At 40.8% G+C, this 144,179-nt stretch overlaps 1 protein-coding gene across 1 annotated transcript; it reads left to right on the forward strand.

Moving 5' to 3' along the window:
* The first annotated feature begins 2,096 nt into the window (after positions 1–2,096).
* On the forward strand, positions 2,097–79,714 carry LOC137260808 (uncharacterized). The gene is made up of 6 exons (XM_067798372.1): positions 2,097–2,231; positions 74,744–74,800; positions 75,137–75,336; positions 75,788–75,936; positions 77,777–77,950; positions 78,327–79,714. The coding sequence occupies exons 1-6, from the start codon at positions 2,097–2,099 to the stop codon at positions 79,712–79,714; spliced, it is 2,103 nt and encodes a 700-aa protein (XP_067654473.1).
* Positions 79,715–144,179: the final 64,465 nt, after the last annotated feature.

Consider the following 144,179-nt stretch of genomic DNA (forward strand, 5'->3'; position numbering starts at 1 on the left):
TATAATACAGAGCTTCGGGAGTTGGTCATATAGAGCATGAAGATCCGTTTTGGCAAACGTCGAAGACGGTGAGATATAGAGAGAGCATAGTGTAGAGGTTAAATGTAAAGTGATTCTCACTGCAACGGCCTGCATATTAGTAATAAGTGAAACAGGGCGTTGAATAACGTTTTGTCTGACTAGAATGGATGATCCGCCAGTGGTCCTATCACCCGGAGGTGAAAGAACAATGATATGCATTAAAATGACAAAGGTCAAATGAATCTGTTTGTTTGAAATAGGTCTCTTGGAGACATATCGCTGAAGGTGTAAAATATTGGACTAATAGTTGTAATTCGTGTAAATTAGTCCTCAATCCTCCGCAGTTCCACTGTACAATATTATTGGAGTAAACTATCTTTTGTGGGGATTTATTGGGGATCTACCCCGCACTCTTTTGGAGGGCGACAAGCTATGTGCCCTAGAATGGACGTTTTCAGATACGTTTTCAGGTCTTCAATAGACCCATATTTATTGAGCAATTGAATCGTATTTTGTGACCCTTTAGGAGCTCTGCCACTCTGTTGTTTTGAAACATCATACTTAGGCTTAAGTTTACCTTTAGCAGTTTGTTGTCTATCAGCTATCGATTGAGACTCAGTGCGTGACTGCGAAGATGATTTATGATCAGAAGAAGACTTTGATGTTCCAGGAAGTGATTCCTCAGTCTACTGCCACTGTCGTCAGCCAGACGATGGCGGGTTTATGATTGCTTGCGATGGTTTCGACGTATGGTTAACAGAAACCATGGCTAAAACCACATTGCCCCACATGCGAATCCCTGGAGCAGTAGGGTGCAGAGGCAGCACACGAGCATTAGTACTTTCCCATAAGGGTGGGTGGGTGCGGGAAGAAGGAGACCTAGGTCGGAGGGTGCTGTTATCCCCATCGGCATGGTGATGGGGTGGAGCAGACATACCAATTGCTCGTTCTTGTTGTTTCAGGAATCTGCATTCAACTCATTTGAGATGTGAAAAAAAGACTTTGACAAGCCAGGAGGGAATTTGGAGGGATAGGCCCTGCCCGGATGCGGCTATGATTGAGTGCTGGGTGGAGGTAGTGGCGCGAGGGGTGGAGGGAAGAAAGGTAGAGTTTAAGCCTGTCGGCGAGGAGGTGTTGGGACAGTCAGGCCGAAGACGGAGGAAGTCGCCATCAGTTTCTCCGGGGTGGGTGGGCGTCTGGAGCGACCCTCACGTCCAAGGCAACGAGGGGGCGTGATGAGGGAGGTGATCCACTCGACCGTCGAGGAGCAGCCGGTGAAGGTGGTTCAGGGTCTACGCGAGTTGGGGGCATGGATCCTTGGGCCGGGTACATAAATTGAGGAACTGTTCTGGTTCTTCAACCGACAAGTCCGATTGACAGAGAACTGCACCATACATGAGGGCTCGATAGTGGGGATGAGGCAGATTTGCAGGACGCAGGGGTGGCAGGCGCCCATGAAGTTCTCTTTGCACCCCTCGAATTCCCCGACAAAAAGGATGGAATTTTTTGCCTCTTTCTGGTGTCGGCCCAGTTGCATACCAGGTGGACGGCAAGGAGCCAGTCTCCTAAGGAGTGGCAGCGGGAGTTGATCAAGGTGGACGCACCAGAGGAGATGTGGCTTCCAGAAGACCGGCTAGCCCCGGAAGAGGTGGCTGGGGCTGTCCAGGAGGAAGAGGCCGGCACGGAAAGAGAATTATGGCAGCCAGAAATGGAAGAAGCTGTGATCCAGGGGGCATCGGCAGTGGGGCCGGTGCAGGAGGGCGAGTCCCCAGAACTCTGTTAGACCATTTGGTTGACTTGCACTTCCTTTTGGATAGAAGCTGGTAGAGCACGTTTGGTATGACCCCCCAGGGGACTATCCCGGACTTGCTACAGGCGGCTCCTACAGTAAATCACCGACTAGGTCCACTGTGACCCCCTACCTACCCAAGTCAGGTCAGTGCAGATCCCCAGTATTGGGACAGCTGTGCGACTGCAATCGAAGAAAGTGGCGACCCTCACTGACGGGGTTTTCCAACAATTTCTGCGTGTGTGGTGGGAGAGATTGGCCTTGACCACTCTGTCCCTGCTGGGGAATGAAGGCACCAGGACCGGGCCCTGAGGGAGCTACTGCCCCATGTATCGGCAGGGACATGGGAGTCGGGTGTGAGGAGTTTGGGAGTTTTCAACCCCAAGGGGAGGGTCGTGAGATGGAACACCTGGACGAAGAGGTCAGGCGAGAATAACAAGTATGCAAGATGGTGGAATTTACCCCCAAAGAGGTAGGGTACGCGAAACGTTGTCCCGTGAGAACTGTAGAAGGGATGGTGAATGATGGACTGTGTGAGCTGTCGTTTTACCCCCAACAGTGAGATGGTTGGAGGACACAAAAAAACTGTTGACGGAAATGTATGGAATGAATGAGTCTACTAGTGGTGTGAGTGGACCTGGAGGAATAAGGTGCTTGCATCCTGTGACCGGTGGAAGGGACTGACCCCTGGGGAAGGGGTAGTCAGAACAGCTCCACCAGAAGGATGTCCCTATGGTAGCCCCTCAGAGATTACCATGGCGTGAGGGGTGTGATGGCGTTTTCAATCCACGGGAAGGAGCCTAGAAAACGGGGAGGGGTGTGATGATCGGAGCTGTGCGCCAGACGTCCCCAGATCATGACCCCAAGTCGGAAGGAGCCCGAGACTGCCGATCGTCACAGCCAGTTCGTGGAAGCCATTTTGTGTGAGTGGACAGCCTTTTCTCTGGTCGACTTAAATCCCATAGCTAGGGCAGCTATTCCACCCGGTGGGAGCCACCACTGACCCCATATTAGCGGTCTAACCAAGTGGTGAACGCGTAGATCACTACAACGTTCTATGTACACTTATCATAAAATGTGACCATATGAAACCTCCTAATCTGACCCCTACACCGACATATCATCTCGATCCAACATGTGTGAAGGATTACCACGTAACACTCCAAGCAGACGACACTTTTCAGACATTCCTCACAGCCCTGGATACCAGAGTTCTATCGGTACGGAGAGATGTTGTGACATCATGCGCTTAACTGGCCTACTGCTCTAAATCTATTTGACCACGAATGTGTAATTATGAAAATGGAAAAGTATTATCATGAAAATAGTTTCAAGTGATATAGGTGAAAATGTACAAAATTATATATAGATAAAACAGAATTTTAAGAAGTGTTGTTCTAACATGAAAGAAATATACAACAAGACAATCACAGAGGAGGTGAATGATGCATCTAAATTGGGGAACTGCAAGAGCTTTTGTAGAGCTGTTACACTTATGCTTGACAACAGTAAACCCAGGTGCCAGTTGATGTCCTACGGGACTATTGTAAGAAATAAATCCTACAAAAGAAAATAGTGATGGACTGTTGGATAACATTGTACTACTTATTTTAGAAAAGCATAGGTGTGACAGTTGTAGTTCAGCTCACTGAGATGATGGCATACTTTCAGAAGAAATTAGTTAAAATGAAATAGCTAACGTTCTAAGAAAGTTAAAAAGCGGAAAAGCACCTGGTGAAGATGGTATTCCCTCTGACCGTTTGAAATCATCAAATCCATTTTTATACAGTACCTGAAACCTCTCTTTGATAAAATAGTTGACACTGGTGTTTACCCAGAATCACTGAACATTGGTATGATACGGCCTATATTCAAACGCAGCTCACTGACCGACCCCAATAACTATCGGGGAAAACGCTTCTTAATGTGACTGGAAACTCTTCATTGCTGCCATAGAGGCACAAGCTGGATTCAGGTGTAATTACAAACCTACTGACAAAATACTTATTCTACAAGCTTTAGTAAAAAGTACCTTTCTTGAGCTAAAGGAAGATTCTGCTGCGCCTTTATCGATTTCCAGAAAGCGTTTGATTTTTTCAAACGGAAAAAAACCCAACTACTTTATGTTTTTGTTAAAGAAGGGTTGTAACAGTAAAATGTATATTATTCTTGATAGTTTGTACTCATCTCTGAAAGCTTGTTTAAAGACTGAAGGTATCAGAACGGCGAGTTTTATGACATCATCGGGCGTCAGAAAAGATTGCATTTTACGTCCGCTTCTGATTATACTTGTTATTAATGAACCTATTGCAGATGTATTTAGGTCATGTAAACATGGCGTATTTGTTACTCAAAATATCGACATTAGGATGTTGAAGATGAAGCGAATATGTTCTCATATACAGTTCTTGGTCTCCAACAGCAACTTGAGGTATTGTATAACTTTTGTAACAAATGGGGACTTCGTATTAATTAAAAAAAGGACAAATATTATAGCATTTCGAAATGGTGGTGTATTGAAAAGTAATGAAAAATGGTATAATGGGAGTTCTCAAATGGAGCACTCAAGTGTATTATAAGTAGTTAGGTATCATGTTTTCATCTAGATTGAACTGGTCAGTGGCTTGTAAAGTATTAACATCTTCTAAAAACTCCATAATATATGTCCTTACAAACTGCATGTAATATATTTGACACAAACATTAGCCCCACTATAATTATATGGAGCTGCGGTATGGGGAATAGAATACCGTAGTCACACTGAAAAGCTCAAACCACTTACGTTACAAGATTTCTTTCGATTGGTAAATGTGCTTCAAATAAATCAGTGCTTGGAGAAACTGGTCTTTGTAATAAGTTTGTAAGTAATAAAATACGCGCTGTTCAATACTGGATACAACTTTTGCATATGTGTCCATCCAGGTAACCATGTCACTGTTATATATTGCTGAAGTCAACGAATGAAACTGGTAAGCAAAACCAGGTCTCTCACATTGACTCTTTATTATTTGAGTGTGGTTTCTCATTCGTATATTTTTGCCAAGATGTTGGAAATGAAAACATATTTCAACATAATCTCCAACAACGTTAATGTGATATATATGCACTGGACTGGCATGATACGATTTCCTTATCAAGGTATTTGGCATTCTATGCAAGTGTTAAATCTTCATTACAAACTGAGTACAAGATGTTGAACATAAGTGATAAATCTTTAAGAAGAAGTTTATGCAAATTTCATTACATGTTTTAGAAATTAATGGATCTTGCAGATTAGAGTCATGTGACGGCAATATTGTGCATATAGTATGTAAATTACCTTTATTTAAAGATGAGTATCATGTATTCTTTGTTTGCCCCAAATATACTCTTATCCGGGAGAAATACTTACCAAGGCTACATCATGTACAACCTAGCAACCAAATTTTGTTATCAATCTTGACCTCAACAAATATAATGAGTGAGTGAGTTTAGTTTTACGTCGCACTTAGCAATATTCCAGCTATATGGCGACGGTCTGTAAATAATCGAGTCTGGACAAGACAATCCAGTGATCAACAACATGAGCATCGATCTGCGCAATGGGGAACCGATGACATGTGTCAACCAAGTCAGCTAGTCTGTCCACCCGATCCCGTTAGTCGCCTCTTACGACAAGCATAGTCACCTTTTATGGCAAGCATGTTTCCTCATATATAGTTCCTGTAAATCACGTGAGTAAGTCATTAAGAAATGCCATTGTAGTTGTACAATTGGCCCATAATACCGAAACAAAGAATAATGAGTCCGGTTGCCCTTAACTGTCAAATTGTGATATTCTAGTTGTTTTAATGTCCTTCGTCGACAGTTTTTTTTATAATATACATGTAGCCTTTCTGATTGTTAACTGTTCTCGTCACGATATGGCTGCAATATTGCAGGGGTGATATTTACTTAACTGTCCATGAGCGGTGCTCCTGGATGTCCTAACGTTGTTACAAATGAAGTGTTTTGTCTGATGGTCTGCTGCGGTAAGAAATCTGTTCCGTCTTGCCTTGTTAATCATGTGCCTATTTATCTCCGCGATAAAGCGGTAAAGGAACATGAATTCTTCTCTTCACACCTCTCACATGATACACGTATTTACTCTCCATACGTACATTGTGGCCCCGCATATGTCTTTGTGGTGACCACTGATAAGTTGTTCAACTACAATCTCTCAGTAGTAGAGTTGCGAGGATGTGAATGGAAAGTCGGCGTATGAAGCGAATATCCGTGATATGTCATTGTTGATCAGCTTTCACCCTTTTGATATAACCCGTCGATCTGCATCGTTTCCTTACTTAGGCGGGAATTACACCACGTCTGCATTTTGTGACGCATGCGTAACCGAGTGTGCTCTTTCCCCAATGCACAAGGTGTGATCATCTGTGATATAAGCCAGTGCGTTTTGACTCTGTGATGGCATCAACGGTTGTTTTTAAGCTACTAATTATAAGACTAGCCGTGAGTAAAGGCATTTTGGATATTTATAGATTTGGTATTTTTGCAGATGTGCACTGTCTTGCACATGTGTAATGCCTTTTCGTACTCTCAAGTAGGGTTTGTGGAATGTCCTACACGCTTGGTAAATACTGATTAATGGCTTCGTTTTATGAAATGTTTGGCCATTTTCTTTATTGTCAGATCTCCGTGTTTCCAAAGGGCAATGTCACATCTTGATCGAAAATATACTTTGTTACATCGACACCTGCCTATTTTATACTTTTCGATAAACTTTAAGAAAAGTTGTACAGGAAAATGTGATCATTGCGTATTCGAATTTACGATCACTAAATTCTATGATCACTGTTACAGCCGTGATCTCTTCACTTGCTCCCTTGATGTTTACCATGCCTCTTGAAGCTTAAACAGCCATCATTCGTGTTTTTGAAATATTTTAAGGACATGGTTCGTCTTTCACAAATGGTGACTAGATTTTTAACACCGAACTTACATTCACCGTTAAAACAAGCACGCAATCACTGGAAATGCAGGTGGACAGTCACTCTATCACTGCACTTTGCACTACAGTGGTTCCAGGGAGTGAATTGGGCACGTTTCTGGGAGGATCCCTTTGTTGGACACGACAACCAGTCATGTACTAGATATGCTGCAATGGGTTAAGATCGGAGCTCGTCCAATAGTTAGATTTATATTTTAGGGGTGCTTAACTAACATGACATGTAATGCCCTGCAAACGCCGACGATAAAATATTTGTCGCACTGAGCACGTGGCTGAAGAGGAAAGTTGTTTCAATGACAACTGAAATGTTCAGTGAAATTCATTAATCAAAGTCAAGTCACAAATATGCTCATTTAGCGAATCATGGTATGTTGAATTGTTGAATTGTGTTGACCGAATTATTAAGTATAACATGACAATCAGTAATTCCTATGATCAGGAGAATCAAGTGTGAATAGATTTAACATTATTGTTATATAGATTGTTTTTTAAGCTGAAGTATTATGTTGAGAATTGTTTGCAAAAACTCTGTTGATTATTGTATCATTATCATCCGAAATAATTGCAAATGTCCACTGAAAATATGTAGATACCAAACTCCACTAAAAATGCCATTTGCATTACTCTTATCCACAAAAAGCCAAGGAGTGCTAGTCTAGGGTGAGCGAGTTTAGACACACACACACACACACACACACACACACACACACACACACACACACAATGCATGTTCTCACTCCTGAAACTTTTGGGTGAAATATTTTCTGAATTAGTTTACTCCTTTTACCTTATCTACTTCAGACATATCCTACAGTAGTCATTTTATATTTGAATTAATCACGATTCGCCGACGCCCACATTATCATCTGTAGAGTACTACTCAGCATACCTTTATTGATCAAAGCAGATCATGACGCTGGCTTCACCTCTGCTTCCCTAGCTGTGTACAACGGTTGAGAAGCTGCGCGCTCCTGTAGAGAACCAACTGCCTTCTGTTCAACCGGTAAGGGACAGTAGCTTTCAGACAAAACAATCAAGCTATTAAATAGAATTTTAGATTCTAAGCGGGTTTGTAAATCATCCATTCAGTAATGAAGCACACTGGTGTCTTCATTCTTCTGTAGAGAATAAGGCAACATTTATTTAACTGGGAATCCAAGGGAACTAAACGGTTTTAAAGACACTATACATATTCGTTGTAAGGTCATATTTGTTTGTTAAAAACCTTACTCAGCAATACTACTAAGCGGCAGCCTGTGAAACGTCAAGTCTGGACCAGACAAACGAACAAAAGAAACATTTCAAGGAAGAGAAAGTTTTGTTTCACCTGATTTCAAATGACTGAAGGCTGATGTTGCCAATTCCGAAAATCTGAATTGCGTTTATGTATACTAGAAGGCAGTATAGTTATAACGTTGGGGAAATTAACTTTTACTTTACATTTGAAAAACTTGGGACATATATCGAAGTCAATCAAGGTTAATTTGATAATAATGAATGTTTTGAGAGTACATCACTTCTTGCACTTCTTTATGACAATACGTATTCTTAAAGATGATTGATGTATGACATGAATTTTGTAATTGTGATTTTTAAACAAAAAGAAACGACTGGAAACAAACAAACAGATGCACTATGCTTGTTAAGAATGACTATTCTACTCTGATGCAACGATCTTCTTGAAAACCGTCAAAATCAATGTCCCATTGGGGGTGTGTTTAGGGATGGTGAAGTGATGAAACTAGTTGTTACAAATCCTATTTCTGGGAAATGAATAGGAACTGCAGATGGCGAAACAACTAAACAGTCCCTTGTGGAAAGGGATGGTTTTGCGGCTGCTTGGGTTCACACTCCTTACGAGCATTTGTGAAGGGGAAGATGGTATACAGTATACAGAATCTACGAGACAAAGGGTTCTTACTGGGAAAACAGCTCAGAATGACGTCACAGCTCGAATTACTGTAGTGAGGTCCAAACGTCATTGTGCATCATTGTGCACAATAAAGAATGGTTGCACTTCCTTCTTTTACAACACCGAGACACGAGCCTGCAAACTGGTCAGCAAACAGAATTTCAGCTCTGATACCCACTTTCATGAGATTCGATCAAGCAATTATAGTAAGTATTGTCTATATATATTTTTTTAATTTAAGACTTTGGTAACTGGTTTCTTAAATCGATTTGTCCCTATTCAGATACTGTTATGGTTTCATGCATGTGTCTAATCTGAGCACAGTATGTAAATTGTGGACACATGTGATTTATCTAGTTTAGAAAATATTCGATTCTGATAGCTTAGTGACTATTCTTAAATCTGAAACAGATGACTTGAACATATTGTGGGCGGCCCATTTGACAGAATCAGGGATTCTCAAAAAAACTTTCAACCACTGAGATCAGTCAGTCCATTGTAAGAATGTGTGTCGTGTGCTGAAGTACAGTTAAAGTGAGTGAGTGAGTGAGTTAAAACTTAACGTCACATTGGCAATATATCAGCCATATCGTGACGGGAACGTAACATTAAAATGGAATATATGAGTATTATAAAACCTGTCGACGAAAGACACTAGGACATCACAGAAAAGAATGTAAAACTAGTAGCTATGCCGAAAACAATTTATCTATAGTGGACAACACAATACAAAACTGGGCTATAGATTGCTAACAACTGAAGGTAGATCACCATACTAGGGACCATGGGGACGTACAGTACCTTTGCTACCTGCATGGACCCTAGCTGGATTTACATCATCCCCTCAGCATTTTGGGAAATCTAGCCATACAATAAAATACACTTATACTACGATTAAAAACCTGGAAATTTATAATTTACTTTGAATGTTTGTGGACTTACGTACCCTCTCAGGAGGACAATAATTTTACAATACTTCAACCCCCTTTGAGGGTACAGCCACCAACAATTCACGTTACTAATTCAAACTTCCAGTCATTAAAATACATCTATTTACAGAAACATATTATTCAAAATTCAACCAAATAATCAATTTCTTTTTAAAAAAAACTATAATCAAATGAGAATTAACGCTGGTAAAAAGATCCTTCATTGATTTAACTGTGAAATACTTATCCCTTGTGATGGAGAATTCAACACAGTCAAGCAGAATATGCTTGATCGTGACTCTCTCATCATAAGGGATACAAAATGGAGGATCCTCACCTTTCAACAGGTACGTATGAGTATATCTACTGTGGCCAATACGACATCGTCTTAAAATAACCTCTTCAAATGGGACTGACAACCCAAGTGGGTATAACCAATATAAGGTTTTATTGCATGTAATTTATTCATACCCACTTGGGTGTCCCACGTCCTTAGCATCAGATCACGGATATAAGATCTAATGGTGGCTTTGTAATCACTATAAGGAACAAGAAGTGGAGTCACAGATTTGTGGAGTGCTGCTTTAGCAGCAAGGTCAACCAATGTGTTACCAGAAATGCCTACATGGCTGGGTAACCAACAGAAGACGATGTCGTATTGGCCAGTAGCAAGATCATTATACAATTCAATAATTTCTATTAAAAGTGGATGTTTGCAAGAAATATTTTTAATAGCCTGAAAGCAAGAAAGAGAATCAGAGTGAGTGAGTGAGTGAGTGAGTGAGTTAATACTTAACGTCACATTGGCAATATTTCAGCCATATCGTGACGAGAACATTTTGATACTGAAATGAAATATGTATACATTATAAAATCCTGTCGTCAGAGGACAGTAAAACTACTAGAGCATCACATTTACAATTAAAACTAGTGTGGAGAGTTAAAACAATTACCACTATTCGGACAATACAACATAAAATACGGGCTGCAGATCGCCAACAACTGAAGGTAGATCACCATACTATGGGCCATGGGGACTTACAGTACCTTTGCTACCTGCGTGGACCCCAGATGGATTTACACCATCCCCTCAGCCGTTGGCGATTATACTGAAAGTTAGCCATTATTAAAAACAACAAATATACTACGATTAAAAGTTTGGTCGTACTAAATTTACATAGAATGTTTTGGACTTACGTACCCTCTCAGGAGGACAATAATTTTACAATACTTCAACCCCCCTCGAGGGCACAGCCACTAACAATCTCAGTTATTAATCTAGACTACCAATAATAAAATATTTATCTATTTACAATTCTGATAACAAATCTAATTCTTTTAAGAAGGCAATAATTAAATGAGAGCTGGTATGAGTAAAAAGATCCTGCATAGTTCGTGAGTTAAAATACTGATCCCTTGTGATGGAATACTCTACACAGTCAAGCAGGATATGCTTGACTGTGATTCTTTCATCACAAGGGATGCAGAACGGAGGATCCTCACCTTTCAAAAGGTATTCATGAGTATATCGTGTATGGCCAATACGACATCGCCTCATAATGACCTCCTCAAATCTGGACTGACAACCCAAGTGGGTATAACCAATATAAGGTTTTATTGCATGTAATTTATTCATACCCACTTGGGTGTCCCACCTCTTTTGCATCAGGTCTCGGATGTACGATCTGATTGTAGCTTTATAATCAGAGTATGGGATAAGAAGTGGAGTCACGGGTTTCTTGAGTGCTGCCTTGGCAGCAAGATCAGCCATTGTATTGCCAGAAATGCCTACATGGCTTGGTAACCAACAAAGGACGATGTCGTATTGGCCAGTAGCAAGATTATTAATTAATTCAATTATTTCTATTAAAAGAGATAGTTTACAAGAAATATTTTGATGGCCTGAAGGCAATAAAGAGAGTCGGAAAAGATAATATAGTGGTTATGTTTATGGTGTCTTTGAATATATTTGCGAGCTGTTAATATGGCGTTCGCTTCTGCAGTAAAAATAGAACTGTTATTTGGAATTCGAGAAGATATTGTTCTCGATCCAATGAGAGTGGCACAAGCTACTGCACCACCGTCCTTGGAACCATCTGTAAATAAGGGTTTGTAATTGCTATATTTAATTTTTAATTGATTATATTCTTGTTTATATTGTAATTCATTAGTTTCTGATTTTTTACATGAAGTTAATGTTAGGTCGACTTGAGGTCTAACCAACTGCCAAGGAGGAGAAGAAAGAAGACGGGATGGAGCTATATTTTCCAGCTCAATGCCGGCCGAAGAAAGAAATGGTTTAATTCTATGTCCTAGGGGCGGGACAAGAGAAGACTTTTTTTTATAAATCCTCATAAAGGGGATTGAAAACACAGTTATAGGCAGGGTTAGATTCATTAGAGTAGTGCCTTCAGACAGTTGGCCTTAAGTGATTTAATATGCGGCAAAAACGTCAAGTGGGAGTCGAAAATAAGACCCAAAAACTTGGCCTCCTTTACAACTTTGATAAGTGTATTGTTTAAATACAGTTCAGGGTCCTTATGCGGTTTGTATTTGCGGCAAAAATGTATGCGGTTAGTTTTAGACTTTGAAAATTTAAAGCCATTTTCTAAACACCATTTATTTATTTTGTTTAAACATAACTGCAGTTGCCGTTCAATGGTATACATATTTTTCCCACGACAAGAAATATTAAAATCATCCACAAAAAGTGATCCATCAACTGAATCGTTTAAAACCTTGGATAAACTATTGCTCTTAATACTAAACAATGTGACAGACAATATACTACCCTGCGGAACTCCCTGATCCTGACTATAATGGTCAGACAGGGTAGAACCCACTCGAACTTGAAACTGTCTGTCATTTAAAAAGTTCGATATAAACTGAGGCAAACGGCCTCGTAATCCAAAATCATGTAAATCTTTTAAAATCCCATGTTTCCATGTTGTGTCATATGCTTTTTCTAAATCGAAAAAGATTGACACTGCTTGTTGTTTATTAATTATGGCATTCTTAACAAAAGACTCCAAACGCACCAAATGATCGATAGTACTTCTGTTTTTACGGAAACCACACTGTATATCTGTTATTAGGTTATTGGTTTCCAAGTACCAAACAAGTCGATTATTTATCATGCGCTCCATGGTCTTGCAAACGCAGCTAGTTAGTGAAATTGGCCTATAATTGGAAGGATCAGTATGATCACGTCCAGGTTTGGGAATGGGAACAATTATAGCATCTCGCCAAGACGAGGGAAAGTTTCCAGACGTCCAAATATCATCAAAAATGTTTAAGAGCGTTTCTAAACATGATTCTGGTAAGTGCTTCAGGAGTTGATAATGCACGTTATCAGCTCCTGTAGCAGTATCATGAGCCTGGTCAAGAGCAGTACGAAGCTCATGGATCGAAAATACTTCATTGTAATCTTCCCCATTATCTGAAGTGAAATTGATAGGTGTCCTTTCTTGTTGGTTTTTATACTTTTGAAACCGGGGTACATAATTCGACGAGGAAGAGTGTCTGGCCAAAGTTTCTCCAAGTTTATTTGCAATGTCAGATTTACTAGTTAATATTTGGTCTCCGTCTTTAAGATGTTTAATGCTAGACTGTGAGCCCTTGCCCTTGATTCTCTGGATCATGTTCCATACTTTTGATATCGGCGTACGCGAATTGATTTTCGACACATAGTTTCGCCAAGATTGACGTTTATTTTGTTTGAAGATACGTCGTGCTTTTGCATTTAATATTTTGAATTTGTTCAAATTATGGACCATAGGGTGGCGACGGAAATAATGCTCAGCCTTTTCCCGTGCCTTCCTAGCCTGTTTGCAGTCGTTGTTGAACCATGGTTTTCGTATGTGTGGAATCGTAGAGGACTTTGGAATGCAGTCATGGGCTATTTTGTTCAGTTCATCAGAAAAGAGTTGGACGGGGTCAGGAACTCCCATAAACAGTTCAGGCGTCAATCTGTTGGATGAAAGTGATTCAAACAAAAGCCAGTCAGCTTTTGTAAAGTTCCTTCGTGACAAAGGTGGGACGTCAGATGGACATATAGCTTTAGTGAGTGAGTGAGTGAGTTAATATTTAACGTCACATCGGCAATATTTCAGCCATATCGTGACGAGAACATGTAACACTGAAATGGATGATATATATTTCATAAATAAACCTGTCAGCAAAGGACAGTAAAACAACTAGAATATCACAGTCACAATTTAAAACTAGTCTGGAAAGATAAAACTAAGATCACTATTAGGACAACACAGTATAAAACACGGGCTATATATCACCAACGACAGAAGGTAGATCACCATGCTAGGGACCATGGGGACTTACAGTACATTTGCTTCCTGCATGGACCCTAGCTGGATTTACATCATCCCTTCAGCCGTTAGCAATTCAGAAAATCTAGCCATAAATTAAAAGGACACGTATTCTACGATTAGAAACAGTGGAATACTTTGATGTACTTTAAATGTTTTTGGACTTACGTACCCTCTCAGGAGGACAATAATTTTACAGTGCTTTAACCTCCCTCGAGGATACAGCCACTAACACTCTAAGTTTCTAATTCAAACTTCCAAGAATAAAATATTTATCTATTTACAATTCATTTAGCAAATCTAAATCTTTTTAAAATGCAATAATTAAATGAGAGCTAACATTATTAAAAAGATCTTTCAAGGTTCGTGAGTTAAAAAATTTATCCCTTGTGATGGAATATTCAATACAGTCAAGCAGGACATGCTTGACTGTGATTCTTTCATCACAAGGGATACAAAAGGGAGGATCTTCACCTTTTAATAGATAACCGTGAGTATACCTCGTATGGCCAATGCGACATCGTCGCATAATGACCTCCTCAAATCTGGACTGACACCCCAAGTAAGTATAACCGATAAAAGGTTTTATTGCATGTAATTTATTTATACCTACCTGGGTATCCCACTTCTTCTGCATCAGTTCACGGATAAAATATCTTATTGTGGCTTTATAATCTGAGTATGGAATAAGAAGTGGTGTCACAGATTTGTTGAGTGCTGCCTTGGCAGCAAGATCGGCCATCACATTCCCAGAAATGCCTACATGGCTGGGTAACCAACAGAAGACGATGTCGTATTGGCCAGTGGCAAGATTATTATACAATTCAATAATTTCAATTAAAAGTGGATGTTTACAAGAAATATTTTTAATAGCCTGAAGGCAAGAAAGAGAGTCGGAATATATTATATACTGTTTACGTTTCGGGTGTCTTTGAATATATTTAAGAGCTGTTAATATGGCGTTAGCTTCTGCTGTAAAAATAGAGGTGCAATCTGGTAATCTAGAAGATATTGTTCTGGATCCAATGACAGTGGCACAAGCAACTGCGCCACCGTCCTTGGACCCATCTGTAAATAAGGATTTGTAATTGTTATTTCTATGTTTCTATAATTGATTATATTCTTGTTTATATTGTAATTCATTCGTTTCTGATTTTTTAAATGACGTTAAAGTTAGGTCAACCTGTGGCCTGACCAACTGCCAAGGGGGAGAGGAAAGAAGACGGAAAGGAGCTACGTTGTCCAGCTCAATACCAGCAGCAGCAATAAACGGCTTTATTCTCAGCCCAAGAGGTGGAACAAGTGAAGTCTTTTTGCTATACAAATCCTCATAAAGAGGATTGAAGACACAGTTATAGGCAGGGTTGGATTTGTTAGAGCATAGTTTTGTGATATATTGTAAAGACATTTTTATACGGCGTTGTGTAAGAGAAGGTTCATCAGTCTCAACATAGAGACTGTCAACAGGTGAGGTTCTGAAGGACCCAAGACAAAGTCTGAGACCTTGGTGGTGGATAGAATCAAGAAGTTTCAGGTTGCTTTTACATGCTCCACCATAAACGATGGAGCCATAATCAAGTTTAGATCGTACTAATGATCTGTATAAGTGAAGGAGGGTAGCTTGATCCCCTCCCCACTTTGCATTTGAAACAACTTTTAGCAAATCTAGTGCCTTCAGGCATTTAGCTTTAAGGGATTTAATGTGTGGTAAGAATGTTAAATGAGAGTCGAAAATTAAACCCAAGAACTTGGCCTCCTTTACAACTTTGATAGGGGTGCCATTTAAAGATAATTCTGGGTCCTTATGAGGCTTATATTGTCTACAAAAATGTATACAATTCGTCTTGGATTTAGAAAATTTAAAGCCGTTTTCAAGACACCATTTATTTATTTTGTTTAAACATAGCTGCAGTTGCCGTTCAATTGTATGCATATTTTTACCACGACAGGAAATATTAAAATCATCCACAAATAATGATCCATCAATGGAATCATTTAAAACCTTGGATAAACTATTGATCTTGATGCTAAAAAGTGTGACAGACAAAATACTGCCTTGAGCAACACCCTGATCCTGATTGTAATGATCAGACAGGGTTGAACCCACTCGGACTTGAAATTGTCTGTCTTTTAAAAATTCTGTTATAAAAAGAGGCAAACGGCCCCTCAGATCAAAATCATGCAAATCTTTCAAAATGCCATGCTTCCAGGTTGTATCATAAGCTTTCTCAAGATCAAAGAAAATTGATACAGCATGTTGTTTATTTACTATAGCATTTTTAACGAAGGATTCTAAACGTACCAAATGGTCAATGGTACTACGATATTTCCTGAAACCACACTGAATATTGGTTATTAGGTTATTGGTTTCAAGATACCAAGTTAATCTATTATTCACCATACGTTCCATGGTTTTACAGACACAGCTAGTAAGAGATATTGGTCTGTAGTTAGACGGATCTGTATGATCCCTGCCAGGCTTTGGTATTGGGATTACAATAGCATTACGCCATGATGGAGGAAATTCCCCAGACGTCCATATTTTATCAAATATATCTAAAAGTGTCATCAAGCATGGTTCAGGTAAGTGTTTCAGAAGCTGGTAATGGATATTATCATCACCGGTAGCAGTGTCATGAGCTTGCTCAAGAGCAGTTTGTAGCTCATGTAATGAAAACACTTCATTGTAATCTTCACCGTTATTTGATTCAAAATTAAGTTTTGTCTTTTCCTGTTGTTTCTGATATCTCTGAAACTCAGGAACATAATTTGTTGATGAAGAATTTTTGGCAAGAGTTTCGCCGATTTTATTTGCAATTTTAGACTTATTAGTAATTAAAATATCACCATCTTTGAGATGGTGTACAGCAGATTTGGAACCTTTGCCTTTAATTCTTTGAACCATGTTCCAGACCTTGGACATCGGCGTGCGTGAATTAAGTTTGGAGACATAATTTCTCCAAGATTGTCGTTTGTTTTGTTTAAACGTACGACGCGCCTTTGCATTAAGTATTTTGAATTTATTCAAGTTATGGACAGTTGGATGACGGCGAAAATAATGTTCTGCCTTTTTCCTCGCTTTTCTGGCCTGTCTACAATTTGCATTGAACCATGGTTTTCGTACATGTGGAGTCGTAGAGGACTTTGGTATACACTCATCAGCTATTCTATTTAAAATGTCAGAAAAAGTTTCAATGGGATCACTGATATTAGTGAAACACTCAGGTCGCAGTTTTGATTCACACATAGTTTGATATAAAGACCAGTTAGCCTTCGAAAAGTTCCATCTTGTAAACGATGGAGAATCGGATGGAGTAATTTGTGAGAGGATAGTTGGGAAGTGGTCACTTCCACAAAGGTCATTATGAACAGACCAATCAAATTCATTGAGGAGGTTAGAATCTGCAAGAGATAAATCTAGAGAAGAATAAGTGCCAGTTGCAGGGTGCAGATAGGTGCTTGAATCATCATTAAATATGCACAGATCATTATTTGAAACGAAATCTTCAAGTAGTTTGCCCTTAGCATTAGTGTTACTACTGCCCCATAATGGGTTGTGACCGTTTAGGTCCCCCATAATAATACATGGCTTCGGGAGTTGATCATATAGTGATTGAAGATCAGTCTGTTGTAGTGTTGAAGAAGGCGGAATATACAGAGAGCATAGTGTAAATGCTACTCCCAGAGTCAGTCGCACAGCAACAGCTTGTAGATTAGTTTTAAGTGTAACAGGGCTGTGAATAACATCCCGTCGTATGAGGATAGTGGAACCTCCAGTGGCCCTATCACCTGGAGGGGAAAAATAATGATACGCTTCAAACTGACGTAAACTAAAGTTATCTGTCTGTTTCAGATATGTCTCTTGCAGACAGAACGCTGATGGTGCTAAATCCTGGATTAACAACTGTATTTCATTAAAATTTGTTCGTAGTCCTCTACAGTTCCATTGCACGATATGCTGAGATGGACCTATCTTTTAGGTGGATTAATAGGGGATCTACCCCGTACCTTTTTCGAGGGCGACAAGCTATGTGCCCTAGAATGGACGTTTTCAGACACGTCCATGTCCTCAAGCGATCCGTATCTGTTAAATAATCTGATCTTATCATCTGACCCCTTTGGGGCCCTGCCACTTTGCTTTGTGAAAGAATCTGGTTTCGGTTTGGTTTTGCTTTTGACAACTGGTTGAACGTTCCTGTTAGACTGAGTCATTTGAGATGCCTGAGAAGATGTATCACAAGCAGAAGAAGGTTCTGATTGGGTTTGGGGCTTGTCAGGAAGTGGTTCCACAGTTTGTGTAGATATTACAGGCGATAACATCATAGGAGATTCGGTTTTAAGCCAAGTCAAGTTCGTTTGACAGCTTGCAGATGACGTGGTTACTGTAGGGGTTTTATCAGACGGTGTTTTTGCAATGGAAGCATACGTTTCCTTAATCTCAGAACCTAAGACAATCTTTTTTGCATCAGAGAAACTAATGTTTTGAGTAAATTTGATCTTGTTGATCTCCATATGCTGTTTCCAAACTGGGCAATCTTTGGAAAAAGATGAGTGAGCACCCGAGCAGTTGGTACATTTCTTAAAAGTACTCTCGCAATCTTCTGTTGTATGTGTCTTCTCACCACAGTGAGCACATACAACGGACAATGTACAAGTACTAACACCATGACCAAATTTCTGGCATTTGAAACACCTCAAAGGATTTGGTATGTAGGTGTCAACGGTCATGTTACAATATCCTGCCTTTATTGATCTGGGAGCATTGGGAGACGAAAATGTGAACAGGTAAGTGTTCGTCAGAACGGTTTCGTGGTTTTTGCGTGTTGCAAAACGCTTGACGTAAATGACTCCTTGGTCTTTCATTTCCGAAACAATATCAAGTTCGGACATGTCAGCGAACAATCGATCTCTGTCTCTAACAACTCCTTTGCTGGTGTTAAGTGTTCTGTGAGGAGAGACTGATACCGGAATGCCGACGAACGTTTCAGTTGACATCAAATTAGTTGCTTGTTGCCTTTTGCTGCACTCAATGAGCAATGACCCTGAACGTAAAAGTCTAATGTTTTTCACATCACCAGCTATGCCTTGTATGCCTTTTTGCACTGCAAAAGGATTTAACTTCAATCGTGTGTTATCTTTAGTCTCCATTACTAAAAAACGTGGCCAGTAGTCAATTGATTTTGGCTGTCTGTGGTCATCGTGATCAGGATCAGTGTCGAGAGGACGTTTTGTTTTCTTTAGGGGAGTTTCGTAATCCATGTTTAGTGTTTTAAGATTCATCATCCGAGCTCCCCACCCACCACGGAGTATCATGAAGACGATGCTAAACACAAGTGGGTCTCCAACTTGCAGCACCAAGGATACCCGGATGATATACTCCAGCAGAAAAACCAAAAGATAAATTCTTCCACCAGATTGGCCCATGAGCCACCGCCTTCTGGGCATAAGACTCTAGGCAAAGTTCATGTATACAAAATTCAAGTTAAATAACATTCTATAATCCAAAGGCGCCAAGACCGAAATACAGACGATTTCAAATCCCATTTTGTGCAATTACATAAAGTCCATGCACAGGGCTTGGCATGACCAGCCGATTGGTCGAACCGGGCCCATTCGACCACCCGTCTAGGCGAAGTCAGGGCCAAAGTGGTGTATTGAGCAACAGGAACACGGTCGCAAGCTCCTATTGCCCTCAACCACCAGGATCCCTTCCTCCGCCGACACAGGGCCGCAACCCACGGCAAACGGGTTGGTGGACCAAATATCCCCCCGGGTCCACTACGGGGGTGTCGGCGAGCTCTTAGCGTTACCCAGCACCCACCACGAGGAGGTGGCTCGCCACGGGTGCCACATATAGCTTTAAGAATAGTTGGAAAATGGTCACTTCCACACAAGTCGTCATGGACTGACCATTCAAACTCACCCAGCAGAGTAGAGTCAGTAATTGATAAGTCAAGGGAAGAATATGTTCCTGTATCAGGATGTAAATAAGTGTTGGAATCATCATTAAAGAGACAGATATTGTTGGTAGAAATAAAATGTTCTAGTATGTTACCTTTGCTGTTTGTATGTGTACCTCCCCACAAGGGATTGTGTCCATTCAAATCGCCCATGATGATACAGGGCTTAGGAAGTTGGTCATAAAGTGCCTGCAGATCGACAGGCTGCACAGAAAAGGAAGGAGGAAGATAGAGAGAGCACAATGTAAACACAATGTGCATCGTTACACGGACAGCAACGGCTTGAAGATGGGTATTTAGAGGAACAGGACTGGGAATGATGCCCTGTCTCACTAATATTGAAGAACCTCCAGTTGCTTTCGGCCCAGGAGGAGAAAAGCAGTGATATGGAGTATACTGTCGTATATCGATGTGATCGTTTTCTTTAAAATATGTTTCTTGTAAACAAAATGCTGATGGCTTAAAATCTTGTATAAGTAAATGTATATCATTAAAATTGTTCTTCAGTCCCCTACAATTCCATTGAATAACAGTATTGGAAGTGTTCATGGAGCCTTAACTGGAGATCGTGATTGGGAGGAGTGTTCACTCCTATGAATTGGTTGTGAAGGAGGAACGTCTATCTCCAGAGGTTCATACGAGTTATGAACCTCAACAGATGCAAAAACATGAGTGGGCGTCTCCACGTTAGTGAGCGCCTTTCGTCTTTTCTGTACTTTCTTTTTCTCTTTTCTAGTTAAAGTTGCATCATCGGTATGTGTACTTTCCAAGGAGTGAGATGGTACATCACGAGTAGGATTGTCTGTTTGTGAAGTGGTTGATTTCATATTACGTTTCTGAGATGTGTCAGAGGGTTGGTGCAGTACAGTCTGGTCATCCTTGACCCAGGAGATGTCGGTCTGACATGACACGGAGACTGTCTTACAAACTCGAGTGGAGGATGCAATTGCTGCGGAATATGTTTTTACATATGTTTGAGCAGGAGATGGTACTAGTTTTTTTGCTTCTTGGTAGGTTATGTTGTTTGTGTGCTTAATTCTTAAGATTTGGGCTTCAAATTCAAACGATGGACAGGATTTAGAAGACGCCATGTGATCACCATTGCAGTTAGCACACTTGAGGTCATTTGTGCACTCAGAGCTATCATGGGCTCCAGTGCAACGGCAGCATACTACCATCTTGCTACGGCAGAACTTAGCACCATGACCAAACTTTTGACACTTAAAACATCGGAGTGGATTTGGTACATAAACCTCCACCCCGATGTTGAAATATCCAGCCTTTAGTGATTTAGGTATTACAGGTTGAGAAAAAGTGAAAAGATAGGTGTTGGTTTTAACAAAGACACCATCTTGTGCTTTTCTGGAAAAACGTTTTACATGTGTGAGTCCTTGAGATTTTAATTCAACAGCAATTTCCTCCTCGCTCATATCAGAAAGACAGCGAGCAACATCTCTCACAATGCCTCTGCTCGTGTTCAGTGTCTTGTGCACTGAAACAACAACGGGAGTATTAACATATTGTTGTAAACCCAACAGATTCACTGATTGTTGTTTCCTCAAACACTCCACTAGTAAGGCACCAGTCCGTAGTCGTGTGACATTCTTAACATCTCCACAGACACCTCTAATGCCCAGTGAGATAGCAAACGGGTTTAGTTTTAAAGGACTTCCGTCAACTGATGCAATTGTGATAAACCGTGGCCAAGAATCAGAAATATCTGGAGCTACCTCCTCATCAGACGAGAGCACATCTACATGTCTGCGTTTAGTTGCTTTGTAGGAACCAGGTGAATTGTATTGAGACATGGTATAACATACGAATTCAGCACCCCTGCTCCCCACCCACCATGGAGTGTCAACAAGGACGGTGTCAATTTGCACCGGATCTCCAGGATGCTAACACCAGGGATACAGGGGTGGTATACTTCAGTAAATATGACATGAATAGCTATATTTGTCCAAAAGATTAGTTGTCAGGCTGGTTCGGCCCATAACAATAATCCAAAGACATATAGAATTCAGCGGTCAACATCACCAGATTGGCCCATGAGCCACCGCCTTCTGGCATAGGACTCTAGGCAATTTCCTCGATGCAGAGAAATAAAATCTGACTTTGACCAAGACCCAAGACCCAACAGTACAATGAAAATGTGCAAAAATAATCCCCATGCACAGGGCCTGGCGTGACCAGCCGATTGATAGAACCGGGCCCATTCTACCACCCGTCTAGGTGAAGTCAGGGCCAAAGTGGTGTGTTGAGCAAAAGGAACACTGGTCCTGCTCCTATGCCCTCAACCACCAGGATCCCCTTCTCCACCGACACAGGGCCGCAACCCACGGCAAACGGGTTGGTGGACCAAATATTCCCCCGGGTCCACAACGGGGGGCTGGCGAGCACTTAGCGTTACCCAGCACCCACCACGAGGAGGTGGCTCGCCACGGGTGCCGAAAGAGAATCAGAATAGATTATATATTGTTTACGTTTAGGGTGTCTTTGAATATATTTGAGAGCTGTTAATATGGCGTTAGCTTCTGCTGTAAAAATAGAACTATTATCTGGTAATCTAGAAGATATTGTGCTGGATCCAATGACAGTGGCACAAGCCACAGCGCCACCGTCCTTGGACCCATCTGTAAATAAGGGTTTGTAATTGCTATATTTATGTTTTAATTGATGATATTCTTGTTTATGTTGTAAGTCATTTGTTTCTGATTTTTTAAATGATGTTAATGTTAGGTCAACTTGTGGCCTAACCAATTGCCAAGGAGGAGAAGAAAGAAGACAGGAAGGCGATATACTTTCCAGCTCAATACCGGCAGAAGAAATAAATGGTTTAATTCTGTGCCCAAGAGGTGGAACAAGACAAGACGTTTTGTTATACAAATCCTCATAAAGGGGATTGAACACACAGTTATAGGCAGGGTTTGATTCATTAGAATATAATTTAGTAATGTATTGTAAAGACAATTTTATACGACGTTGAGTAAGAGATGGTTCATCGGCCTCAACGTAGAGACTATCAATAGGTGAAGTTCTGAAAGATCCCAGACAAAGTCTTAGACCTTGATGGTGGACAGAATCAAGAAGTTTAAGGTTGCTTTTGCAGGCTCCACCATATACGATGGAGCCATAATCGAGTTTCGAACGTACGAGTGATCGATACAGGTGTAAGAGGGTTGCTTGTTCCCCTCCCCACTTTGAGTTGGAAACAACTTTCAACAAGTCAAGAGCCTTCAGGCATTTAGTTTTAAGGGACTTGATATGAGGCAGAAACGTTAAATGGGAGTCAACGATTAGGCCCAAGAACTTGGCCTCTTTTACAACTTTGATGGGAGTGCCATCTAGAGATAGTTCAGGGTCCTTATGTGGTTTATAGTTTCTGCAAAAATGTATTCAATTAGTTTTGGATTTAGAAAATTTAAAGCCGTTTTGAAGACACCATTTATTTATTTTGTTTAAACAAAGCTGCAGTTGCCGTTCAATAGTATGCATATTTTTACCACGACAAGAAATATTAAAATCGTCCACAAATAACGATCCATCAATTGAATCGTTTAAAACTTTTGATAAACTATTTATCTTTATGCTAAGAAGTGTGACAGACAAAATCCTGCCTTGTGGAACACCCCGATCCTGATTGTAATCATCAGACAGGGTACAACCCACTCGAACTTGAAACTGTCTGTTATTTAAAGAGCTTGGCTATAAATTGAGGCAAACGACCTCGCAAGCCGAAGTCATGTAAGTCTTTTAAAATTCCATATTTCCAGGTTGTGTCATATGCTTTTTCGAGATCAAAAAAGATAGACACAGCATGTTGTTTATTAATTAGTGCGTTTTTGACAAATGATTCCAAACGCACTAAGTGATCAAGAGTACTTCTGTTTTTACGGAAACCACACTGTATATCTGTTATAAGGTTATTGGTTTCCAAGTACCAAACAAGTCGATTATTAATCATGCGCTCCATGGTCTTGCAAACACAGCTAGTTAGTGAAATGGGTCTATAATTACACGGATCGGTATGATCACGTCCAGGTTTAGGTATAGGTACTACTATAGCGTCACGCCATGAGGGAGGAAATTTACCTGATGCCCAAATATCATGAAAAATAGTTTAAAGAGTTTCTAGGCGGGATTCTGGTAAATGCTTCAGGAGTTGATAATGTATGTTATCAGGCCCTGTAGCAGTATCGTAAGCTTGATTAAGAGCAGTATGAAGCTCATGAATAGAAAATAGTTCGTTATAATCTTCCCCGTTATCTGAATGGAAATTAATAGGTTTCTTTTCTTGTTGTCTTTGATACTGTTGGAATTTCGGCATATAGTTAGAAGAGGAAGAATGTTTAGCAAGCGTTTCACCCAGTTTATTTGCAATATCTGATTCATCTCCATGTTTAAGATGATGGACACTAGATTTTGTACCCTTACCTTTAATTTTCTGTACCATGTTCCACACTTTAGACATGGGCGTTCGAGAATTTATTTTGGAGACATAATTTTTCCAAGATTGACGTTTATTCATTTTAAAGGTACGCCTCGCTTTAGCATTTAAAATTTTAAATTTATTTAAATTATGGACCATAGGATGGCGACGGAAATACTGTTCTGCTTTCTTTCGTGCCTTCCGAGCTTGTTTGCAGTCATCAGTAAACCATGGTTTACGTATATGTGGATTAGAAGAGGACTTCGGAACACATTCATCAGCTATTTTATGAAGTTCGGTAGAGAAAGAATTTATAGGATCAGGAACATCAAGAAAAACATCAGGTGTTAGTTTACTAGAACAAAGAATTTCATACCAAGCCCAGTTAGCTTTAGCAAAGTTCCATCGTGATGATGGAGAGACATCCGATGGTGTCACAGATTGTAATAAAGTGGGAAAATGATCACTTCCACAGAGGTCATCGTGAACTGACCATTCGAACTCACTTAGCAGATGAGAATCAACAACAGCTAAATCAAGACACGAATACGTTCCAGTTCCTGGATGCAGATATGTAGAAGAACCATCATTGAATATGCATAAGTCATTGTTTAAGAAAAAATCCTCCAAAACTTTACCTTTCATTGCTGTCATTGCTACCCCAAAGTGGGTTGTGACCATTTAAATCTCCCATGATTATACAGGGTTTCGGGAGTTGGTCATAAAGTGACTGAAGATCATATTGTTGAAGACAATATGACGGTGGGATGTATAAAGAACATAAAGTGAACACGACATTCAATGTCACACGAACTGCAACAGCCTGGAGAGGGGTACGAAGAGGGACAGGGCTATGAATGACACCCTGCCTCACCAAAACAGAAGATCCCCCAGTTGCTTTATCGCCTGGGGGAGAAAAGTGATGATATGAGTCATATTGTCTTAAATCAATTTTATCTGTGTTTTTGAGGAATGTTTCTTGTAAACAAAGATCAGAAGGTTTTAAATCTTGGATCAATAGCTGAAGATCAGATAAATTATTCCGAAGACCTCTACAATTCCACTGTAATAAACTGTCAGGGCAGTTCCTGGGGGCATAATAGGAAATCGTGAATGAGGAGGGCCTTTATGCTGCAATGGCAGCGATGGAGAGACCTCCATATCTAGAGATTCGAAGATATTGTGAACCTCCAGAGGAACAGTCAAGGGTAAAGGCACCTCAATATGTTTGAGGCCCTTTGATTCTTTTTTCTTGAGCTTTTGTTTTTCCTTCTTTGTGAGCAAAGTAGTTCGTTTTATCTCAGGTTCAGGCTGACTTTCAGTTTCTGGTACTGTTTCAGCAGACACAGTCGTTTGTGAGGAAGATGTGGAACGGGAAGGTGTGACTTCAGCATCTATTTCATAAAGAACCGTCTGTACATCAGATATCCAGTTAATTGACGTTTGACATCCTTGATCAACCTTTGTACGTGAGGAAGAAACTACAGCAGAGTAAGACACTGCAGAAGTGGAAGAAGAGGACTCCTTTTCTGCTATTTTTTTGGCCTCAGAGAAAGAAACATCTTTAGAATATTTTATGGTGAGAATTTCATTTTGTTGCATGTAGCATGGGCATGATTTTGAGAAGGACATGTGGTCGCCGCTGCAGTTTGCACACTTGATTACATCTGTGCAGTCTGTACCGTCATGTTTCCCACTGCAGCGGGAGCAAACTGGAGAGTTACGGCAAGATTTTGCACCATGTCCAAATTGTTGACATCTGAAACACCGGAGAGGATTTGGGATATATACATCAACTCCAATGTTGAAATACCCGACTTTAATTGATGAAGGTATTTTTGATAGTGCAAACGTGAAAAGGTAAGTGTTTGTTTTGATAACTCTCTCACCATCTTTCCTAGTGAACCGTCTCACATGCGTAACGCCTTGACTCTGCAGCTCTGCTGTAATCTCATCCTCTGACATGTCTGAGAGGCACTTTGCACGGTCACGGACAATACCTCTACATGAATGTAAAGTTTTGTGTACTGAGACAACAATCTCAGTATTTGCAAAATGATGGGCTTTGGGGAGATTCACAGACTGTGGTCTCCGAGCACATTCCACAAGCAATGAACCAGAGCGGAGACGGGTAACATTCTTTACGTTGCCACATATGCCTTCAATTGACTTCGAAATTACGAAGGGATTGATTTTGAGGGGTTCACCATCAACACCTGTTACGACTAAAAATCGTGGCCAGTAATCAGTATTGTGTACAGATTCCTCATCCGAAGAAGTAGCAAGCAATATCTGCATCAACGTGTCTTCTCTTAGTTTTTGACCGAGAACCAGTTAGTTGTGGGGTAGCCATAATGAAGGAAATATATTCAACAGCCCTGCTCCCCACCCACCATGGAGTGTCAACGCGGACGGTGTTCTAGTGGAAGCCAACTACAGACACCAGGGTTACAGGGATGCTATACTCCAGCAAAATGGACACGGGTAGCTATTTTTGCCAAACAAGGTATAAGTCAGGCTGGTTCTGCCCTAGACAGATCCCTGAAGACAAACAGAACCCGGAGGTCAAGATTGCCAGATTGGCCCATGAGTCACCGCCTTCTGGCATAGGACTCTAGGCAAGTTATTACACATATAATTTTGCATGGAAAATCGAAATATCCAAGACCCAGTAACAGAAATGTGCACAAAATAATCACCATGCACAGGGCCTGGCGTGACCAGCCGATCGATAGAACCGGGCCAGTTCTACCACCCGTCCAGGTGAAGTCAGGGCCAAAGCGGTGTGCTGAGCAACAGGAACACGGCTCCAGGCCCCCGCCGCCCCCAACCACCAGGATCCCCTCCTCCACCGACACAGGGCCGCAACCCACGGCAAACGGGCCGGCGGACCAAATATCCCCCCGGGTCCACTACGGGGGTGTCGGTGAGCTCTTGGCGTTACCCAGCACCCACCACGAGGAGGTGGCTCGCCACGGGTGCCAACAAATGATTCTAAACGCACTAAGTGATCGACAGTACTTCTGTTTTTACGGAAACCACACTGTATATCTGTGATAAGGTTATTTGTTTCCAAGTACCAAACAAGTCGATTATTTATCATGGGTTCCATGGTCTTGCAAACACAGCTAGTTAACGAAATCGGCCGATAATTGGATGGATCGGTATGATCACGTCCAGGTTCAGGTATTGGTACTACTATGGCGTCACGCCATGATGAAGGAAAGTTACCCGATGTCCAAATATCATCAATAATATTTAGGAGCGTTTCCAGACAGGATTCTGGTAAATGTTTCAGGAGTTGATAATGTATGTTATCAGCTCCTGTAGCAGTGTCATGAGCTTGATCAAGAGCAGTATGGAGTTCATGAATAGAAAATGTTTCATTATAATCTTCCCCATTATCAGAATTGAAATTAATAGGTTTCTTTTCTTCTTGTTTTTGATATGGCTGGACTTTTGGTACATAATTTGAAGAGGAAGAGTGTTTAGCAAGGGTTTCACCTAGTTTATTAGCAATATCTGATTTATCAGTAAGCAATTGATCTCCATGTGTAAGATGATGGACAGTAGAGTTAGTACCTTTACCTTTGATTTTCTGGACCATGTTCCATACCTTGGACATGGGTGTCCGAGAATTTATTTTGGATACATAATTTTGCCAAGATTGGCGTTTGTTTGGTTTAAAAGTACACCGTGCTTTAGCATTTAAAATTTTAAATCTATTTAAATCATGCACCATAGGATGGCGACGGAAATAATGTTGTGCCTTTTTCCTTGCCTTCCTAGCTTGTTTGCACTCATCGTTGAACCATGGTTTTCTTATGTGTGGAATTGAAGAGGAATTTGGTATACACTCATCAGCTATGGAATTCAGTTCATCAGAAAAAGATTTAATAGCATCTGGAACGTCAATAAAAAGTTCAGGTTTAAGTTTTTCAGCACACAGTGTTTCATATAAAGCCCAATTAGCCTTTTTAAAATTCCGCCTTGATGATGGAGGAACATCAGATGGAGTTACAGATTTTAGTATAGTAGGAAAATGGTCACTTCCACAGAGGTCATCGTGGACTGACCATTCGAATTCATTTAGTAGTTCTGAATTTGTGACTAACAAGTCGAGAGCAGAATAAGTTCCTGTACCAGGATGTAAATATGTATTGGAGCCATAATTATAAATACATAAATCATTAAGTGGACAAAATTCCTCCAGTACTTTACCTTTACCATTTATTGTTGCACTACCCCAGAGTGGGTTGTGTCCATTTAAATCTCCCATAATAATGCAGGGCTTTGGGAGTTGATCATATAGAGCTTGAAGATCGAGTTTGTGAAACGTTGAAGACGGAGAAACATACAGAGAACATAATGTAAACGCAACGTGCAAAGTTAGTCGCACTGCAACAGCCTGAAGATTAGTAGTAAGTGTAACTGGGCTATGGATAACGTTCTGTTTAACTAGAATGGAAGACCCTCCAGTGGCCCTGTCACCCTTAAGCGATATACAATGGTATGCACTGAACGAACGTAGGTTAAGAACATCCGTCTCTTTCAAATATGTCTCCTGCAGACAAAACGCTGAGGGTGCTAAATCTTGGATTAAAAGTTGTAATTCATGGAAATTATTCCTTAGTCCCCTACAGTTCCATTGTATAATAGGATTATGATAATCTATCGTTTGGGAGGATTTATTGGGGATCTTCCCCGTACCGTTTTGGCGGGCGACAAGCTGTGTGCCCTGGAGCGGACGTTTTCAGTCACGTCCACGTCCATGGGATCCATATTTGTTGTATAAATTGATTTTATTGTCTGACCCTTTGGGTGCTCTACCACTAAGTTTTTTCAAAGAATCTGGCTTTGTACCTTTGCCTTTAGAGAGTTGTTTAGACTTTGTAGGCTGAGATGATGCGTTAAGATCAGAGGATGTTTCACATTGGCTTTGAGATGTACTAGGAACTGATTCTGTTGTTTGGGTCGATATTGCAGGTGAGAATATCAGAGGAGATTCCGTTTTAACCCAGGTCAGGTTTGTCTGACAGCATACAGATGACGTTGTTGTTTTAGCGGTTACTGTTTCTGACGATGTTCTGGTGATAGAAGCATAGCTTTCCTTATGTTCTGAGCTTTGAACTAGCTTTTTAGCTTCCGCAAAACTAACGTTTTGAGTGAATTTGATCCTATTTATCTCCATTTGATGTTTCCAAACAGGACAACTTTTAGAGTAGGAGGAGTGGTCACCCGCACAGTTTGTACATTTTTTAACATTACTGTCACAATCTTCTGTTGTATGTGTCTTTTCGCCACAGTGAGCACATAGAACAGACAATGTGCAAGTATTGACGCCATGACCGAACTTTTGACATTTAAAACACCGCAAAGGGTTTGGAATGTACATGTCAACATTGATGTTACAATAACCTGCTTTAAGAGATTTTGGAGCAGTTGGTGAGGAAAACGAGAACAGGTAAGTATTGGTGTTAGTTACAACATCATTCTTCCGGATTGTGAAACGTTTAACATTGAGTACGCCCTGATCTTTCATCTCAGAGATGATGTCAAGCTCTGTCATATCCGCAAACAATCGGTCACGATCTCTGATGATTCCCTTGCTCGTATTCAGTGTTTTATGAGCCGTAATCGTGACTGGAACGCCGACAAACAATTCTGTGTTCATAAGGTTTGTGGCTTGTTGCCTTTTCCCACATTCAACCAACAAAGCACCGGAACGCAAACGCCTAATATTCTTGACATTAGCTGCAAGGCCCTGTATACCCTTGGATATGGCAAAAGGGTTCAACTTTAATGGAGTCTTGTCAACAGTTTCAATTACAAGAAATCGTGGCCAGTATTCAATTGACGTGGGCAGTCTTTGATCAGTATCAATTGGATCAGTGTCTAGGAGGGTTTTCATAAGCCATGGTTAATTTCCAATAGTTCGTCATCCGAGATCCCCACACACCACGGAGTATCACAAGGACAACGCTAAAAACAAGTGGGTCTCCAACTTGCAGCACCAAGGATACTCGGATGATATACTCCAGCAGAAGAGTTATTAATAACACATCTACCAGATTGGCCCATGAGCCACCGCCTTCTGGCATAAGACTCTAGGCAAAGTGCAAAACATAATACATCAAAATCATAAACATGTTTAGAGAACAATTCTGCCAAGACCAAAAGTAACACATTTTCCAAAAAGATTAGTGTATTGACAAAAACTTAAGTCCATACACAGGGCTTGGCGTGACCAGCCGATTGATAGAATCGGGCCGATTCTACCACCCGTCTAGGTGAAGTAAGGGCCAAAGTGGTGTGTTGGGCAAATGGAACGCAGTTTAAAGCCCATCTGCCCTCAACCACCAGGATCCCGTCCTCCACCGACACGGGACGCAACCCACGGCAAACAGGTTGCCCAATTTAGTCGCCTCTTACGACAAGCAATGGGGTGCTGTGGACACATTCTGTCCCGGGTCCACACGGGAGAAGAGCACTTAGCGTTACCCAGCACCCACCACGAGGAGGTGGCTCTTCATGGGTGCCCATTCGTGAAGAATGACATAGTAAACAAACAGCATGCAGTGTCAATCCTTTTCGATTTAGAAATAGCATATGACACTACATGGAAACACGGTATCTTAAGAGATCTACATGATTTTGGATTACGAGGCCGTTTGCATCAATTTATCCGCATTTTTAAACGACAGGCAATTTCAAGTCCGAGTAGGTTCTACCCTTTCGGATTATTACATTCAAGATCAGGGTGTGCCACAAGGCAGCATTTTGTCTGTTACTTTATTTAGCATCAAGATCAATAGTTTAGCAAAGGTTTTAAATGCTTCAATTGCTGGATCACTTTTCGTGGATGATTTTAACATTTCTTGTCGCGGTAGAAAAATGCATACCATTGAACGGCAACTGCAGTTGTGCTTATACAAAATAAATAAGTGGTGTCTTGAAAACGGCTTTAAATTTTCCAAGTCGAAAACTAATTGTATCCATTTCTGTAGGAAATACAAACCACATAAGGACCCAGAACTGTTTCACAAGAAAAAAAATGGTGATTTACAAAAATTTACAAAATTTAAATGTCATATTTACAATCATTTACAACGATTGTAAAGGTGATGTTTACAAGGCTTGTAAACTTTTGTAAATTTAGGAAGGATTTTACCACTACTTCTTTCAATTTTTCCATTTCTCAAGAATCCCCATGACTCTGTATACTTACTAATTTATTATTTTTTTTGTTCTGTTAGAGTTCTTACTGTTGATATGCATAATAGATCTTGCATGTGACATATTTATTCATGAAAACTGAATGGAATAATGGAAAGGAATAAGCCATAATTTGTATAGTCCATTTGTGCTTTATATCAATGCAACTGCGTCTGGTGCATGAAAACATGAAAGTTGATGTGTACGGCCAGCATTGATCTATATACCAAGTACTTGTGACTGTTAAAACAGATATCTTGCCTTTGTTCGAGATCATCATCCCAAGCTCATTCCGGTGATTTCACCACTCTACTCCGTGGGAACTATATGCATTCTCTAAATAACACCTGTCACTTGACCTTTTATGTTGGTGCTCATTAACGGTGTTATGCAATTGGCGTATTCAAGAAATCTCATAAACATGTCAATAGATAAATGGTTGTGATGTCAGTACGTGTGGATTGAGCAAATACTCAAATGAATTAATCATTCATACATAAAACACAACTTACATAACTGTACACTCTGTTTTGCATTTGGTAACTTTCGCAAATATAAGAAATTCTGAAAGTGCTACACAATCATACATCATCAGTGTCAACAGTGATAGTTCACTTTATACACAACTGACTCAACAAGATGGGAAAAAACTTTTCCATACTCTGTCATGGTCTTTCTTTCTGCTTGAAGATGTTTTTTTGTCTTTAGTCTATGGTTACTTCGGTGAGTATCCATAATTTTACTATCAAGACACCAAAAATAATTATCTTACCAATAACATTCTCATAAATGCTCTATATTAATACAATTAGTTTGTATGTGTGGAATGCACTTTACAAAGGTAAAAAAACCAAAGTTCTAATACAAGATTATCATATGACAAACCACGAGGTTAATTCTTCAATCATGTTTAGTATCAAATCTAAAAGAAGAAGTGACGAAGAGGTAGGCAGATCTTAAGATGGACAGATTATTAAGATCAGATAATTCATTATTTCCATATAAGATTGTCTTCAAGCTTTACCCATGTTTGTAATTCAAATTTATATACATATGTGACAGCACATGCTGCATTTAAATTTTGTATTGTATGTTGTATGGTACCAGTGTCGATATAAACTGTAAAGCTGTTCACAATCCGATTCCATTTTTTTTCAATAAAAAACAAACACAATAATTAAGCACAAAAAATGAGATGTGTAAATCATTCCCTCTGCTGGTGATGGCTGTGTGGGATTAGTTAAACGACCAAACCCAGTTGAGCATGCCTTATAATCCTCTTACTCGTAAAATAAACAACTTCAGTCCAAAGAGGATATCACTAGTGGGATTATTTGGCTGATTTGAGTTAGTGTTTTGATAACGCTTAGTCTTGATGAACAATAGTCTATTTCAACAACATGGTCAATTGGTAAAATTCATATTAAAGTGACATACCTTTATTTACATGTTTCACAAACCGTTGTGTACACGTGCACTGTCCATGGTATTTCTTGGTTGGAGAAGTTACAGAGAGGAAGAGTAACTGAAAGTAATTTGATGACCTTTTGAGATCTAAATACATATATGAACACCCGTTTGGAAAATGCAGTTGATCATTGCACACCAACATACGGACATTTTTGCTGTCGTGAATTTGAGACTTTACATCTACAAAGCCGTTCAGAATGTCTGTCAGCGATATTTCTTCAGAGGGCACATTCAGCTCAGGTGAGTATATTGCAGATGACGCAGGTATATTATTTGTAAAATCAGTAAGGCAATCCTTCAGCAGCATGGTTGTTGAGAAATCTTACACTCAAGACTACCATATCATTTAGCAGGGGGCTCAATACACAGAGTCGTAGAGTATCCCTGCCATTCAGTAAGTGTTTAGTATATTGAATCACGATATGAGAACAACAGCCCGACTAATTGGCTGATCAAAGGTTTACTACATGTCATAAATATCCTTCCTGGGACTTAATCAGGCTATGGGGGTGGAATATATTCCTCAGGTAACACCAGCTGTTTTTTTGTGTTTGAGCTGAAGGATTACCTGTTGCATGTAATTTCAATTATAATGTATAATTAGTATAAAACTGATTTTGGACGTATTCTTACAGACGTAAAACGTTCTGTTTTATGTTTTAAGACATAGGTTTCATCAAAAACAACAATGACGGAGCAATACAGACTAATCCCAGTATTTATCCATATACGTATTTTGGGTTCCAATATCACACGTCATTATATGGATGGAATAGTGACCTTAATAGATATATCCTTTTCAAAATCGCTGAGGCATTTCAAAATCAAATTTAACACAAATATATTTTAAAAACTATATTGATTGTTTATCTCTTTGTAAATGTTTGTAACGTTTTCAGACAGGAAATTCTTAGACGATGTTGTATTAGCAGTAATTCGAATTTATTTAAGACTTTAGTTGTAATACCTGCTAGTCACTTTGTTAGGTTTTTCAAAATGCTAATTGCATTTTTCCCATGAATTTACTTTCACAGACAACTGTGAGGCAGGCTCTACGGAATGCTGAGTCTGTAAGAGGAATGACCCTAAATCCACAACAGATGTAAGAATATAATTTAATATGATTTAAATACAGTAACTGCAAGAGTTTCAATGCATTAAACCATTCAACAAGTAAAACTTCTTGTGTTTCTACAATAACCTCGACATGAATTTATCTTCATTGTGCAATAAATTTAGAATTGTATTTTTTCAGGTTGGAAACAGGACAGAATAAGGACGCTAAGGCATCTCTCCCTGTTATTCCGCACGCTGGGTTTCAAGGTATTATTGCAGTTCTGCTAAATGCTCTGTCCTATATTCATCAGTGCACAGCAAAAAATTAGCACAACCTACTGTCATATAAATAAGAATGCTCATTTCTTGAGCTCCAAACGTGACTTTTGTTGCACAATAAAATTATGCAACAAAATGTGATGTTCAAGGGCGATTTTGTTCAACCGTTTGAATCGGTTGCATGTGTTTGGTGACGACTTCTTGTTATAATTCTTTAATCACTCTATAATATACGTCAGTTTTATTGAAACATAAAGTTTCTGTCAGGGTATTGTATCTTGTTTGTTGCAGTGGCTATTACAAGATGTTTGCAGACAAAAAAGGAAACCGTCTCAAGAAAGAAAAACAACCAAAACAAACACAGTGATGTCATGAGAAAATGTTCCAGAAAAACTACAGTAAGTAAACATGAAAACCAATTTAACTAGCTCTCGGGAATCAAGAATTAGATGAAACTGTTTTAAGAGGATGCACTATGTAACTTAGCTTACCATCAATTAACAAGGAAGAAGGCATGTTAATTGATGAATCTCAACTGAGATGATATCAAGGCATTAGGCCTTGTTAATTAATGAACCCTTACGGGCATGAGTTGCTCATCAATGAACAAGGGATTAGGCCTTGTTATGTGTTGAGGCTTTGTTCAAGGCTGGGAGATACAGTAACAATCACCCCACAGTATTAATCCTAGTCTGTCGTACAGACCCTGAAGTATATATATCCAAGAAAGCCCACGCAAGTCTAGAAAATGTGGCAAGTCTAGATTTCCTTAGCTTCAGAAAATGAAGAAAGTCTCAGGGCTCCATTTCATTATTTTTTTCACTATGAACGTTTTTTAGTAAAATATGTTCGTTTCAGAGACTAGCTGTTAGTCTATATTAATCCGTGTGATCTTTCAAAGGAGAAAAAAGGTTGTACCATACAACACCTGTGTTCTAATGCACTAAATACACAAGTATCAATAATACTTGCTATGAGATTATGAGAATAACCATTCTATTTTCACATTGGTTTACCATTCACTTAATGCAAGTATAATCATATTGACTGTTTTCTTCAGAAATCGAGTCGAAGGGATGCGACAGGCAGACCTCCCGAGCCATAAGAAAGCAAAATATGAACCAGTAATAAAGAATGCACATCTACAGTGCTACCCATTTGTTTTTATTGTATATTTGTTAATAATGTGTAACATGTTTTCCGTAAATTTGTAAATGGAATGTTTTTGTGTGAAATTTTATCTTCCTCTTTCTTGTTGTAATCTGTAAATAAACATCTAGTGCAAGCTTGACACTGTCTATTTGTTTTGGGGTAATTTCATTCGCATGAAAGACATGAGTATTATAAAAGTGAAACAAATTCCCCATTATAGAATACCATTTCCATCAACACTGCAGTATTGACCACGGAGCACTATCAAGCGAACATCAAATTTATTTCAATGTTATGATATGCTAAATTCCTTGTTCACGCGTCATGAAACAAATTCAGCACACTACAACTTTCACCACCTAAACAACCCACTCCTCGGCGCATTATCGCGATGATGACACTGCGAGATGTCAAACCAGCCTACAACTCAGCAGAAACAATTTCAAAATGTTTTTTTATCCAGTTTTTTATCCAAGAAAGATGCAGTAGAGTTGCGGGGGAAATAGAGGCAGTGTGACTCGCCACACCTCAAATATGGTTCCTATGCCATATGAATAAAATGACAACGCACAAAGCCGAACGAAGGCCATTCTGTGTATTTTACAGGCACAAGGTGGATAAGAACTTACTAGTATTGATCACGAGATAAAAAATAACCCCAAAACATATGAAATATCAACATGTCAAATATTCCACCACTATAAGTACTAGTACTAGTAACATGTATTCCATTATATCAGTTCTGCTGTTTGTAAGAAAATAAATAAAATTACAAGCGTACAATCGCGATTCAGAAGTGCAATATGTTGTACCAGGGAGCCTATATAGAGTATTGTAGAGTATCCCAGGTTGTACTTGGACTTACGTCCCTCGTAAGGAAGCCCGCGGGAGACCAAACCCAGTCATAGCTGGTGGATGTGCACTCAAGTGTAACGACGGCAACCGATTGTCTGCTTCATTTGCTGATACGCCGAGCGCTCATAAGGTGGGACCCATAGTGTGTTCAGAAAGATGTATTTGATGGGCATTTTAGAAGTATGGCGAGTCACAAGAAAGTAAGATTCTTTGTGGATATCAACTTTTTGTATTGTATATGATGCATCGTTTCAGTATGGATTGATATACCGTTGTCAAACAAAATCATATACACTATGTTGTTATCCATTAATGTATGTAGAGATGTTGGGTTTTGTAAATCTCTGACTTTGCGTTCGATCCAATCACAAATCATCTCAGTAGAGATGGTGAACTACTGGAAACTGTCATTCGTCCAAGTACAAAGCAGGACTTGAAACTGACAAGCGTTTGCACCAGTTTCCGTGAGATCCAGTCATCCATGAAAAACGGATGCAGTTTGTTTGCAACCCATAGACATAATCACAGTATCACACCTGCTTTATTGCATAATGTGGCTGAGAGAGGCCTCGGGTGCATGAGTCATCAATCAATTTATTTTGTTTATGGCGTATAGCCTGATAGGTGTTAAGTTTAAATGGCATGTGGTCAATGATTGAAGTTGTGTATTGCAGATTGTCTTTAGCAGACAGGCAGCCATACATATAGGTGTCAATAAACCAGACATTAAGCTTTCTCTGTGATAGAGGCTGCTTCTTACAATCAACATGGTTTTTTTATGTAACGAGTAGATTATTCACTTGTTTGTGTACACAACCAAGATTAGACTACTGCTCACGACCTCATACTCCGGGCATGCATACTGTTTCAAGCTCCGCGAACCTATTCACTGCGCGTGCTTTATGGGCGCAGCGCAGCACAACTGTTGAAACAACTTCTTCCCCCAGGCCTGGGTGAAATTTAGTGAATCGCTTGAACTCCGAATTCGCGGATTTTTTTTCCATTGCGGTTTTTTTTCTTTATAGGCTGAATTGGCATTTTCTATGATTTGTTTCGGTAACTGCATACCGAAAGGTATCAGAATCTGCAAAGTTGTGTTTTCCTTTTTTATGTGACCTTTTAGAAAGTTTCGTTCCATGAGATAACCTGTCAAAATAATACAACATATCAAAATGCCCTATGCTCCAGGGTGGGCAGTTCTCTCTGGAGGTCTTGATGTTTCTTTTTCTTTGGGACAGTGTCTGGCCAGCACTATGTTGCACCATGTTCATTTTATTAATTTGTGTCCCCAGTCCAACATGAAATTTATCACCTCGAAAACGTTGGGATGGGTTTTTCGAACAAGTTACTTTAACCTCCCATGCCAACCTCTTACCTGTTATTTGTCCAGGGCACATTTCTGTCGTGGAGTTCCATTCCTGAAGGTTGTTGTTTAGTTATGTTAAATATAGCAGTATGTGTTAACTGCAACTAGCCCGTGTACAACAGGTGTAGTCCCACGAAGCCTAAAATTATTCAGTTAGGTACAGTTCACTCGGCTTATTGGACTTCATGCCTCAATGATTTTATGGGATTATGGTGGATTGTTGCTTGGCTGACTAGAGAAAGGAAGATTCAACAGAAACAACAGAAATCAAATATGATTGTAAAGTATTTCAAAAGGTGACCTATCCCATCTGTATCACTGGTACTATTGGTAAAGGTTGGATCGACCACATGATTCATAGCAACATATACTGTCATGTGTTATGTTATCACAAGACAATCTCTATCATTTAGCATATTATCACAGGTGACAAGGTGATATTGTTTATGGTATTGTTATTCACTGTTCCCAAACACAAAATAAGTGGGATACTGAGTCAGAATTCTTTTCTAAACAGCTTGCGAATAGTGAAAGAAACACCTATACTTCTTCACTCCACCGAACACTGTGGTAAGAGCATCAGTATCCTACCCGTAACAGAGTGACCACTCTCCACTGAACAGTGGTCTGTCCCACTCTCATTTCACGCCCCAATTACCTCATTAATTATGTCCAGGGGTCAAACTGTAATTAGCCTTTGGGATTTATTAGGTGTGAATTTGAGGCCTTGCGGACCGTTTTACCATCACCCACCAGTTATCTCCCCTTGTGGATCTTTACAAGTTGTAAATGTCTTGTAAACATCATCTTTCCAAGGTTGTAAATGTCTTGTAAACATCATCTTTACAAGAGATTTACAAGCTTGTAAAGGTGAACTTTTTTTCTAGTGTTTTAAATGGCGCTCCTATCAAAGTTGTTAAGGAGGCCAAGTTTTTAGGTCTGATTTTCGACTCTCATCTAACCTTTCTTCCGCATATCAAATCCCTAAAGACTAAATGCCTGAAGGCACTCGATTTATTGAAAGTCGTTTCTAATACAAAATGGGGAGGTGATCAAGCTACCCTCCTACACCTATATAGATCACTTGTTAGTGCCAAACTTGATTATGGCTCAATTATATATGGAGGAGCCTGCAAGAGCAACTTAAAACTATTAGATTCAGTCCATCATCAAGGTCTAAGACTTTGTCTTGGCTCCTTTAGAACTTCACATGTTGACAGCCTGTGCATCGAGGCTGATGAACCATCTCTTGACCAGCGGCGTATAAAATTAGCTTTAGAGTATATAACAAAACTATATTCAAACGAGTCAAACCCTGCATATAACTGTGTTTTCAATCCTCTGTATGCGGATTTATACAATAAGAAATCTTCTCTTGTTCCGCCTCTAGGACATAGAATTACACCATTTCTCTCTTCGGCCGGCATTGAGCTGGAAAACATAGCTCCCTCTCGTCTTCTTTCTTCTCCTCCTTGGCAGTTGGTTAGGCCACAAGTGGACCTAACATTATCCACATTTAAAAAATCAGAAACTAATGAATTACAGTATAAACAAGAATATAATCAATTAAAACTTCAATATAGAAATTATAAATCCTTATTTACAGATGGGTCCAATGATGGTGGCACGGTGGCTTGTGCCACTGTCATTGGATCCAGAACAATATCTTCTAGGTTACCGAATAGCAGTTCCATATTTACAGCTGGAGCTAATGCCATATTAACAGCTCTTAAATATATTCAAAGACACCCTAAACATAAGCAGTATGTAATCTATTCCGACTCTCTTTCTTGCCTTCAGGCGATTAAAAATTTGTCGTGTAAACATCCACTTTTAATTGAAATTATTGAATTGTATAATGATCTTGCAACTGGCCAATACGACTTTGTCTTTTGTTGGTTACCCAGCCACGTGGGCATTTCTGGGAACACAATGGCCGATCTTGCAGCCAAGGCAGCACTCCACAAATCTGTGACACCACTTCTTATTCCATACACTGACTATAAAGCCACCATTAGATCTTATATCCGTTACCTGATGCAGACGAAGTGGGACACCCAAGTGGGCATTAATAAATTACATGCAATAAAACCTTACATTGGTTATACCTACTTGGGTTGTCAGTCCAGGTTTGAAGAGGTCATCTTGCGACGATGTCGTATTGGCCATACGAGATATACTCATGAATACTTATTGAAAGGTGAGGATCCTCCGTTCTGCATCCCTTGTGATGAAATAATCACGATCAAGCATGTTTTGCTTGACTGTGTTGAATATTCCATCACAAGGGATAACTATTTTAAATCAAGAACTATGAAGGATCTTTTTAACAATAACAGTGGTCATTTAATTATTGCATTTTAAAAAGAATTAGATATGTTAAATGAGTTGTAGATAGATAAATATTTTATGATTGGAATTTTGAATTAGTAACTAAGATGGTTAGTGGCTGTATCCTCGAGGGGGGTTAAAGTACTGTAAAATTATTGTCCTCCTGAGAGGGTACGTAAGTCCACAAACGCTCAAAGTAAATTCAAACACTCCGCTATTTTAGTCGTAGGATATGTGTTCTTTTAAATGTATGGCTATATGTGCCTAAATTGCTAACGACGGAGAGGATGGTGTAAATCCAGCTGGGGTCCATGCAGGTAGCAAAAGTAATGTAAGTCCCCACGGTCCCTAGTATGGTGATCTACCTTCAGTTGTTGGCAATCCATAGCCCATTTTTATATTGTATTGTTCACTATAGTTAAACTGTTTTAGATTTAATTACTAGTCTTAAATGGATATCTGTGATATGTACTAGTGTGTTTACTGTTCGTTGTTAACAGGGCTTTATTTTTTTTGTATTCATTCATTCTACAATGTCAGTATTACTTGTTCTCGTCACGATATGGCCGCAAGATTGCCGATGTGACGATAAATATTAACTCACTCTCTCACTCGTTCTTCCTTTGCTTCCAGAACAAGAAAGCGTGGCCAAGTATCCCGTTCAGAATATAACAATGTAGTAACAATATCATCTTCATCAGAGTCAAGCCCAGAATCAGATTCTGAAAGTTGCCGGTTTTTTTTATTTTGCTTACCCATAGTGAATTGTAGATTGGTTCATCAAATCTGTTCCCTGCCCACCATGGAGCGCCAACAAGGGCGATGTCATATGTAAGCGGTGTTCCAGCAAACTGACACCTAAGGGTTACAGAAATGATAGAATATACATACTCAGGGCTTGGCATGACCAGCCGATTGGTTGAACCGGGCCCATTCAACCACCCGTCTAGGCAAAGTCAGTGCCAGAGTGGTGTATTGAGCAACAGGAACACGGTTAAAGGCACCTATTGCTCTCAATCACCAGGATCCCACCAGGGCCGCAACCCACGGCAAACGGGTTGGTGGACCATATATCCCCCCGGGTCCACTACGGGGGTGTTGGCTGGCATTACCCAGCACCCACCACGAGGAGGTGGATCGCCACGGGTGCCCCGCTATGCCTGTAGCTTTGACCCCGAGGTCCATCCATGGTACGACCCTGAACATGTCCAGTGCGTCCTGGAAAATGATGCTTTCAAACTTCTCTGGAATAGCCCTATTTACAGCCTGTGACGAGTTCCGGCCAACAAACCTGATCTTGTCCTTTTTTTATAAAACCAATGAAATTATTTATATCATAGAATGTTCTGTCCCTTTTGACAGCAATGTGATTGGATTCAGGAAAAGTATGATATATATGCGGACCTCGCCTTTCAAATGTATCGCTTGCATTCCAAGTGCACTGTCGTCAGACTCCCCATTGTTCTCGGTGCCCTTGGTTTGGTACCTCCTGATCTCTTGGTGCATATCAGAAGAGTGCCCGGGTTCTTCACCGGGAGCACAGCCCTTCTAACAATCTGGGTAATGCAGAAGGCTGCAGTGTTGGGAGCCTTACCATTCTCCGGAAAAGTTCTTGGTGGGTTCGACTAGGCAGCGTCCCATTCGCTGTCTGGGCTGCGTGTAGAGGGGGCTGGGGCCCTGAGACGACGATGAGCCTTACCGGCCTGACTGTGCCAGGATCACCCGAACCCTCTCTGCTGCATTTCTATCGCAATCTGCAAAACGTAGTGATAATAATAGTTCCATTTGTAACACATTTATGCACGCTCAATGCGCTCTAGCAAAAACAGGCTAGAGTCAAAGATGTTGAACAGATAGGTCTTCAGGTGGACTTTGAATGATGAAAGAGAGTCAGAGTTTTTTAAATAGTCAGGGACATGATTCCATTTGACTGCTGCTGCCACACTGAAAGATCTACCTCCAAATGTTTTCACCTGAAATCAGAGAACATCGAGGAGTTTTAACTGGACAAGAGATATCTGGCTGGCTGCTACTGTGTCAGGAGTTCACATAGATACTCAGAAGCAGTTCCCTGGACACACTGGTAGGCTAGGTACAGGAGTTTAAAAGCAATACGAGCACAAATAGGCAACTAGTGCGAGGATTTTAAGATCTTGGTTTTGTTGGTGGACTGGGGTGACGTAGTAACCATACGAGCAGTTTTATTTTGAATTCTCTGGAGGCGGTTAATGTTTGACTGTGTAGATTCAACAAGGAAACTGTTACAATAATTCAGCCACTTCTTATTCCACATACTGATTACAACGCTAACGTTAGATAGTCGTGTTCTGATGCAAAAGAAGTGGGACACCCAAGTGGGTCTAAATAAATTACATGCAATTAAACCTCATATTGGTGATGCCCACTTGGCTGTCAGTCATCCTACGACGATGTCGTAATGGCCATACAAGATATGAATACCTTTTGAATCCTCCGTTTTGTGTGCCTGTGATGAAAGAATCACAGTCAACATGTCTTGCCTGACTGTGATGAATATTCCATCACAAGAGATACATATTTCAAATGAAGAAATATGAAGGATATCTTAATAATACCAGTTCTCGTTTAATCGTTGCATTTTTAAAGGAATTATGTTTGTTAAGTGAATTGTAAATAGACAGATATTTTATTATTGGAAGTTTGTATTAATAAGGTTGTTAGTGTTTGCATACTCAGAGGGGTTAAAGTGCCCTAAAAATATTGTCCTGCCAAGAGGGTTTGGAAGTCCCAAACATTCCTAGTCAATTACACCTCTCCAATGTCTAATCGTAGCCTCTGTGTATTTTTCATGTATGGCTACATGTGTCTAAATTGATAACAGCGGAAGGGATGATGTAAATCCAGCTAGGATCCATGCAGGTAGCAAAAGTAATGTAAGTCCCCATGGTCTCTAGTATGGTGATCTACCTTCAGTTGTTGGCGATCTATAACCCAGTTTTATAGTGTATTGTCCTCTATAGTTAAACTGTTTTAGATTTAATTTTTAGTTTTAAATGGATATCTTCGATATCCTAATAGTCTTACTGTTCTTCGGCAAATAGGGTTTTAGTTTCTCATTTTCTTGATGTACAATGTACTTAATACCTGCTCTCGTCACGATATGGCTGCAATATTGCCGATGTGACGATAAATAGTAACTCACTCACAACCTATGGATGAACCACATCAACATTTTAGCTGTATCGACGGACATATACCTATCCTCTACCTGCCTAACAACTGTATCCTATCATAAAATATGATATCGCATTCATGGAATGAGCATAACGTGGATGAAGAAAACAGATACTCGATACAGGTGCAATTACATTCTCCTTAAATCGTAACGTACACCCATTTGTACGTGATTTGATCAGTACTCGATTCACGAAAGATTATATACTACTGTTAACAGGGTATATGCCATTACTAAGATTAATAATACATATTCCAGTGATATTTACCCTGGTTTAGCAAACCGACCACCTTACATGCCCCAACAGATACGATTATGCACAACATTTCTTCTCTGTGTACCAATATGTTTTTGGCCTGAGCTATGAGCTAAAATGTACCATGTCAGCTATAGATTTGTGTCGACATTTAACAAGTACGAGACTTTTAAGTGTATTACTTAAATTCAACGTAAACCTTCTCACACACACGTATGTATGTATGTGAATTGATTAATACACTATTCATGAGATGATATGTTGCTGTTAAGGTATGTTAATAGTGTCTATTTCCTTAAAATATTATGAAAGTTTAATACTGACATTCACCAATTTTCTACTTGTCGTCATTTACTGTTTTCATCATGGTATCAATAGAGAGACCATGGAAATGTTCTACTGACAAACTTGATAACCAAACATTATCATGTAGGTGCGTCTTAAGTAGTAAAGGAAATAGCGGTTGTGCTCTCTACCTGGCCAATTCGCCTCGAGGTAGTATAGAATCTCAAACACAAATGGAGACAAAATTCCGATATGGCGAAAATCTTCGAGACACTCCTACAGAAGTGTCCCAATGTCTTGCTGTCCGAGAAAATACAAAGCAAATGCTGGATCGACCGTGACACACCTTCTACGAGCGATATCAGATCCCTTGACAGTTTCTTGTTCTGTCTCTTGTGCATTTGCCAATTTATAGATGGCTAAATGTTCCATTGTGTCTACCTCAACCCATCCAACCAATTTCGAACTGGAGCGGGCTACCGCCGTCCCTCTGGAAACCAGGGACTGCTTTAATTAACAACCTGCACTGTGTATGGAAAAAGTGTCCGTCCATTTCTGGCTGAAATATTAAATAGTGAAATATTTCACTGACTCACTCACAAAATTTTGTAAGAGATGTGCGAGGTGAAATAAGGGTGATCTGTTTCATGGATAATGTCACTTTATATATATATATATATGTATGTATGTATGTATGTATGTATGTATGTATGTATGTATGTATGTATGTATGTATGTATGTATGTATGTATGTATGTATGTATGTATGTATGTATGTATGTATGTATGTATGTATGTATGTATGTATGTATGTATGTATGTATGTATATGCAGATATTTGGGGCTTGCTGTATCGGATGGCCATATATATATCATCGTATATACGTGGATCCACGTATATGCAAAATTATTTTAAGATAACAGCGTTTACTTCATTAGGTCCAGTTAGTGTCCGCATTATCATTTAGATTTGTCATCATACCATATATGCACAGCATCGTTTAGAATGTCTTGTGGCTTGCTGACTTAGTAGTAACCAGTGTGATGCATGTAACTCCCGTGCCGTCATTGTCACATAGTGGATATCTTCCACATTCACACGAAACGACTTTATTACTAAAGCTATGACGAACAGAACAGATTGGAGTCTTTCAGAACCAATAAACCATTTTCACTGTCTGAAAATCCACCACCTAATACAAAATTCTTAATCTGTTGACTATTAATAGATGGTCCACACTTTTAGTAATAGGTTTCAAGAAGATCTGTTTTCTTTTGCACATTTTGTATCTCCAAATATACCGACGTCGTCAGCAGATAATAATTGAGATAATTAATTATAGTCTAAACTAGAGTCGCTATTTACAATGTGGTTTACGAGTTCCTCTCTACATGAGATAAAATTTATAGTACTGTTGACAGTATGCAACCCTGTCGAACTCCAGTAGTTGACTGAAATACATCAGTTATAACATGCTTACTGCATCTCACAGCTGCACTCAGATACATACCATGTAAGTATGAACCTGAAAATAAATGTCAGGTACCATATACAAGAACAGTCACTTGAAACAAAGGGTAGCCTCGCCTGCCCATGCACCTGTAGTAAGGAGACTAATCGAGAGAAAGCGGTTTTTGATTTGACCCAGTGCATTTCGTTTAGGTCTGTTGGCTTTATCGTCGTTAAAACGTGTACTGATGTAATGAGCTGGAGGAAATGTCAACTAGGGTATTCCGGTTTAACGAGTATCTTGAAATGCAACAATTCCTCAAAGGTGTCTTTCATGTTTGTAAATCATGATTCATAATGAATAATCGACACTTGATACGCCAGTAAGTATAAACATTGCACTAATGACCGTTTCCTGTGGTTGTTTAGCATCTATTGTGCATGCTGCATTACCATATGACGACCACTTAGCTTGTTACAATGTCTACAATGCCCATTCAGCAATAATACTAACCAAACACAGTATACATGTAGGGATGAGCATTAATTAAACCTCTAAATACAAGGACATGTTTCATTGGTTGGTTTTACCTAAACAGGTAACCATGCCCAAGACTAACAGGAATGCAATGTAAGTAACGTGATTGCCGCACTATCTTCACATTGAAATTGTTGTGGTTGTGATCCGAACATTTAAGACGTTATCTGATCACTCCGGAGACTAAGGCTCAATTTTCCTCATGGAAAAGTAACGTGATTGCCGCACTATCTTCACATTGAAATTGTTGTGGTTGTGATCCGAACATTTAAGACGTTATCTGATCACTCCGGAGACTAAGGCTCAATTTTCCTCATGGGTACAACGTGTGAAGCCCATTGCCGGTGTTCTCCGCTGTGATATTACTGGACTGTTGCCACAGGTTGTGTATGACTAAACTCTATCACTCTCTTTGACTACAACATCAAGTAAAAGTAACCTTTCTCAGATGGTAAGACGTAGACTTTCAGAAAAAAACTGGCAAGTTATTGGCGTACACAAAGGATGTGCGTCCCTTCGTAACATTGACCTTACATTGAATATTACCCACTCTGTTATCAGCGTATATAAGATTGAGGTACATCCGAGTTTTAGATAGCACTTCATATGTTCAGTGCTTCAATAACAATTAAAGCACTTTTTCGTGAGAAAGTTGTTTTAGTTGAATAGATTAAACCTACACATTGATCGGGAGAAGGATTGGTTACCACTATACGGTAATCAGTCGGTTAGATCGAAAATATGCCCAAACAAATCATGTTCATGATCGCCCCTGCACTGGCAGGCCCCGAGCTACCACAGAGCAAGAGTGAGTGAGTGAGTTAATATTTAACTTCACATCGGCAATATATCAGCCATATCGTGACGGGAACATTGAACACTGAAATAGAATATATGTATATTATAAAAACCTATCGACAAAGGACAGCAAAACAACTAGAATATCACAATTAGCATTAAAACTAGCATAGAAAGTTAAAGCTAATGTCATTATATGGACAATACTGCATACAAACAGGCTATAGATCGTGAAGTGAAGGTAGATCACCATGGGGACTTAAGTACCTTTGCTACCTGCATGGGCCCTAGTTGGATTTACACCATCCCTGCACCAGCCGGCGAGTGAAGGTAAAGCTAACCAAAACAACAAAAATACTTCGTTTAAAAAGCCGGGTGAGTTTACATTAACTTGAAAGTTTTGGGGCTTACATGCCCTCTCAGGGGGTCAATAATTTTATAACGGGCACCAGCTGTGAGTTGAACTGGCTCATGGGGCATAAGATATTGGTCTCGGAGATTTTGCTCAGGTAAGTGAGTGAGTTAATATTTAACGTCACATCGGCAATATTGCAACCATATCGTGACGCGAACGATTAATTATAAAAATACAAATGAACTAATAACACATACATTGTAAAAACCTGTCAACGAAGGACAGTGAAACTAACTGCAATATCACAGAGTAGAGTGTAAAACTAGAGATTAGACCTAAAAATGTGTCTATAGAGGACAATACAATATAAAATTGAGCTAAAGGTTGCCAACAACTGAAGGTACATCATCATGCTAAGGACCATGGGGACTTACAGTACATTTGCTTCTTGCATGGACACTAGCTGGATCATCCCTTCAGCTGTTGGCAATTTAGGAAATCTAGCCATAGATTAAAAAAGACGGGTATTTTACGATTAAAAACAGTGGAACGTTTTAATGTACTTTGAATGCTTTGGGACTTACGTACCATCTCAGGAGGACAATAATTTTATAGTGCTTTAACCCCCATGGAAGATACAGCCACTAACAATCTCTGTTACTAACTCAAACTTCCAATCATAAAATATATATTTATTTACAATTCAGTCAGCAAACCTAAATATTTTAAAAATGAAATTATTAAATGAGAACTAACATTATTAAAAAGATCCTTCATGGTTCGTGACTTAAAATGGTTATCCCTTGTGATGGAATATTCAACACAGTCAAGCAAGACATGCTTGACCGTGATTCTTTCATCACAAGGGATGCAGAACGGAGGATCGCCGCCTTTCAACAGGTATTCATGTGTATATCTTGTGTGGCCAATACGACATCGTCGCATGATGACCTCTTCAAATCTGGACTGACAACCCAAGTAGGTTAAACCGATGTAAGGTTTTATTGCATGTAATTTATTGATACCTACTTGGGTGTCCTACTTCTTCTACATCAGATCACGAATGTAAATTCTAATGCAAGCTTTGTAATCAGAGTATGGAATACGAAGTGGTGTTGAGTGCTGCCTTAGCAGCAAGATAGATTATGTGTTACCAGAAATCCCTACATGGCTGGACAACCAACAAAAGACGATGTCGTATTGGCCAGTAGAAAGGTCATTATATAATTCAATAATTTCTCTTAAAAGTGGATGATTATCAGAAAGAGTTTTCAGAGCGTGAAGGCAAGAAAGAGAGTCTGAAAAGATGATATATTGTTTACATTCATGATGTCTATTTATATATTTTAAGGCTGTTGATATAGCGTTTGCTTCTGCTGTAAAAATGGAGCTATTATTGGGTAATCGAGAAGAAATTGTTCTGGATCCAATGACAGTGGCACAAGCAACTGCATCACCATCCTTGGATCCATCTGTAAATAAGGACTTATATGTACTATATTCCTTTACTGATGATATTCTTGTTTATACTGTAAGTCATTAGTTTCTGATTTTTTAAATGCAGTTAAAGTTAGGTCAACGAGGGGCCTGACCAACTGCCAAGTAGGAGAAGAAAGAAAACGGGAAGGCGATATATTTTCTAGTTGAATGCCAGATGCAGACAGTAAAGGGTTAATCCTTAGGCCCAATGGCGGAACAAGAGAGGAGTGTTTGTTGTACAGACACTCACGGAGGGGATTAAAACACAGTTAAAGACAGGATTTGACTCGTTAGAATATAGTTTTGTCACATATTGTAAGGATAATTTTATACGGCGTTGTGTAAGAGATGGTTCATCTGCCTCAACGTAGAGACTGTCAACGAAAGAAGGTCTAAAGGACCCAAGACAAAGTCTCAGACCTTGGTGGTGGATAGAGTCTAGTGGTGTTAGGTTGCGTTTGCAGGCTCCACCATATATGATAGAGCCGTAAACTATTTTGGAACGGATAAGTGATCTATACAAGTGAAGCAGGGTAGTTTGATCCCCTCCCCATTTAGAATTTGAAACAACTTTTAACAAATCTAGTGCCTTCAGACATTTGGCTTTCAGGGATTTAATATGCAGCAAAAACGTCAAGTGGGAGTCGAAAATAAGACCCAGAAATTTGGCCTCCTTTACAACTTTGATAGGTTTACCGTTTAAATACAGTTCAGTTCTTTATGCGGTCTGTATCTACGACAAAAATGTATGCAGTTAGTTTTGGACTTTGAAAATTTAAAGCCATTATCTAAACACCATTTATTTATTTTGTTTATATATACCTGAAATTGCCGTTCAATGGTATGCATATTTTTACCGAGAAAAGAAATATTAAAATCATCCACAAAAAGTGATTCATCAATTGAATCGTTATAAACCTTAGATAAACTATTGATCTTAATACTAAACAATGTGACAGACAATATAATACCCTGTGGGACACCCTGATCCTGATTACTGCCATTTGAAAAGTTGGATGTAAACCTAGGCAAACGACCTCGTAATCCAAAATCATGTAAATCTTTTAAAATCCCATGTTTTCATGTCGTGTCATGTGCTTTTTCTAAATCGAAAAAGATTGACACTACGTGTCGTTTATTAATTATTGCATTCTTAACAAAAGATTCTAAACGCACCAAATGATCGATAGTACTTCTGTTTTTACGGAAACAACACTGTACATCTGTTATTAGGTTATTTGTTTCCAAGTACCAAACAATTCGATTATTTATCATGCGTACCATGGTCTTGCAAACACAGCTAGTTAGTGAAATGGGCCTATAATTGGAAGGATCAGTATGATCACGTCCAGGTTTAGGGATGGGAACAATTATAGCATCGCGCAAAGACGAGGGAAAGTTTCCAGAGTGAGTGAATGAGTTAATATTTAACGTCACATCGGCAATATTGCAGCCATATCGTGACGAGAACATACATGACAAAAAGGAATATATATGGATATTATGAAGACCCTGTCTGCGAAAGACAGTAAGACCACTAGACTATCACAGTTTGTATTAAAACTAGCGTAGAAACTTCTAAATCTAAATCTAAAATCTCAATCTAAAAACAGGCCATAGATCGCCAACAACAGAGGGTAGATCACCATACCAGGGGCCATGGGGACTTACAGTACATCTGCTACCTGCATGGTCCCTGGCTGCATTAACACCATCTCCTCAGCCGCTGGCGACTGTATGCAAGATTAGCCAGAAATTAAAATGACACATATTCTACGATTAAAAATGTGGAAGATTAAATCTGACTTAAACCGTTTTGGGACTCACGTACCCTCTCAGGAGGACAATAATTTTACGGTACTTCAACCCCCTTCGAGGATACAGCCACTAACAATCTTAGCTGCTAATTCAATTTCCAATCACAAAATACTTATTTATTTACATGTCAGTCAATAAATTCTATTCTTTTAAAAATGCAATAATTAAATGAGAACCTTCGTTACTAAAAAGGTCCTTCATAGTTCCTGATTTAAAATAATTGTCCCTTGTGATGGAATATTCAACACAGTCAAGCAAGACATGCTTGACCGTGATGATTTCATCACAAGGGATGCAGAACGGAGGATCCTCATATTTCAAAAGATATTCATGTGTGTACTTAGTGTGGCCAATACGACATCGGCGTATAATGTCCTCTTCAAATCTGGACTGACAACCCAAGTAGGTGTAACCAACAAATGGTTTTATTGCATGTAATTTATTGATACCTACTTGGGTGTCCTACTTCTTCTACATCAGATCACGGATGTAAGATCTAATGGTAGCTTTATAATCAGTATAGGGAATATGAAGTGGTGTCACAGATTTGTTTAGCGCTGCCTTAGCAGCAAGGTCAGCCAAAGTGTTACCAGAGATACCAACATGGCTGGGTAACCAACAGAAGACGATGTCGTATTGGCCAGTAGCAAGAAAGTTATAAAGTTCAATAATTTTTATTAAAAGTGGATGTTTATATGCTAGGTTTTTAATAGCCTGAAGGCACGAAAGAGAGTCTGAATAGATTATGTACTTTTTATGTTTAGGATGTCTTTGGATATATATAAGAGCAGGTATTATGGCGTTTGCTTCTGCAGTAAAAATAGAGCTGTTATCTGGAATTCTAGAAGATATTGTTCTGGATCCAATGACAGTGGCACAAGCTGCTGCACCACCGTCCTTGGACCCATCTGTAAATAAGGATTTATAATTGCTATATTTAGTTTTTAATTGATTACATTTTTGTTTATATTGTAATTCATTAGTTTCTGATTTTTTAAATGAAGTTAAGGTTTGTGACCTAACCAATTGCCAAGGAGGAGAAGCAAGAAGACGGGAGGGAGCTATGTTTTCGAGCTCAATACCGGCCGCAGAAAGAAAGGAGTAGTATATACAATGGGGGTTTTAAAACACTTTCAAGAAAAGTCTCTACAAAGCCTTATTTACTAAATAAGGCTTTGGTTGGGTCCTTAGCTCTTGCTACTATTACCCCTACTACTTAACGTGTGTTGGAGGTAACACTGTGCCTATGTCACGTTTATATCGATGAAACAGTTTAACGTGAACCGCCTATGATCTCTTTGGTGTTTGTAATAAAGGCTTGCTGGGCTTTTTGTATCCCCTGTTCTATGTACTTTTTTTTCTCGTCCTCGCTGATAGCAGACTTACGAGACTTGGATCGAATATCTTGTTTCATTCCATTATATTTTGTGAGTTCAGAGAGGATTGAACGAAACTCCTCTTCTGAGATCTTACTATCAGAGAGTGCCGTGGAAATACGCTCACTCACTGTGTTGAGCTTTGCTTCGGCTAGAACCCTGATCTCGTCGTGTTTCAATGCCTTACGATGCAGTCTGCGTGATACTAACTTAAGCGCCAACCCTGCCAACCCTGCCACCCCAGCTGTTATTTCAATACCTAGCACTATAGGTGCAGCCACGATGGTAGCCAACAACCCAACACCTGCCGCCCCTAGTCCCATGCTGGTTGCCATAAGGGTAGTGTCAGCCCCGTCCACGATATTGAAAGCTCTATGGTACTTTTTACATAGTGCTTTCCGCGTGTCAAGGTCTTGTTCTAGTTGGCGTTTCACATCACATAACTGCCTCAAGCGGAACCCATCTACGGTTTCCAGCGTCTTCGCTACTTACTCTACGACTGGGTACAGACCCATCCTATAATATATATTTTGAAAGATATTTTAATTGGGTTTCAGTTAATAGTCCTTCAATGTATTTAAAGTCTACAAGGGTTAGATCATTACCAATGATAATAGGTGAGAGGCTAATAGACTTTCCTGTTGTAATAAAAAACCCACTGAGGTTTATTAAGCGGTTTATAGAACCCCAGGTGGTATCCTGTTGTATAATAATACGACAATATTGGTGTATGTGTTCTTTAGACCAGTGTATTGACACCCCGGGTAAAATTTGGTGTACTCTTGAGGTGTTTTCATTGTCTAACCCAAAGAAGACTTCTATGATGAGTGTGAAAGGGACTAATATTCTTTCAGGATTACTAAATGTTAATTTATTGTTTGACCTGGTATTTAACCCATTTTTTTTCCTGTCCCAAATAGTTATCATGCGTAATCCCCTCTCCGGAATGAAATCCCCGGGCCAGATTCCGTTGTTCCTAATCTTAGTGGTATACCCCGTATCTGCGTCTAATGTGATATAAGGTGAGGCGAGTGTTAAGTTGATCAGCCATTTGGGCTCTTTTAAATCTGATAACGACACCAGTCTGTACACGTTGTCTTTGAAGTGCAGGATGTATAATTCATCTTCCTCACCAGGCTGATCGAATCCCTCCGTATCTCCTAGGTCGTTAAGTGTAGTGTTGGGATGACTGGTCATTATTATACTATTACGATATAATTTCCAACTGGTTTTTTGATAATAATTCAGGGGTGAACTTCATACCCATGAAGTGTATGTTGTCAGGCAGGAAGATCTTGGTTAGTGATATCTTGTTTTCCACGATCACGTTGACCCCCTCCAGACTGGTGTCGGCTCCAACACCCACCCGCACGTAAACGTTGCAAACTTGATACTGGTGTCGTTTCACCCACCCGAGTTTGATCCCCTTCACGATCTCGACATCATTCCCCGATGGTTCCCCTAGGTAGACTTTGATGATCAGTGTTGAGTTTGCCGGTAGACTCTCTAGTATCTTGACCAAGCCTTCGAATTCAGACACCAACTGCAATGTCACGTTTTGTATGGTCAGTTTACTCGATAGCATGTGGGCTGCCATAGTGTTGAGTGGGCTGACGACTACGCTACGTCTCTGAGTTGGGACATAAGCCACGAGCAGGGTTCCATTGTTCACGACTTTGTTTAGGTGGTTGTCTTTGTTATCCGTGAACACGTAAGGGGAGCCGAGCCTAATATTGAGAAACCAGTCGTTATCGGGTAACAACACCCACTTGTCATCTTCGGTGAAGACGAGCATATATGGCTTGTTTCGGGCGACGGTAGTGCTCTCAACATCGTCTAAGTCGAACAGTTTACCCCCGAACGATGGGTATATTATCCAGTTATCACCGGTGTTAACAAGGGCGTACTTAGTGTTGACTGTTGCTCTTGTGGTATCTACTATATCACTTAGGGTTCCACCGGAGACTTCAACGCGTTTGTAAATGTTGTTTTTCAGTTGCAAGGCATACGATTTACCATCTACTCCGGGAGCGTCGAAACCGCGCGTGTCTCCGAGGTCGGAGATCCCAATATTGACGCTTTTTTTCACTCCGGGCCCTTGTGCGCTGGTCATTTTACATGAAGCGTTAAGCTGAGGTATCCTATATTTACAGGATTATGATTTATATCTAACACCGATATTATCAGCTCAGGTATGTTGCCCTGGGTTAATCTCTTATACTGCCGTGGTGAAAACGACTCGGTTCTACCGTCGTTGTATTTCTCAGTTTTCACCGGCACTGCTCTCAGTATAGTGGAAGGGTGACCTCCTTGAATGTTGTACGTTGTGCTCACCTGACCGAGATGAATGTACAGCTCTCGGTACGGTACTAGGTCGGGTAACTTCGTGCCTGTGACGGTTGTTGTTGGTTTTATCTCGTCAGGAGACATACCGAGTATCCTCGCTAATGGTCGGCCGAGCCTCAAGGAGGTTCTTCCGTTGTTGATTAACACCACTGTGCCGTTTGAGTCGTTCATCTTGAGTTCGGCTCCCAGGGGTTTGAAGACCTTGTCGTTTAGAGAGCACACGCTGTAGTAGCCGTCAGTTATCTGACTGCGAGCTCCACTGACGAACAGCTTATTGTTGCTGGCGTTGATGTTAGTCCATTGCGGTAGGTAGGTGATATCGCAGAGTGCGACTTCGAATTGACCTGACGTGTTATCGATCGCGTGCGTCAGCTGAACGGCCTCACCGCTCGTTATTCCTGGAAGTGTTATGTACATATTATAATATATAATTTATATATTATAATATGGATTTAGCACACTTGAAAATCGTGGTGGCAGGTAGTACGGGGTTTAAAACAACCTTTATTAATATCTTTGAAAACTATATCGTGTCCGTTAATAACGCGCAGGCGGTGGTAAACTGGAATCAAAACCCAATGCAGTTTTGGCAGAACCAACTCAACTTTGCTGTGTGGTGTGCAACGACAGGGTCGGGTGTGACACCAGACTACGGTATAGACGAACTGAGTAAGGCGGTTATTTTGTTTCATATTTATTATCAAACGAGACGAATATTGAAGGAAATAAGTGCTCCTCTTCCCCAAGATAAAGCGTGGAGTATGACGAATAACCCCTATGATAAACGTGCTTATGAACGTGTTTGTGGGGAGTTTGAGATTCCAACGAATAAAGACTTTCGCCTTCCTGGTGTGAACCATGGTCTTGGTATAGTTCTCGTGTACTTCTACAGGTCCGGAACATATCAGGCCGGTTCTAAAGATGGTTCATACAACCCAAACCGTCATACATTTACAGGCCCCACAACGAATGAAAAGATCTATGTCAGCTGTATAAAGCAAACCAATCCTGATGCAGCCACAGCCTGGACTAAAATGATCTCAAAAACATCGAAAGAATTCACTCGTGCTGGCACAATACGCTTGAACGACTCGATTCGAACGTACGTGTGGGCGCTGTTGGGTGCGCAGTCGATGACGCGTTCCAACATCCTCGGTAAGGGAACTGCTTACGACGCTCAGAAACAGTTCGTTTCCAACGTTGAGGATGCTATCAATTCTCCAGTTGATCTCCCGCGGGCCATCGACCGTTACCAAAACGTGTTAGAATACGCCAGATCGAAAGTCAACTACGTGTTCGGCGTGGGGCTGTACATGGCTCCGAGTGATATGCAACTGAGAGTAAAAAAAGTGGTGGGTTATAACAACAAAATAGTCATAGCCACGGCGGATCAAAAGTTGGGTATCAACCCCGATATTAACACCCCCTATATCCCACACATCCCACCACGTGAAACGGGTATAGTGGCGCCACCCCCGGAGTCTAAAGTTCATGTGGGGATACCCCCCACACACCCCAATATTCAGGCCTCCAATCACATCGATAGTAAAACGGCCCTGGTGGTTGGTGGGGTAGCTTTGGGACTTATTTGGTTAAAGATTTCTTAGCCGCTACGTACACCAGACCCGCCACGGCGACGATGGCTGCCCACAGGTTTTGACTGAGCCACGTGGCAGTTTTAGCCAGAGCGCCCAACAACCACGAGACGATGCTACCCAGGATGCCGGGAAGGGCTTCGGCGGCTTTACCAGCCAGTTTAGCTAGGCCTTCCCCGAGTTTTTTTATCCAGTCTTTAACACCCCCACCGCCACTTGGGGTTCCGCCGCCAGCAGGCCCCACAGGGGTACCCCCTGTCAGTGACACCACCAGGGTTGATATGATGAAACCTAATGCAGTCAGAATGCTGGCGATGGTGATCCCTTGCTCCCGGAACAATATCCGAATCCTGTCTGCTAACGTGGTGTCTCGGTAGAGGACTTGATTGATGGTTTCCCGTATACGGCTGACCTGGGATCGAAGCTTTTTGAAGGAGGATGCTGTCTCCAGCCAGGTCTGCCTTTCCTCTTCCAAATTACGTATTCGTTCCTCGATGGTGGCTTTCATAGACTCGTCCTCAGTTTCACCGAGTTTTTCCCTTTCATAGGCGATGTGGTCGTCTATCTCACTCATTTTGGCCGTGCTTTTCCAGAGCTGACCACGAATTGTTTGCATCAACAGGACCAACCCCCTCAGTTCCCGAAAGGTAATTTCGAGACGCGGGAAGGGCTTGTTCTCGTAGTCGACCAACACCTTTTTAATATCATAAGTCATGTTTTGATCCGATGGGGCGTCCCTGATGCCTTCCAGACTTTGAACTAACTTCGGAGGAAGCTTAGGTCGCGCGCCCCTGTAATCTATGAAGCCTAGTTCATCGCGGACAAAGTCCCTCCCATATTTACCTTCCAATGTTGATAAGGCAAGCGGTTTTCTCGAGTTTTTATGCATGAGATCGATCTCCGGGTGAGTATTCAAACGCAGCTTGCCATTGCTGAGGGTAAACCTGGAATATTCCCTTCCCAACGGCTGTATGTTGTCTCTATTTTCAACTGCGTTGTAATAACCGTCGACGGCGCCCTTAATGAGTTCGACAGCCGGCTGTAGGCCAGTACTGAATGAGGTCTCCTGGTCATCATCGAATGCCTGGGCACTATCGCCCCGCATATCATCCATAGGTATGTCTTCATCCATTAGTATTAAAAATATATTTCCTTTATATAACAATGTACGGCAGAAAATTAGATCCTTTCAGAAGATTGAGAGAGCCATTAGGCGCCAGAGCCGTGCGCCAGTCGGTGACCATCACCAACAATCCCAGCAAGATAGACCAGAATCAAACTCTGCTGGTTAGATTTCCAAACCTTGGTGAGAATGACCTCATTGTACCAGGCACTGTTCGACTGGCGTTCAATATCACGTTGACCTCCGACAACGACAAACGCGAGCTAGTGCGGAACGTGGGTCGAGCTATCATCAAGAAAACGACCGTCAAGATCAGCGGTAACGAGGTGCTGAGTATCGACGACAGCGACGTGTTTCACTGCTACGGGGATCTCTGGAAAAGCGAGGGAGAACGAGTCAATGATGTGTACCAGGGCATCAGCAAATCAACCCGGTCGCGCATAGGGTATGCCTTCACGCCAGACCAGCTAGACAAGCTATCGGACGGTGAAAAGGCCATCGCTCGAGCATACGGGAATCGATTCTGCGTGCCGCTCGACTTCGAGTTGCTCACGGGACACGCGCCGTTTTACCAGGCCGCGCTGGGTGATAGGCTCGAATACGAGCTCACGTTTAACGACTATAGCAAAGTAGTGCGTACGCCGAACGGTGATGAGGCCAGTTATGCCATAGACAACATCTCTCTGGAGTTCGACATGGTCACTAGCCCGGAGCTGGCCAGGCAGGTTCGAAGCCAGTACTCTGGGAAGATGGCTATCCTGTACGATCGCGTACTGAGGCATAGATCAGTCGTGCGAGATAAGAGCGACACTGTGTGGAATATCAACCTGAACGTGCCGGCGCGATCGATGAAAGGTATCCTGGTCGTCCCCGTGGAGGATTACGAACCATTCCGGAGGGACAGCGAGAAGTTTTTCAACCCCGAGATTGAAAAGGTGGAAGTGACCATCGAGGGCGTGCCCAACCAGCTGTTCAGTCATGGTATGAGACCACACCAGCAGTGGGATGAGATAAAAAAGCTACCAGTGGGGGATTATATAACAAAGGACCTGGACCTCGGCTCCGTGCAGATCGGTGAATACCTGACCACCAAGTACGCCCTATGGTTGGACATGCGATCCACGGATGATGATAAACTGCACGGTAGCGGGCGCCGTATAGATAACGGCAGCGAAGGGATAACCATCCAGATTACTAAGAAGGCTCAACCCGCTGGTAAGTTGAAATTATATCTGTACGTTATTATGGACGCGCAACTTAATATAGACAATGGGAGATTGGTGCAAGCCATCTATTGACCTCCCCACTGACCCACACTGCGCCATAGTGTGCGGGCAGACTGGCTGTGGGAAGACCGTTTTCGTGTTGGATATGTTGGAGGGTTACTACAAGGATGTGTTCGATAACATCGTTATCATGTGCCCTACTCTGAGCATGAATAAAACGTATGCGCGACCTTGGGTGATGACGGACCCGGACGTACACAAAATCGACCCTGGAACACGCCTGCAGGACTGGTTGAAAGCTCTTCACGAGAAATTTAAAGGGGAACCGACGCTGTTTATACTGGACGACTGCAGCGCTAATCGCGAGATAACAAAAAAGAGAGACATGCTATCGTACCTGGCCTTCTCCGGCCGGCATGCAAATCACAGCGTCTGGGTGCTAACGCAGAAGTTCAACTCGGTGTTGAAAGACCTCAGGGAGCAGACGCGATGGGTGGCCTTATTTCACTGCAAGGACAGGGATTCGTTCGAGGAGTGTTTGAGAGAGAACGATGTGATGAGCAAATTAGAACGGGAACGGGTGAAGAAACAGCTCGCTGAAACTAAACACGCTAAGCTCGTGCTCAAGACCGACCAACCAGTAGCATATAGGGTGTGCTAAAGCTAAGCAAAGCTAAGCAAAGCTAAGCAAAGCTAAGCTAAAGCTAAGCAAAGCTAAGCTAAAGCTAAGCAAATACTAAGTATAGCTATGATATTTGACGTGTTTGTCGTGTGCAACTTAACCTTCATTTCTCTGTGTTTTGTCTGCATCGGGTATTATATAGTTAAACTAAATCTTACTTGTTATATTATAAGATGGAGTGTGAGGAATTGCTCGAACAATTGTTGGTGGAGGGTTCCCCCACTGATGATAAGCGAGAGAAACTGGTGGCGTTGGCTGTTGGCGGCAAAGCCAAACATTACTTTGGAGACTACACTCCGGATAAAATTCACAAAATGTCAGCCGAAGAAATCGATAAGCTGTACGCTAGATACGAGTCCCGGCTCGGAGCAGAAATGACAAAGACAATAGGATCGGCTATGACCCAGATATACACCGGTATTGTGTCATACTTCCTTCCCATTCCACCAGAGCGCAGACTTTACCTGTGGGAGGACCTCGAGAAAGACCCTTTTATCGAACACGCCGTGAGTTCTATCAGCTGCGGGCTGTACCACAAATATGGTATGTTGTTGGCTCCAGTGACGGCGGCGATTATCACGGCAAAGCATTGTCAATTTGAGAGAAAAAACAATAATGGTAGAGATGGATGCTGCTCCCGAGGTGATACCCCCCACAGTGAGGGAAACCCCAGTGGGGGTACCCCCCACACCCCCAACAGTGAGGGAAGTGACCCCTTCACAGGAACCCCCAACAGTAACCAGACAGAAGAATCCTAAGAGAGTAGCTGCCGGAAAAAAACGGTGGTGTAACCAACATAAAATTATTACAGTGACCAACCCAACCCGACTGTTGTTGATTGTAGGCGTAACTGCTGCCTTGGCTATCTCGTGGTTATATACACGTGAGGGAAACCCTCACCGTGAGGTGGTACCTGAGGTGGTAACCCCCACTGTCGAACCGCATATCATGTTATAATTTAAAATATTTTTATATATACATAATGTCTGAGGGGAAAACGTTCGTCAACGACGCATACCACGCCACAGTGGTCGCCAGTCTAGCCGTAGGGTACGCTCGGTTGACTAAAATGGTGCTTAAACAACCAACTATCAAGCTAGATTTCAACCTGCAGGATATGGGTATGCTCATAATGAACCTTGGTATGGCGATGGCCACAAAAGACATCCTAGTAAAACAAGGGATAATACCTGATAATATAATGAAATAAATATAGGATGGCCACGATAGCTATGATGGTCGGTGGGGCGTTAGTGAATGCCCGGGTATTTTCCGGGAGTAATTTCCTCTTCTCGAAACTACGAGATGATCACGCGGCTGAAATACAGGAAGAAAGGAAGCGGCACGATCTCGCTACTGAGAACTTACAAAAGGCACAGGCCGAGTACGCTGAAAAACGCCTCCAGAGGATCGATTTTATTAACGAACAACTCCAGCGTGAAAACCATGCCGTTCAAACATTCAACGATGTCGATGAAGCAATGAAAGAATACTACCTACTAACTGGTAAACGATTGGAACCGCTCAATAAACCCACACTCGCTCAGTACTACACACCATCCAAGGGACAAATGAATCGTGAACTGGGCTTCATAGTGTTGGGCATAGCAGCTACTGCGTTGGTTGCGAAGCAATTAAATTAAATACCTATATAAGTAAACATGAGACCCGCTCCATACCGATGCGAATACATACTTATGGGGAAGACCGAGGCCTTTGGTAGGAAATGCAGGAATCAGGGGTTCTGTTGTTTCCATATGGGAAGTCCTAACTACACGTGTTCTGTGTGTGGTATCGGGATTAATGGACACTACTGTCTATGTAAAGCTCACGGAGCGAATGTAGTCAGACATCAACTCATCTACGAGAATAAAAAGGACTACATAAAAGAACGTAGGCGACTGCTCAAGATAGACTCCAAATAAATGTTTTATCAAGGGTTACCTCCCTTTACTGTGACCCAATTAGACATTGGTTATGTTAGGTGTAATCACTATGACTACTGTGCGCGAGCTTAAGCGGGTCGCAAAACAGAGAGGTGTGATCGGGTATTCTAGAATGCGGAAGTCAGCATTGTTGAGATTACTAGGTTTAGAAGCCCCTCCTACGGTAAAACAATTAAAAGCTCAAGCAAAACAGCTTGGATACACGGGTTATTCAAACCTGGGGAGAGCCGGGTTAACCGCATTGTTATCACATGCCCCCGTTCCCACTGTAAAACAACTGAAAGCCGAGGCACACGATTTGGGTTTAGGCGGGTATTCCCGTATGAGAAAACCACAGCTTGTAGAATTATTACGACAGAATAGAGCTATTGACCTACAGTTCGTGCGCACTGAGCGCGCTGTAGGCAACTATTTGAGAGGTTGGCGCATGCACGTTGATAGAAACATAGACATTACAGATATCAAGCCTCTGATAGCTGATAAGGTCAACCAGGAACTAAATAACCTAGGAAGTATCAAGTTTCAGATCACAGTGAAAATGTCGCTCGATAAGCAGGTTGGGAGTACCACTGAATATGTTCAGCCTTACTTCCGAGGTAAACAAGAGGTCGTCACACATACAGAGACCATTGACGCATCAATCGATACCAGTTTTCAGCAGATACGAGAATACCTAGAACGCTACACACACTTGGGGTCCGGGTGGGCTGTAGATAAAATCGATAATGTCTATCTAGACATAGCTAACTACGTGCCATTCAGAGGCGGGTCATACCTAGCCTTGCCCCCCTACTATAGGAACAAACATGCCATAGTAAACGTTAAGAATAGAGGAAACGATTGCCTGAGGTTAGCTATCAGGTCAGCCTTATTTCCAGCTGACACTAATCCGAACAGGTCTTCTAATTATCCTCAGGATGATGGGCTCAACTGGGATGGTATAGATGAACCCACCCCCATATCCCAGATCACTAAAGTAGAAAAACAGAATAATCTGGCTATAAATGTCTTTGGGCACGAAGGTAACACAACAATAGTACACAGGGTCAGCCCGGTGAAGGATCGCCAAGTTATCAATATATTCATGATCCAGCGAGGTGACAAGTATCACTACACATGGATAAAACACTTTAGCAGGCTGTTGTATGACCAATCGGCACACAGAGAAAAGACCCACTTCTGTGAACGATGCCTACATGGCTTCACATGAGCTGATTTATTAGAATCCCACCGGGATGATTGTCAAGGTGTGGGGCAGACGGCCATACGAGTCGACATGCCTAAGGAAGGTGATAATATCCTAAAATTCGGTAACCACAAGAACCAAATGTCTGTGCCTTATATCATATACGCCGACTTCGAAGCCTTGGTTGTGGTGGGGGATACCCCCACACCCCCCAGTGGTGCCGCCGGCGAGGCTCCCATCACCCACAAAACACACGAGCATAAAGCCTGTGGGTTTGGATACATTGTCGTCCGTTGTGACGGGGAAGCGAAAGCTCCGGTAGTGTATAGGGGCCCTGACGCGGCTGAAAGGTTTCTAAAGTGTTTGCAGGAGGAAGAAAAAATTATTAGGAATGCATTGTACAGAATCGCTCCCATGCGTATGACCCGAGTTGACAGGCTAGCTCACGCTAGTAGCACTAACTGTCACGTGTGTGACTCACCACTTAACGGTGATTCGGTGAGAGATCACTGCCACATAACTGGTAAGTATAGAGGCGCCACTCACAGCGCGTGCAACCTCAAGCTTAAAATCAACCCTAAGACAATAAACATCCCCGTTGTCTTTCACAACTTGAGAGGGTACGACTCACACTTGATCATGCAGGCCATCGCGAAAATCGATGGTAATATAACGTGTATACCCAACAACATGGAGAGATACATCTCCTTCAGCTTAAACGGACTTAGGTTCATTGACTCGTTTCAGTTCCTCCTGTCGTCACTCGACAGTCTGGTCAAGGCCAACAATACCTTCCCTATCACCGATCGATACACAGACGCCGAGACTAGACCCCTGCTTATGAGGAAGGGTGTGTACCCCTATGAGTACATGGATAGTTGGGTCAAGTTCACCGAGACCAGACTAACCCCTATTGACTGCTTTTATAGCAAGCTGAATGAGGCGTCCGTCTCACGAGATGATTACTCGCACGCGACTAACGTATGGAATAAACTGGGTTGTAAGAACCTGGGTGATTATCACGACCTGTACTTGAGGACAGATGTACTGCTGTTAGCCAACGTGTTTGAGACGTTTAGGCGGACGTGTTTCAAGCAGTATAAACTCGACCCCGCATGGTATTACACCAGCCCAGGTCTGTCGTGGGACGTCTTGCTTAAAAAGACCGGAGTTAATTTGGAATTGCTCACAGATTACGACATGCACCTATTCATTGAGAAAGGCTTGCGAGGTGGGATTTCCATGGCATCCAAACGATACGCGAAAGCAAATAATCAATACGTGAAAGGTTACGATCCTAACAAGCCAACCAATCACATTCTCTACCTCGACACAAACAACCTGTACGGCTGGGCCATGAGCCAGTATCTACCTACAGGGGGATTCGAATGGGTACCACACGTTGATGTTATGGGGGTTGCACCAGATTCGAACAAAGGTTATATCCTCGAGGTTGACTTAGAGTGTACCAAGGAATTACACACATCACACAACAGCTACCCCCTGGCCCCCGAACGTATGAGGGTTAACCCAGACTGGATGTCTGAGTACCAACATAACTTGTTAGGTGGGCGTGTGACAGACGTTGAAAAACTCGTGCCTAACTTAATGAATAAGACCAAGTACATCGTTCACTATCGCAACCTACAGCTGTACCTGTCGTTGGGTATGAGGCTGACCAAAATACACAGGGTGCTCATGTTCGACCAGAACCCATGGATGGAGCCCTACATCAGAATGAACACAGACCTACGAAAAAAAGCCACCAGTGATTTTGAGAAAAATCTCTACAAGCTCATGAACAACTCGGTGTTTGGTAAGACTATGGAGAACCTGAGGAAACGCGTGACCGTGAAGCTGGTTCGGTCGAGTGAGGAAGACAAGCTCAGGAGATTGATAGCCAGTCCGGCATTCAACCGTAGTAAGATATTCACAGACAACCTGGTTGCCCTACACATGAAGAAAAGCCACATAAAATTCAACCGGCCTGTTTACGTGGGGATGAGCATCCTCGATTTATCCAAACACCTGATGTACGACTTTTACTACAACGAGCTCAAGAAACAGTACGGTGACAGGTGTGAAGTGCTGTACACTGACACGGATTCCCTGCTGATGGAGATTCGAACCGAGGACGTGTACGAGGACATGAAAAAACACCTCGATTTATACGACACCAGCGACTACCCTAAGACCCATGCCATACACAGTACGGTAAATAAAAAGGTCCTAGGTAAGATGAAGGACGAGTGTGCTGGCACGCCCATAGCCGAGTACATAGATTTGAGACCTAAGATGTAATCCATACTAAAAGCCGACAATAGTGAGATCCGGAAGGCTAAGGGGGTTAAGAAGTATGTGGTGAAACAACACATCAAACACGCCAGATTCAAGGAAGCCCTGTTCAAGACCCGTACCTTTAGGCATAAAATGAACACACTTAGAAGTGATGGACATAAGATATACGGACTGACTATAAACAAGACGTCCCTGTCGCCTATGGACACGAAACGTTGGATAGCTATTGATGGGATACGCGTATGGACATGAAAAAATTTGAGGCTATTTACTACAGCCCGCGTGGGTACTGGAAAGGAGCTAGCGCAGTAGATAAGCTAGCTAAAATAGCGCGAGTACCCCCGGAGGAAGCCAAAGCGTGGCTTGAAAAACAAGCCCTGTGGCAGATCTATTTGCCGGCACCACGCTACGTGCCTAGAAGGAGGTTCGGTATTAACATACCTAATAGCGTTCACCAGGCAGACCTACTGTTCCTACCCCACGACAAGAGGTACAAGTATGCCTTAACTGTAGTGGACGTAGTCAGTCGTTACAAGGAAGCCGAACCCTTGACCACGAAAGATTCGGCCCAGGTAGCCAGAGGATTCGAACGCATATACAAACGCAGTCCGCTGACGTGGCCAACAGAGCTGCAAGTTGACCCCGGACGGGAGTTCATGGGTGCCGTGTCACAACTGCTAGCCAAACACGATACAAAGGTCAGGCGTGGCACGGCCGGAGCCCATCACAGCCAAGCCATAGTTGAGAGATTTAATAGGACTTTGGCTGAGCGCTTGTTCGGCCATCAGTATGCTAGGGAGATGGTCACCCCTGGAATGGGTCACGAGGTTACCCAAGGTGGTGTCGGCAATCAACCATGAAGTCACCCGTCTCACCGGTAAGAAACCGGCAGACGCTATCAAACTAAAATCAATAGTTGCAGAGTCGGCCGCTCCATTGCGTGGGAAGGAGAAACAGATACCAGATAGGGCCCTAGTGAGGTATCTATACCAGCCGGGGGAACACGAGGGTGATAGCCGTAAGCGGGCCACCGATCCTATATGGTCAGTCAAAACTTACAACATAGATAAAGTGGATATAAAAGCCGACGAACCTAACTTGTACTACTTGAGGGATGGGCCGGGTAGGGGGTTTGTAAGAGAAGAATTATTGATCGTACCGTACGGCACAGTGTTACCTCCAACACACGTTAAGTAGTAGGGGTAATAGTAGCAAGAGCTAAGGACCCAACCAAAGCCTTATTTGGTAAATAAGGCTTTGTAGAGACTTTTCTTGAAAGTGTTTTAAAACCCCCATTGTATATACTACTAAAGGGTTTAATTGTGTGTCCTAGAGGTGGAACAACAGAAGATCTCTTGTCGTACAAATTTTCATAAAGTGGATTGAACACACAGTTATAGGCAGGGTTAGATCTATTAGAATATAATTTAGTAATGTATTGTAAAGACAATTTTATACGGCGTTGTGTAAGAGACGGTTCCTCAACCTCAACATAGAGACTGGCAACAGGTGAGGTTCTAAAAGATCCAAGACAAAGTCTTAGACCTTGGTGATGGACACCATATACGATGGAGCCATAGTCAAGTTTAGATCGTACCAATGACCTTTACAACCTTGATGGGAGAGCCATTTAAAGATAGTTCAGGGCCCTTATGCGGCTTACATTTCCTACAAAAATATATGCAATAAGTTTTGGATTTAGAAAATTTAAAGCCGTTTTCAAGGCACCATTTATTTTTTTTTTTGTATAAACATAACTGCAGTTGTCTTTCAATAGTGTGCATATTTTTACCACGGCAAGAAATATTAAAATCATCCAGAAATAATGATCCATCAATTGAATCATTTAAAACCTTGGATAAACTGTTGATCTTAATACTAAACAAAGTGATAGACAAAATACTACCTTGAGGTACACCCTGATCCTGATTGCAATGATCACACAGGGTAGAACCCACTCGGACTTGAAATTGTCTGTCTTTTACAAACTCTGATATAAAAAGAGGCAAACGGCCTCTCAATCCAAAGTCATGTAAATCCTGTGATACTCCGTGGCGGGTGGGGAGCTCGGATGATGAAACAATTATAAGCTCAGTATGGCTTACCAAACTCCCTCTAAAAAGACCAAGCGACAACTTGACAATGACAATGAAGAGAATGAATCCACTGTAACAGACAATTGGCCACGTTTCCTTGTTCTTGACACTTTTGACAAGACTCCACTCAAGTTGAATCCTTTCAGTATTTCTAAGGGAATATATGGCATTGCGGGTGACGTTAAGAACATCAAACGCTTGCGTTCAGGCTCCCTACTGATTGAATGTAATCGATAACAGTAGGCCTCCAACCTAGTGACACTGCAAACTTTGGCTGGCATTCCTGTTTCAGTCACTGCCCACAGAACCTTGAACACTTCTAAAGGCATCATAAGAGACAGAGACCGTTTGTTAGCTGACATGTCGGAGCTGGACATTGCGTGTGAAATGAGAAATCAAGGTGTGACATATGTCAGACGATTTACTACCCGGAAAAACAACGAATTGTTGAACACAAACACATACCTCTTCTCATTCTCATCTCCAACTCTCCCCCAGTCTGTTAAAGTGGGATACCGTAGTATCGCAGTTGCAGTCTATATCCCCCAGTCTGTTAAAGTGGGATACTGTAGTATCGCAGTTGCAGTCTATATCTCAAATCCGTTGAGGTGTTTTCGATGCCCAAAATATGGTCATGGAGTTAACACCTGTACACAGCCAGTGACATGCGCTGATTGTAGCGAGACATCTCATGTAACGGAAGACTGCAGTAGCACTTTCAAAAAATGCACAAATTGTTCAGGTAATCATTCATCGTTTTCCAAAGAATGTAAAATATGGCAAAAGCAAATGAAAATATACAAAGTAAAATTCGCTCAAAACGTTAGCTTTGCTGATGCTAAAAAGATTGTGGAATCAACAATACCTAATGCAAGGTATGCATCAGTGGTCAGATTACCTTCTGAAACCATGCCTAAAGTTTCAGCTTCATCGATAGTGTGTCAAACAGACCTGACTTGGGTTAAAACTGATAATCCGAAACTTTCCGCACCTGAACAGTCTACTCAGACTTCAGAAACAAATGTGAACGCCCGTGTGCTTCCTACAGTTCAGTCTGAAGAACAACGATTGTCACAATCTACAGAACAGACTCCTTCTGAAACAAATTCAAAGTCTAAAAGTACTGTCAAACCGAGAATAGATAATGGGAAAAACACTGGTAGACCACCCAAGGGTTCAGATAATCGCATAAAATTATTCAATAAATATGGTTCACTCGAGGACATGGATGTGTCAGAAAACATCCAGCACTGGGCACAGAGCTTGTCGCCCTCCAAGAAAGCGAGGGGTAGATCCCCAATCAATCCACCAAAAAAAGTAATGTCTTCCAAACATATAGCACAATGGAACTGTAGAGGACTGAAGACTAATTATAATGAGTTACATCTATCAGTCCAAGATCTGGCACCATCATCGTTCTGTCTGCAGGAAACTCATCTGAAACAGACAGATACTTTCAATTTACGTCAGTACGATGCATATCATTATTTCTCACCTTTGGGTGATAGGGCCACTGGTGGGTCCTCAATCCTTGTTAAGCAGAATGTTATCCACAAGCTCTCTGTGATCAACTTCCGAAACCTTGCATTATAATGGGTGATCTTAATGGTCACAATCCACTCTGGGGTGGTACAAATACTAACACTAAAGGTAAAATACTGGACGATTTCATCTTAAATAATGACCTGTGCATTTTTAATGATGATTCAAGCACTTATCTACATCCTGCAACCGGCACCTACTCTTCTCTAGATTTGTCTCTTGCAGACTCTAATCTACTTAATGAATTCGATTGGTCCGTTCACAACGACCCCTGTGGAAGTGATCATTTTCCAACGATATTATCTGAATCTTCTCCGACTGATTCTTCATCTTATACAAGAAGAATGGTCCTTATTTCAAACTCAATGCACATCTCAACTAAGGCCCGAATGTTTCAGTGATATTGCTGATCCTATTCAGGTATTTTCTGACGTTTTAAATGTAATTGCTGATGAGTGCATACCAAGATCCTCTACAACTCCACATTTCCAAAAGCCATGGTTTACGACAGACTGTAAAAGTGCTAGAAAAGCAAGGAAAAAGGCAGAGAAATATTTCCGCCATCACCCAACTGTCCATAACTTAAACAGATTTAAAATACTGAATGCAAAGGCGCGTCGTACCTTTAAACAAAGTAAACTATATCTCCAAAATTAATTCACGCACGCCAATGTCCAAAATATAGAACATGGTTCAAAGAATTAAAGGCAAAGGTTCAAAATCTGCCGTTCACCATCTCAAAGATGGTGATAATCTAATTACTGACAAATGTCAGACTGCAAATAAAATTGGCGAAACACTTGCCAAAAATTCTTCATCAACAAATTACGTCCATGAGTTTCAGAGATATCAGAAACAACAAGAGAAGACAAAACTTAAATTTGAATCAGATAACAGTGAAGACTATAATGAAGTGTTTTCATTACATGAGCTATACACTGCTCTTGACCAAGCTCATGACACAGCAGCGGGTGATGACAATATTCATTATCAGCTGCTGAAACTCTTGCCTGAACCATGTCTGGTTACACTTTTGGATATATTTGACAAAACATGGACATCTGGAAACTTTCCTCCTTCGTGGCGTAAAGCCATTGTGGTCCCTATATCCAAACCTGGTAGGGACTCTACTGATCCTTCCAATTACAGACCGATATCTTTAACCAGATGTGTCTGTAAAACCATGGAGCGAATGGTAAATAACAGATTTATTCGGTATCTGGAAACCAATAACCTCATTTTGGTTATTCGGAAGACTAGAACTACTATTGATCATCTGGTACGTTTAGAATCATTCGTTAAAAATGCTATAGTAAATAAACAACATGCTGTGTCGATTTTCTTTGATCTTGAGAAAGTGTATGATACAACCTGGAAACATGGCATTTTAAAGGATTTACATGACTTTGGGTTGAGAGGCCGTTTGCCTCTTTTTATATCACAGTTTTTAAAAGACAGACAATTTCAAGTCCGAGTGGGTTCTACCCTGTCTGATCATTATAATCAGGATCGGTATTTTGTCTGTCACATTATTTAGTATTAAGATCAACAGTTTATCCAAGTTTTTAAACGATTCCATTGACGGATCGCTTTTTGTGGATGATTTTAATATTTCTTGCCGTGGTAAAAATGTGCATACTATTGAACGGCAACTACAGTTGTGTTTAAATAAAATAAATAAATGGTGTCTTGAAAACGGCTTTAAATTTTCTAAATCCAAAACTAATTGGATACACTTTTGTAGAAAATATAAGCTGCATAAGTACCCTGAACTATCTTTAAATGGCACCCCTATCAAAGTTATAAAGGAGGCCAAATTCTTGGGTTTAATTTTCGATTCTCATTTAACATTCTTACCACATATTAAATCCCTTAAAGCTAAATGTCTGAAGGCACTAGATTTGTTAAAGGTAGTTTCAAATTCTACCCTTCTCCACTTATATCGATCACTGATCCGATCTAAACTTGATTACGGCTCCATCGTCTATGGTGGCGCTTGTCAAAGCAACCTAAAACTACTTGATCCTGTGCACCACCAAGGCCTAAAACTTTGTCTTGGTTCTTTTAGAACCATTCCTATCGACAGTATATATGTCGAAGCTGATGAGCCTTCTCTCAACTTACGTCGTATCAAACTATCTTTACAATACATTACAAAATTAGCTTCTAATGAGTCCAACCCCGCATTTAAGTGTGTTTTTAATCCTCCCTATGAAGATTTGTATAACAAAACGTCTTCCCTTCTTCCGCCTCTTGGGGTCAGAATTAAGCCATTTCTTGCTGCTTCTAGCATTGAGCTGGACCATATAGCTCCTTCCCGTCTTCTTTCTTCTCCTCCTTGGCAGTTGGTTAGGCCACAAGTTGACCTTACATTAACAACACTTAAAAAAATCAGAAACGAATGAATTACAGTATAAACAAGAATATAATCAACTGAAACATAAATATAGCAATTATAAATCCTTATTTACAGATGGGTCCAAGGACGGTGGCGCAGTAGCTTGTGCCACTGTCATTGGATCCAGAACAATATCTTCTAGATTACCAGATAATAGTTCTATTTTTACAGCTGAAGCTAACGCCATATTAACAGCTCTTAAATATATCCAAAGACACCCTAAACGTAAACAATATATAATCTATTCTGATTCTCTTTCTTGCCTCCACGCTATTAAAAATTTGTCATGTAAACATCCACTTTTAATTGATATTATTGAATTGTATAATAGTCTTTCTACTGGCCAGTACGACATTGTCTTCTGTTGGTTACCAAGCCACGTAGGCATTTCTGGTAACACAATGGCTGATCTTGCTGCCAAGGCAGCACTCAACAAATCTGTGACACCACTTCTTATTTCTTACAGTGATTACAAAGCCACCATTAGATCTTATATCCGTGATCTGATGCAGCAGAAGTGGGACACCCAAGTAGGTATCAATAAATTACATGAAATAAAACCGTATATTGGTTACACCTACTTGGGTTGTCAGTCCAGATTTGAAGAGGTTATTTTAAGACGATGTCGTATTGGCCATACTAGATATACTCATTCATACCTTTTAAAAGGTGAGGATCCTCCATTTTGTATCCCTTGTGATGAGAGAGTTACAGTCAAGCATATCCTGCTTGACTGTGTTGAATTCTCCATAACAAGGGATAAGTATTTTACAGTTAAAACAATTAAGGATCTTTTTACCAGCGTTAGGTCTCATTTAATTATTGATTTTTTAAAAGAAATTGATTTTTTGGTTGAAATTTGACATCATGATGTGTAAATAGATGTATTTTAATTATTGGAAGTTTGGATTGGTAACTTGAATTGTTGGTGGCTGTACCCTCAAAGGGGGTTGAAGTATTGTAAAATTATTGTCCTCCTGAGAGGGTACGTAAGTCCAAAAACATTCACAGTAAATTTAAACTGTCCACTGTTCTTAGTCGTAGTATATCTGTATTTTTAATTTTTGGCTAGATATGTCTAAATTGCTAACAGCTGATGGGATGATGTAAATCCGACTAGGCTCCATGCAGGTAGCAAAGGCACTGTAAGTCCCCATGGTCCCTAGTATGGTGATCTACCTTCAGTTGCTGGCAACCTATAGCCTGATTTTATACTGTATTGTCCGAATAGTGATATTATTTTTAAACTTTCCACACTAGTTTTAATCTCATTTGTGATATTCTAGTTGTTTTACTGTCCTTCGCTGACAAGTTTTTATACGATACATGTATTTCATTTCAGTATTAAATGTTCTCGTCACGATATGGCTGAGATATTGCCGATGTGACGTTAAATATTAACTCACTCACTCAATCCACTTTTAATTGAAATTATTGAATTGCATAATGATCTTGCTACTGGCCAATACGACATCGTCTTTTGCTGGTTACCCAGTCACGTAGGCATTTCTGGTAACACAGTGGCTGACCTTGCTGCCAAAGCAGCACTCAACAAATCTGTGACACCACTTCTTATTCCATACACCGATTATAAAGCTACTATTAAATCCTATATCCGTGAACTGATGCAGGAGAAGTGGGACACCCAAGTGGGTATTAATAAATTACATGCAATAAAACCGTATATTGGTTATACCTACTGTGGATGTCAGTCCAGATATGAGGTCATCATTCGGCGATGTCGTATTGGCCATACGAGATATACTCATAAATACTTATTGAAATGTGAGAATCCTCCATTCTGCATCCCTTGTCATGAAATAATCACAGTCAAGCATGTCTTGCTTGACTGTGTCGAATATTCCATCACAAGGGATAAATATTTCAAATCACCAACTATGAAGGATCTTTTTAGTAACATAACTTCTCGTTTAATTCTTGCATTTTTAAAAGAAATAGATTTGATATCAGACTTGTAAATAGATAAATATTTTATGTTTGGAGGTTTAGATTGATAACTAAGATTGTTAGTGGCTGTATCCTCGAGGGGGGTTAAGGTACTGTGAAATTATTGTCCTCCTGAGAGGGTACGTAAGTCCACAAACATTCAAAGTAAATTCAAACTCTCTGCTACTTTAATCATTGTATATTTGTTATTTTAAATGTATGGCTAGATCTGTCTAAATTGCTAGCGACTGAGGGGATGGTGTAATTCCAGCTGGGGTCCATGCAGGTAGCAAAAGTAATGTAAGTCCCCATGGTCCTTAGCATGGTGATCTACCTTCAGTTGTTGGCAGTCTATAGCCCATTTTTACACTGTATTGTCATCTATAGTTAAAATGTTTTAGATTTAATCACTAATCTTAAATGGATGTCTGTGATATATACTAGTGGTTTTACTGTTCTTCGTCAACAGGGTTTTAATTTCTTACATTCATTCATTTTACAATGTCATTATTTGTTCTCGTCACGATATGGCAGCAATATTGCCGATGTGACGATAAATATGAACTCACTCACTCACTCACTCACTGTTTCAGATAGGTTTCCTGGAGACAGAAAGCCGATGGTGCAAAATCCTAGACAAGTAACTGTAACTCGCTGAAATTGGTCCTTAGGACTCTACAGTTCCACTGTACAATATTTTTGGAATGGATTATCGTTTGGTCGGGTTGATTGGGGATCTACCCCGCACGTTGTTGAGGGCGACAAGCTGTGCGCCCTTGATTGGACGTTTTCGCACACATCCATGTCCTCAAGTGATCCATATTTGTTATAAAGCGTAATTCTGTTTTCAGACCCTTTTGGGGCTCTGCCACTTTGCCTTTTTGAAGAATCAGGCATAGGTTTAGTTTTTCCTTTAGGAATTTGTTGGACATTTGACAAAGATTGAGACCTTGCAAGTGGCTGTGATGATGAATCATGATCCGAAGCTGACCCTGATTGACTTTGCGACATGCGTGGAAGTAGCTCAGCGGTCTGAGTGGAAATAGCGGGTAAAAAAGCCTCTGGGGAATCAGTGTGCATCCAAGTCAAGTTTTTATGAGCAGCTGAAGATGATTTAGAAGCCTTAGAGGATGGTTCAGATGATGGTTTTGTTTTAGAAGCATATGTTTTTAGTGGGTCACATGTTTGAACAAGTTGTTTCGCTACGGCAAAGCTGACATTTCCAGACGTCCAAATATCATCAAAGATTGTTTAAGAGCGTTTCTAAACATGATTCTGGTAAGTGCTTCAGGAGTTGATGATGCACCTTAAAAGCTCCTGTAGCAGTATCATGAGCCTGGTCAAGAGCAATACGAAGCTAGTGCATCGAAAATACTTCATTGTAATCTTCCCTATTATCTGAAGTGAAATTGATAGGTGTCTTTTCTTATAGCTTTTTATACTTTTGAAACTTGGATACATAATTCGAAGTTTATTTGCAATGTCAGATTTACTAGTCAATAATTGGTCTCCATCTTTATGAGGTTTAATGCTAGATTGTGAGCCATTGCCTTTGATTTTCTGGATCATGTTCCATACTTTTGATATCGGCGAACGCGAATCGATTGTCGATACATAGTTCCGCCAAGATTGACGTTCATTTGTTTGAAGATACGTCGTGCTTTTGCATTTAATATTTTGAATTTGTTCAAATTATGGACCATAGGGTGGCGACGGAAATAGTGCTCAGCCCTTTTCCGTGCTTTCCTAGCCTGTTTGCAGTCATTGTTGTTTTCGTATGTGTGGAATCGTAGAGAACTTTGGGATGTAGTCATCAGTTATTTTGTTCAGTTCATCAGAAAAGAGTTGGACAGGGTGAGAAGCTCCCACAAACAGTTCAGGTTTCAATCTGTTGGATGAAAGCGATTCAAACAAAAGCCAGTCAGCTTTTGTAAAGTTCCTTCTTGACCATGGAGGGACGTCAGATGGCATTATAGCTTTAAGAACAGTTGGAAAATGGTCGCTTCCACACAGGTCGTCATGGACTGACCATTCAAACTCACCCAGCAGAGTAGAGTCAGTAATTGATACGTCAAGGGAAGTGTATGTTCCAGTACCAGGATGTAAATAAGTGTTGGAATCATCATTAAAGAGACAGATATTGTTGGTAGAAATAAATTGTTCCAGTATGTTGGTAGAAATAAAATGTTCCAGTATGTTATCTTTGCTGTTTGTATGTGTACCTCCCCACAAGGGATTGTGTCCATTCAAATCGCCCGTGATGAAACAGGGCTTAGGAAGTTGGTAATAAAGTGCCTGCAGATCAACAGGCTGCACAGAAAAGGAAGGAGGAAGATAGAGAGAGCACAATGTAAAAAAAATGTGCATCGTTACACGGACAGCAACAGCTTGTAGATGGGTATTTGGCGGAACAGGACTGTGAATGATGCCCTGTCTCACTAATATTGTAGAGCCAGTTGAGAGAAACAGTGATATGGAGTATACTGTCGAATATCAATTTGATCATTTTCTTTAAAATATGTTTCTTGTAAACAAAATGCATATGGCTTAAAATCTTGTATAAGTAAGTGTATATCATGAAAATTGTTCTTCAGTCCTCTATAATTCCATTGAATAATGCTATTGGAAGTGTTCATGGAGGCTTAACTGGAGATCGTGATTGGGAGAAGTGTTCACTCCTATGGATTGGTTGTGAAGGAGGAACGTTTATCTCCAGAGGCTCATAGGAGTTATGAACCTCGACAAATGTAAGACCAGGACAGGGCGTCTCCACGTAAGTGAGTGCCTTTCGTCTCTTTTCTAGTGAAATTGGCATCATCAACATCTGTACTTTCCATGGAGTCCGATGGTACATCACGAGTAGGATTGTCCGTTTGTGATGTGGTTGATTTCAGACAACCTTTCTGAGATATGTCAGAGGACTTGTGCAGTACAGTCTGGTCATCCTTGACCCAGGAGATGTTGGTCTGACATGAAACAGAGACTGTCTTACAAACTTTTGTGGGGGATGCAATTGCTGCGGAATATGTTTTTACATACGTTTGAGCAGTAGATGGAACTAGTTTGTTTGCTTTTGGCAGGTGATGTTGTTGGTGTGATGAATTTTTAGTATTTGGGCTTCAAATTCAAACGATGGACAGGATTTAGAAGACGCTATGTGATCCCCATTGCAGTTGGCACGTTTGAGGTCATGTGTGCACTCAGAGCTATCATGGGCTCCAGTGCAATGGCAGCATACTACCGTCTTGCTACGGCAGAACTTAGCACCATGACCAAACCTTTGACACTTAAAACATCGGAGTGGATTAGGTACATAAACCTCCACCCCGATGTTGAAGTATCCAGCCTTTAGTGATTTAGGTATTGCAGGTAGAGAAAAAATGAAAAGATACGTGTTAGTTTTAACAAAGGTAACATCTTGTGCTCGTCTGGAAAAACTTTTCACATCTGTGACTCCTTGAGCTTCAACAGCAATTTCCTCCTCGCTCATATCAGAAAGACAGCGTGCAACATCTCTGACAATGCCCTGCTCGTGTTCAGTGTCTTGAACAGATTCATGTTTCCTCAAACACTCCACTAGTAAGGCACCAGTCCGTAGACACCTCTAATGCCCATTGAGATTGCAAACGGGTTAAGTTTTAATGGACTTCCATCAACTGACGCAATTGTGATAAATCGTGGCCAAGAATCTGAAATCTCTGGAGCAACCTCCTCATCAGACGAGAGCACATCTATATGTCTGCGTTTATTTGCTTTGCAGGAACCAGGTGAATTGTATTGAAACATGGTATAACATAAGAATTCAGCACCCCTGCTCCCCACCCACCATGGAGCGTCAACAAGGACGGTGTCAATTTGCACCTGATCTCCAGGATGCTAACACCAGGGATACAGTGGTGGTATATTCCAGTAAATATGACATGAATAGCAATATTTGTCCAATAGATTAGTTGTCAGGCTGGTTCGGCCGATAACAATAATCCAAAGACATATGGAATCCAGCGGCCAACATCACCAGATTGGCCCATGAGCCACCTCCTTCTGGCATAGGACTCTAGGCAATTTCATTGATGCAGAGACATAGAATCTGACTTTGAACAGCCAAGGCCAAACATTATAATGAAAATGTGCAAAATTAATCTCCATGCACATGGCCTGGCGTGACCAGCCGATTGATAGAACCGGGCCCATTCTACCACCCGTCTAGGTGAAGTCAGGGCCAAAGTGGTGTGTTGGGCAATAGGAACACTGGTCTTGCTCCCATGCCCTCAACCACCAGGACCCCCTCGTCCACCGACACAGGGCCACAACCCACAACCCACGGCAAACGGGTTGGTGGACCACACATCCCCCCGGGTCCACAACGGGGGTGTCGGCGAGCTCTTATCGTTAGCTAGCACCCACTACGAGGAGGTGGCTCGCCATGGGTGCATGCTTTTCAGAGATAACACAGTCAATTACGTGAGCCTGTGGGTACTCGAGCAATATGGCTGTTCCCACTTTCACTGTATGGATGGGGAAGGACACCTATGAGCAGTGAACCATTAAATAATGTGTCTCACAACTGGGAGTTCTCACAAATGGAAGAACACCGACGTACATTGCCCACAGTAAACGGTTGCGATCTTGATGGGTTGATGATATGTCCCAAAAAGGCTGGTAAGTCGAAGTGCCGACAGCACTGTGTTCTTGCCGATATGCTGACGCAACGCTATTAATGTTGATGACCTCGTTGTGGACATTCAGTTGGGACTCCTGAAGGTGTTTACTGACTGACGCATCCTACAAGTCTGGAGATGGTCTGTCATAATCACGTGAGCGTTCACGGCCTCTGTTTGAATCTCTCTGACATAGAAGGTCCAATGTAACCAATAATTAGGTTGCTACTAGTAGGTAAATTATCCCCAAAAGCAAATGTGGTGTTTCTTTATACGTGAGTGTATTTTCAGCTTTTGATAACATTACTTTAGTGTTCAACAGTTATTTTCCTGTTGGATATTCCTGCTCTGGTTGAAAGACATCAAGGTCGAAGTATCATGGTGGAGCCCCAAATTACATAAGAAACACGAAAAGCAAACAACAGGCTGTCAACTAAAGATCGAGATCGTTCCAGATTTACTTTATTTGTATGACCCCTACATTTAAATAACTCTTTGGATATCACCCGTCCTAAACATTCAGGACATTTCCGCAGAGAAAAAGGTAACACTACTGCACCCTTTTGGCATTCTAAAGTCAGAACCAAAACACAAACTACTCCAAGTTAATCTATCTCAAGCGTATCGTTTCTCCTCCCCCACTCCCATCCCCATCCCCCGGGCCATAAATGGAATAATTCTGACATCCTTCATTCTTTCGAAACTGGACGAAATATTATTGAAAAGTCCAACCCCTAACAAGTATCCCTGGAAAAGTCAACTCATTAAAGCATCCACACCTTCCCCATATTTTTTGCAAAAGTTACGGATTGGGATTTCAAATGGGATTGGGGTTTCGAGTTGATAAGGTACACAGGAGCAAGGACTATCAAGCATTTGACGGCTCTACGGATGGGCCAGATCCCTAACTATGTTAGGTGTGTTCTGTTTGCTGTATATAAGCATGAGTTATTTGGATATATAGACGTTTGTGTAAGGGTTTTTAAGTAAAAACAGGTCGACATACGGTCACATTGTGTTCTCTTCACATGTTCGAAAAGACATTTTTATATTCCATGTATGTGTACTTTTTAACTGTTGTGATCCCTCAGTTGTAGACTGCGGCTTCCCTCCATATCAGGACGGCGCCGTCGTCGACTACATCAGCACGACATTTAGTGCCGAAGCTAACTATTTTTGCGTTAAAGGGTATTCTTCCTTGGGGACTGGGAAGGCAGTGTGTCTGTCTAATGGAACATGGTCCAAAGCAGACTTTGAATGTTCAGGTGAGTTAGTGTACATTATATGTAGCTTGAATGTAAATTTTAAACAAGACAGGTCTAAAGTGCAAGAATATAAAAGAAGGTATGATGTTACAAAGTTTTTATCAATCTAATTTCTAATGGCACATATGAAGAGTTCTGGGGCCAGTCTAAGATTAACTGACTAAACACCTCATTCACTGTGATCATTAATCTGACATCCTGATTTATAATCCAGCTACTATGCATTTTGGAAATCGAAACCAGGTCCTCATCGCCACGAGCAAACACTTTAACGACTAAGCCACCACACCACCTCTGGTCGGTAATTAAATAGTTGTTTGAAACAACATGTCGAATGTTGCATATTTAATGTATTTGCCTTCTACAACATTTGCAGTGTCGTCTCACAGTTCATGGCAGCAGGTGGCCAGGACAACAGCATCAACTACTCCAGTTCAGCAGACACTTGATCTAAAGGATCGAATTTCAAAAACCTGTAAACCTGAAGTTCGAGTTAAAGCTGACTTTAGCAGTTGGAGCAGGGCCGCTTACATCAATCAATATGGCTTCAAAATGTTCATAGGGATTTGGGGGATGACGGTAAGAGGGTTGACAAAACTGTCCTGGGATTCCTTTGAAACATCACCTCAGCGTGAGTACGAGCTGTTTGTGTCAGACGGAAAGAGCTCTTATATGTTTGTGAATGACAGTGGGAACGAGACGATATCCACAATGCACTTAAATATTACTTGGTTTGTGAAAAACGATCAGTGCATATCAACATCCCATTCCAGTGACACAGGATCTGTACTGACCAGTATGTCAGAGGGAGAATTTGACCCCTTCTTTGATACCTACCACGTAGATGACCGTAACAACACTGTATGTGGGCAGAGAACAGTTGATGTATCACACGATGAATGGATTGTATTTTTTCCATCTCCATACTGGTTCATACAAAAGGACTGTTCATCGGGAAGACAGAGTGTCCTGAGATGGCGTTTGAGAGGGGAATTTATGAACACAGAAACACGCTACTGTTCCATGTCCTGGTGTCCCGACACGTGTTGGCACCATATCTTAGACACAAAGACCTCACGTACAAACAAGGACAAACAGATACGTCATCTAATGAGTGGAGTACAGTTTGGAAACAACATCATGCTTAAAGTTGAAGATGTGGTTGCAAAGGCAAGAGAAGTAATTCTACACGGTGGGCAAGTGACTGTAGGTGTTAAGGAATTCTGGTTACCAGCTGATAAAGATGCCTTCTCATCCGGGTCGCTTCAAGCTTGGATGATCGCGTCTACGAGTGGTCGAGTGGTACAGTGTACTCACATTCCCGAGTCCCCGCACGTGAAGGAAATCAAAGAGGAAGTGAAACTCTTGGTCTGGTACCTTGACTCTAGACAGTGGGATAAGGTTTTGAGCATAGACGACTCCGGGACTGTACTGTCTGGGTCAAAGTCAACTTTATTATTGAAGGTGAATGAAGGGAGATCACTCCGAGTGGGTGTGAGTCTCAAGAATGGGATTTACAAGGCTTTAGAGGTGGACTCTGTTGATATTTCAAGATCTGGCCAAATAGCGGTGAATATTATCCATAACGTAGATTTGGTTTTAGGACAATGGCACAACTGGGGTTTTACTGACACATGTCGCATGGTTTCATCCATCATAACGACTGAGGGCAGCTACAAAATCTACACATATAACATTGGGGCGGGCGGGAACCACAGCATAGTAACTGGTGTGGCCAAAATTGAATGGTTCATAGAACTGTGATATAGCATGCTTAAATATGTACACAAGGAAACCCATACTGTTGGCGAATTGCATGACCTTTTGTAACGGTCCAGAAATATACACAGAAACACAGTGGTGTGTCTTTTAATTCCTTTGGTTCACTGATACTAACACTTGTACTGGCACTGAGATGCAGATTGAGCCACGTGAGATTTACATTTTCTTGACCTAACAATACCCCACTAATTGTTATGTTACGATCTGCATTGTGGTGGAATGTCACGTTGATACACAAATATCTTGCAGAATAACAGTGTGACACGCATGCATTATAGGAATGTAAACAATTTGAACGTTGCCGCGTCAGTGTTAAATTGTGAGCCGAACTGAGACATTTAACCTGTCGATAAACATAAACGTTTCCACCATTGATGTCAGCCGAGTGAAGCAACTCCAAACCAAGAAAAATCGTGCTACGGAGTTGTGTACTGTAAGAGGCTGTACGAGGCAATGACAGCTGATATGATTCGTGACGTCGGTCACCAAGTGTACCAAGGGAAAATGTAACAGTGTTTAGATTTGTTTTCGAGTGACAGATTCATGATTATTGTTAGCATTGCCACCGCATATATTGTACCAATATAGGCACCCAAGCTTTTGTCTTACAGTGAGTGAGTGAGTTGAGTTTTGAAAAGAAAAGCTCATATCAATGCTTGCACATATACATGTACAATTTGCACATGAAGATTCATTTCAGTCACCATTGCTTATATGTATACATGGTGAAGATACTTTCACTTCATTTACCCACCCAGAGATGTTTCATGTAAGTACTTGCTCAAGATATTTCCTCGAATTAATTTGGAAAGGTCGGAGTGCCGCTCACTGGCGCTTGCCATTGTGAGCAAAGGGAGACCAGGTTGCCCGCGATCAAGTGTTATGCTATGAGTGAGGCAACGTGAGACTTTCATGAGCAAGGCGTGTGGCAGCTACGTGAGGAATCAATGTCATCTTCATGTACTGCACGTGCAGTAGCCTCCATCTGCTATCCCTTTCGAAATATTGTTTTTAATAATGGCTAAATGTCAGTATGATCGCCAGTGGCTCAGGGGATGGTTTAAATCCGTCTGGGGCCCATGTAGGTAGCAAAGGTACTGTAAGTCCCCATGGTCCCTAGTACGGTGATCTACCTTCAGTTGCTGGCGATCTACAGCCCGTATTTTAAATAGTGATATTATTTTTAACTTTCCATACTAGTTTTAATTGTAACTGTGATATTCTGGTTGTTTTACTGTTCTTTGACGACAGGTTTTATAATGTATACATGTTTCATTTCAATATCAAACATCTCGTCACGATATGTCTGAAACATTGCCGATGTGACGTTAAATATTAACTCGTTCACTCATTCCCTTTCACAAAACAAATGAATTTACTCATTGCCGTGCAATTTCTACTTGTCGGGTTCCATGCGTTCGTATTTGCCAAGTATGTCATAATAATGCTTGATATGTTGACAAACGTGACACACCATATACAGACAAAACCTTCATACACCACTGGCAAACATCAATTGTATACACGAACGAAACCCACAAACGGAAATGACAAACATGAAACATTCGGTTACTGAATAGGTGCACCTTGTTCTCATAATCCTTAGCAGGTTCATAAAGAAAGGGCAGCCGTGGCGAGCCACCTCCTCGTGGTAGGTGCTGGGTAACGCCAAGAGCTCGCCGGCACCCCCGTTGTGGACCCGGGAGGATATTTGGACCACCAACCTGTTTGCCGTGGGCTGCGGCCCTGTGTCGGTGGAGGGCGGTAGTCTAGGGGTTGAGGGCACTGGGGGTCTGTGACCGCGTTCCCTTTGCTCAACACACCTCTTCGACCCTTACTTCACCTAGACGGGAGGTTGAATGAATCCGGTTCAACCAATCGGCTGGCCATGCTAAGCCCTGTACATGTAAATGTTTAGAAACCATTTTGTCTTTTGTCAGCTGTCATGGCTTCGTGATGATACATCTATATTGTGATTGAATAACTCAAATTTCGTATCTTGCCTTGAGTCCTATGTCCATAAGGCAGTGGCTCATGGGCCAATCTGGTGGAATAATTACTTGTTGATTATTCAGCTTGAGTATATCATCCGGGTATCCTTGGTGCTGCAGGCTGGAAACCCGCCTGCTCGTAGCATTGTCCTTGTGATACTCCGTGGTGGGTGGGGAGCTCGTATGACGAATTCGTACTAACTTACCATGGAATACCAAACCCCAAACAAAAAAAAATGAAACGCCGACTCCATAATGAAGATGAACAGCGACCCTCCAAATCTGTTGATTACTGGCCTCGTTTTCTGATCCTTGAGACTCTTGATAATACTCCTTTAAAGCCGAATCCATTTGCGATATCTAAGGGTATAGCAATAGGGGAATAGCAGGATATATTAAAGATATGAAACGCTTGCGTTCGGGGTGTTTATTACTTGAATGTAATAGAAAACAGCAAGCAACTAACCTGTTGTCCACTGAAACGTTTGTTGGAGTTCCGGTTGAGGTCACTGCACATAGAACTCTAAACACCAGTAAAGGTACTGTACGAGACCGAGATCGTCTATTTGCAGATATGACCGAGACTGACATTGCATCGGAAATGAATGATCAAGGTGTGATGTATGTAAAAATATTTTCCACTCGAAAAAACAATGAAAGTGTTCCAACTAACACATACCTGTTTCCTTTTCTGCGCCAAATCCACCCAAATCAATCAGGGCTTTTTACTACAGTGTTAATGTTGATGTATACATCCCCAATCCTTTGAGATGTTTCAAATGCCAGAAGTTTGGACATGGTGTGAACACTTGCACATTGTCTGTTACATGTGCTCACTGTGATGCGAATACTCATGTAACAGAATTCAGTATTTTCTAAGGATTGCCCCACGTGGAAAAAAGCAGATGGAGATCAACAGTATTAAATACACTAATTATATCAGTTTTGCTGAAGCCAAAAAGTTGATACAGTCAAGGGATACTATTGAAACTTCATCCATCGCCAGAAAACCATCAGAAAAGACCAACAAAGAAAATACTTCTCCAGTCATTACCTTGTCACATGCCTGTCAAACAGACTTGACGTGGATAAACACAGACATTCCTAAAAACCTTTCTCCTGAGCAATCAACACAGACAGCAGAATCACTTCTTGATCAGCAGAACATTTCTCAGCAACAATCTCCCGTTTCTCAACTTCGATCACAACCAGGGAAAAATGAGAAACAGACAGGTAAAACAAAGATCAAATCAAGATCAGACACTTCAAGACCAAATCGAGCTCCTAAAGGGTCAGACAAGATCAAATTATTTAATAAGTTTGGGTCACTAGAAGATATGGATGTGTCTGATGACATCCATCCTCGGGTACATAGCTTGTCGCCCTCTGAAAAGGTGCAGGGTAGATCCCCAATCAACCCCCCGTGGTTTCTTCCAAAAATATAATACGGTGGAATTGTAGAAGACTAACTTTAATAAACTACGGCTATTAGTCCAAGACTTTGCACCATCAGCTTTCTGTTTACAGGAAACGTACCTGAAACCGACAGATACTTTTAATTTACGTCAGTTTGATGCATACAATCATTTTCCCCCTCCGGGTGACAGAGCCACTGGAGGATCTTCATCCTCGTTAAACAAGATGTTATCCATAGTTCTGTAGCTCTTAAAACTAACCTCCAAGCCGTTGCAGTGAGATTTACTCTTCGCGTCACTTTTACACTATGCTCTTTGTATATACTGACTTCCTCAGCACTCCAACAGTCAGATCTGCAAGGTCTCTATGATCAACTCCCTAAGCCGTGTGTCATAATGGCTGATCTCAATGGTCATAACCCGCTATGGGGTGGTACAAACACTAACTCAAAAGGTCAGGTACTGGAAGATTTTATCTCCAATAATGACTTATGTTTATGCAATAATGATTCAAGCACTTATCTACATTCTGCAACGGGCACCTACTCTTCTCTGGATCTGTCTCTTGCAGACTCTCCTCTACTTAATGATCTCTGTGGAAGTGACCATTTTCCTACTATACTAAAATCTATATCTCCATCTGATGTGCCTCCATTATCAAGGCGGAATTTTAAAAATGGGCTTTACATGAAACTGTGCTGAAAAACTTAAATCTGAATGTTTTATTGACGTTCCTGATGCTATTAAATGTTTTTTTTCTGAGGAACTGAATTCCATAGCTGATGAGTGTATTCCAAATTCCTCTGCAGTTCCACATATTCCAAAACCATGGTTCAATGATGAGTGCAAACAAGCTAGGAAGGAAAGGAAAAAAGCAGAACATTATTTCCGTCGCCATCCTATGGTGCATAATTTAAATAAATTTAAAATTCTAAATGCTAAAGCGAGGCGTACTTTTAAGCAGAACAAACGCCAATCTTGGCACATTTATGTGTTCAAAATAAATTCTCGGACACCCATGTCCAAGGTATGGAACATGGTCCAGAAAATCAAAGGTAAAGGTACTAAATCTACTGTCTATCATCTTAAACATGGAGATCAATTCCTTACTGATAAATCAGATATTGCTAATAAACTAGGTGAAACCCTTGCTAAACACTCTTCCTCTTCTAATTATGTACCAAAATTCCAGCAATATCAAAAACAAGAAGGAAAGAAAACTTTTAATTTCAATTCAAATAATGGGGAAGATTATAATGAAACGTTTCCTATTTCGTTAACTAGCTGTGTTTGCAAGACCATGGAACGCATGATAAGTAATCGATTAGTTTGGCACTTGGAAACAAATAACCTTATAACTGATATACAGTGTGGTTTCCGCAAAAACAGAAGTACTGTCGATCACTTAGTGGGTTTAGAATCATTTGTTAAAAACGCACTAATTAATAAACAACATGCTGTGTCTATCTTTTTTGATCTTGAAAAAGCACATGACACAACCTGGAAATGTGGTATTTTAAGAGACCTACATGACTTCGGCTTCGAACGTTTTTAAATGACAGACAGTTTCAAGTTTGAGTGCGTTCTACCCTGTCAGATCATTACAATCAGGATCGGGGTGTTCCACAAGGCAGTATTTTGTCTGTCACACTTTTTAGTATAAAGATAAATAGTTTATCGAAAGTTTTAAATGATTCTATTGATGGTTCGTTATTTGTGGATGATTTTAATATTTCTTGTCGTGGTAAAAATATGAATACTATTGAACGGCAACTTCAGCTTTGTTTAAACAAAATAAATAAATGGTGTCTTGAAAACGGCTTTAAATTTTCTAAATCCAAAACTAATTGTATACATTTTTGCAGAAAATATAAGTCACATAAGGACCCTGAACTATCTCTAGATGGCACTCCCATAAAATTTGCAAAGGAGGCTAATTTCTTGGGCCTAATCTTTGACTCCCACTTAACATTTCTGCCTCATATTAAGTCCCTTAAAACTAAATGCCTGAAGGCTCTTGACTTGTTGAAAGTTATTTCCAACTCATAGTGGGGAGGGGACCAAGCAACCCTCTTGCACCTATATCGATCACTGGTCCGTTCGAAACTCGATTAATAGCTCCATCGTATATGGTGCAGCCTGCAAAAGCAACCTTAAACTTCTTGATTCTGTCCACCATCAAGGCTTAAGACTTTGTCTTTGGTCTTTCAGAACTTCACCTATTGATAGTCTCTACGTTTAGGCCGATGAACCATCTCTTACTCAACGTCGTATAAAATTGTCTTTACAATACATTACTAAATTATATTCTAATGAATCTAACCCTGCCTATAACTGTGTCTTCAATCACCTTTATGAGGATTTGTATAACACAATGTTTTCTCTTCTTCCACCTCTTGGGCACGGAATTAAACCATTTATTTCTTCTGCCGGTATAGACCTGGAAAGTATTAGGCCACAAGTTGACCTAACATTAACGACATTTAAAAAATCAGAAACGAATGAATTACAGTATAAACAAGAATATAATCAATTGAAACATAAATATAGCAATTATAAATCCTTATTTACAGATGGGTCCAAGGACGGTGGCGCAGTTGCTTGTGCTACTGTCATTGGATCCAGAGCAATATCTTCTAGATTACCAGACAATAGTTCTATTTTTACAGCAGAAGCTAACGCCATATTAACAGCTCTTAAATATATTCAAAGACACCCGAAACGTAAACAGTATATAATCTATTCCGACACTCTTTCTTGCCTTCAGGCTATTAAAAATATCTGTTGTAAACATCCACCTTTAATAGAAATTATTGAATTGTATAATAACCTTGCCACTGGCCAATACGACATCGTCTTTTGTTGGTTACCCAGCCACGTAGGTATTTCCGGTAACACAATGGCAGCACTCAACAAATCTGTGACACCACTTTTTATTCCATACTCTGATTACAAAGCGAGCATTTGAACTTACATCCGTGATCTGATGCAGAAGAAATGGGACACCCAAATAGGTATCAATAAACTGCATGAAATAAAACCCTATATTGGTTATACCCACTTGGGTTGTCAGTCCAGATTTGAAGAGGTAATCATGCGACGATGTCTTATTGGCCATACAAGATATGCCCATAAGTATCTGTGAAAAGGTGAGGATCCTCCGTTTTGTATCCCTTGTGATGAGAGAGTTACGGTCAAGCATATTCTGCTTGACTGTGTTGAATTCTCCATCACAAGGGATAAGTATTTCAATGTCAAAACAATCAAGGATCTTTTTACAACTGTTAGTTCTCATTTAATCATTGGTTTTTTAAAGGAAATTGATTTCATGGTAGAAATTTGTGCACTGCGATTCTGTAGATATGTATTTTAATAATTGGTAGTTTAGATTAGTAACTAGAATTGTTAGTGGCTGTATCCTCAAAGGGGGTTGAAGTACTGTAAAACTATTGTCCTCCTGAGAGGGTACGTAAGTCCACAAACATTCAAAGTAAATTCTAAATGTCCAGGTTTTTAATCGTAGTATAAGTGTTTTTTTATTGTATGGCTAGATTTCCCAAATTGCTGATGGCTGAGGAGATGATGTAAATCCAGCTAGGGCCCATGAAGGTAGCAAAGGTACTGTAAGTCCCCATGGTCCTTAGTATGGTGATCTACCTTCAGTTGTTGGCAATCTATACCCCAGTTTTATATTGTATTGTCCTCTATAGATAAATTGTTTTAGGCATAGCTACTAGTTTTACATTCTTTTCTGTGATGTTCTAGTTGTTTTACTGTCCTTCGTCGACAGGTTTTTATAATACTCATATATTCCATTTTAATGTTACGTTCCCGTCATGACATGGCTGAAATATTGCCGATGTGACGTTAAATTTTAACTCACTCACTCACTCACTCACTCACTCACTTGAACTTCAAAAATTATGCGATCAGCTCCCTAAGCCCTTTATCATCATGGGTGATCTAAATGGGCACAATGCTTTATGGGGAAGTCAACCATGAATCAAAAAGGAAAAGTGATTGAAGATTTCATATCTGATAATGACCTGTGCATCTTTAATGATGACGCTGAAACCTACCTGCATCCTGCTACAGGTACATATTCATGTTTAGATCTGTCTTTCACAGATTCAACATTATTGAGTGAATTCACATGGTCAGTTCATGATGATCTATGTGGAAGTGACCATTTTCCGACTATTTTGAAACCTGTGTCCCCATCTGATGTTCGTCCATCGTCACGGTGGAATTTTTAAATAGCTGACAGGCAATTCTATGTGCTAACTCTTTGTGCTAACAAATTGAAACCAGAGCTGTTCTTGGGCACTCCTCATCCCATACAATGTTTCTCGGATGAAATGAATATAATTGCTGATAAATGTATCCCTAAGTCCTCTGCTGTTCCTCACATACGAAAACCATGGTTTTGATGATCACTGCAAACAAGCAAGGAAGGCACGGGAAAAGGCTGAGCACTATTTCCGTCAACATCATATGGTCCATAATCTGAATAAATTTAAGATTTTAAATGCAAAAGCTAGGCGTACTTTTAAGTAAAGTAAACGTCAATCTTGGAGAAATTATGTATCAAAAATCAGTTCACGTACGCCCATGTCCAAGGTATGGAATATGGTCCAAAAAATCGAAGGTAAAGGCTCAACCTGGCATTCACCACCTTCAGAAGGAAAATGAAGTATTAACAGCTCCTTTAGATATTGTCAATAAATTAGGTGAAACATTGGCTAAGCACAGTCCTCCTCTAACTATGTACCTAAATTTCAAAAATATCAACAACAGGAAGAAAGGAAACCTATTCATTTCAACACGGATAATGGGGAAGACTATAATGAGTTATTTTCTATTCATGATCTTCATGAAGCTCTTGATCAAGCTCACGATACTGCTACAGGAGCTGATAACATCCATTATCAACTCCTCAAACACTTGCCAGAATCCTGTTTAGAGACACTTTTAAACATCTTCGATACTATTTGGACATCTGGTGAATTTCCTTCTTCATGGCGTGAGGCTATAATTGTTCCAATTCCTAAACCCGGACGTGATCATACCGATCCTTCCAATTATTGACCAATTTCACTCACTAGCTGTGTTTGCAAAACCATGGAACGCATGATCAATAACCGATTAGTTTGGTACTTGGAAACCAATAATCTTATAACTGATATACAATGTGGTTTCCGTAAAAACAGAAGTACCATTGATCATTTAGTACGTTTAGAATCTTTTGTTAAAAATGCCATCATTAATAAACAACATGCAGTGTCGATCATTTTCGATCTGGAAAAAACATACGATACGACGTGGAAATATGGTATTTTGAGATACTTACATGATTTTGGATTAAGGGGCCGTTTGCCTCAATTTATATCAAACTTTTTAAACGATAGACAATTTCAAGTTCGAGTGGGTTCAACCTTGTCGGACCGTTATAATCAGGATCAGGGTGTCCCACAAAGCAGTATTTTGTCTGTCACACTGTATAGTATTAATATCAACAATTTATCCAAGGTTTTAAATGATTCAATAGATGGATCACTTTTCGTGGATGATTTTATGCGAGGCCTCAGATGATGTCTTAGTTTTTGAAGGATGTTTCTGTTAATTCAGATCTCTGGACGAGCTGTTTTGCTTCAGAAAAACTAATATTTCGGGTAAATTTCAGTTTCCTTATCTCCATCTGCTGCTTCCATATTGGACACTCTTTTGAAAAAGAGGAATGGTCTCCTGAATAGTTAGTACATTTCTTATAACTACTGTCACGATCTTCTGGTGTGTGTGTCTTCTCACCACAGTGAGGACACACAACAGACAATGTGCAAGTATTGACGCCATGCCCATACTGTTGGCACTTGAAGCATCTCAGTGGATTCGGAATATATGTTTCCACTTTGATATGACAGTAACCAGCCTTCATCGATTTAGGAGCAGTCGGAGTAGGGAAAGAAAACAAATAGGTGTTTGTTTATTGGATCTGATTGTGTTTACGGGTAGTGAAACGTTTTACATGCAACACACCTTGTTCCTTCATCTCTGAGGCAATATCAATTTCCAGCATATCAGCAAGAAGGCAGTCTCGGTCTCTCACTATGCCTTTGCTGGTGTTAAGTGTTCGGTGGGCAGAGACTGATACGTTAATGCCGACAAAAGATTTAGTTGACAAGGTTTCTTGCCTGTTGTCTCTTACTACATTCAATAAGAAGTGAAACTGTACGCAAACGTCTAACGTTTTAACATCTCCTGCTATGCCTTGTACGCCTTTTGAAACAGCAAAAGGGTTCAGCTTCAAAGGAGTCCTGTCAACAATCTCAAGTACTATAAAAGGTGGCCAATAGTCAATAGATGTGGACGGTCTTTGTTCATTAAAATCTGTATCCGTATCAAGAGGACGTTTTTTTTCTTGGTGACAGGGGTTTCGTAAGCCACAGTTAGTGTTTTAAGGTTCGTCATCCGTGCTCCCCACCCACCAAGGAGTATCACAAGGACAATGCTAAAAACAGGTGGGTCTCCAGCTTGCAGCACCAAGGATACTCGGATGATATACTCCAGCAGAAGAGTTATATATAAATAGCTAATCCACCAGATTGACCCATGAGCCACCGCCTTCTGGCATAAGACTCTAGGCAAAGAGCAAAACATCATATTGCAAATCATAGACATTTGATATGAATAAATGTACCAAGTCCAAATGTAAAACATTTTCAAATTAAATTTGTGGAGTGACGTCCACACACAGGGCTTGGCGTGACCAGCCGATGGATAGAATCGGGCCGATTCTACCACCCGTCTAGGTGAAGTAAGGGCCAAAGTGGTGTGTTGAGCAACAGGATCATGGTGCAGGCTCCTACTGCCCTCAACCACCAGACTCCCGTCCTCCACAGACACGGGACGCAACCCAAGACAAACAGGTTGCCCAATTCGGTCGCTCCTTGCGACCAGCAATGGGGTGCTATGGACCAAGTTAACCTGGGTCCACGCGGGAGTTTGAACAGCTCTTAGCGCTACCCAGCACCCACCACGAGGAGGTGGCTGTTCACGGGTGCCAGTATGTTTGAGACATGTCTCTGACGGTTTAAATTCTTGAACTAACAACTGTACCTTATGGAAGTTATTTTTAAGTCCTCTGCAATTCCACTGTAATAGATTAGGTGAATAATCCATGGTGATTTTAAGAAGCAGTAACGGGAGATACTACTCTACCTTTCTGTTTGATTGAGTGACCATTTGAATGGCCACCAGCGCTCACACGGGTGGATACTTCTTCGTGCAATCCATATCTATTATGAAATGACACTGTATCTTTTAGTGCTTTTGGCAATCTGTCAGGTTGTGTCTGTTTTTCTTTGTATTCACTTTGGCGGATTTGGACGAATTCATGTGATTTGAGTCTGTCTGTGTAGAAGATGTTCCTGTTTGCTTTTGTGATGGATCTGTGACCGGTTTAGAACTTACGGCATTTTGTAATTGATGTGAAATGGATTAGGGATAGTCAGAATGTACCCAAGAAAGATCTGTCTAACAGGGTATGGACAGACCTTTTTAGCTACTGAAGCATATGATGGACTTACTGAATCAGGTGCTAGAGGTCTGACTTGTGTTCTGGCAACAGACTAACTGAGTTGTTTTTAACATTTTAATCTCTGCACAGTGGCCTCATATTTCCATAGAGGACAGTCTTTAGAAGGTGCCATAGAAGGTGGTCACATTTGCAATTTAAACACTTGATACATGTTTTCCCATCATGGTCAGGTTCTCCACAAGCTAACTTATTCCTATAAGAAGTTTGCCCCTGGCCGAACTTCCGACAGTTAAAACAACGAGTAGGGTGTGGGATAAAGAGATCTATAGTCATGTAGAAACATACAACCTCAATAGAAGGTGGCAGAACTGGGGTGTCAAATGTCAAAAGATATGTATTGGACGGGAATATATGGTCATCTTTACAGTATGTGAATCTTTTTGCCTCGATGACACCTTGACTTCTACACTGAGAGACATTGTCTTTAACAGATATGTCAGTAAGGCCTCGATCTCTGTCACGGATTACTCCTTTGGAAAAGTTAAGGGTCTTGTGTGCTGAACATGTAATTGGAATGTCAGCTAATTTGGTTGACGTCATGAGGTTAATGGCCTGTGACGTCCTGACACATTCAACCAAGAGACCCCCAGGCCGTAATTTGGTAACATTTTAGAACTCACCACCTTTACCTTGTAGGCCCTTTTCTAACAGAAATGGGGAATAGGAAGCAAGGGTTCGTTCACCCTTTGCTTCCAAAACAAGAAAGCATGGTTATGTATCCCTTTGCAGATTTAACAATTCAGTAACAACGTCATCTTCATCAGAGTCAAGCTCAGAATCAGATCCTCAAAGATGCCAGTTTTTTTTTATTTTTATTATTTTACTTACTCGTAATGAATTGTATAATGGTTCATCAAATCAGTTCCCTGTCCACCATGGAGCGCCAACCGGGGCGATGTCATACGTAAGCAGAGTTCCAGCAAAGTGACACCAGAGGGTTACAGAAATGGTATTCTCTAGTTAATCCAAAGTGATCAACCACATTGGCCCGTGAGCCACCGCCCTCTGGGCATAAGCTCTAGGCAACATGTCAATTGATTAATACACGATTCATTAAAGATGATATGTTGCTGTTAAGGTATATGAATAGTGTTTATTTCATTGCAATATTATGAAAGTTTAATGCTGACATTCACCTTTTTCCACTTGATTTACTGTTGCCATCGTGGTGTCAATAAAGTGACCATGAAAGTGTTCTACTGGCATCGATCGTGACACCTTCTACGAGTGATAGCAGATCCCTTGACAGTTTCTTGTTCTGTCTGTTGTGCATTCGCCAATACATAGACGGCAAAATATTCGATTGTGTCTCCCTCTTCCCATCCAACCAATTTCGACCTAGAGCAGGCTACCGCTGTCTCTCTGGAAACCAGGGACTGGTTAACTCATTAAGGCCGAGAGCCGCATATATGCGGCAAATTAATTAGCTTCTCACAGCGAGAGCCGCGTATTAGGGGGAAATAAAAAGCACCTCTTATTCAGCGAGAGCCGCATATTTGGGGTTATGAAAAGCACCTCTCATTCAGCGAGAGCCGCGTATTGGGGGTTTTACATTTTAAATTCGTACTGTACCTATAATTTCAATCAATTTAGCAGTAATGATCAAAGATTAGCCTTTCTCACGAGAGAGATTACTTTCTGTGTTAATCAGAAGAACTATTAATGTGTTTTGATAACAATTGCTTGCAATGTTGGGGGCTTATACTGGCAAATGAACACATGTCTGCGAGAAAAGGGATTATCAGATGTTGTTACAGGAGGTACGTGTTTGTTACTAGTCATTGGGAGTGAATACTAAGATACTATGTTTGCACATTGATTGAATTAACGGTGACAAGGTTACGAAACCTTCTTCTAAATTAAATCATTCATTCATTGATTGTAATAGTTCATATAATGAATCGTAGACATAAATAGCAATACTGTATTACACTCATGTTCGTGTAGATTTGAAATAAACCAAGTTACTAATTTAGACCTAATTCATTTGCGACTATTGATTTTTAAAGGTGACAATAATACATAATCGAATATGAAGTGATAACTCTTGCATCTACTCATAATATACATATATAGGACACATAAACCATACAAAGGTAACTGGGGTATTTCGTTCAAGCTGTTTCATTCTTATTTGAAATGTGATTTTTCAATGCAATTTACATAAGCATTGTGTAAGAAACGTTTGTATTTGATCTCTGTAATTATCTTGATAATTATGATCACGTGTATCAGATCCATCGTCAATAAAAGGAGGAGAATATATCAGTTACGGAATTGATGTGTATAAACATTCAATCAGACAACACTAAATATATGAACACCTCTTTCAACCTCAAAATAACAGCGTCTGGTCGATTGCATGTCCAGGTAAACTTTTGTCCTGTGACAAGTGTAAAACAAACTTATGCGCTGTTACATCATTACATCACATCATTATATTATGTTCAGCAAGCCATTATGTTTGATGTACAAGTAGTGTGCGCAAGAAGTATACGCAAATAAATACTGTCTCTACCCAATGATTGGATTGGGTCATCCGGGGTAAAAATAATCGGATTGTAGCGTTTTGAGCGCTTAGAAAAAAATAAACTCATCAAAGTGCTTGTTAGTCCTACGTGTACATTTCAGGCATCCTTACGATTATGTATGTTCACCATACACAAACTTTTTCATGATAGAGTTGATAAAGCCGAAATCTAGCATATCGATTGGTCAACGATCTAACCAATAGTCAATCTGTATCCAAGCTGTCTAGTGACCGAACGTACTCTTCAGAAATTTAGCCCACGCCCCATCACCTGTCATTTCCAATGTGACAGGTATCTCATGATACGATTGGTCATAGATAACAAATCAGGGACTATATTGAACAGTTAAGATACAAAACGTCCTATTCGGGAACTTTGATGACCCTTTGTCTTATGTATGTGCAAGGAATAGCATTATACAATATGTATGCATGTATGTTCGCATATTTTCTGCGTTAAATCTACATGAACCAAAGCGACAAACTGAATCTGTTATATATAAGTCACAGACGAGCTTATTAGTACTTTCCTTAAAATATCCAGTATACACCAGCAATGTATCAGCAAAAACGCTTCTTTCATAGATTATTATGCATGTGTGTAAATTCGTCTTTACTGCCATTGACATAGATGTTTTGAACAATTTAATCTCTCACAATGATATGAGAGGGACATCATTTGGATTAAGTATGTCTTACATACAATGAAACGGACTGGCAAACGTCGAGACATCAAATGCAGATGTTCAAGCTGTGATGTGTTTTTGTGCGTTGACTGTTTTGAGGCCTACCATAAAGACTTGTTCCAAGGACGATAACGCTTTATGCACTAGTTGTGTTGTACAAATGGTACCGTATACCATTCTTGTCAGTTGTTGGGTACAATGTGTGAAGCCCACGCGACACTGCTGGAATATAGCTAAAATCGCTGTAAAACTAAATTCACTCATTCTCTTCAATTGTTGCATTTCAGTCGTTATTCTTTTACATGTCCAAAATACTAAGACATGTGTGTTCACCATCTGAGAACGAATACACTCATCATAGTGTCAGTCTACTACCACATGTCTTATGTGTTTCTTTCATACATCATTACAGTAACTGTTGTTATGTTTACAATACACAAATTGTTGCATGATAGTTGATACAGCCGAAACACAACATAGCCATTGGAAAAGCCAATAATCAATCTCTACCCTATCACTTTGAGCGTCCAAACGTGCTCTTCAGAAATTTAGGCCACGCCCCATCACCTTGCCCTTCCTATGTGACAGGTTCTCACGATACGATTGGTCAAAATATCAGCCAATATAATGAGTAACTGAGATATAATGCGTTACATTCGGGATATTTTATCCCTTCACATGACGGGAAGCTTTGTTTAGCATCGAGTAATGATAAATGTATCATGCAGTATGTATGTGTATGAATGGTGATGTATGTTTGCAGCGTTAAGTTAAGATAAACAAAGTGACAAACTATAAATCTCTATATGTTCCATGTTACTTACAAGCCTATTGATACTTTCCTTCAAATAGTCAGTAAGCACGAGCAATGTATTGGCAAAAAATCTAGTTGATTATAATGCAAGCCCCCTCTTTTTAAACTTTATTATAAATATTATACTATAATTCAGTCCATACGATGAGAGAGACAGGAGGAATTTGTATATATGTTCATCTCGTACGTACAAAGACCGCGTAGGTGTTGATAAAAATACAGCACACACGTCAAATGGGTATGAGAGACACAGGTAATAAATTACATGAAATGCTGTAATATATGTATTCACATCGGCCTCTTTCCCATTTACATCTTTACGACACAATTAAATAATCAGCACTTGTTTGTGAGACTAGACAGTTTCCTATGATATCCGAGACCTGCATGATTAGCACTAATTAGCCTCGTCGCAGCAATCAGGCAGTCAGTGAGGGCTGCCAGGTGTTGGGCAGTGGAGCGGCTCCAGGGCTTAATGAGTTAATTAACAACCTATATTGTGTATGGAAAAAGAACCTTCCTGTCACTTTCGGGCTGAAATATTGCTGAGTTTTCACTCACTCACTTAATTTGATTTGATTTGACCCAATGCATACCATTTTGGCTGATTTGCTTTATCGTCGATAAAACTTGTACTGATGTACTGATGTAATGTGTTGATGGAAATGTCAAGTGAACAATGTCTTAAGTATTCCGGTTTAGCGAATATCTTAAAATACAACAATTTCTCAAAGGAGTCTTTATTGTTTGTAAATGGTTGTTCACAATGAATCATCGTCACTTGATATGCCAGTGTGTATAAACATTGTAATGATGACCGTTTCCTGTGGTTGTTTAGCATCTATTGTGCATGCTACGTTACCACATGAGGACCACTTAACGTGTTACAATGTCTACGATGCCTATTCAGTTACTGTCTCTACAATTACCTTGCCGTTCCATAATCATAATTTGCAATTATTCATGTAAATTTCTACTCAGTGCGCGTCATTTGACACGTGTCGGGTCATCATAAACTAACCTATTGGTACGACATCATTTCCAAAAACAAGCAAACAACAATAACAACAACAAAACAAACTAACCAAACACACTAAAATGTAGGGATGAGCATTAATTAAAGAACCTCTGAATACAAGGACAAGTTTCATTGGTTTGTTTTATCTAAACCGGCCACCATGCCCCATGCTAACAGGAATTCAATGTAAGTAACGTGGAATATTGCCACAGACTGTATAAGACTTAACTATCACCCACCGTCACTGCAACAGCAGTAAAAGTAACTTTTCTTAGACCGTAAGGCGTAGACCTTCAGAAATACAAACATAATATACAAAATATAACATGATTGTTATCAGACGTCCATACCTTACAAATCGTCACAAACGGAATAGTAGGATGTGGTGTGGTGATAGACAACAGTGGAACCTGAGGTCTTGGAGACAGATCCACTGATCCTCCTGCATACTGTTGATGGGCGTATCAGTGTATGGAGAGAGAGGAAAAAAACAGCTGTTACACAAATGGGAGGACACCGGCGTGCCTTGCCCAAAGTAAAGAATAACTTTGAAATAAACACAAACCTGCCTGTATATATTGTGCAAAATTTATTGACAATTTTCATTTGAGTCCTAAGATACGAATGGTATGGAATTGTAACTATGAATTGCGATTTACTACAACGTCTGCTAAAAATCCGGATGAAAACATGGGGAGTGAAACCCTTTATTCGTAAGTAGTTGGTCACTGGGTTTCCTTACACTGCTCTTCACAGATGGCACAGTTAATTACGTGAGCCTGTGGGTACACGAGCAACACGACTGTTCCCGCTTTTATTGTAGGGATGGGAAAGCACCACCTACAAGCACTGTCTCACAACTGGGAGTTCTCACAAATGGGAGGACACCGACTTACATTGCCAACAGTGAACGATTCCGATCGTGATGGGTTAATGTTATGTCCAAAAATGATCGTTAACTCCGAGTTCCGATAACACTGTGTTCTTGCTGATATGCTGACTCAACGTTATTAATGTTGATGACCTCAGTTCCGCCGATGGCAATGATTTCTCGTTCTTACCTTTCTGGGATTCGTTGAAGTGTTTACAGGTTGACGCGTCCTACAAGTCTGGAGATGGTCTGTCATATCCACGTGAGCGTTCACGGCCTCTGTTTGAAGCTGCTGAGTAGTATTTGTTACAGTAGCACTATTGTGGATCATATGTCATCTTCAAAGGAATGCCAAACATGGAAGCGTGAGTCAAAAATGAAAGAAACATCTCATTCCAAAATGCGAAAAAGATCGTTCTAGATGAAGAATACACACGTTTCCTACTCTGCAGCCGTGTCACGAACAATTTCACAGTCTGTTTAATACCCTGTTCGTCTGCATCTTTCATGTAAAGATGTTGGATGTTAAACAGTTTACACATGGACAACAAAAGAGTCTCCTCAACGAATGTCGTTCACTACCGATTCAACTCTTACGGTTGAATCTACTTCCTCTCAAACAACATGTCAAAACGTACTGTCATCTCAGTCAACGTCATCAGAAACAAACTGAAAACACGTTATGAAAAGCAAAACCAAACCCAGGTTGGAATCGTTCCAAAAGTCACAGAGTGGCAGGTCATCTAAAGGATCTGACAACAAGATGCAGTTGTTTAACAAATGTGGCTCCCTTGAAGAAATGGATGTGTCTGATAACATTCAGCACAGGACACATAGCATATCGCCCTCAAAGAAAGGGCGGGGTCGATCCCCAATTAATCCCCCCAAAAGGTGATGTCTTAGCACATATCACGGTTAAACTGTAGGGGATTACTAAACAATTTTACAGATTTACAGACCATCTGCTCTGTGTTTACAAGAAACGTATCTGAAATCCACAGATAAATTCGATTTAAAGAATAGTGACTGTTATCATCGGTATTCTTCAGCTGGTGACAGGGCCACTGGATGCACTTCTGTTTTGGTGAGTCGGGGTACGATTCATAGTACTATTTCACTTGATACCCATCTTGGCACCCGTGTCGAGCCACATCCTCGTGGTGGGTGCTGGGTAATGCTAAGAGCTCGCCGACACCCCAGTAGTGGACCCGGGGGGATATTTGGTCCACCAACCCGTTTGCCGTGGGTTGCGGCCCTGTGTCGGCGGAGGAGGGGATCCTGGTGGTTGAGGGCAATAGGGACCTGTAACCGTGTTCCTGTTGCTCAATACACCACTTTGGCCCTGACTTCGCCTAGAAGGGTGGTCGAATGGGCCCGGTTCGACCAATCGGCTGGTCATGCCAAGCCCTGTGCATGGAGTATTTTTTATATTTATCAATGCACACATGTCATTTGGAATTGTTGCAACTTTGGCCTGGTTTTATTATCTAAAACATTTTTGATTTTGAAATATGTTGTTCTGTAATTTGCCTAGAGTCCTATGCCAGAGGGCGGTGGCTCATGGGCCAATCTGGTGGAATTATTAATGTTTTAATTCTTCTGCTGGAGTATATCATCCGGGTATCCTTGGTGCTGCAAGCTGGAGGCCCGCTTGTTTTTAGCATTGTCCTTGTGATACTCCGTGGTGGGTGGGGAGCTCGGATGATGAACCATTTACATTAACCATGGCTTATGAAAACCCAACAAAGAAAACAAAACGTCCACTTGATATTGACCCTGCTGATAGTGACCACAGACCGTCTGCATCGATTGACTATTGGCCGCGTTTCATCGTGATTGAGACTCCTGACAAGACACCGTTGAAGTTGAACACCTTTGCTGTATCCAAGGGTATTCAGGGTATTGCAGGGGACGTGAAGAACATACGACGCTTACGTTCAGGTGGCCTACGAGTAGAGTGCGGAAAAAAACAACAATTAACTAATTTGCTTAACATCAAATCCTTCGTGGGCATTCCGGTCACGGTCTCTGCACACAAAACCTTGAACTCCAGCAAAGGTATCGTTAGAGATCGTGACCGATTGTTTGATGATGTGTCGGAACTTGATATAGGATATATAGGATCTGAAATGAAGGATCAAGGTGTACTCTACGTCAAGCGCTTTTCAACTCGCAGAAACAACGAAACCATAAAAACGAACACGTATCTGTTTACTTTTTCATGCTCCCAAATCAGTGAAGGCAGACTATTGTAATATTCCAGTTGATACCTACATCCCCAACCCGCTACGATGTTTTAAATGTCAGAAATATGGACACGGTGTGAATACTTGCACATTGTCTGTTGTGTGTGCTCACTGTGGTGAGAAGACACACACAACAAAAGATTGTGACAGTGATTATAAAAAAATGCACCAATTGCTCAGGCGATCATTCTTCATTTTCTAAACAGTGTCCAATTTGGAAAGAACAAATGGAGATCAATAAAATAAAATTCACACACAATATCTCTTTTTCTGAGGGAAAAAAACTGGTAAAGAGATCTGATCTTCCAGAAAGTTATGCTACAATAGCAAAAACATCATCGGGTTCTAGCTCTAAAACAACATCGACCACGGGCTGTCAAACTACCTTGACTTGGGTAAATTGTGATTCTCCACAGCCTTTGTACCCTGCTATATCATCACAGACTGAGGAATCACTTCATAGTACCTCAAAGTCGTCTTCTGATCACAAATCATCATCATCTCAGTCACATTCAAAGTCTCAATCAACAGCTGATAATCAACAAACGGTGAAAAGTAAACCGAAGCCAAAGACTGATGCTTCAAAACAACAAAGTGGCAGACCTCCTAAAGGGTCACAAAATAAAGTTCAGTTGTTTAATAAATATGGGTCTCTTGAAGACACGGACGTTTTCGAAAACGTCCATTCTAGGTCATATAGCTTGTCGCCCTCCAAAAGAGTGCGGGGTAGATCCCCAATAAATCCCCCCAAAAGATAGTTTATTCCAATAATATTGTACAGTGGAACTGCAGAGGATTGAGGACTAATTTACATGAATTACAGCTATTAGTCCAAGATTTCACACCTTCAGCGTTATGTCTCCAAGAGACATATTTAAAACAAACAGATACATTTGACCTTCGTCATTTTAATGCATATCACTGTTTTTCACCTCCGGGTGATAGGGCCACTGGCGGATCATCCATTCTAGTCAGACAAAACGTTATTCAAAGCCCTGTTCCACTTAATATTAATATGCAGGCTGTTGCTGTGAGAATTACCTTACATGTAGCGTTTACACTATGCTCTCTTTATATTTCACCGTCTTCAGTGTTTGCCAAAACCGATCTTCAAGCTCTATATGACCAACTCCCGAAGTCCTGTATTATAATGGGAGATTTAAATGGACACAATCCACTTTGGGGTAGTGTAACTACAAACGCTAAAGGTAAGTTGTTGGAGGACTTTTGTTCTGATAATGATTTATGTATTTATAATGATGGTTCCAACACATATTTACTCCCTTGGACAGGGACCTGCTCTTGACTTGTCATTGACAAATTCAGAACTACTAAATGAATTTGAATGGTCAGTCCACGATGACCTCTGTGGAAGTGACCATTTTCCTACTGTACTAAAAGCTGTAACGCCATCCGATGTTCCTCCATCATCGAAATTTTCAAAAGGCTAACTGGGCTTTGTATGAAACACTGTGTGCTGAAAAACGTAAACCTGAACGTTTTATTGACGTTCCCGATGCTATTAAATGCTTTTCTGATGAACTGAATTTCATAGCTGATGAGTGTATGCCAAAGTCGTCTGCAGTTCCACACATACGAAAACCATGGTTCAACGATGAGTCCAAACAAGCTAGGAAGGCAAGGAAAAAAGCAGAACATTATTTCCGTCGCCATCCTATGGCGCATAATTTAAATAAATTTAAAATTTTAAATGCTAAAGCACGGCGTACTTTTAAACAGAACAAACGCCAATCTTGGCAAAATTATGTATCCAAAATAAATTCTCGGACACCCATGTCCAAGGTATGGAAGATGGTCGAAAACATTAAAGGTAAAGGTACTAAATCTACTGTGCATCATCTTAAACATGGAGATCAGTTTTTTACTGGTAAATCAAATATCGCAAATAAACTGGGCGAAACTCTCGCTAGACACTCTTCCTCTTCTAATTATTTACCTAAATTCCAGCAGTATCAAAAACAACAAGAAAAGAAAACTATTAATTTCAATTCTGATAATGGGAAAGATTATAATGAAACGTTTTCTATTCATGAACTCTATACTGCTCTTGATCAAGCTCATGACACTGCTACAGGAGCTGATAACATACATTATTAACTCCTGAAGCACTTACCAGAAACCTGTTTAGAGACGGTCTTATCAAGTTTTGATGATATTTAGACTTCGGGAAATTTCCTTCTTCATGGCGTGATGCCATAGTAGTACCAATACCTAACCCTGGACGTGATCACACGGATCCGTCCAATTATCCTCCGATTTCATTAACTAGCTGTGTTTGCCAGACCATGGGACGCATGATAAATAATCGACTTGTTTGGTACTTGGAAACCAATAACCTAATCACAGATATAGAGTGTGGTTTCCGTAAAAATAGAAGTACTGTCGATCACTTAGTGCGACTGGAATCATTTGTGAAAAACACACTAATTCATAAACAACATGCTGTGTCTGTCTTTTTTGATCTTGAAAAAGCATATGACACAACTGGAAATATGGCATTTTGAGAGATCTACATGATTTCGGTTTGCGTGGTCGTTTGCCTCAATTCATAGCCAACTTTTTAAATGATAGACAATTTCAAGTCCGCGTTGGTTCTACCCTGTCTGATCATTACAATCAGGATCAGGGTGTTCCCCAAGGCAGTATTTAGTCAGTCACACTTTTTAGGATCAAGATAATTAGTTTATCAAAAGTTTTAAACGATTCAATTGATGGATCGTTATTTGTGGATGATTTTAATATTTCTTGTCGTGGTAAAAATATGCATACTATTGAACGGCAACTTCAGTTGTGTTTAAATAAAATAAATAAATGGTGTCTTGCAAACGGTTTTAAATTTTCTAAATCCAAAACTAATTGTATACAATTTTGTAGAAAATATAAATCGCATAAAGATCCGGAACTGTTTCTAAATGGATCTCCCATAAAAGTTGTAAAGGAGGCAAAGTTCTTGGAAATAATTTTTGACTCGCATTTAAGTTTCTACCACATATCAAATCCCTCAAACGTAAATTCCTGAAGGCACTTGACTTGTTGAAAGTCGTTTCAAATTCTAAGTGGGGAGGGGATCAAGCTACCCTCCTGCAGCTTTATCGATCGCTGATCCGGTCAAAACCTGATTATGGCTCCATTGTATATGGTGGAGCCTGTAAAAGCAACCTCAAACTATTAGATTCTGTCCACCACCAAGGTCTAAGACTTTGTCTTGGATCTTTTGGAACCTCACCTGTTGCCTGTTGCTGTGAGGCTGATGAATCATCTCTTTCACAACGCCGTATAAAATTGTCTTTACAATACATTACTAAATTATATTCTAATAAATCTAACCCAGCCTATGACTGTGTGTTCAATCCGCTTTATGAAAATTTGTACGACAAGAGGTCTTTTCTTGTTCCAACTCTAGGACACAGAATTAAACCCTTTCTTTCTTCGGCCGGCATTGAGCCTGAACACATAGCTCCCTCCCGTCTCCTTTCTTCCCCTCCTTGGCAGTTGGTTAGGCCACTTCATTTAAAAAATCAGAAACTAATGAATTACAATATAAACAAGAATATAATCAATTAAAAACTAAATATAGCAAGTATATAGATGGTTCCAAGGACGGTTGTGCAGTAGCTTGTGCCACTGTCATTGGATCGAGAACAATATCTTCTAGACTTCCAGATAGCAGCTCTATTTTTACTGCAGAAGCAAACGCCATATTAACTGCTCTTAAATATATTCAAAGACACCCTAAACATAAACAGTATATAATCTATTCCGACTCTCTTTCTTCCCTTCAGCGATTAAAAATATTTCTTGTAAACATCCACTGTTAATAGAAATTATTGAATTGTACAATAATCTTGCTACTGGCCTGTGCGACGTCGTCCTTTGTTGGTTACCCAGTCACGTAGGCATTTCTGGTAACACAATGGCCGATCTTGCCGCTGAAGCAGCACTCAACAAATCTTTGACACCACTTCTTATTCCATACTCAGATTATAAAGCTACGATAAGATCTTATATCCGTGATCTGATGCAGAAGAAGTAGGACACCCAAGTAGGTATGAATAAATTACATGAAACAAAACCTTATATCGGTTATACTTACTTGGGTTGTCAGTCCAGATTTGAGGAGGTCATTATGCGACGATGTCGCATTGGCCATACGAGGTATACTCACGAGTATCTATTTAAAGGTGAAGATCCTCCGTTTTGTATCCCTTGTGATGAAAGAATCACAGTCAAGCATGTCCTGCTTGACTGTGTTGAATATTCCATCACAAGGGATAAATATTTTAATTTACGAACTTTGAAGGCTCTTTTTACTTCTGTTAGCTTTCATTTAATTATTGCATTTTAAAAAGAACTAGATTTGCTAAATGAATTGTAAATAGATAAATATTTTATGCTTGGAAGTTTGAATTAGTAACTTAGAGTGTTAGTGGCTGTATCCTCGAGGGAGGGTTAAAGCAGTGTAAAATTATTGTCCTCCTGAGAGGGTACGTAAATCCAAAAACATTTGAAGTCAAAGTTGATCTTCCATTCTGTCTTAGCCGTAGAATATGTGTCATTTTAATTTGCATACAAACACCAGCAGCTGAGGGGATGATGTAAATCCAGCTAGGGACCACGCAGGTAGCAGAAGTACTGTAACTCCCCATGGCCCCTAGTATGGTGATCTACTTTCAGTTGTTGGTGATCTATATAGCCTGTTTTTATATTGTATTGTCTGAATAGGAATATTAGTTTTAACTTTTCACGCTAGTTTTATTTCTTATTGTGATATTCTAGTTGTTTTACTGTCCTTCGTCGACAGGTTTTTATCATATACATAGATTCTTTTTTAAAAATGCTCTCGTCACGATATGGCTGCAATACTGCCGATGTGACGTTAAATGTTAACTCACTCACTCACTCACTGACTGATACCCATCTTCAAGCTGTGACTATCCGCATGACACTACATGTTGTACTTACTCAGTGTTCACTTTATATCTCACCATCATCTTCTATACGGCAACGTGATATTCAGATGTTTCATGCCCAGCTGCCAAAACCTTGTATTATCATGGGTGATTTAAAGGGTCTTAATCCACTTTCGGGGTAGTAACACCACAAAGGCAAAAGGAAAGATACGTGAGGATTTCTTTTCCAATAATGAGTTGTGTATTGTGGGTGCGTGCCCAGTTAGCAACTCAAAGTCAAGGGGGATACAAAACATGTTCCCATACACTTCGACGATTGCTTTTACTCTGTCCAATATTTTAGCTATCTCATCTGAAACTTATTCAGTTTCAGCCACTGAATCCCTGGTATGCGCGGTTGTCTCATTCTCCCTCACTTTTCCATAGGTCTGTGTAACAGTAATATACATCGCTGTTGTCTATGCTAAACACCTCGTTGCCACTAATTTTTATAGTGACCTTCTTGACAATAGCACGACCCACATTATTCACAATATCATTTTTGTCGTTTTCTACAGTCAACTTGATGCTAAACACCAATCAGCACCCGAGAACAACCACCTCCTCGTAGTGGGTGCTGGGTAACGCTAAGAGCTGTTCAAACCCCGCGTGGACCCGGGTCAAATAGGTCCATAGAACCCCATTGCTGGTCGTAAGGAATGACCGAATTGGGCAACGTGTTTGCCGCGGGTTGCGTCCCGTGTCGGTGCAGCATAGTAGTTTGGTGGTTGAGGGCAGTAGGAGCCTGGAACTGTGTTCCTTTAGCTCAATACACCACTTTGGCCCTTACTTCACCTAGTTTCTATCAATCGGCTGGTCACGCCATGCCCTGTGCATAGCAATTATGTTTTGGCACACTTATCTTATTGGGTATTGGTCATCTTGATTTCTAGTATACAAATGATTGCAACATAAATTTGCCTATTCCAGAAGGCGGTGGCTTATAGGACAGTCTGCAATATTTACCTTCGGGTTCTGCTTGTCATCAGGTAAATGTCTAGGGAGGAACCAGCCTTACTTTCACTCTGTTTGCTTATTGTAGCCACCTGTGTCTCTTTTGCTGGCGTACAGCATCCCTGTAACCCTGGTGCTTGTAGTTGGCTTCCACGTCGACACTGTCCTTGTTGACACTTCATGGTGGGTGGGGAGCAGGGATGTTGAATCTTTTTCCTTATCATGGCAACCTTACAATGCACTGGTTCACGATCGAAAAGTGAAAGAAGGCATCTAGATACAGAAATCATTTCATCTGATGATGACAGTGTCTCACAGCATAATGCTGACTCATGGCCGCGGTTTCTGGTGGTCGATGGAATTAATGGTACGCCCCTTAAGATTAATCCTTTTTGTTGTTTCAAAGGCTGTTGAAGGGATTTGTGGAGACGTTAAGAACGTATCGCGTTTACGAAATGGATCCTTGCTAGTTGAATGTTCAATACGTCAACAGTCTATCAATTTGCTCAAAGCAAGCCATTTTGGAACCACTGAAATTTCTGTCTCAGTACACAAATATCTAAATTCTTGTAGAGGTGTAATCCGTGATCGTGCTAGATGTCTGTCTGACATGTCAGAGGATGAGATAGTGATGGAGCTGAAGTCTCAAGGAGTAACATCTATGAAAAGATTTACAAGGAAGGGGCAAGACAGGGTTGTTCAAACGGTATCTCCTTGCATTTGCCTTACCAAAAGTACAATTCAATTCAGTCACTTTTTCACTCTTACTCTGCTGTTGTTACCTCTTCACAGAGCAGAGTTGACAGACCATGTCAAACAGACATCTGCTGGGTCACTGATAAGCAATCAGTTACTCCTGAAGGCACCAAATCATCAACATCGGCTTCACAGACTGTTATTCAATCTGGGCCTCAGCTTGCTCGAGAACCCGAGACAGTGGAAAACACAAAATAGTGTAAAACTTACTAACAAAGAAAAGAAACAATCAAAGAAAAAAGGATCTAGGACCCTCAAACATGTAGAGGTGCCTTCCCCATTAACATCCCCTGTAGTGGTTCATAACAACTTTGAACTTCTAGACATGGAAGTCACTCCATCTCCGACAACTCAGAGGAGAGGATCTTCCTCAAGATCATGATCTCCAGTTCAGCCTCCATGAGCTGTTCTTTGAATGTCCTTCAGTGGAACTGTAGAAGCCTTAAAAACAATCTCAAGACTTCAAGCTAGAGGCGTTGTGTTTGCAAGAAACCTATCTAAAACCCACGGATAAGTTTGATATCAGACAATATGATTCATACCACTGTTTCTCACCTCCCGGTAATAAGGCTACTGGGGGATTTTCTATCTAGGTGAAGCAGGGAACTATCCACAGTCGTGTTCCTCTCACAACCCCTCTTTAGGCAGCTGCGGCCCGTGTTTCTCTGCATATTGTTGTTACCTTGTGTTCATTTTATATTCTGCCATCATCGACTCTGACTTTCAGATCCTTCCAAAACCTTGTATTATCATGGGAGACGTAAATGGTCATAACCCACTTCGGGGTAGTAGTAACACCAACGGGAAAGGAAAGAGTCTTTAGGATTTCTTCACAAATACTGATTTATGTATTTTCAATGATAATTCTCACACATATCTTGATCCTGCGACTGGTTGCTACTCCTCTCATGATTTATCTGTTGCTGATTCCCGTTTATACAATGAATTTGAATGGTGCGTCAACGATGATCTTTGTGGAAGTGACCATTTTCCCACTATACTTTCGGCCATAAACTCCAGTGACGCTGCACCGTCATCTAGATGTAACTTTAACAAGGCAGATTGATCTTTATTCGAGACCTTATGCACTAACAGACTAGAACCAGAATTCTTTCTCACTGTGTCTGATCCTATTCAGATGTTTTCTGATTAATTAAAACATTATTGTATTTCCAAGTCCTCTATGATTTCACATATTCGGAAGCCATGGTTTACTATTGATTGCAAACAAGCTAGAAGGGCTAGAAAAAGGCGGAAAAAATATTTCCGTCTACATCCAACCGTCCATAACTTAAACCACCAAGGCTCGTCGTATATTTAAACAAAGTAAACGACAGTCACGGCGAAATGTTTCTAGAATTAACTCATGAACACCTATTTCTAAGGTATGGAATATGGTGAAGAAGATACAAGGTAAAGGTTCCACATGTAGTGTGCACCCATCTTAAGGAGGGTGAAACTCTTTTAACTGAAAAAGCTGATATCGCTAATAAACTAGGTGAACCGTTAGCTAAACATTCCTCCTCATGCAATTATTCACCGATTTTTCAGAAATTTAATAATCATCAAGAAAAAAAAGAATATTAATTTTAATTCAGATAATGGGGAGGATTATAATGAACTATTTTCTATTCATGAGTTCAGTGCTGCTCTTGGGCCCCAATAATATTCATTACCAGCTCCTTAAACATCTCCCTGAATCGTGTTTAGAAACATTATTGCATATCTTTGACAGTATCTGGACTTCTGGTAATTTCCCACCATCTTGGTGAAATGCCATAATCATTCCTATTCCTAAATCTGGCTGGGTTTACAGACCAATTTCTTTAACTAGCTGTGTTTGCGAGACAATGGAACGTATGGATAATAATCGTCTAGTCTGGTACCTGGAAACCATCAACTTCATCACTATCATTCGATGTGGTTTCCTGAAAAATCGTAGTACCATTGATCATTTAGTACGCTTAGAGTCTTTTATCAAACATTCTATGGTAAATAAACAACATACAGTATCAATATTTTTCGATCTTGAAAAGGCATATGATACGACATGCATGGAAGGATGGCATTTTGAAAGATCTCCATGATTTTGGTTTTATATCACAATTTTTAGGAGAAAGACAATTTCAAATCCGAGTGGTGTCTACCCTGTCTGATCATTACAGTCAGGATCAGGGTGTCCCACAAGGCAGTGTTTTGTCTGTCACATTTAGTGTGAAGGTTAACAGTTTGTCAAAGGTTTTAAACGATTCAATTGATGGATCTCTTTTTGTGGATGATTAAAATATTTCTTGTCGTGGAAAACATATGCTTACTATTGAACGGCAACTACAGTTGTGTTTAAATAAAATAAATAAATGGTGTCTTGAAAACGGTTTCAAGTTTCAAGTTTTCTAAGGCACCCGTGGCGAGCCACCTCCTCGTGGTGGGTGCTGGATAACGCTAAGTGCTCGCCAACACCCCCGTTGTGGACCCGGGGGCATATTTGGTCCACCAACCCGTTAGCCGTGGGTTGCGGCCCTGTGTCGGTGGAGGACGGGATCCTGGTGGTAGAGGGCAATGGGAGCCTGCAACCGTGTTCCTGTTGCTCAACACACCACTTTGGCCCTGACTTCACCTAGACGGGTGGTCGAATGGGCCCGATTCTATCAATCGGCTGGTCACGCCATGCCCTGAGCATGTGACTTCTGTATTTGTAAATTGTTCCATCCATACCTGTTTTTTATGGAAATAATAGACAACAGTTTAAAAAGAAAACACCTTTGCCTAGAGACTATATGCCAGAAGGCGGTGGCTCATGGGCCAATCTTGCATTTTTGACCTCCAGATTCTATCTGTCTTCGGGTATCTGTCTTGGGCTGAACCACCCTGACCTTTATTTTGTTTTGCAGAAATAGCTATCTGAGTCATTTTTGCTTGAGTATAACATCCCTGTAACCCTGGTGTTTGTAGGCGGCTTCCACTTCAACATCGTCCTTGTTGACACTCGATGGCGGGTGGGGAGCAGGGATGCTGAATAACCTCTGTTCCATTATGGACACCACACATTTGACTGGTTCTCGTTCTAAAACGAAAAGACGTCACATTGACGCTGATATAGCAACATCTTCTGATGAAGAATCTGTTCAAAATGTTGATTCTTGGCCACTTTTTCTTGTCGTTGAAGGAGTTAATGGTGAACCCCTTAAAATCAATCCCTTTATGGTTTCGAAATCTATTGAAGGAATCTGTGGTACAGTTAGGAATGTCACTCGTCTCCGCTCCGGTTCCCTGCTTGTGGAGTGTACAAGAAGACAGCAGTCTCAAAATCTCTTAAAGGCACATCGTTTTGCAAACACTGAGATTGTTGTGTCGGTGCATAAAACTCTCAACTCATGTCGAGGCATTGTCCGCGATCGTGCTAAGTGTCTCTCAGACATGTCCGAAGAGGACATTGTCACAGAACTGAAGCCCCAAGGTGTATCATCAGTGAAACGATTTACAAGGAAAGATGGTGACAGCATTGTTAATACCAACACGTACTTGTTTACCTGTGCCCTCACGAAGACTCCTTCATCGATTAAAGCTGGGTATTTCAACATTGGAGTTGATACATATATTCCTAACCCCCTTCGATGCTTTAAATGTCAGCGGTTCGGACATGGAGCTAAATCTTGTCGTAATAACCAAGTTTGCTCCCGTTGTAGTAAACAGCACGACAGCACAGACTGCACAGATGAAATCAAGTGTGCAAATTGCAGTGGTCCTCACATGTCCTCATCCAAATCTTGTCCCTCTTTCGTCACACAAACACAAATATTGAAATTAAAATACACCAATGACATTTCATTCACTGAGGCAAAAAAGTTGGTAACAAATGCATCAACAAATTCCTCTCCTTCACGATCGTATTCCGACCCAGTTTCCTCTACTCCTATCACATCTGATACTGGCTGTCAAACTGCTATTAGCTGGGTGTCTACCGACCAAAAACTACTGTACCCAATCGATACTGCAGATACCAACACTTCATCAGCTTCGCAGACAGACTCTGTTCCTGACCCTGTGATTGCGTCCGGCAGTATAACTGAAGAGAAAACAAATAGACTTCTAACTGCAAAAGAACGAAAATTACAACGGAAAAAAGAAGCAAGGTCCCTTAAACATATTCAGGACCTGTCTACGTCAACATCCCCTCTGGATGTTCATAATGTCTTTGAACCTCTAGCCATGGAAGTCAATCCATCGCTGCCCGTGCAGCATAGGGGAAAATCTAACTGCTCACGATCTCCAGTTAAGCCGCCATGAGTGGCTTTTCCAGTATAATACAATGGAATTGTAGAGGACTTTGGAACAATTTCAATGATCTTCAACTTTTAACACAGGATTTTAAACCATCAGCACTTTGTTTGCAGGAAACGTTCCTCAAAAGCACACACAACACACATCTGAGACATTATAATTCATATCATATCTTTTCCCCTCCAGGGAATAAAGCTACTGGAGGTTCTTCTCTTTTAGTGAGGCAGGGCATCATCCATAGTCCCGTTTCTCTCAATACCCCTCTCCAGGCTGTTGCTATTCGAATGACATTAAATGTTGTTTTCACATTATGCTCTTTATATATTCCACCGTCGACTTCCCTTCAACAGTCTGATCTTCAAGCGCTATATGATCAACTCCCTAAACCCTGTGTCATAATGGGAGATTTAAATGGTCAAAACCCACTTTGGGGCAGTACTGACAGCAATGTAAAAGGTAAAGTACTGGTGGATTTTTTCTTGGACAACGATTTATGCATATTTAATGATGGTTCTTCTACATATCTACATCCAGGAACTGGAACTTACTCCTGTCTGGATTTATCCATTGTGGACTCTACATTACTGAGTGAATTTGAGTGGTTAGTTCATGATGATCTTTGTGGGAGTGATCATTTTCCCACCATACTAAAATCTGTGACACCTTCTGATGTCCCTCCATCATCACGTTGGAACTTTGCTAAAGCTGACTGGGATTTGTATGAAATTCGCTGCTCTGTTAAACTAACACCTGATGCTTTTGTTGATGTTTCTGATCCGATAAAAATCTTCTCTAAAGAACTTCTTCAAATAGCTGATGAATGTATCCCGAAGTCCTCTTCAAATCCACACATACGTAAACCATGGTTTACTGCTGACTGCAAACAAGCTAGGAAGGCTCGGAAGAAAGCTGAACAGTATTTCCGGCGTCATCCTATGGTCCATAATTTAAACAAATTTAAAATTTTAAATGCTAAAGCAAGGCGTACTTTTAAACAAAATAAACGCCAATCATGGCAAAATTACGTTTCAAAAATAAATTCACGTACGCCAGTTTCAAAGTTATAGAACATGATCCAGAACATAAAAGGTAAGGGCTCTAAATCTAGTATTCACCATCTTAAAGATGGAATCAGTTATTGACTCATAAATCAGATATTGCTAATAAACTTGGTGAGACTTTGGCGAAACATTCTTCCTCGTCAAATTATGTACCTGAATTCCAAAAATATCAAAAACAGCAGGAAAAGAAATATATTAATTTTACTTCGGAGAATGGGGAAGATTACAATGAAACCTTTTCAATACATGAACTTCATACTGCTCTTGACCAAGCTCACGATACTGCTTCTGGATCTGATGGTATACATTATCAACTTCTGAAGCACTTGCCAGAATCCTGTTTAGAGACACTTTTACATATTTTTGATGACATTTGGACAACTGCAAAATTTCCTCCTTCGCGGCGAGATGCCATAATTGTACCCATCCCTAAACCTGGACGTGATCATACTGATCCATCGAATTATAGACCAATTTCGCTAACAAGCTGCGTTTGCAAAACCATGGAACGCATGATAAATAATCGACTTGTTTGGTACTTGGAGACTCGTAACCTAATAACAGATATACAATGTGGTTTCCGTAAAAACAGAAGTACCATCGATCATCTCGTGCGTTTAGAATCTTTTGTTAAGAATGCCATAATTAATAAACAACATGCTGTTTGTAGAAAAAGCATACGATACGACATGGAAACATGGGATTTTAAAAGATTTACACGACTTTGGATTACGAGGCCGCTTGCCTCAATTTATATCCAACTTTTTAAATGACAGGCAATTTCAAGTCCGAGTGGGTTCAACCCTGTCTCACCATTATACTCAGGATCAGGGCGTCCCACAAGGCAGTATTTTGTCTGTCACTCTGTTTAGTATTAAGATCAACAGTCTATCAAAGGTTTTAACTGATTCAATCGATGGATCACTATTTGTGGATGATTTTAATATTTCTTGTCGTGGTAAAAATATGCGCACCATTGAACGGCAATTACAGTTGTGTTGTAAAACGGCTTTAAATTTTCTCAAACAAAAACTAATTGTATACACTTTTGTAGAAAATATAAACCGCATAAGGACCCAGAGCTATCTTTAAATGGCACTCCCATCAAAGTTGTAAAGGAGGCTAAATTCTTGGGTATAATTTTCGATTCTCATTTAACCTTCTTACCACACATTAAATCTCTTAAAGTTAAATGCCTGAAGGCACTAGATTTGCTGAAGGTTGTTTCCAATACTAAGTGGGGAGGGGATCACCTCCTTCATTTATACAGATCATTGGTACGATCCAAACTTGATTATGGTTCCATTGTATATGGTGGAGCCTGCAAAAGCAACCTGAAACTATTAGATTCTGTCCATCACCAAGGTCTAAGACTTTGTCTTGGCTCCTTTCGAACATCACCTGTCGACAGCCTCTATGTCGAGGCTGATGGGCCATCTCTTACCCAACGCCGTGCCAAATTGACTTTACAGTATGTAACAAAATTATATTCCAACGAATCAAACCCTGCATATAACTGTGTATTTAATCCCTTGTATGAGGATTTGTACAGCAGGAAGTCTTCACTTGTTCCCCCTCTTGGTATCAGAGTGAAACCTTTCCTTTCTGCTGCTGGCATTGAGCTAGAAGATATAGCTCCTGTTCGTTTACTTTCTTCTCCTCCTTGGCAATTGGTTAGGCCACACGTTGACCTTACACTGACAACATTTGACAAGTCAGAAACGAATGAATCACAATATAAACAAGAATACCATCAATTAAAAAGTAAATACAATACCTATAAATCCTTATTCACAGATGGATCCAAGGATGGTGGGGCAGTGGCTTGTGCCACAGTCATTGGGTCTAAGACAATCTCTTCCAGATTACCGGCTGACAGCTCTATTTTCACAGCAGAAGCCAACGCTCTATTAACCGCTCTTAAATATATTGAAAGACACCCCAAACCTAAACAATATATAATCTATTCCGACTCCCTTTCTTGTCTTCAGGCGATTAAAAACATTTCTTGCAAGCATCCACTTTTAATAGAAATAATTGAATTGTATAATGATCTTGCTACTGGCCAATACGACATTGTCTTTTGTTGGTTACCCAGCCATGTAGGAATTTCTGGGAACACAATGGCCGATCGTGCCGCCAAAGCAGCACTCAACAAATCTGTGACATCACTTCTCATTCCTTATTCTGACTACAAAGCTAGTATTAGATCTTACATCCGTGACTTTATGCAAAAGAGGTGGGACACCCAAGTAGGTATAAATAAATTACATGAAATAAAACCCTATATTGGTTACACCTACTTGGGCTGTCAGTCCAGATTTCAAGAGGTCATTTTGCGACGATGTCGTATTGGCCATACCAGATATACTCATGCATACCTGTTAAAAGGTGAAGATCCTCCGTTTTGTATCCCTTGTGATGAGAGAGTCACAGTCAAGCATATCCTGCTTGACTGTGTTGAATTCTCCATCACAAGGGAGAAATATTTCAATGTCAAAACCATCAAGGATCTTTTTAATAGTGTTAGTTCTCATTTACTTATTGGTTTTTTAAAAGAAATTGATTTCATGATTGAATTGTGATTAATAACTGTTGTAGATAGCTATATGTTAATGATTGGTAGTGTAACTTAGCAACTGGTATTGTTAATGGCTGTATCCTCAAAGGGGGTTAAAGTATCGTAAAATTATTTTCCTCCTGAGAGGGTACGTAAGTCCCAAAACTTGCACAGTTTAATTTCCGCTTACCCGATTTTAAACGTAGTATATTTGTTCTTTTAAAAGTTGGCTAAACATTCGTACAATCGCCAGCGGCTGAAGGGATGGTGTAAATCCAACTAGGGTCCATGCAGGTAGCAAAGGTACTGTAAGACCCCATGGACCCTGGTATGGTGATCTACCTTCAGTTGTCGGCGGTCTATAGCCTGTTTTTATATTGTATCGTCCTCTATAGTTGAATTGTTTTAGATTTCATTACTAGTTTTAAATATTTTCCTGTGATAGTCTAGTTGCTTTACTGTCCTTTGTTGACAGACTTTCTACCATTCTCTATTATGTATGACATTAATGGTTCTCGTCACGATATGGCTGAAATATTGCCGATGTGACGTTAAATGTTAACTCACTCACTCACTCACTCAAGTTTTCTAAATCCAAGACTAATTGTATACATTTTTTGTGGAAAATATGAACCGCACAAAGATTATGAACTGTTCTTAAATGGAACTCCCATCAAAGATGTAAAGGAGAAGTTCTTGGGTTGAAATTTTGACTCATAATTAAAGTTTCTACCACATATCAAATCCCTTAAAACTAAATGCCTGAAGGCACTTGACTTGTTGAAAGTCGTTTCAAATTCTATGTGGGGAGGGGATCAAGCTACCCTCCTACAGCTTTGTCGATCACTGATCCGTTCAAAACTTGATCACGGTTCCATCGTATATGGTGGAGCCTGCAAAAACAACCTAAAACTTTTAGATTCTGTTCACCACCAAGGTCTCCGACTTTGCTTTGGCTCCTTTCGAACATCACCTGTCGACAGCCTCTATGTAAAGGCTGATGAGCCATCTCTTACCCAACGCCGTGCAAAATTGACTTTTGAAAGGCGAGGATCCTCTGTTCTGCATCCCTTGTGATGGGATAATCACGGTTAAGCATGTCTTGCTTGACTGTGTTGAATATTCCATCACATTATTTCAAATCAAGAACTATGAAGGACCTTTTCACTAACGTAAGTTCTCATCTAATTATTGCATTTTAAAAAGAATTAGATTTGTTGAGTGACATCTAAACAAATAAGTATTTTATGATTGGAAGTTGAATCAGTACCTGAGATTGTTAGTGGCTGTAGCCTCGAGGGGCGGTGAAGTACCGTAAAATTATTGTTCTCCTGATAGGGTACGCAAGTCTCAAAACATATGAAGTGAAATTTAGTCTTCCATTGTTTTAGGACCCGTGAATGTCCCGGGGTAGAATAGGCGACTATGAATGTCGTAATAGGCGACTAACGGGATCGGGTGGTCAGGCTCGCTGATTTTGTTGACACATGTCATCGGTTCCCAATTGCGCAGATCGATGCTCATGTTGTTGCTCATGCTGTTGATCACTGGATTGTCTGGTCCAGACTCGATTATTTACGGACCGCCGCCGTATAGCTGGAATATTGCTGAGTGCGGCGTAAAACTAAACTCACTCACTCCATTGTTTTAGACCCGTGAAGGTCCCGGGGTAGAATAGGCCTTCAGCAACCCATGCTTGCCATAAAAGGCGACTATGCTTGTCGTAAGAGGCGACTAACGGGATCGGGTGGTCAGGCTCGCTGATTTGGTTGACTCATGTCATCGGTTCCCAATTGCACAGATCGATGCTCATGTTGCCGAGTGCGGCGTAAAACCTCCCTCCCTCCCTCCCTCACTCACTCACTCACTCACTCACTCACTCACTCGATGGTGTAAATCCAGCTAGGGACCACGCAGGTAGCAAAAGTGCTGTAAGTCCCCATGGCCTCTAGTATGGTGATCTACCTTTAGTTGTTGGTGATCTACAGTCTGTTTTTATATTGTATTTGTCTGAATAGTGATACTGGTTTTAACTTTTCACGCTAGTTTTAATTCTTATTCTGATATTCTAGTTGTTTTACTGCCCTTTGTTGGCAGGTTCTTTGAAATATACATAAATTCCTTTCTTCAAGAATGTGGCTGCAATAATGCCGATGTGACGTTAAATATTAACTCACTCACTGGATACCAGAGTGCACGCAGCTGTATCGGTACGGAGATATCTTATGACACGTGCTGAACTGACCTACTGCTCTAAACCTAGCAATAACCACTGGCTTGACCAGGAATGAGTAATTATGAACATGGAAAAGTATTATCATGAAAATAGTTTCAAGTGATATAAGTGAAAATCTACAAAAGTATATAATGGCAAAACAGAATTTTAAGAAGTGCTGTTCTAACCTGAAAGAAGTATCCAACAAGAAAATCACAGAGGAGGTGAATGATGCATCCAAATTGGGGAACTGAACTGTAGGAGATTTTGGAGAACTGTTACTCGTAAACTTGACATGAGTAAACCCAGGTGTCCGCTGATGTCCTCCGGGACTATTTTATGAAACTTAACCTACGAAAGAAAATAATGATGGACTAATGGATAACATTGTGCTATTATAGGAAAGCATAGGTGTGACAGTTGCAGTTCAGCTCGCTGAGATGATGGCGTAGTTTCAGAAGAAATTGGCCAAAATGAAATAGCTAACGTTCTAAGAAAGGTAAAAAGCGGAAAAGCACCTAGAGAAGACCGCAATTCCTCAGAACTTTTCAAATGATGAAATCCATGTTTTATAAAGTACCTGAAACCTCTTTATGATAAAACATTTGACACTGGTGTTTACCCCGAATAATTGAACATTGGTATGTTACTGCCTGTATTCAAACACAGCTCATTGACCGACCCCAAAAACTATCGGGGAAAAAACGCTTCTTAATGTGACTGGAAACTCCTCATTGCTACCATGGAGGCAAAAACTGGATTCAGGTGTAATTACAAACCTACTGACAAAATATTTACTATACAAGCTATAGTAAAAAAGTACCTTTCTTGAGCCAAAGGAAGATTCTACTGCGCCTTTATCGATTTCAAGAAAGCTTTTCATTTTATCCAGTGGATAAAAGCTACTTTACATTTTTGTTAAAGAAGGGATGTAACGGTAAAATGTATAATATACTTGATAGTTTGTACTCATCTGTGAAAGCGTGTTTAAAGACTGACGGTACGAGAACGGCGAGTTTTATGATTTCATCGGGAGCCAGACACGGTTGCATTTTAAGTCCACCTCTGATTTTACTTTTTATTAATGAACTTATTGCAGATGTATTTAGGTCATGTAAACATGGCGCATTTGTTACTCAAACTACCGACGACATTAGGATGCTTGCAGAGGTGAATATGTTCTCATATACAGTTCTTGGTCTCCAACAGCAACTTGATGTATAACTTTTGTGACAAATGGAGACTTTCTGTTCAATTTAAAAAAGAACTGAAAAGTTCAAACCACGTACTTGCGATGCTTTCTTTCGATTGGTAAATATGCTTGAAATAAAACAGTGCTTAGAGAAACTAGTCCTTGTAATGTGTAAGTAGTAAAATATGCGCTGTTGAATACTGGAGAAAACGTTTGCATATGTGTCCATCCAGGTAACCATATCAGTGTAAAATATTGGTTAAGTCAATGTATAAAACTTGTAAGCAAACCTAGGTCTCGCTCATTAGCTCTTTATTATTTGAGCGTGGTTTTTCATTCGTATATTTTTGACAAGATGTTGCAAATGAAAACCTATTTCTACATATTCTACAACAACGTTCATGTGATCTATACGCACAAAAGTCGTGTAACAAGATTTCTTTGAGATATTTGACATTTTTAGCAAGTGGTAAATCTCTGTTACAACTTTAAGAAGAAGTTTATGCAACTTCAGAATTTCATTACATGTTTTAAAAATTAATGGATCTCGCAGATTAGAATCATGTGACAGCAATATCGTGCATATAGTGTGTAAATTACTTGAATTTAAACATGAGTGTCATCCATATGTATTCTTTGTTTGCCCCAAATATATTCATATATGGGAGAAATACCTACCAGGACTACATCATGTACAACCTAGCAACCAAACTGTGTTATCAATATTGAACTCAGACAAAACTGAATCTGTTGTACCTGAAATATGTTTTCCTCATATATAGTTCAGAAGTACCACTGATCACTTAGTGCATGTAGAATCTTTTGTCAGAAACGCTGTAATTAATAAACAACATGTTTTACATCGACAGTTTTTTTTATAATATGCATATAGCCCTTTTCATTGTTAACTGTACTCGTCACGATGTGGCTGCAATGTTGCCGGGGTGACGTTAAGTATGAACTCACTTAAGTGTCCATGAGCCGTGCTCTTAGATGTCCTAACGTTGTTAAAAATGAAGTGTTCTGTCTGATGATCTGCTGCGGTAAGACATCTGTTCCCTTTTGCCTTGTTAATCATGTACCTATTTATCTCCGTGATAAAGCGGTAAAGGAATACGAATTCTTCTCTCCACACTCACACATGATACACGAATTTACTGTACGTACACACATTGAGGAAACCTGCACTGCATGGCCCCGTCTGTGTCTTTGTGGTGACAACCGATTTGTTCAACTTTAAATCTCTGTGAGAAGTAGAGTTGCGAGGATGTGAATGGAAAGTCGGCGTATGAAGCGAATATACGTGAAATGTCATCGTTGTTCAACTTGCACCCTTTCGGCAAAACCTGTCGATCTGCCTCGTTTCTTTACTTAGGCTGGAATTACACTACGTCTGTATTTTGTGACGCATGCGTTATCGAGTGTTTTTTGTTTTCCAATACACTAGGTGTGATCATCTGTGATATAAGCCATTGTGTTGTGACTGTGGTTGCATCAAAGGTTGGTTGGTTTCTTTTTGCTACTAATTATAAAACTTGCTGTGTCTGAAGGCATTATGGATATTTAGAGATTTGGTATTTTTGCAGATGTGTAGTGCCTTGCACATGTGTAATGCCTTTTTGTACTCTTAATGCAAGTACGGTTAGTGCAATGTCTTACTCCGTATTTCAAATCTCTATCCAAGGGCAACACCTTGATCTACAACATACTTTGTTACATCGACACCTGCCTATTTTATATTTTCGATAAACTTTCAGAAAAGGTGTACAGGAAAATGTGATCACTGCATATTCCAATTTGTTTTCATCTTTACCATGCCTCTTGAAACTATTAACAGCCATCAATCGTGTGTTTAAATTAATTCGTCTTTCACAAATGGTGACTAGATTTTTAACACAGAACTTACATTCACCATCCAAACAAGCACGCGATCACTGCAAATGCAGGCGGACAGTGATTCTGTCACTGTAATCTGCAGGACAGTGGTTACAGTGGGTAAGTCAGGCACATTTCTGTGCCGGAGGATCCCTTTCTTCGACACGACGACCAGTCATTTCACAGATATGCTCCAATGGGTTAAGATCAGAGCTCGTCCAATCGTTAGATATTTCAGGGGTGCTTAACTACCATGGCATGTAATGCTCTGCAAATGCACGTGATCAAATTGTCATTGCACTGAACATGTGGCTCTAGGAAGAGGAAAGCTGTTTCAGTGACAACTAAAAATGTTCAGTAAAATGTATTGATGGTGTGTCATTAATCAAAGTCAAGTCACAAATATGCTCATTTAGCGAATCATGAGATGTTGAATTGTGTTGACCAAATTATTAAGCATAACATGAGAATTAGTAATTCCTATGATAATGAGAAGTGTGAATAGATTTAACATTGTTATATAGATTGTATGTTGTAGCTGAAATATTATGCTGAGAATTGTTTGCCAAAACTCTGTTGAATTGTGTTTCATTATCTTCCGAAATAATTACAAGTGTCCACTGGAAATATGTAGTTGTGTGTTGGTATAACTTTGAATGCTATTTCTTTCCTCTCAGTCTCAATAACGTCGAGGTGACAATGGCGTATTCAACTCTAAAGAAAAAAGAAATCAAAGGAAAAAAAGAAAGAAAAAGAAAAACAACCTTCCAAAAAGCGATGTTGTTCTAGATATTCAAAGGTGTCAAATTTCATACCGTGCACACCGATTAATACTTGCAGCGACCATTGCAGCCATATTGGTTTTCAATCGGGAGGTTTCAGAAAACATTTTTGAGCTTTGAATCCTGTTTATTCAGGATCATCACTCTTTAAATGTCTTAAAAGTGATGTTTCCAACATGGAAAAAAAAAATTAGATATACAGTCACAGACAAAAGTACTGTGCACACCTATCACTATTTTTGGCAAAGTTGGGCAGAAACTTTTTTTTAATTCTCAGGGGGAAAAAACAGCACTTTTTCGGCTTAAGATCCTATTTTCATATCCCAGTAAAATAACCTGGATACCAAACCCCACTAAAATGCCCTTTGCATTACTTTAATCCACAAAAAGTGCTAGTCTGGAGTGAGTGAGGTTAGTATTCTTTCTGATTTAGTTTACAATCTAATTCAGACATATCCTACAGCAGTCATTTTGTAATTGAATTAATCATGATTCGCCGACGCCCACATTATCATATGTAGAGTAATACTTACCAGACATTGATCAAAGCAGATCATGACGCAAGCTTCACCTCTGCTTCCCTAGCTGTGTACAGTGACTGAGAAGCTGCGCGCTCCTGAAGAGAACCAACTGTGTTTTGTTCTACCGGTAAGCGACAATAACTTTAACAAAAACATCAAGCTGTTAGATAGAATTTTAGATTTTAAGCATGTCTGTGAATCGTCAATTCCATAATGAAACACATTTGTGTCTTCATTCTTCTGAAGAAAATAAGGCAACATTTATGAAACTGGGAATCCAAGGGGAACTAAACGGTTTTAAAGAAATTATATTTATTCGTTTGTTTCGTTTATTTATTTGTTTGTTAAATACTTTACTCAGCAATACTACGAAGCGACAGTCTGTAAAATATGAAGTCTGGACCAGACAAACGAACAAAAGAAACATTTCAAGGGACAAAATGTAGTTTTGTTTCAAATGGTAAATAATTGAAGGCTGGTGTTGCCATTTTCAAAATTGCGTTTATGTATACTAGAAAACAGTGTTGTAGAAACGTATTAGAAATTCATAATCAATTTACGAGGTTAATTTGATCAAAATGTATGTTTTGAGAGTACATCACTACTTGCACTTCCTTATGACCACAGGTATGTGTTCAAGATCATTGATGTATGACGTAAATTTTGCATTTGTATGATTTTAATTTTCAAACAAACAGAAACGACCCGAAACAAACAAACTGATGCACGGTGCCTGTCAAAATGAATACTATACAGTGATTCAACGACGTTCTATCTAAACCGTCAAAATCAAGAACGACACGTCATGCATGCTTATTTGGCTACTGGAAATATGTCCCATTGGGGTGTGTTTAGGGGTGGTCAAATGATGGAACTAGTTACAAATGCTTATTTTTTGGAAATATATAGGAATTGCAGATGGCGAAACAGCAAAACAGTCTCTTTTGGAAAGGGATGGTTTTGTGGCTACTTGGGTTCACACTCCTTACGAGCACTTGTGAAGGGGAGGATGGTATACAGTATACACAATCCACGAGACAAAGGGTTATTACTAGGAAAACAGCTCAGAATGACGTCACAGCTCAAATTACGTCAGTGAGGTCCAAACGTCATTGTGCATCACTGTGCATGACAAAGACTGGTTGCACTTCCTTCTTTTACAACGCTGAGACACGAGCCTGCAAATTGGTCAGCAAACAGATTTTCAGCTCGGATACCAAGGTTGATGGGATTCGATCACGCTATTATTGTAAGTACTGTCTACAAATCTTTAAAACAATGATAAAACTTTGGTAACTGGTTTCTTAAGTCGAATTTGTCCCTATTCAGATTCTGTGATAGTTTCATACGTATGTGGCACGCGTACAAAATCCACCTCCACGAGGTGGGTGTTGTGCAACGGTAAGTGCTCTTCTTCTGTGTGGACCCGGGACAGAATTAGGAGATAAACATCATGTGTTGGCCAATTTCTGGGTGTTATTGAGTATTTGAAGGGAATGCATTAGGAACCGACGGCGTCAGCTTCACATACTCTATAACACCCGGACATTGGCCAACACATGATCTTTATCGACATTGTAAACAAAAAAGTAAACCAAAGTGTTTTACTGTCTGCACTTGTTTACATCGAGTACGGGTACAGCAGTGAAATGTCATCAGCTGGCCGTTTCAGCTGGTTCCTATGGTAGCATCTGGAGTTCACTTATGACATTATTCTAACTTGATATGATTTGAATGACGTGACCACTGTTGATGACACATCAAAACAATTGTTTGCGATGTTTCTACGTGTAAATAGTCTTGCAGTTTCCGGGAATGTAATACCATTTGATCATGTTTCTCAGCCAATCAGATTACAGAACACAGTGACTTTTGGTTTACAATGTGCCCACAGCACCCCGTTGCTGGTCGTAAGAGGGGATCAAATTGGGCCGTCGGTGCCCCTGAGCCGGGGAGGACGGGATTCTGGTGGTTGAGGGCACTGGAAAAGGGACTAGGTAATCCTGTTGCCCAACACTCCACTTTGGCCCTAACTTCACCCAGTGAAGGTGGTTCAATGGGTCCGATTCAATCAATCGGGTGGTCATGCCAAGCCCTCAGCACTAAACCTTTATTACTCTGTCATTCTTAGGGCTGATTTTGTGATACACATTATTGAGTGGGTGAGTGAGTTAATATTTAACGTCACATCGGCTATATCTCTGCCATATCGTGACGAGAAAATTTAATACTGAAAAGAAATATATTTCTATTATAAAACCTGTAAACGAAGGACAGTAAAACAACTAAAATATCACAGAGTAGAATATAAAACTAGTAATTATACCTAAAACTATTTATCTATAGAGGACAATACAGTATAAAAACAGGCTATAGATCGCCTACAACAGAAGGTAGGTCACCATACTAGGGACCATGGGGACTTACAGTACCTTTGCTACCTGCATGGACCCTAGTTGGATTTACACCATCCCTTCAGCCGCTGACGAGTGTACAATATGCAAGCCAAAATTAAAACAATAGGAATACTACGATTAAAAACCTGGTAGATTTAAATTTACTATGAATGTTTGTGGACTTACGTACCCTCTCAGGAGGTCAATAATTTTACAATACTTCAACCCCCTTTGAGGTTACAGCCACTAACAATTCTAGTTACGAATCTAAACTACAAATTATTAAAATACATATTTTTTACAGAAACATATTGCTCAAAATTCAATCAAAAAATCAATTTCGTTAAAAAAACCAATAATTAAATGAGAACTAACGCTGGTAAAAAGATCCTTCATTGTTTTAACTGTAAAATACATATCCCTTATGATGGATAATTCAACACAGTCAAGCAGAATATGCTTGACCATAACTCTCACATCACAAGGGATACAAAATGGAGGATCCTAACCTTTTAACAGGTACGCATGAGTATATCTAGTGTGGCCAATACGACATCGTCGTAAAATAACCTCTTCAAACCTGGACTGACAACCCAAGTGGGTATAACCAGTGTAAGGTTTTATCTCATGTAATTTATTGATACCCACTAGGGTGTCCCACTTCTTTTGCATCAGATCACGGATATAAGGTCTAATGGTGGCTTTGTAATCACTATAAGGAATAAGAAGTGGTGTCACAGATTTTTTGAGTGCTGCTTTAACAGCAAGGTCAACCAATGTGTTACCAGAGATTCCCATATGGCTTGGTAACCAACAGAAGACGTCATATTGGCCAGTAGCAAGATCCTTATACAATTCAATAATGTCAATTAAAAGTGGATGTTTGCAAGATATAATTTTAATAGCTTGAAGGCAAGAAAGAGAGTCTGAATAGATTATATACTGTTTACGTTTAGGGTGTCTTTGATTATATTTAAGAGCTGTTAATATGGCGTTAGCTTCTGCTGTAAAAATAGAACTATTATCTGGTTATCTAGAAGATATTGTTCTGGATCCAGTGGCACTATGACGGCAATATGAAGTCTTGACCAGACAAACGAACAAAAGAAACATTTCAAGGGACAAAATGTAGTTTTGTTTCAAATGGTAAATAATTGAAGGCTGGTGTTGCCATTTTCAAAATTGCGTTTGTGTATACTAGAAAACAGTGTTGTAGAAACGTATTAGAAATTCATAATCAATTTACGAGGTTAATTTGATCAAAATGTATGTTTTGAGAGTACATCACTACTTGCACTTCCTTATGACCACAGGTATGTGTTCAAGATCATTGATGTATGACGTAAATTTTGCATTTGTATGATTTTAATTTTCAAACAAACAGAAACGACCCGAAACAAACAAACTGATGCACGGTGCCTGTCAAAATGAATACTATACAGTGATTCAACGACGTTCTATCTAAACCGTCAAAATCAAGAACGACACGTCATGCATGCTTATTTGGCTACTGGAAATATGTCCCATTGGGGTGTGTTTAGGGGTGGTCAAATGATGGAACTAGTTACAAATGCTTATTTTTTGGAAATATATAGGAATTGCAGATGGCGAAACAGCAAAACAGTCTCTTTTGGAAAGGGATGGTTTTGTGGCTACTTGGGTTCACACTCCTTACGAGCACTTGTGAAGGGGAGGATGGTATACAGTATACACAATCCACGAGACAAAGGGTTATTACTAGGAAAACAGCTCAGAATGACGTCACAGCTCAAATTACGTCAGTGAGGTCCAAACGTCATTGTGCATCACTGTGCATGACAAAGACTGGTTGCACTTCCTTCTTTTACAACGCTGAGACACGAGCCTGCAAATTGGTCAGCAAACAGATTTTCAGCTCGGATACCAAGGTTGATGGGATTCGATCACGCTATTATTGTAAGTACTGTCTACAAACCTTTAAAACAATGATAAAACTTTGGTAACTGGTTTCTTAAGTCGAATTTGTCCCTATTCAGATTCTGTGACAGTTTCATACGTATGTGGCACGCGTACAAAATCCACCTCCACGAGGTGGGTGTTGTGCAACGGTAAGTGCTCTTCTTCTGTGTGGACCCGGGACAGAATTAGGAGATAAACATCATGTGTTGGCCAATTTCTGGGTGTTATTGAGTATTTGAAGGGAATGCATTAGGAACCGACGGCGTCAGCTTCACATACTCTATAACACCCGGACATTGGCCAACACATGATCTTTATCGACATTGTAAACAAAAAAGTAAACCAAAGTGTTTTACTGTCAGCACTTGTTTACATCGAGTACGGGTACAGCAGTGAAATATCATCAGCTGGCCGCTTCAGCTGGTTCCCATGGTAGCATCTGGAGTTCACTTATGACATTATTCTAACTTGATATGATTTGAATGACGTGACCACTGTTGATGACACATCAAAACAATTGTTTGCGATGTTTCTACGTGTAAATAGTCTTGCAGTTTCCGGGAATGTAATACCATTTGATCATGTTTCTCAGCCAATCAGATTACAGAACACAGTGACTTTTGGTTTACATTGTGCCCACAGCACCCCGTTGCTGGTCGTAAGAGGGGATCAAATTGGGCCGTGGGTGCCCCTGAGCCGGGGAGGAAGGGATTCTGGTGGTTGAGGGCACTGGAACAGGGACTAGGTAATCCTGTTGCCCAACACTCCACTTTGACCCTAACTTCACCTAGTGAAGGTGGTTCAATGGGTCCGATTCAATCAATCGGGTGGTCATGCCAAGCCCTCAGCACTAAACCTTTATTACTCTGTCATTCTTAGGCCTGATTTTGTGATACACATTATTGAGTGGGTGAGTGAGTTAATATTTAATGTCACATCGGCTATATCTCTGCCATATCGTGACGAGAAAATTTAATACTGAAAAGAAATATATTTCTATTATAAAACCTGTAAACGAAGGACAGTAAAACAACTAAAATATCACAGAGTAGAATATAAAACTAGTAATTATACCTAAAACTATTTATCTATAGAGGACAATACAGTATAAAAACAGGCTATAGATCGCCTACAACAGAAGGTAGGTCACCATACTAGGGACCATGGGGACTTACAGTACCTTTGCTACCTGCATGAACCCTAGTTGGATTTACACCATCCCTTCAGCCGCTGACGAGTGTACAATATGCAAGCCAAAATTAAAACAATAGGAATACTACGATTAAAAACCTGGTAGATTTAAATTTACTATGAATGTTTGTGGACTTACGTACCCTCTCAGGAGGTCAATAATTTTACAATACTTCAACCCCTTTTGAGGTTACAGCCACTAACAATTCTAGTTACGAATCTAAACTACAAATTATTAAAATACATATTTTTTACAGAAACATATTGCTCAAAATTCAATCAAAAGATCAATTTCTTTAAAAAAACCAATAATTAAATGAGAACTAACGCTGGTAAAAAGATCCTTCATTGTTTTAACTGTAAAATACATATCCCTTATGATGGATAATTCAACACAGTCAAGCAGAATATGCTTGACCATAACTCTCACATCACAAGGGATACAAAATGGAGGATCCTAACCTTTTAACAGGTACGCATGAGTATATCTAGTGTGGCCAATACGACATCGTCGTAAAACAACCTCTTCAAACCTGGACTGACAACCCAAGTGGGTATAACCAGTGTAAGGTTTTATCTCATGTAATTTATTGATACCCACTAGGGTGTCCCACTTCTTTTGCATCAGATCACGGATATAAGGTCAAATGGTGGCTTTGTAATCACTATAAGGAATAAGAAGTGGTGTCACAGATTTTTTGAGTGCTGCTTTAACAGCAAGGTCAACCAATGTGTTACCAGAGATTCCCATATGGCTTGGTAACCACCAGAAGACGTCATGTTGGCCAGTAGCAAGATCCTTATACAATTCAATAATGTCAATTAAAAGTGGATGTTTGTAAGATATAATTTTAATAGCTTGAAGGCAAGAAAGAGAGTCTGAATAGATTATATTGTTTACGTTTAGGGTGTCTTTGATTATATTTAAGAGCTGTTAATATGGCGTTAGCTTCTGCTGTAAAAATAGAACTATTATCTGGTTATCTAGAAGATATTGTTCTGGATCCAGTGGCACAAGCCACTGCGCCATCGTCCTTGGACCCATCTGTAAATAAGGATTTATAATTGCTATATTTATGTTTCAGTTGATTATATTCTTGTTTATACTGTAATCTATTAGTTTCTTATTTTTTAAATGTAGTTAATGTTAGGTCAACGTGTGGCCTAACACACTGCCGAGGAGGAGAAGAAAGAAGACGGGAAGGAGCTATAGTTTCCAGCTCTAGGCTAGAAGCAGCAAGAAATGGCTCAATTCTGAGCCCAAGAGGCGGAACAAGAGAAGACGTTTTGTTATACAAATCCTCAAAGAGTAAATTAAAGACACAATTAAATGCGATATTAGACTCATTAGAAGCTAAGTTTGTAATGTGTTGTAAAGATAGTTTTATACGGCATAGGTTGAGAGAATGCTCATCAGCTTCCACGTATAGACTGTCTATAGGAGAGGTTCTAAAAGAACCGAGACAAAGTCTGAGGCGTTGGTGGTGCACAGGATCAAATAGTTTTAGGTTGCTTTGATAAGCTCCACCATATACGATGGAACCGTAACGAAGTATAGATCGGACCAGTGATCTGTATAAGTGAAGAAGGGTAGTTTGATCCCCTCCCCATTTTGAATTTGAAACAACCTTTAATATATCGAGTGCGTTCAGGCATTTGGCTTCAAGGGATTTAATATGCGGCAAATAGGTCAAATGTGAGTCGACAATAAATCCCAAGAACTTGGACTCCTTGACCACTTTGATTGGGGTACCACTTAGAAATATTTCTGGGTCTTTATGAGGTTTATATTTACGGCAGAAGTGTATACAATTGGTTTTTGATTTAGAAAATTTGAAGCCGTTTTCAAGACACCATTTATTTATCTTGTTTAAACAACTGTAGTTGCCGTTCAATAGTATGCATATTTTTACCACGAGAAGAAATATTAAAATCATCCACAAATAAAGATCCATCTATTAAATCGTTTAAAACTTTTGAAAAACTGTTGATCTTGATGCTAAGAAGAGTGACAGACAAACCACTGCCTTGTGGAACACCCTGATCCTGATTGTAATGATCAGACAGGGTAGAACCCACGCGGACTTGAAATTGTCTGTTATTGAAAAACTTGGCTATGAATTGAGGCAAACGACCTCGCAAACCGAAATCATGTAAATCTCTTTGTCATATGCTTTGTCAGGATAAAACAAGATAGACACAGCAAGCTGTTTATTAATCAGCGCATCTTTCACAAATGATTCCAAACGCACTAAGTGATCGACTGTACTTCTAATTTTACAGGGTGCTTGGTAACGCTGACAGCCGTTCACCCCCGTTGTGGACCCGGGGGGTATTGCGTCCACCAACCCGTTTGCCATGGGTTGCGGCCCTGTGTCGGTGGAGGACTAAGGGTTGAGGGCACTGGGGGCCTGTAACCGTGTTCCTGTTACTCAAGACACCCCTTCGACCCTTACGTCACATAGACGGGTGATTGAATGGACCAGGTTCAACCAATCGGCTGGTCACGCCAAGCCCTGAGTATTACTTTATGTAATGTTGCACAAAATTTGATAATTGTTATGTGTATATTATTAAGTCTTGGTCGATGTTTTGACTTCCTGAATTTCAATTACAAGTTCGTGTTTTTGCCTAGAGTCCTATGCCAGAAGGCGGTGGCTCATGGGCCAATCTGGTGGAATTATTAATGTGTTAATTCTTCTGCTGGAGTATGTCATCCGAGTATCCTTGGTGCTGTAGGCTGGAGACCCGCTTTCTTTAGCATTGTCCTTGTTACACGCCGTGGTGGGTGGGGGAGCTCGGATGATGAACCAGATTAAACTAACCATGGCTTATGAAATTCCACCCCCAAAAAACCAAAACGTTTACTTGAAACTGACTCTGATGATACTGAACACAGACCGTCTGCATTGATTCAGTCTGCTGACAAGACACCGTTTAAAGCTTAACCCCTTTGCTGTCTCCAATGGTATTCAAGCTATTGCTGGGGATGTGTTAAACATTAGACGCTCACGTTCGGGCGCGCTGTTACTTGCATGAAGTAAAAAACAGTCAACCAGCCTGATGAACATGACAGGATCAAGGTGCACTCTACGTCAAGCGCTTTTCAACTCGGAGAAACAATGAAACCATCAAAGCCAATACGTATCTGTTTACTTTTTCGACTCCAAATGGGTGACAATGTGCAAGTACTTACACCATGTCCATATTTCTGTCATTCGAAACACCTGAGCGGGTTGGGGAAGTAGGTATCAACCTGAATGTTACAGTAGCCTGCCTTCACTGTTTTGTGCGCATTTGGAGTTGAAAAAGTAAACAGATACGTATTGGTTTTGATGGTTTCATTGTTTTTCCGAGTTGAAAAGCGTTTGACGTAGAGTACACCTTGATCCTTCATTTCAGACACCATATCAAGGTCCGACATATCATTAAACAATCAGTGTTCATCTCTAACGATACCTTTGCTTGAGTTCAAGGTTTTGTGTGCTGAGACCGTGATCGGAATGCCCACGAAAGATGTTCAGCAGATTGGTTGCTTGCTGCTTTCTCCCGCACTCTACTAGCAGGCCACCTGAACGTAAGCGTCTTATGTTCTTCACATCCCCTGCAATACCTTGAATACCCTTGCATACAGCAAAGCGGTTCAACTTCAACGGTGTCTTGTCAAGAGTCTCAATCACAATGAAACGCGGCTATTACTCAGTCGATGAAGACGGTCTATGGTCAGTATTAACAGGGTCAATATCAAGTGGACGTTTTGTTTTCTTATTGTTGGGTTTTCATAAGCCATGGTTAGTGTAAATGGTTCATCATCCGAGCTCCCCAACCACCATGGCGTATCACAAGGACAATGCTAAAGCAAGCGGGTTTCCAGCCTACAGCACCAAGGATACTCGGATGACATACTCCAGCAGAAGAATTAACACATTAATAATTCCACCAGATTGGCCCATGAGTCACCGCCTTCTGGCATAGGACTCTAGGCAGAAAAAACATAAATTAATACAATTGAAATTCAAAAGATCCAAAAATCGGCCACGATAATATACATATTACAAGTTTCAAAATTTTGTGCAACGTTACATATAGTAATGCTCAGGGCTTAGCGTGACCAGCCGATTGGTTGAATCGGGTCCATTCAACCACCCGTCTAGGTGAAGTCAGGGCGAAAGTGGTGTGTTGAGCAATAGGAACAATGATCCTGCTCCCATCCCTCAACCACCAGGATCCAATCCTCCACCGACACAGGGCCACAACCCATGGCAAACGGGCTGATGGACCCAATATCCCCCCGGGTCCGCGAGTGGGGTGAACGTCTCTTGGCGTTACCCAGCACCCACCAAGAGTAGGTGGCCGTTTACGGGTGCCTGGACAGTACAATATGAAAACAGGCCATAGATCGCCAACAACCGAAGGTAAATTACCATATAGGGACCATGGGGACATACAGTGCCGCCACCTGCATGGTCCCTAGCTGGATTTACACCATCCCCTCGGCTGATGGCGACTGTATGCAAAATTAGCCACAATTTAAAATGACACATATTCTACGACGAAAAAAGTGGAAGATTAAAACTGACTTCAACTGTTTGGGGACTTACGTACCCTCTCGGGAGGACAATAATTTTACAGTACTTCAACCCTCTTGGAAATAGCCCCTAACTGTCTTAGTTGCTAATTCAACTTCCAATCGTAAAATATTTATCTATTTACAAGTCATGTACTAGGTCTAATTCTTTTTTAAACGCAATGATTAAATGAGCACTAACATTACTTAAAAGATCCTTCATAGTTCTTGACTTAAAAAGTTATCCCTTGTGATGGACTATTAAACACAGTCAAGCAAAACATGCTTGACTGTGATTCTTTCATCACAAGGGATACAAAATGGAGGATCCTCACCTTTCAGTAATATTCATGTGTATATCGTGTGTGGCCAATACGACATCTTCGCATGGTGACCTGTTCAAATCTGGACTGACGACCCAAGTAGGTGTAAACAATGTAGGGTTTTATTTCATGTAATTTGTTGATAACTACTTGAGTGTTCCACCTCTTCTGCATCAGATCACGGATTTGAATCCTAATGATAGCTTTATAATCAGTGTATGGAATACGAAGTGGTGTCATAGATTTGTTGAGTGCTGCTTTAGCAGCAAGGTCAGCCAGTGTTGCCAGAAATGCCAACGTGGCTGGGTAACCAACAAAAGACGATATCGTATTGGCCAGTAGCAAGATCATTATACAATTCAATAATTTCAATTAAAAGTGGATGTGTACAAGAAATAGTTTTAATCGCCTGAAGGCTAAAACGAGAGTCTGAATAGATTATATATTGTTTACGTTTAGGTAGAGTATAATTTAGTAATATATTGTGAAGACAATTTCATACGGCGTTGTGTAAGAAATGGTTCATCAGCCTCAACGTAGAGACGGTACCGGTCAACAGGTGAATTTCTGAACCACCCAAGACAAAGTCTTAGACCTTGGTGATGGACAGAATCTAATAGTTTTAGGCAGGCTCTACCATAGACAATGGAACCATAGTCACGTTTTGAGCGGACAAGTGATCTATATAAGTGGAGGAGGGTAGCATCCGAGGAATTAGAAAAGACTTTTAATAAATCCAGTGCCTTCAGGCATTTATTTTTTAGGGACTTGATATGGGGGAGAAAAGTTAAATGTGAGTGGAAAATCAGACCCAAGAACATTGCCTCCTTAACGGAAGTGCTATTCAAAACAATTCTGGGTCTTTATGCGGTGTGTATTTTCTACAGAAATGTATACAATTGTTTTTTTATTTAGAAAATTTAAAGCCGTTTTCAAGACACCATTAGTTTACTTCGTTTAAGCTGCCGTTCAGTAGGATGCATATTTTTCCCACGACAAGAGTGAGTTAACATTTAACGTCACGTCGGCACTATTTCAGCCATATCGTGACGAGAACCATTAATGTCATACATAATAGAGAATGGTAAACAATCTGTCAACGAAGGACAGTAAAGCAACTAGACTATCACAGGCAAATATTTAAAACTAGTAATGAAATCTAAAAGAATTCAACTACAAAATAAAAACAGGCTATAGACCGCCGACAACTGAAGGTAGATCACCCACGACTAGAAATATTAAAATCATCCACAAAAAGTGATCCATCGATTGAATCATTTAAAACCTTTGAACTGTTTATCTTGATACTAAAGAGTGTAACAGATAAAATACTGCCTTGTGGAACACCCTGATCCTAATTATAATGATTAGACAGGGTAGAACCCTCTTGGACTTGAAATTGCCTGTCCTATGAAAATGTGATATAGAAAGAGGTAAACGACCCCTTAAACCGAAGTCATGTAAATCTTTCAAAATGCCATGTTTCCACGTAGTATCGTAAGCTTTCTCAAGATCAAAGAAAATCGATACTACATGTTTATTTACTTGAGCATTTTTAACAAAGGATTCTAGTCGTACCAGATGATCAATGTTACTACGGTATTTCCTGAAACCACATTGAATATTTGTGATAAGGTTACCAAACTAATCTATTATTCACCATACGTTCCATGGTTTTACAGACACGACTAGTGAGAGATATTGGCCTATAATTGGACGGATCTGTATGATCCCTGCCAGGCTTTGGTATGGGGACTACAATGTCATTACGCCATAAAGGAGGAAATTTTCCAGACGTCCATATTTTATCAAATATATCTAAAATTGTCATCAGACATGGTTCAGGCAAGTGTTTCAGGAGCTGATAATGAATGTCATCACCCGCTGCAGTGTCATGAGCTTGCTCAAGACCTGTATGTAACTCGTGTAATAAAAAGACTTCATTATAATCTTCACCATTACTGGAATCAAAATTAAGTTTTTTACTTCTCTTGTCTGATATTCCTGAAACTCGGTGATATAATTCGCCGATGATGAATTTTTGGCAAGAGTTTCGCCAATTTTACTTGCAATTTGAGTTTTGTCAGTTAATAAATTATCTCCATCTTTAAGATGGTGAACAGCTGATTTTGAACCTTTGCCTTTTATTCTCTGAACCATGTTCCACTCCTTGGACATTGGCGTGCGTGAATTAAGTTTGGAGACATAGTTCCTCCAAAAAAGTCGTTTATTTTGCTTAGAGGTACGACATGCCTTCGCATTTAATATTTTAAATTTATTCAAGTTGTGGACAGTTGGGCGGTGACGGAAATAGTTTTCAGCCTTTTTCCTGGCTTGTCTACTATATGTATTAAACCATGGTTTTCGTACATGTGGAGTCGTACAGGACTTAGGTATACACTCATCAGCAATTTCATTTAGAATGTCAGAAAATGTCTGAATGGAATCAGGTACATCATTGAAAGATTCTAGTCGTAGTTTCGAGTTACACATATTTTGATACAAGGACCAATTAGCCTTCGAAAAATTACATCTTGGAAATGGAGAATCAGTTGGAGTTGTTTCAGAAAGTATTGTTGGGAAGTGGTCACTTCCGCAAATATTGTGAACTTTCCATTGAAATTCATTAAACAGGTTAGAATCTGAAACCGACAGATCTAAAGAAGAATATGTGCCAGTGGTTGAATGTAGGTATGTGCTTGAATCGTCATTAAATATGCAAAGGTCGTTGTTGGAGACAAACCCCTCAAGTGTTTTACCTTTACCATTGGCTTGTGTACCCCCCCAGGGTGGCTTGTGGCTGTTTATGTCACCCATAATAACACAGGCTTTCGGTAGTTTATCAGAGAGAGACTGAAGGGAGACATAAAATAAACGCAACACCGAGAGTGAGTCGTATTGCCGCAGCTTGAAGATTACTTTTGAGTGTAACAGGGCTGTGTATAATGTCCTGTCGCACAAGGACAGAAGATCTTCGAGTGGCCCGATCACCCGGGTGAGAAAAACAGTGATAGCTTGTCATAGATTACGCCAATTCAAAGGCTATGTGCCCTGGGATGGAAGTTTTCTGACACTTCCATGGCCTCAAGCGATCAGTATTTATTGAACAGTTTTACAGGATTTTCTGAACCCTTCTGGGGTCTGACACTCTTCTGTTTTCGAGTCAGTTTTACTTTGAACAACATTCTTCAAGTTCGTTTTTGATCGTGATTTGTGAATTGACTGAGACAAAGATTGCTCTCCAGATACAGCTGAAGTCTGACTACAGGACTGTGACGGGACCATCCGAGTGTTGCCAGAAGATGTCTAGGTTTGAGTAGACTGTTCGGGTGCAACAAACTGAGCATTATTTGTTTTAACCCACGTCAAATCTGTCTGGCAATGTATCGACGGAGTAGTTACTTTTGAGATATATTCCGGAGTTCTGACAACTGATGCAAATAATTCAGTATGTGCTGCAGATTCCACAAACGTTTTGGCGTCTGAAAAACTGATGTTCTGGGTGAACATTGATTTCCATTTGTTATTTTTCCAGACTGGAACTCTTTGGCGTAAGACGAATGATTTCCCGAACAGTTTGTACACTTTTAACGGTCACTGTTACAGTCTTCTACATGAGTATTCTCACAACAGTGGGCGCATGTTATGGGCTTCGTACAAATGTTTACACCGTGCCCATACCTTTGACATCTAAAACACCTCAAAGGATTTGGGATGTAAACGTCAACTGAAATACTACAGTAACCTGCTTTAACAGACTTCGGAGGATTCGGCGATGAGAAGGAGAACAGATAAGTATTTGTTTGGATCGTTTCATGGCTCTACGGATCGTGAATCTTTTAACATTAATCACTCCCTGATCTTTCATCTCAGAAACAATATCTAACTCTGACATATTAGCAAACAATCCATCTCTGTCTCTAATTGTGCCTTTACGAACTTGTATTCAGAGTTCTGTGGGCAGTGATAGACACGGGAATTCCAGCAAATACTTCTGTTGACATCAGGTTCGTTGCTTACTGTTTTCTGCTGCATTTAACCAACAGATAGGCTGAACGTAAACGTTTGATGTTTTTAACCTCACCAATACATGCAATGCCATGTATACCCTTGGAAATGGCAAAAGGGTTAAGCTTCAGTGGTGTCTTGCATACAGTTTCCATAACTAAAAATCGTGGCCAATAGTCGATTGAGTTGGAAGGTCGTTGGTCGTCAGCATCGTTGTCAAAGTGGCGTTTGTTTCGTTCTACCCCGCATGTTTTGGTGGGCGACAAGCTATGATGGGGGTGTTCGGATGCTTCCCTGTCCTCAAGCGAACCATGTTTATTATAAAGTTTTTTAGAAAGATCTGTAAATGGTTTGGGTTTACTTTTAACGACCTGTTTGACATTTCCATTTGACTGAGATGGTGATATCGCATGTGGTATAGATGTGTCACGATTACTCAAAGACTTACATTGGATTTGGGCTGAAAGTGTTGTTTGGGTGGATTGTTCTGGTGAAAACCTCACGTGAGTAGTAGTTTTCACCCATGTCAAGTCTTTTTGACAGGTTATTGATGTAGTCTTGACTGTTTTAGGGTTGTATCTGATAGCGATCTAGTTACTGATGCATACGTTTCGGTTAGGTCTGAAGATTGTACAAGTCTTTTAGCATCTGCAAAACTGATGTTTCTAATAAATTCAATTTTGTTAATCCCCATCTGCGTTTTCCACATCGGGCGCTCCTTGAAGGATGACAATCTTCCGTCACATGCATCTTCTCACTGCAGTGAGCGCATGCGACAGACATTGTGCAGGTGTTCATACCGTGGCCAAACTTCTGACATTTGAAACATCTGAGAGGGTTGGGAATATATGTTTCAGCCCTGATATTGCAGTGACCAGCTTTATTGATTGAGGAGGAGTTGAGAAGAAAACGGAAAGAGACAGGTATTCGTTTGATGGAGTTTTTAACGGGTGGTAAATCGTTTGACAAATGTGACTCCTAGGTCTTTCATTTCTGTGACTATATCCAGTTCAGTCATGACAGAACAATCGATCCCGATCTCTTACAACACCTTTACTTGTGTTAAGAGTTCGGTGTGCAGAAACGGACACAGGTGTACTAACAAATGATTCAGTGGAAAGGAGGTTGGATGCTTGCTGCCGTTTGCTACATTCAATTAACAAAGCACCTGAACGCAAGCGTTCTCCTGCAATGCCTTGAATGCCTTTAGAAACTTCAAAAGGATTCAATTTCAAGGGTGTTACATCAATAGTCTCAATCACTAGACACCGTGGCCAGTAGTCAATAGATTGTTAAGTTCGCTGGCCATCATTATTGTCAAGTGGACGGTTTGTTTGTCTTGAGGGAGTTTCATAAGCCATGGTGAATGAGTACTTTTTCATCATCCGAGCTCCCCACCCACCATGGAGTATCACAAGGACAATGCTAAAAACAAGCGGATCTCCAGTTTGAAGCACCAAGGATACCCGGATGATATACTCCAGCAGAAAAATTAAAGAATTATTCCACCAGATTGGCCCATGAGCCACCGCCTTCTGGGTGTAAGGCTCTAGGCAAATTACAATATTAATAAAGATGCACTTGAAATTCAAGTGAAAGATCATTTTGCCAAGACTGCTGACAAAACGTTTTGAAAACCTGGAGGTATTTTGTGAAACACAATAATACCCAGGGCTTGGCATGACCAGCCGATTGATTGAATCGGGCCCATTCAACCATCCGTTTAGGTGAAGTTAGGGCCAAATTGGCGTGTTGGGCAACAGGATCACCTAGTCCTTGTTCCAGTGCCCTCAACCACCAGCATCCCCCTCCTCCACCGACACAGGGCGGAACCCACGGCCAACAGGCTGCCCAATTTGGTCGCCACTTACGACCAGCAATGTGGACTATGTGGGTACTGTGGACACATTTTGTCCCGGGTCCACACGGGATCTAACAACTCTACTTCATGAAAGTCATCTTAAAAGTCCATCTTAAAAGACTAGGTGAATAATCTATGGTGGTTTAAATATCTAAGAAGCAGTACCGGGAGATACTGTTCTACCTTTCTTTCTGGGTGAGTGACCATTTGAATGGCCACCAGCGCTCACATGGGTGGATACATCAGTACACATATCTTCGTGAGTAGTATATACAATGGGGGTTTTAAAACACTTTCAAGAAAAGTCTCTACAAAGCCTTATTTACTAAATAAGGCTTTGGTTGGGCCCTTAGCTCTTGCTACTATTACCCCTACTACTTAACGTGTGTTGGAGGTAACACTGTGCCGTACGGTACGATCAATAATTCTTCTCTTACAAACCCCCTACCCGGCCCATCCCTCAAGTAGTATAAGTTAGGTTCGTCGGCTTTCATATCCACTTTATCTATGTTGTAAGTTTTGACTGACCATATAGGATCGGTGGCCCGCTTACGGCTATCACCCTCGTGTTCCCCCGGCTGGTATAGATACCTCACTAGGGCCCTATCTGGTATCTGTTTCTCCTTCCCACGCAATGGGGGTTTTAAAACACTTTCAAGAAAAGTCTCTACAAAGCCTTATTTACTAAATAAGGCTTTGGTTGGGTCCTTAGCTCTTGCTACTATTACCCCTACTACTTAACGTGTGTTGGAGGTAACACTGTTCCTATGTCATGTTTATATCAATGAAACAGTTTAACGTGAACCGCCTATGATCTCTTTGGTGTTCATAATAAAGGCTTGTTGGGCTTTTTGTATCCCCTGTTCTATGTACTTTTTTTTCTCGTCCTCACTGATAGCAGACTTACGAGACTTGGATCGAATATCTTGTTTCATTCCGTTATATTTTGTGAGTTCAGAGAGGATTGAACGAAACTCCTCTTCTGAGATCTTACTGTCAGAGAGTGCCGTGGAAATACGCTCACTCACTGTGTTGAGCTTTGCTTCGGCCAGAACCCTGATCTCGTCGTGTTTCAATGCCTTACGATGAAGTCTGTGTGATACTAACTTAAGCGCCAACCCTGCCAACCCTGCCACCCCAGCTGTTATTTCAATACCTAGCACTATAGGTGCGGCCACGATGGTAGCTAACAACCCAACGCCTGCCGCCCCTAGTCCCATGCTGGTTGCCATAAGGGTAGTGTCAGCCCCGTCCACGATATTGAAAGCTCTATTGTACTTCTTACATAGTGCTTTCCGCGTGTCACGGTCTTGTTCTAGTTGACGTTTCACATCACATAACTGCCTCAAGCGGAACCCATCTACGGTTTCCAGCGTCTTCGCTACTTCCTCTACGACTGGGTACAGACCCATCCTATAATATATATTTTGGAAGATATTTTAATTGGGTTTCAGTTAAAAGTCTATCAATGTATTTGAAGTCTACAAGGGATAGATCATTACCAATGATAATAGGTGAGAGGCTAATAGACTTTCCTGTTGTAATAAAAACCCCACTGAGGTTTATTAAGCGGTTTATAGAACCCCAGGTGGTATCCTGTTGTATAATAATACGACAATATTGGTGCATGTGTTCGTTAGACCAGTGTATTGACACCCAGGGTAAAATTTGGTGTACTCTTGAGGTGTTTTCATTGTCTAAACCAAAGAAGACTTCTATGATGAGTGTGAAAGGGACTAATATTCTTTCAGGATTACTAAATGTTAATTTATTGTTTGACCTAGCACTTAACCCATTTTTTTTCCTGTCCCAAATAGTTATCATGCGTAATTCCCTCTCCGGAATGAAATCCCCGGGCCAGATACCGTTGTTCCTAATCTTAGTGGTATACCCCATATCTGCGTCTAATGTGATATAAGGTGAGGCGAGTGTTAAGTTGATCAGCCATTTGGGCTCTTTTAAATCTGATAACGACACCAGTCTGTACACGTTGTCTTTGAAGTGCAGGATGTATAATTCATCTTCCTCACCAGGCTGATCGAATCCCTCCGTATCTCCTAGGTCGTTAAGCGTAGTGTTGGGATGACTGGTCATTATTATACTATTACGATATAATTTCCAACTGGTTTTTTGATAATAATTCAGGGGTTAACTTCATACCCATGAAGTGTATGTTGTCAGGCAGGAAGATCTTGGTTAGTGATATCTTGTTTTCCACGATCACGTTGACCCCCTCCAGACTGGTGTCGGCTCCAACACCCACCCGCACGTAAACGTTGCAAACTTGATACTGGTGGCGTTTCACCCACCCCAGTTTGATCCCCTTCACGATCTCGACATCATTCACCGATGGTTCCCCTAGGTAGACTTTGATGATCAGTGTTGAGTTTGCCGGTAGACTCTCTAGTATCTTGACCACGCCTTCGAATTCAGACACCAACTGCAATGTCACGTTTTGTATGGTCAGTTTACTCGATAGCATGTGGGCTGCCATAGTGTTGAGTGGGCTGACGACTACGCTACGTCTCTGAGTTGGGACATAAGCCACGAGCAGGGTTCCATTGTTCACGACTTTGTTTAGGTGGTTGTCTTTGTTATCAGTAAACACGTAAGGGGAGACGAGCCTAATATTGAGAAACCAGTCGTTATCGGGTAACAACACCCACTTGTCATCTTCGGTGAAGACGAGCATATATGGCTTGTTTCGGGCGACGGTAGTGCTCTCAACATCGTCTAAGTCGAACAGTTTACCCCCGAACGATGGGTATATTATCCAGTTATCACCGGTGTTGACAAGGGAGTACTTAGTGTTGACTGTTGCTCTTGTGGTATCTACTATATCACTTAGGGTTCCACCGGAGACTTCAACGCGTTTGTAAATGTTGTTTTTCAGTTGCAAGGCATACGATTTACCATCTACTCCGGGAGCGTCGAAACCGCGTGTGTCTCCGAGGTCGGAGATCCCGATATTGACGCATTTTTTCACTCCGGGCCCTTGTGCGCTGGTCATTTTACATGAAGCGTTAAGCTGAGGTATCCTATATTTACAGGATTATGATTTATATCTAACACCGATATTATCAGCTCAGGTATGTTGCCCTGGGTTAATCTCTTATACTGCCGTGGTGAAAACGACTCGGTTCTACCGTCGTTGTATTTCTCAGTTTTCACCGGCACTGCTCTCAGTATAGTGGAAGGGTGACCTCCTTGAATGTTGTACGTTGTGCTCACCTGACCGAGATGAATGTACAGCTCTCGGTACGGTACTAGGTCGGGTAACTTCGTGCCTGTGACGGTTGTTGTTGGTTTTATCTCGTCAGGAGACATACCGAGTATCCTCGCTAATGGTCGGCCGAGCCTCAATGAGGTTCTTCCGTTGTTGATTAACACCACTGTGCCGTTTGAGTCGTTCATCTTGAGTTCGGCTCCCAGGGGTTTGAAGACCTCGTCGTTTAGAGAGCACACGCTGTAGTAGCCGTCAGTTATCTGGCTGCGAGCCCCACTGACGAACAGCTTATTGTTGCTGGCGTTGATGTTAGTCCATTGCGGTAGGTAGGTGATATCGCAGAGTGCGACTTTGAGTTGGCCTGACGTGTTATCGATCGCGTGCATCAGCTGAACGGCCTCACCGCTCGTTATTCCTGGAAGTGTTATGTACATATTATAATATATAAATTATATATTATAATATGGACTTAGCACACTTGAAAATCGTGGTGGTAGGTAGTACGGGGTTTAAAGCAACCTTTATTAATATCTTTGAAAACTATATCGTGTCCGTTAATAACGCGCAGGCGGTGGTAAACTGGAATCAAAACCCAATGCAGTTTTGGCAGAACCAACTCAACTTTGCTGTGTGGTGTGCGACGACAGGGTCGGGTGTGACACTAGACTACGGTATAGACGAACTGAGTAAGGCAGTCATTTTGTTTCATATTTATTATCAAACGAGACGAATATTGAAGGAAATAAGTGCTCCTCTTCCCCAAGATAAAGCGTGGAGTATGACGAATAACCCCTATGATAAACGCGCTTATGAACGTGTTTGTGGGGAGTTTGAGATTCCAACGAATAAAGACTTTCGACTTCCTGGTGTGAACCATGGTCTCGGTATAGTTTACGTGTACTTCTACAGGTCCGGAACATATATAGCCGGTTCTAAAGATGGTTCATACAACCCAAACCGTCATACATTTACAGGTCCCACAACGAATGCAAAGATCCATGTCAGCTGTATAAAGCAAACCAATCCTGATGCAGCCACAGCCTGGACTAAAATGATCTCAAAAACATCGAAAGAATTCACTCGTGCTGGTACAATACGCTTGAACGACTCGATTCGAACGTACGTGTGGGCGCTGTTGGGTGCGCAGTCGATGACGCGTTCCAACATCCTCGGTAAGGGAACTGCTTACGACGCTCAGAAACAGTTCGTTGTCAACGTTGAGGATGCTATCAATTCTCCAGTTGATCTCCCGCGGGCCATCAACCGTTACCAAAACGTGTTAGAATATGCCAGATCGAAAGTCAACTACGTGTTTGGCGTGGGGCTGTACATGGCTCCGAGTGATATGCAACTGAGAGTAAAAAAAGTGGTGGGTTATAACAACAAAATAGTCATAGCCACGGCGGATCAAAAGTTGGGTATCAACCCCGATATTAACACCCCCTATATCCCACACATCCCACCACGTGAAACGGGTATAGTGGCGCCACCCCCGGAGTCTAAAGTTCATGTGGAGGTACCCCCCACACACACCCATATTCAGACCTCCAATCACATCGATAGTAAAACGGCCCTGGTGGTTGTTGGGGTAGCTTTGGGACTTATTTGGTTAAAGATTTCTTAGCCGCTACGTACACCAGACCCGCCACGGCGACGATGGCTGCCCACATGTTTTGACTGAGCCACATGGCAGTTTTAGCCAGAGCGCCCAACAACCACGAGACGATGCTACCCAGGATGCCGGGAAGGGCTTCGGCGGCTTTACCAGCTAGTTTAGCTAGGCCTTCCCCGAGTTTTTTTATCCAGTCTTTAACACCGCCGGCAGGTGTGGGAGTTCCCCCGCCGCCGGCAGGCCCCACAGTACCCCCTGTCAGTGACACCACCAGGGTTGATATGATGAAACCCAATGCAGTCAGAATGCTGGCGATGGTGATCCCTTGCTCCCGGAATAATATCCGAATCCTGTCTGCTAACGTGGTGTCTCGGTGGAGGACTTGATTGATGGTTTCCCGCACACGGCTGACCTGGGATCTAAGCTTTTCTTTGTAGCCGGACGCTCTCTCCAACCAGGTCTGCCTTTCATCTTCCAAATTACGTATTCGTTCCTCGATGGTGGCTTTCATAGACTCGTCCTCAGTTTCACCGAGTTTTTTCTTTTCATAGGCGATGTGGTCGTCTATCTCACTCATTTTGGCCGTGCTTTTCCAGAGCTGACCACGAATGGTTTGCATCAACAGGTCCAACCCCCGCAGTTCCCGAAAGGTAATTGCGAGACCCGGGAAGGGCTTGTTCTCGTAGTCGGCCAACACTTTTTTAATATCATAAGTCATGTTTTGATCCGATGGGGCGTCCCTGATGACTTCCAGACTTTGAACTACCTTTGGAGGAATCTTAGGTAGCACGCCACTGTAATCTACGAAGCCTAGTTCATCGCGGACAAACTTAATTTTATATTTACCTTCCAATGTTTTTAAGGCAAGCGGTTTTCCCGTGCTTTTATGCACGAGATCGGCCTCCGGGCGAGCCTTCAAACGCAGCAGACCATCCTTATCAACAAAAAACTCGTTATAGTCTCGCACCAATGGCTTTACGTAATGTTTATCATTTTTTAAACCATCATAAAATCCGTCGACGGCGCCCCTAAAGAGTTTGACAGCCGGCTGTAGGTCAGTACTGAATGAGGTCTCCTGGTCATCATCGAATGCCTGGGCACTATCGTCCCACATCTCCGTCATATCTATGTCTTCAGCCATTAGTATTAAAATTATATTTCCTTTATATAACAATGTACGGCAGAAAATTAGATCCTTTCAGAAGATTGAGAGAGCCATTAGGCGCCAGAGCCGTGCGCCAGTCGGTGACCATCACCAACAATCCCAGCAAGATAAATCAGAATCAAACTCTGCTGGTTAGATTTCCAAACCTTGGTGAGAATGACCTCATTGTACCAGGCACTGTTCGACTGGCGTTCAATATCACGTTGACCTCCGACAACGACAAACGCGAGCTAGTGCGGAACGTGGGTCGAGCTATCATCAAGAAAACGACCGTCAAGATCAGCGGTAACGAGGTGCTGAGTATCGACGACAGCGACGTGTTTCACTGCTACGGGGATCTCTGGAAAAGCGAGGGAGAACGAGTCAATGATGTGTACCAGGGTATCAGCAAATCAACCCGGACGCGCATAGGGTATGCCTTCACGACAGACCAGCTAGACAAGCTATCGGACGGTGAAAAGGCCATCGCTCGAGCATACGGGAATCGATTCTGCGTGCCGCTCGACTTCGAGTTGCTCACGGGACACGCGCCGTTTTACCAGGCCGCGCTGGGTGATAGGCTCGAATACGAGCTCACGTTTAACGACTATAGCAAAGTAGTGCGTACGCCGAACGGTGATGAGGCCAGTTATACCATAGACAACATCTCTCTGGAGTTCGACATGGTCACTAGCCCGGAGCTGGCCAGGCAGGTTCGAAGCCAGTACTCTGGGAAGATGGCTATCCTGTACGATCGCGTACTGAGGCATAGATCAGTCGTGCGAGATAAGAGCGACACTGTGTGGAATATCAACCTGAACGTGCCGGCGCGATCGATGAAAGGTATCCTGGTCGTCCCCGTGGAGGATTACGAGCCATTCCGGAGGGACAGCGAGAAGTTTTTCAACCCCGAGATTGAAAAGGTGGAAGTGACCATCGAGGGCGTGCCCAACCAGCTGTTCAGTCATGGTATGAGACCACACCAGCAGTGGGATGAGATAAAAAAGCTACCAGGGACAGTGGGGGGAGCCCCACATTATATAACAAAGGACCTGGACCTCGGCTCCGTGCAGATCGGTGAATACCTGACCACCAAGTACGCCCTATGGTTGGACATGCGATCCACGGATGATGATAAACTGCACGGTAGCGGGCGCCGTATAGATAACGGCAGCGAAGGGATAACCATCCAGATTACTAAGAAGGCTCAACCCGCTGGTAAGTTGAAATTATATCTGTACATTATTATGGACGCGCAACTTAATATAGACAATGGGAGATTCGTGCAAGCCATCTACTGATGGGGGGTACCCCCCACTCCCCACTGACCCACACTGCGCTATAGTGTGCGGGCAGACTGGCTGTGGGAAGACCGTTTTCGTGTTGGATATGTTGGAGGGTTACTACAAGGATGTGTTCGATAACATCGTTATCATGTGTCCTACTCTGAGCATGAATAAAACGTACGCGCGACCTTGGGTGATGACGGATCCGGACGTACACAAAATCGACCCTGGAACACGCCTGCAGGACTGGTTGAAAGCTCTTCACGAGAAATTTAAAGGGGAACCGACGCTGTTTATACTGGACGACTGCAGCGCTAATCGCGAGATAACAAAAAAGAGAGACATGCTATCGTACCTGGCCTTCTCCGGCCGGCATGCAAATCGCAGCGTCTGGGTGCTAACGCAGAAGTTCAACTCGGTGTTGAAAGACCTCAGGGAGCAGACGCGATGGGTGGCCTTATTTCACTGCAAGGACAGGGATTCGTTCGAGGAGTGTTTGAGAGAGAACGATGTGATGAGTAAATTAGAACGGGAACGGGTGAAGAAACAGCTTGCTGAAA

Source organism: Haliotis asinina, chromosome 14 (genome assembly GCF_037392515.1).
Source record: "Haliotis asinina isolate JCU_RB_2024 chromosome 14, JCU_Hal_asi_v2, whole genome shotgun sequence".
In the NCBI taxonomy this organism is placed as follows: domain Eukaryota; kingdom Metazoa; phylum Mollusca; class Gastropoda; order Lepetellida; family Haliotidae; genus Haliotis; species Haliotis asinina.

Excerpts from the sequence above, each read along its gene's own strand:
- LOC137260808 (XM_067798372.1), top strand. The coding sequence starts at position 2,097 with ATGAAGGCACCAGGACCGGGCCCTGAGGGAGCTACTGCCCCATGTATC. Across the intron at positions 75,937-77,776 it reads TACAGTGGTGGTATATTCCA|TTGTAGACTGCGGCTTCCCT; the intron begins GTAAATATGACA and ends GTGATCCCTCAG. Across the intron at positions 77,951-78,326 it reads AGCAGACTTTGAATGTTCAG|TGTCGTCTCACAGTTCATGG; the intron begins GTGAGTTAGTGT and ends CAACATTTGCAG.